Below are 144179 nucleotides of genomic sequence, written 5' to 3'. Positions count from 1 at the left end.
TTCTGCTGCTTTACTTTCTCCTTTGCTTAATTTCATGGGCAGGTTTCTCTATTTCACTTTGAATGATTATGTGCCCTGAGGTGCTGGAGTATTCCAAGCTGTGGGTATTTCAGCATCATGTCATGCACAGTGTCATCCATAGAGAAGTAAATGATGACCTAAAGAGACAAAACAGTAGGAAATGAAGTACTTCAGACAAGACTTTCCAGAGTGACTGCTGACTCTGCGGTACTTCAATTCAGGTACTTTGAAAGCATAGATCATGTAATCTCCAAAAATTGTCTTTCTGTGCTGTCTCTAAGTTGATATCTGGAATTGGACAGACGCTCTGAAAGTTACTGTGCTCTCCTGTTTTCTAGCAAAGGCTTTTATCTTAAAAAGACAGACTAGAAAGGATACTCAGAAAATCTAAAAAGGAGAATATGGCAAAGGCTGAAAAAGTTTATTCATAGGATCTTTCCAAAATTCATCACTATCTACACACCTGAAAATATGACTGCTGTTTTGCCCTTGAAACAACAGATAGGCTAAGTTATTAACTAAAGCTTTTATTAATGGGGGAAAGAGGGAATGTAGACACCTTAAGAGCCTTCCGTTCTCATTACTGAAGTAGTATGTCCTTTGTTTTCGTCGTCTTTGTTAGAGTAAAAGGTGCAACTCCTTGATAAGAAGCAATATCTAGTTAAAGATGTACCATCACTTCTGCCTTTCCAGGGAAGTGTTTCAAATGAAGAGACAGCGTCTATCAGCTCTCCAGGAAGAAAGGTCAGGCCATCAGCCACCTTGCTTGTCTTATGCCAGCCAAATGAATCATGAACAGATTGCTGCTGCCTCACAAGTTCCCTGAACATTTTGCAGCTTCTGTTGCCAATTAGAAGCCCGGATAGGTCCCCCAAACTGCTGATTCCTCTTCACATTGGGCTGTATGTTACAATAGCTATTTTTTCCTCCCTGGTGATTCTCGGTCCATATGTCTGATGTGCTTCCTTCTTACATGCACAGAAGAAATCCTTTGGGGAATGAAATTATCCTGCAGAATCCTGGGATGTGCTCATAACGAGTGTTTTGATTAAACAATCTTTCTACTTCATTGGCAGTCAGGCTACTAGACGTATGTCATATCAACTAAGAGAGCAGTTTGCACAGTCACGTGAAACCGTGAAGCCTATGGACTCGCGGGCAATATGCATGTTATGCCAGTTTTGTTTCCAGCCCTGCGTACATCATACTATCTGCCCTGTGGATTGGTTCTGGTCATTGTGATGACTGCTAGATGCTCGCCACGAAGACTTCTTATCTGGGAGCCTGAATTAATCAGTTGCCCCATGGGAGTGAGACTGTAACATAAAATAATGGTTGCTTTTCTTAAAATTGAAGCATGCTTTCCAGAATGGTGTGTTTAAGTTCACTGTGAATTAAGAATGACAGAACACTAAAGATGAAGATGACATTTTGAGGCAAGAAATCAAAACTGACAGCCTCCAAAAATGGATTAAAGGGGTAGGTTACTCATCACAGTGCCAAGGAGCAAAGATAGGAGATCATGTTTACTGATGGAAGTTGAGTAATGAGAAGCAGTCAACAGAGGAAGTGATAGAAGGCAATAACTGAGGTGAATAGCAAAATGGTTCTAATTCACCTTGGCTTTTTTCGTTATTAAGAAGCAAACAGCCAAAAAAAGCCCACCCATTCCTAAACAGCAATAGCTATGAGGCTGTATTTCTAAAGAAACCTAGCAGTGTATTAGAAACATTCACTATATTTTGGAAAAGTTAATTTGCATAGTGTTCCTGTGAACTGGAATGAGTTTCATCTCCATGCTATATTTGGGAACTAAGGCACAGAGGGGTGAGAGCATGAGGTGATTTGTTTAAGGTCACACAGAGTATGACTCCCTAGCTTGGGCATGGTCCTTAGTTAACGTGTCTAAATGACTTGTTAGTGATGATTTCTACCCTACCACCTTCCAGGCAGGAGAGCTGGCTCTGACTGTATGGCACCGCTACAAGCAGAGCTGATTGTCAGTGTCATAAATGCACACCCAAGGTGCTTTCTTTCACTACTAGTGATCATGATGGGTTGTTGCTTGCATTATAGCAAAGACTAGGGATTTAAATATCAGTTTAAATTACACTGTGGAAAGTTTTGTATGAACACAGTAGAAGTTGGCTGCTTGTCCTAAAGGTCTCATACATATGATCTGAAAAGAGAAGCAATGTCTTCAGCCTGCCGTTAACTGGCATCTTTGCTTGGGTGTGGAGTTTCACGCTGACTGCAGAGCGGTTAGGATTTGCCTATTCAATTAATAGTGTAACTCCATGTGATAGGCAGAGCTCCCTTCAAATACAGTGAAGCGAGGTCTGTACGCCTGTTGGTGTAATTGCTATGTGGGAATAGCACCTGGAACTAATTGCATCTTCTGAGGCGTTTTCCTAGGGATACCAACGACTAGAGGAATACCAATCAATGCAGGGGGTGACAGAGGCATTAATCAAGAGTTGTTGCTGCTTCTGTATTGTCTAAGGACGTGTCTGAGATAAATTATGCACAAAGAGTGGAGACTCTTAGTGTCCTTCATGATATATGAAGTAGAAAAAAGACTCCAGTCAGCTCCCACAGTTTGGAAACTATTTTGTATTTAAGTAACTCCTTTATTAAAAACTAGTGGAACCTAAATAATGCAGAATCTTGTGGCTGTTCTGTTTGAATCAGTTCCCCTTTTGCTTGCATATGTTGCTCAACCATAGCACTCAGTGCTAGCCATTGACTGCACAAGTGTAAGTAATTCTAAGTGTTTCTTTCTGTGCTTAAGCCATTTATTGAAATTTTCACCTTTTTTTTTTTACTTAAAGAATTAGATGCCCAGTTCCATTTGAAATTCAGTGGATGATGGACATCAATTCCCTTAGGCTTCTTCAAAAATCCCATTTGCTCTGTCTGTGACAATTATCTGATGTCTGTCTTTCAGCTAATAAATAAAGCTAGGCAACAGACAGCCTGTGTCCTTCTTTGACACAAAGGAAATGGCACCTTCCTATGCAACTGTGGGAAAATTGTGCAGGCGGAACTGAGAGTAAACAATTAAAAGGGCAAAATATGGATATCTTTCGATATTCCTTATCCCACCTTTCCTACATACACAAGAGATGTTTGCATATGCAATGCAATGTTTCTTTGTAAATTTAATAGTAACAGCGTGCTGAGGTGTTAATGTCTCTAATACAGTGGTGTGTACAGTGTTTGGCAAAATATTTATGGATCTGGCTTTACACCTAGGTGTAAGAAATTAAGGTCGTAGTCATAATTTGTCAAAGAGAAAGAGGATTTGGTGGCCACATCTAGGAAAAGCCAGAAAACAGGAAAGAATCATGAAAATATGAAAACCCTTGAATGATTTGACGTGACTTTGGACATTAGGTGGCAAAGATATGTGGTGCCTTCCTTCTGTCCCCAAAAGTCTATGCTCCAGTAGAATGCAGATGACTACTGAAAGTCAGCAGAGCATAGGTCAGAGCATGTCAAGGAGAGATAATGATTTATGGGAGAGCAGGAAATCTTTCACACAAAAATGAGATGGGAAAGAGCTGTAAAAAGAATAAGGAATGTTTTGTATAGGTGCTTAATAGATTCTGCCTTATCTTTGTCAAGAAGGTCAAATAAGAAACATGCATCTCTATCTCCTCACCTTACCATTTTCTCCTTTTCTTCCTATGTACTCTCTTAAAGTGACTGATCCATGTTAGAGAAGAAAAAGATACTGAGATATAACTGACTTGGAAATAAGTTTTTCAAAGGGAGATTAAGAAATAAATGGTGTAATTTGTGCACTTGGATTCCTTAGTTTCTTTTTCTCAGTTGCAGATATAAAAGGTGTATAATATGTGTTAGCAAAAACCAGTTCCACTCTTAATTTGTCTATAGTCCCTTCAGATGGACTCATTTATCTGGATAAGTAGAGGATATAAGAGTGTAAGTTTTTTCTCTCTATGTCTACTCATCTTCTCTGTGAGTGTTCACAGCTTGGTAAGAGGAACAGGTACAACTGCAGAGGATCAGTTCAATTGTTTTATGCTGAAGACAACTGAGCAAAAAAAATCCAGTTTTTGATGTTGTCTCTGCCTCTTTCAGTCCTGCATTCAGCAGCTTCCCAGTAAAATCTTGTTGGGAACTTCCTAGGTTTTGTGTTTTCTCAATGTTTATATACCAGTAATGTGTAGAGATCCCAGAAACCATGAACAAACACACACACGCAAGAGATCTGTTTTTCCTCAGTTATTGTATTTAAATCATATTGGTAATGTTATCAGCTCGGTATTTGTGCTTATAACTCATGAATTAGGATGAGATCTAGTCCCATGTGATTTCTTGCAGCTCGGGTCCTGAAGTCCCTCATTCATGCATAAAACAAAGTTAAATTTGATTTTGATACAGAGATAGCCATCTTTTTAACAGAGAAGTAGTGATAGTAGAAGACGGGAAGTAAGCTTTTAATTCTTCAGTAATTCATCTAATAAGTTTGGAACAATTAAAGGAAGAGTGGTCCTGATACATGTTACTTGTGAGGTATGTGTTTAGAAAAAAGTGCTCCAGCCTAAATCCTGCTTCTCCTACACTGTTTCTGTACCTCAGCCCTTCAGTCTTTTGTCTTAAGGGCATGGTTTTGTTTGTGCAATAGAGGGTTAATTCATAATCATTGACATAGTTGATGACTGTAGGGTGCAATGGGCCACCATATAACTATTTCAGTTTACATGTTTATAACTACTCTGTGCCTCCTGTCTGTAATGTAGTAAACATACCTACGATACTGTGAGATGCTCAGACATGAGGGGAGGTGAACAATCCAAGGTCTCAGATCGGTAGGTTTGTTTCTGCAGTTTCTCTACATATTTTTTTTAGTAGGCAAAAGGATATTTTTTTTCTTCATTGAAATGGCCTTCCCAACTAGCCATAAGATGGGACTGTCTTTCAAATGGATTCATTCTTTCTCACGAAGAAGGATGTGTGTTTTTAACAAATGTAAGCAAGAGGTCACAGAAGAGGATCACCAATAACAAGGAGTTTCAGCTATTAGTTTTTATGGTTCAGACTAATGTCAGAACCACAGACCACCATTAACTTTCAGTCTGTAATGGAGCATAATACTAGCCAGGGATGGGATGCTTGGTTAGCATATGTCAGAGTAATTACAGAATTCATATGAAAAGTACAGCCCTTAATTAGCTGTACAGTCTAAAGGAAATGAATGACAAACTGTCTGTATAATTCATGACCTGTCTCTGTTAATTTGATGCTGTCATGCATGAAGTTCAACTCCCCTGTTTCCTACCAGTCATTGGAAAAGTGTTTATACTGGTGCATCTCTGAAAGGACAGAGATACAAAGGAGAGGATGTCGTACACTGTGACGAAGTATGAGATGAGCAAAATGTTCTTAAACTATTGTGCAATGTCTCCCTTGTTTTAAATCATGAGCAAAAGAGATACTGCTTGCATAAGCAATTGCCCTCAAGATGTTATCAGAGTCTTGATTAGAATAGAGTTGGTCCTTAAGTCAGTCCTCCTATGAAAGTGCAATCTGGTGTAACAACTATTCGCATTAAACATCCAATGCTGCTGAAGGAGACAGATGTCTGCAGAAGACTAAGAGCATTGCCCTTCTGAACTAAGGTAAATCACTTTTTAACCTACCTGGCTTTAAAAAGACCACAGAATTTTGCTGGAATCTTCTCAGTGACGTGAACAAACATTGCATCCCACTCTGAAATAATGAACAATCTAGCTATGTTCATGTTATCCTTTCAACCAACATAGAAAAGTAATAGTTTTGCGTTGAAGTTACTTTGTTGCTGATGAGATGCTTTTTATACAACTTTGGTAAGTGTAAAAAGGAAAACTTGTCATTTCTTCTGACTGCAAATGAGAAGATTGTGAGACAGTATTAATGGGAAAGAGCTTTAGGAGGATTGCTTTTTTCCCTGTTTTATTTCAAGGCTCCTCAGACTTTTAGACTAGTGCCTTGTGAAACCCCTCCACCCCACCCATCTCCTGACATAACACTGTTGCCATTATTATCCCAACATGAGCTCCCATATAGATTGAGAAATAATTTAAGTTTTGAGGAGTGCTAATTGTTCCATTTTTATAGGAAAAATTTTAAATAAAAAAAGCCACATCATGTTGCTGTGAGATAATGAGGTAAAACTTATTATCCATCTGTTGTACACACATTTTAGGTAGCAGATTTTTATTACGGTAACACTACAGAGGCCCTTGAAAACTGCAGGATTGGCTTGGTTTAATGTAGCTCCCCATGACTCTCCTGCAGCCTTTTGCTTCAGGTTTCCTATCGTGATCTTCCAAAGGCAATGAGAGTAATTGCATCCATCTCTTGGCACATTATGAAGCCCTCGTAAATGTTCTCACTGCTTTGGTCTGGCATGTTTCTCCAAGGTATACAGCACAGATGCATATGTGGACATGGAGGAGGAAGGGCTCTGAAGGGAACAGATGCTGACTGCTCGTGGAAATGTAGCTGTACCTTCATGCTGCTGTTTCTCCTCCACCACCCCAGCCCCCCTCCAGCTCCACCTCTGCCTTTGAAGGCAGTTTGAAATGCAAATACATTTATGTTACCCTTTGATCTAATTTCATCTCAGTAATTTCTCATCATGTTATAAAACACTCAGAGTGAATAAACCAGTAATTAGACATTATGACTGGAGTTAGGTGTAATTAGCTATTTAAAGGAGAGCTAATAATGCTGTTAATGGAATTTCTCATTTTGGGGAGGGAAGTGGTATACTGTTAAAATATATCTATAAGAAACTCCAGTTAATGCATAGAACTAGCACTCTACTGATTTTATGTGTTTTGTTCTGCAATTCTTCAGGTAAAAGATGCTTCATTTTACTGACAGATTAGCTCTAACTTTAGTTTATGGGAAACTGTTTCTGTTTAACTTAATGAAAATATAATTTTTCTGAGCTATGCTTCTCACACTGCAACTAGAGCTTGCTTCTAGAGTCAATTTTTTTGACTGACCATTTTATGTTGGTTAGGAAAATGTCTGATTATGTAGCCTGGGTCCCATGGGAGGAGACATTTGTATATTATATATGAAACCTGCCTTAGAGAATGTTTTTACATCATGTATCTTGAGCCAGCCTGGAACATACTGAACAGAGGGCAACCAACTTAGCTGAAAAAGCCGTTCTGCATAATATGACTCTCTCTGGCTGTCTTCCTCACTCTCCTTGAAGCAAATTAATTGAAAGTGTTGCCTAGTGATGGGTACTGCTTCTGCTAGCTGTACCTGAAAAAGCCTGGACTATTACTGGTTTTTCATTTTCTGTTTTGCTTCCCACTATGCTCCTAAATTTCATTTGGCAGTAAGTGATCTTCCCTATTTTAAAAATTCTGTCTATAATTTAGTCCATTTATGTATCAAATGGCTGAGAGTAGATATATTTAACTCCCAAAGTGCCATAATTTAATTCAGGAAAAGATTAGCCTTTGAGGGTCATTTTCCATGTATGAATGTTAACAAAAAATAAAACCCTCTGCCTTCCAAATCATTATAAAAGAAGTTATTTCAGTTTGTTTTGAAATGCTTTCCATAACTATTTGAAATGGTCTTGGAACATCTTAGTCAAAATGCTGAAAACATGTTTAGGATCTGATGCATGTGGAGGTGAGAAGGTCAGACAAAAGCTTCATTTAAAAAGGGCTGTGGAGAATGAGGTATAGAATCGTAGGGTAATTCAGGTTAGGAGGGACCTTGGGAGGTCTCTAGCCCAACCTCCTGCTCCAAGCATTGTCAGCTGTGAGGTCAGACCAGGTTACTCAGGGTTTTATGTAGTCTGATCTTAAAATCCTCCAAGGATGGAGACCGCACCTCCTCTCTGAGCAACTTGTTCTATTGCTTTAATGTCCCGGTTATGAAAAAGCTTTTCTTTCTATCCTCTTTGAACCTGTCTTGTTTCAATTTATGTCCATTATTTCTTGTCCTACCATGCAGTACCCTGAAAAGCCTGGCTCTGTCTTCTTGATGACCTCCTTGTAGGTATTGGATGATTGGTATTGGGTCCCTTTAAGCACAAGCTGCTAGTGACCAGGACTGTGATTACTACTCATGCCGGCTCCTCCAAACAAGAAAAAAATTTTAAAAAAGAAAAAAAAAAGGAAAACCTTTCTTATGAAAGTGTTGAGAGAGAAATGTGCCCACCCAGGCTCCTGACTGTTCTTGAATAGTGTCCAAAGATTTATCAAACTCTGTAAGTTTTGTGCAAAATAATAGCTTAAAAATAGCAGCTCTGGAGGAAAGGAAAATGCTGGTAGCAAGCTTGGAAAGATCAATTTTCTGTGAGAGTGTTTCCTATGATAAAGAGCTAACAAGCTTCCTAAGGGCTTGACGATAGAAACAAATGATTCAACTGTAGGATCTTAGGGGCTGGGACCATATTTTATTTGCTTTAATGGGAGTGAGGGCTTGAACTACTGTGATACAAATCATAGTGTTAGTAAAATTATTACTTCTTAAAGTAAATTCTACTGTGAGTTTGACAAGGACAGTGTGAATAACTCCCTGAAAATAAAACAAGGATCAGTTCAAGCTACGAATCTTCACTGACATGGTTTTTGTTTTTTTGACATGCAATCTCTGCCATTAGTCTTCTCAAGTTCTTTCAAATACAGTTTGCAAGATCCAGTTGCGGGCCTTATTGCAGGCTTGCACCATCCAGCTTCTTGAATATAGGGATGCAGGCAAAGGAGAAGAACAAAATTTCCTTCAGCCAAAACTGAAGTACGTCTATGCCATTCAGTGCTGGGAAGGTTGTGCTCTTGCTTGACTGGCAAGTCTCTCTGTCTCTCCCTTTTATTGCCTGCTGTGGATGGAGGAATCTCTGCTGACCACAATACTGGATAAAAAGTGGGAGACTGAACGGGAGGGCAAAGTCCATCCTATCCCCTGGGCACCAAGTGTGCACAGATGATCCAGACTGTTGTAGTCTAAATGGAGTATAGCAGGGCTTCTCTATGGCGAGCTGTCCGCCTTCCACTGACCTCCTGGTCAGTTTTGAGGACTCCATGTGGGTGTGCAAGTGGGAACACAGCTAGCTGGGGCGTATAAGGCAGATGTCAGTTTATCAGAAAGATTATTATCACACGTTGCAATATGAATCACCAGCACTTGTTCTGTTTTCACTGTGAATGTTATGTCAAAATAACGTAAAGCACCCCAAGGGGAGAGAAGGAGATTTTGGACAACTGCATATGCAGGAGAACTTCTCACATCCATCCTCAGCCTGACACAGGCAGCTGTGCACACCTCAGACATTCGATTCGCTTTGACTGCGGACCCTGGAATGAAAGTCAGTGTGGCCGCTTTCATGTCTCTGGAAGCTTTTTCTGCATTCAGCTGCTTCTGATCTTTCAAAAAAACTGTGTCAATAGTAGCATGATAGAAGGGATGTTGTGCTGCTCATCACAAAAACAAATGCTAATTACTTCTACATGAAGTAGAAGGACATCGTGAGTCTACTTAAAATCAATCACCAAAGGCAAGGATGTGTTTTCAAGATTAGGGTCAGCTGGATTGGTTGTAGAAGGTTGAGAGGTTTTTTTTTTTTTCTTCCAGAAAATACCACTGGGCTTTTAATTTGGGTTGATTGGGGAATAATTTTTTTTCTTTCCATTATATTAATGATTTATTCCACATAGCATCCCATTTAGTTTCACAGTGAAGAAAGCTCTCTTGTGGCTCTCAGTAGTCTAGTCCCAGAAGAAAGGATAAAAGGGTGGCTTGTTTTTGTCCCACGTTAAAGATATGTGCTTGTTGCAGGTATTGCTTAGCCTGTGAAGTCTTACCTGTAATCCAGCTACTTCAGGCTCCATTAGCGTGTGTTGTTTTCTCCTGGAGCCCACAGGGAAGGACGTTTCTCTCTTTCTTATCCTCTGTGCTTTGAAAACAACAGCTGTTCTGTCTTTGTGGGTCTTCTTTTTCTCTGCTAATTCTTCCTCGAGGATTCATGGATGGAGAGGTACACCACAAAACAGCTAGCAAATGGCAGGAGAGATGAATTTGTCCTGAAGCTTCTTCAAGAGAATCCCTGCTTCTTATCTGGGATATTTGAATGACAGCTATTGCTAGTCAGAAGTCTCTGGCATGAAAGAGAATTGACCAAAATCACATGCTTCATCACGGTAGATGACGCTGAAGTGGGAGCTGACAAGACTTGGCTGCTAGGAAATTCCTACAGCGTCAGATTCACCAGCTCATTGAAGCTAGGTTTTTGGGCAGAGATTCCAAAGATATAACAGAGGGACACAGGCTTTTTAAGATTAAAGAGATGACACACAACACAAATGTTTTTTGGCATTAAAACTAAATTCAATTTTTAATGAAAATGTGAGGACAATAGATGGCAGGGCAGGAAGTTGAGCCAATTTTTGTAAAAAAGTGTAGAGTTGGGAGTATTTTAGAACAAAGCAAAGATAGCTGGGTCCTGTGCAAAAGTTATTAAATAGCTTAATCATACATAGAGATGGGATTTAGCTTCAAGTGAAAGCTACATCGAACCTAAACTTATAATCACTTTAAAACATAAACACTGAACATTAACCAGAAAATGACTGAGCCTCTTCTATTTATGTTTTTTAAAAAAATCAATTTAAACACCATCTGTCTGATTTTGTGGAGCAGTGAAGAGGAACCAGTACAAAACCACCAGCCAGTGCTTTGTACACCTTCCAAATAGCCTATAGCTCCAGATAATAGATAATGCCGCACTCACCTCCATTTAAGGTGGTATATTTTTCCAGGAGAGCTGCCCAACAGCTCTTTCACCCTCTGTCCAGGGTCACATTGTCGTGACGCTTGGCACAGACCGCTGAAAGAGGCATGCCTGCAGCCCCCCTCCTGTACCATCGAGGGAACAGTGAAGGTCTGTGGTTGGCCCACCCTGTTGGGAAAGGCAAGTGGCACTGTGCTTACAGGGACACGGGGCAGGCCCTGGTCTCGCGTTTGGCCCAGGGCTGCAGACCGCAGCCCTCTCAATGAGTGAATTCCTCAGGCAGGTGCTTGCTGCAGGAGCTATTTGTTGACAGTGGGAGTGGTTGAGGAAGGCAAGTATCGCATGCCCCCTTCTTCAGCTAATTTGTGATCTCCCTTTAATGCTTCCCTGGCCGGTTGTTTCACTAGCAGAACGAATTGCTCCTTCCACCATCTCTGCTGTCTGAGGGAGAGCAGCAGCTGGATAATCAGCAGTGATGTACCTGAGGGCAAGCCCAATACCTGCTCTTCAGGGATCCCAAATAATAGAGTCTCTACAAATTCTTGAGGGGGATAGACACAGTGAAGGTGGCAGAGATGTTCCATTTTATTCACCCTAGACATTCCATACATTAACTTGTCCATATTGCTTTGTGCTTCATAGTAAATAATTATTTGCTCTCTTTGATGTTTACTTTCAATTAGATAAAGCCTTTTATCCCCATCAACACTACTTTATTGCTCATAAATAAATTTCCTTAAGTCCCTGGTAATTTTTTTTCTGTTTCCTGAATTGCTGACAGTCTTTCAGCACCTCTGTGATAATGAATAATAATAATGATAATGACGATAATGAAACTGAGTGCTTACAACAGGCTGGAGAGAGAGGGAAGTGATGTGATTGAAACCCCACTCTGTAGCCCTAAATTCTTTCAATATTTTCTGTTGTTGTGTAACTGAACATTGTATCTAATTTGCTGTCTTTTTATGGTTTTGCATTTCTTTCACTGGTACAGCTTTCCCTGCATCTCTTCCATTGAGTTGTACATTTGAGGTGGTTTCCCTGGATGAGGAACTGTGGTTTTTTTCAACTTTACTTAACCTCTTTCCTGTGTTTCCAACCATATTAACCATGTTTCTTTAGTGTACTCTTGTCATTGGCTTTTATTTCAGTTTCCATGTTAGGATAGTCTGCCAACTAGTAAAACAATTTGTAGAGGGCCAGTTTTTCTACTGCAATAACAATTTTCATGCACCATGGTGAGGCATTTTGTTCCCTAGGGCATGGTGCTGCCACCAATCTTGCCAAGGTTCCCTGCTGAATCCAGCCAAAGTGAGACTGGGAAGATGAAGTCCTCCCTACAAGTTGTTCGAACTATCTATGTCTACAATTTTCTCATAGTAAGATCAATAGCAATGCCAACAGACTAAATACGAGTCTCTGCGAAACTTTAAGACCTCTTTCATCTCCCAGGTCTTCCAATTTTTGTCTCCTTGCTTCTATGCTACCCTTTCCTTCATCCTCAGCTGCTTTTGCTGTCATTTCATCAGGTTGGGAAAGAGAGAAACAGTTATTAAAACTGGAATAATGTAGTTAAACATGTTTCGAGACATCACACTGTAACTGCAACAGCCATTCAAGGTTTTCTTTCTAATTAGCATAATAATTAATAGCTACCCAAGAGCAAGTTTCAGATTAATTAATTTCCACCAAAGTTGTCATCCAAAATACTTCTTTGACAAAATGTTCAAGGTAACTCATCATAGTTTGAAAGTAAGGTAGGAAAGTGTTAGCTACAGTGAAAATAGCCATAAGGTTACTATGCTAAACTTTCTCTGCCGTTTTCATGTGCTTTTTGGTGGTGTCCAGGAAAAGGACAAAAATTAAAACTTTCACACTGAGTAAGGCTGTATTGGTTTCTATTTCTTACATTATCCTGCTGAATAATTCAAAATTATATAGTCACGTCTTCATTAAAATCTTAATATAGGAAGGAAAAATAACTGAGTTCCCTTACTTTGGCCATTCAAATGGACAAACCCTAGGTTACTAGCCATCTATTACATTATTTACACAAGTGTAGACAGTGAAGAAATGAAAATAGACCTAGGAGGTCTTTGCCATTGACCTCATTGGGGCACCACTGATTTGATCAGAAGTATGATTTATTCTGCAGTCCATACTGTGTCATGTAGAGTACTGATATGCTGCATCGACAGTGCTAGCTGATATTTGCTGCTTAAGGCACTGAAGAAATTTAGTGATAAAACACTAAATTTACTATTCCCAAATAGAGCCGTTCTTCCAATTCACTCTCCCCAGAACATGAGCCCAGGTTCTTTTCCTGCCTTGCAATATAAGGATTTTCTGTGTATTTTGATCTAAGGATACCAGTTGTTCTCCGTTGAGTCTTGAAACATAAATTAACTGCAGATAATCTTAAACAAGAGGCCTGTGTAGTGATACTAGCTATTGAATATTTGCTTAGGAATAGCTAGATCAACATGGCACTCTTCGAACTTACCATGTCTTTAAAGCTGCACTGGCGATAAGTGCTTGGAAACTTTTTTCCCAATGTTTTTGTTTTAGGTGTTCAACATTCACCCTGTCTATGAAACAAGACAGATGAGTACAGTTCCAAATCCTCTGTGAGGATTACATCACTGCAAATGATGAGGCTTTGGGGAGACCGTGTCTGCCCTTACCCCTACAATCTACCTTGGGAGGATTTTCGTAATCTCTCTGAAATCCTGGATTTCCAGAACCCTTCACAGAACTCCGTAAAACCTCTCCTTGTCAAGAGCCTTGCAGGGAGGCAGTCACGTTGCTCCACTGCAATATGGCTTGATGCTGTTAATAGTTTCTCTACAATTCCTTACATCATCATGCATTTTTTAGAAGTCTTTTTAAAGAAAGAGTGATCATATGAAGTAAATTTGTAGAAAATCTACTTTGAAGAGTCTGGAGTCTAGTTTTCAGGTTATGCTTTTATTTGGAGACGACACTAGACATTTTGTTTGTTTAAGAATACAGGAAGAAAAAAGGTTGTAGGCAGAGGTAAAATCTTTTAATAGATCAGGTGATGAAGTGGGAAAAATGAGTCTTATGTACCCAGGAACTTGTCTGGAGAAGGGATGTTAATAAGAACTTGTATAACTGGACGCTTTTCTAATTTGTCCTAGCAAATCAGCTGGTCTAATACAGCTACTTGCAAAGTCTGGCTTTCGTTTAAAGGAGAATTGAATAGCTTATATTCAGCTGAATATCTGCAGTTCCTTTGGGATGATCAAGGCTTTATGTAAAAATCTAATTATTATGTTAATCACTATTCAGATGGCAAGGAGTAAACCACAGAGCTCCAATTGCAAGGTAACAATAGGAAGATATCAACTGTTAGATTTGGTTCTGAAATACATGAATTTTCATGGTTTGTTGAAAACAAACCAGCTCTCGGGGGGAAAAATTTTGCCTTGAAAATCAATGAAGTCATTGCAGTTGTAATTTGGTGTTTTGATAAAACTGAAAATTAGCCAGTTAAAATTCTTGTCAATAACGAATAAGAAATGTGAATGATTGCTTGTGCAGTTTTCTGCATGGTTGTTGATAGATATGTATATGTATATATATAATTTTATTTTGCTCTAGTCACAGAGAAATAGGAAACATTATTAGCAATGGGAAAGACAGCTCAGAATCAAAAGATGATTAAAAATGCTTCTTTTCTTGATAGTGCCATTGTGTTAGGGTAGGAATTGAAGAGAAAGAGCCTTCAGAGACTGCATCGTCATGACACTGCAGCAGACAGGCAGTAACAAGTCTAAAAATAACAACGTATGGGCAAAGTCAAAGAAGGCGAAGCTGTGTCTCTGCAAGACGTTGAGCAGCTCCTGAGTGTTTGGTACCTGGCAGGGCTGAACTCCTGAACACTGACACCAGGGTTCTGTTCCTCCACCTCACTTTGATTTTATCACCTTTCACAAGCATTGAAGATGAAACAGAGAAACAGGCTGAGCTGAACAAGAAAGTTTGAAATCTGTGAAGTTATGTGGCAAATTGGAAGTGAAGGGGTCATTGTGATTTTGAATTGCGGAAAGGATTTACCTGCAAACGTGAGGCATAGAGAGAATAGCCCAAAGCTTAGAGCACAGGAGTGCAACTTGGGAGAGTCTCCAACAGTTTTCTCATAACTTGAAAAACAATAGCAAGAAGTTGCTGTTGATGTGGAAAAAACTTCTTTTCACATTCTTCTGTGGAAGAATAAACACTTTCCAAACCTGTGAGATGTGCAAAGACTATGGTGTGGCAAGTTGCATGGTGTAATTCAGTCAAAGCATTTAGGAAGCTGGTCAGATTTGGTGTCTAAATCACAGCCATGTCTTCCAGTTTCCATAGTGCGTGACTGGGATGAATAATTTTTCGATGACATTCATTTATATGAACAATAATTCAAGTGCCTTTTGCTTGTCTAGAACTGCTTGCCATGGTGCAGCTGCTGCTGTTTGGGTGCAGAATCAGCCATTGTGTGTGTGAAGAGACACCAGGTATCACACTTGTGCTGTGGCAGCTCCTTCTCTGATGGAGGACACGGCCAGTGACTTTTCTTGTGGCATGATAGCAAAGGCGTCTGTTAGAAATGCACATTTACAAGTAACATGACACTGAGCGTGCAGGATATAGCTCACATCAGTCATTAAGTGGGCTGTCTTAAAGAAGAGCCTTGTTATATCTGCTCTGCTTAGAAACCATGTGACTTAGCAAGGTGATTGTGGATGGTTACCTGAAAACGTTTCTCTGTCCCCATTTGGCTGAAGAGGCAGATGCTGTGTGTCGGGTGGGACTGATTCCTCCTACACTCCTCCAAATCATTCTGCAAATATTTCCTCCTTGAGGTCGTAACTCAGCTACCGCCTCAATAATATGTTACAGGACATCTGTTTCTGGGACTGCTGTTTTTCTGATGATAGACAGAATCTTGTTTTATGTCAGCATATATGCTGAAAATCCCGTGCACTTTACACAGAAAGGGTGCTGTTTCCTGTGTGCTGGCTCAATTCCATTCCAAACAGTTATTTCATGTAATGTAATTTCAATTAATGCTCACAGGCATGTGGTGACATAAATTGAGGAATGATTGAAAAGACTGCAAGTGTTCTAGAAAGCAGAGAAATATTCAGGGACATTGGTAAACACCATATTTGCACCATAGTATACACCTTTGTCCAAATACAGGGTCAGGAGACTTTGAGCCAAATTGAAGATGACAAATTCAAAAGCCAATGAAGAAAATGCTCTTAATACACAGCGTATAAATAACTCCTGCTTCTTGGAAGAAGTGCTGAATTAGGTGACATAAGGACTTAGCATTACATAAAAGAGGAAGCAAAAATATACCTCTGTAAAAGCTGCCTCTTCAATTTGACTCAGAGAAGTAGTAAAGCACAGACTTCTAACTCATGAAAGCCTTGATTTAGTAGACTGCTTGAGCATGCACCGGTATTTTAGGCTCTAAGTAATTCCATTGACTCCATTAACATTCCATGCTCCCTAAAGGTAAAGCCCATGTGAAGGGATTTATCAGATGGTAGCCTAAGAAAACTGTTAATTATATGGCATAAGGAAGACTTTTTCCATGAGAGCTCTTTTGGAATTTGTTCCGGTGTGTTGTTTTCTCTTGTTGTGCCCATTAGGGATGAAGGGAGACATGAATGTTTTTGTAGAGCTTGTTAGCCTTATCAGACTCTATCTAACATAAATGTCAAACAACTGAAAAGTACAGTCAATGCCGTTAGCTGGGTTCATGACAGGCTCTGCTTGACAAAGACTTAGTACTAGTCCTGGTGCAGGTAATAATGGTTCAAGTAAAAACTTAAATCAAATTATTTAGTATTAGGCTAAAAATATTTAGCATCACATTCAGGTTTAGAAGTGAGAATGGAGCTTTAGTATCTTTGCGGAGAGGATGCACTTTATTTAAAATGCAAATTGGGTCAATCCCAAAGTGCATGTTCATTTGTCTTTAACTCTCTGTACGTTGCTGCTAGGCTTGCTTTCTTTGCTGAATTTCAGAAAGAAACCTATGGTCATCAGCATAACTTTGTACTGGGCGGGTTCCTCTTCTCTATAGCCCCCCGCCCCCATTATAGGTCTTCTAAAGAAAACTTTCATTGCAACCCAAGATGCTGATACCTCAGTGCAGTGGGTAAAGGTATTTGGATCTACAAAGAACTTTTAGCACCTGCAGCTCTCCTTCAGTGCTGATGGCTATTTTCTATGCATGTGTATGATACATCTTTGCATGGAGAAGGCAAATTTCATTGTCTTGTGTATTAGAGCAGAGGTATTTACTACTCACGGGTCTTCATCTGTTCGCACTGGTATAATGAGAATCACTGCAACTTCTCCCTTTCTTAGTCCTACCCCTCACCCCAAAAAGGGGACAGCAACCACAAAAGAAAGGGGTTTTTTTAGAGCAGGTATGAAAATTCTGTGCTTGACTTCAGTGCTTAGCATTTGAGACTGGCTCATTTTGGACAAATATGCATAACAACACAACAGGCCAGGCAGAGGACTCGGAACTGAATATTCTCAGCCAGCACGTGCTTTACAGAATGTGGTTTATATTGGTAATTTCCGTGGGTGAGTTTCTTGAGATTTGTGTAGTCTTGTGTGCTTGGGGCCACGTCTTCTTTCTGCCTACAACATCATGAAAGCAGGATACTGATCGGTGCTGGTGCAGAAAAATAACTAACCCTTAGCATGTATAGTACATATCTTTTTTCACCTTTACAAAGCCGTACAGTAAAGTGTCATAAATGGCCAGTGTCTACAACACATGAAAAAGATCACTTAGGAGGAATATACTATCCTATTACCTTTCTCTTATGCCAGTCATTACAAAACCAGTCACATGTTACAACAGAGTCACAGCACAATTTATCAATTTTATTGTGTGTCAGTGATAAATTTAATGTACTCTGTACAAGAAATCCCATTATCGTGATTTTTATATGTAATCTATAAATATATGGATTCTATTAAAACCAAAAGAAACAGTAGCACTGATTGAACTCCTTTAAAAAGGACTTACCTTAAAAAGTAACACAGTGTGATCCCTAGTAAATTCTTCCAACTTAATTTTCCTTTGCAGTGTTCATTTTTATAATACGAGCTTTAACTCTATTAAGCTGTCACATAAAAAGGGAGCTAACAGCCTGGCCACATTTTCATCTAACAAAGGATACATTTAGCTAGCTCAATTACTAGTGGAAGGTTTAGATAGAAATACAAAAAGAAGGACGACAGAGCAATTTATTTTTACAATAAAACTATTAATTCTTGCACCCTCCCCTCCTTATAATATTCTGATGCTTAACACTACATTAATGAGGCACTTTTAATATAATTATGGTTGCTTTTGTTCCAGCTCTTCCTGATTTTTACATGTGGCCTTAGAATTAACTGTCCCTGGCCAGAGTTAAACATTCCCCTTAATTGGGCTGAAACTGTCAGCTTTTTACAATTTCCTGCAACATCTTTTGCTATTTTTTTACCATTTGGATTTAGGGAGAAGAAAGAGAAAACATCATTTCATGATGCTCCTCTCTTCGGATAATTTAACCAACCTAAAATCTGTAGCATCATTTCTGGGATTTGCACAGTCTAAAGTTCAACTTATGGCCACCTAACTGTTTTTGTTTGCAATCTTTAGATGCAATATAATTTATTTTCTTTTACAGCAGGCTGAAGAATACAGAATCTAACTCCTAATACAAGTAATTCATTAGCAACAGGCTTTGTTGATCCTGAAACCAAATATAGCAATTACCCAAAAGGTCTTTAAACTGCCTCTTAAACAATTGTTTGAAGGAGTGGGTTATTTACACAGCCGGTAACGAGCTGTGGAGCATTTAATCTTTTAGTTGCTGGTCCGCTCCTCAGTTAGGGCTGTGCTGACTCCTATTTGTTTGTGTCCTATGACTAAGTGGGTTGGTGCTGCACACAGCCAGCTAGTTTGCAGTCTCAGAAGGATGGAGGAATAAATGGACCATAGCAGCTGAATTCCCTTTTAATTTTTAGCACACCGCCTTCCACTCAGTGCAGGGAATACAGTGCTTTGTAATTCAGCTCACCACCTTTACTGTGGTGTTTTCTTCATCTTTATGCATGTTGCTAGCTGTAGCTGGTCTTTGATATGGTTCTGAAATGGCAGTATGAATTACATCTCTCTCTGGGTGTATGAAATTTATACCATTATCCCCTTATGCATATTAAGAGAAAACTAGTCTTTTCTTTCAGACGTAAGGTGATCTTTCAAACATAAATGAGGAAATTCCTCTTCATGGTCCAATTCACCTATGAACTTTATGAACTGGGCATCATCACCACACTTACAGCCCCAGCAGTTTCAGGTATTTTGTATGGGTGATTGATCTTTCTCTTAAGCATGCAAGAGAAATTCTGCTGCTTTTGTTTTATATTGCAAACACAAACCCAGAAACTAGCTATGTTCCCCCTGTTTACCTTAAGGTATACATGAAGGAACAATGTGAATGTGTTGCAGGACAGGACATTTGTTCTCTGCTGCCCCCTCCCTAATGAACGATTTGGCTTCACACCCCTGAAGGTGGCTCTTCCAGAAGCAGACATTACTTTTTTGTCTTCTGAGGTCTGGCTCGAGGAAGAGAACTGGTTAGAGACACAAACATCCCACTGGAAATGAGGCCTACTACTTTTTTTCATAAAGGTCTGAGAACAATTCCTTCAGCACTCCTGGAAAAATTCAGGATATTTTCTTCCTCAGGAGGAATATTTTAAAGACGTTTCTGTTCTGAAAGAAAAATGCTAAAGTAATAAAAAATAAATATTTGGCTTGTCTTGGTGGAATAAATGGCTTGTTTGGATAATCCATTTGGGATCTGAAGGGATTCCTTTGGTTGACAAGACTGATAAGAGAGTTATTAGAATTCCCTAGGCAGAAATATATGAGATGGATTGAGGCTGTGTGGATGGAAAGATGAAGGCTCAATCTGAGCTGCCTAAGCAGAATGCAAAAGCAAAGTTTTAAAATTAAACTGAGGCAGGAGGAAGCAATTGCTCTTACAGAAGCATGGAGGGGTTCCCTGGTGTGCTGGGTTTGGCTGGGATAGACTTAATTTTCCTCACAGTAGCTGGTATGGGGCCATGTTTTGGATTTGTGCTGGAAACAGCATTGCTAACACAGGGATGGTTTCGCTGTTGCTGAGCAGTGCTGACACAGAGTCAAGGCCTTTGCTGCTGCTCCCCCCACCCCAGCAGCGAGCAGGCTGGGGGCACCAGGAGCGGGGAGGGGACAGGGCCGGGACAGCTGACCCCGACTGCCCACAGGGCTGCTCCATGTCGTATGGCGTCATGCTCAGCACCTAAAGCTGGGGGAAGGAGGAGGAAAGGGGGGACGTTCGGAATGATGGCGTTTGTCTTCCCAAGTAACCCTTACACGTGATGGAGCCCTGCTTTCCTGGGGATGGCTGAACACCTGCCTGCCCATGGGAAGGAGTGAATGAATTCCTTATTTTGCTTTGCATGTGTGTGTGGCTTTTGCTTTACCTATTAAAGTGTCTTTATTTCAACTCCCAAGTTTTACCTTTTTTCCAATTCTCTCCCCCATCCCACCAGGGGGGAGCGATCAAACAGCTGTGTGGTGTTTAGCTTCCTGCTGGGCTAAACCATGACACCTTGGTACAAAGGGTTTATAGGTTTTGCAGTCCAGCGTTGATGTGCAGCACTCGGTATGGCATCGCTCCTCTGAAAACCCCACAGCTGTATTGTGACAAGGACACTGGGGAGGTGGTTTTATGTTGGACAAAATGGTGTTTTCATTACCAAGGCTGGCAAGAGAGGATAATAGAGACTTTCCTTACTTTCCTATCAACCCTTGGAGACTGCCCAGGTCTTGAAAAAAATCCCAAGGATCACTTCTTTTGCTCCAGTGCCTAAGGCCATGCGCTCTGTTTCCTCTGGGGTAGAGATTAATATTTAATGACAAATCACTTTGAAACGGAAGAAAAAAATTAATGGTCAGCTTTGGCCTGTGATGTTCAGGGTTTAGTAGAGTGTAATCCTTTATAAGAAGAAATCTTTGCCAAATATTTAAATCTGGCATTGTCCAATGAATCATTCAATGATAAAATATTCTGGAACCGTTATAATTTTTAAAAATTAATCATGCATTAGACTTTTTGCACCACTTAAAGTAGGAAAGAAGGGTACTATTTAAATATTACAGGCTTCATTAACTGAAACTAAATTATTGTTCAAAATCAAGTGCATCAATCTCATCCTGAGAGATGTCTGACCTGTATTTATTTCTGCTACTGGAATAATTATAAAGGAAATTGTACTGTCATTGTTAATTTTGGTCTTGTTATCAGGAAAACTTGTAATGCTGACTGTTCACTGTCTTGAGGTATAGGAGGGGTTAGGAGCTGTGTTAGCACTGAGGGAGAGATTTGCTGAGTATTCCCGTTTTATTTGTATTTTCTTGGACAGCTTTTATAAATACACAACAACCCCCAAGAAACTCAGTTCTGCACAGTACCTAAAAGTCTAGCTCCAGAAACAGGAGTAAGCATCCATACTCACCCGACTTCATCCTGCATAGTGTGTAATCATTTTTATTGACAAGGTGAGAATCTGGTTGATATAATAAGCCTTTTAAATCTATATACTCTTTGAACGTAAGGTTTCCAACAAGAAGAAATTTAGACGAGTATTCTTTCTTTTTGCTTTTGCAGATTGTCTGTCTTTATGCCACTTTTCAGTAATTTAACTATAATGTGACAGAATTATATACTGCTGCATGTAGCTGAAAATGCTATATAAAAAATGCTAATTTTCTCTTACAGAAAAACATTGATTAGGTTCTGTTTTAAATGAGGTTATATGAGTGCAATTGGTGACAGTTACCTCTGCCAATATGTCCATATTGTTATAAGATCAATAGCTCATTGATTGAAGCGATAAGAGAACTACTATTAGATTTCATGAAGTCGTTAATTAGCAAACTACCAGTAGTGCTTACTGAATCGCTAGGGTATTATTCCTTAATTATATGCCTAACTAAGCATACCCTCTGCTTTAATTAGTGGAAAATGAGTTAAAAATATACAGGATATGGCCTACTTCTGTACCCAGTCACAGCTTAACTAATTTTCTTTAATTTCCAGATATTATATCCACATTATAAAATATTCAACACATGTATTTCATAGATCTGCTACCATTAGTGTCAAATTTGTTGATGCAGCTTAACTGATCTAGAAGTAAGTTTAGAAATTAATATTAATATATTGTTTATGAAGACTGCCAGTTGAAAAAGTACTTTAATTGTAAATAAGGCATATTAATTTCAAGTGTCTGTGCTCAAATATGATTAAGTACCAATGGGAAATATATTCAAGAAGACCAGAGGTACACTGCAGAACCTCTTTTTAGGATGAGAGTGTGATTCTTCAGCTCTTCCTATAGTAAGCAATATCCATTGAAGATCCAAAAGCCTCCCTCTCGCAAGGGTTGAGATTGTTTTTAAATGACTGCTGTGAGTTGAAATACGTGTTGAATAGATTCATTTTCATGAATAGGTTTGGTTGTGATTAGCTGGTAACTTGAAGCAGTGTTTAACACTCTGAGCCTCAGCACATGCTTGGCGTGAAGGAGGCTGACATCTGAATTCTGTCCACCTTGCTTGTGTTGATTAGGATTTGGGTTTTGTTGTTGTTTTGTCTTGGTTGTTTTGTTTTGCATCTGTTTAAAAACCATAGGCTTTTCAGGTGATCATAGTTCTGAAATGCAAGCTCTCTTCCTGGTTGTACCTCCATTTACTAGCCTGTAAAATAAGAGTAGCCATCCCAGAGGACGCTTAGGATGTTCATGCAATATTCTAGGTAAATTTGGCTACTGGCTAGAAGTTATCTAGGAAATGTAAAGTGTAATCAATGAATGAGAAAAAATTATGGAAAAAAGTGTTCCTCTGAGGCTGTTAAAACCAAAGATACCGCCTCTGACCTTGGCACTGCCCGAGCTGCAGATCACTGACGGCTGATATAAGTATCGCAAGGTATGTGCCTTGTTCTCATAGACTCCTTAGGCATTCGCTGCTGGAGACAGAAGCCTAGGCTAAGTGGGCCTTTGATCTGACCTGGTCCAGACATCGCAGTGTAATTAATGCTTGTCAGAGCCTGCGGCAATCTGTAATCCACTGCATTTCTGTTGCTAGATGTGGGCTAATGGGTGATCTCTTGCTCTAGTCTCAAATAATGTAAATCAGTTTCTCCACTGAAATCATATTTAAGCACTGAAGTTAAAGGAGCTTCCTTTGCCAATGCCAGCTGATAATTTGGCCCAGAAATATGAGAGTGTACCAGAAAGACACTTTTTTTCAGAAAAGATTTTTGTGGGGGTGTATGAAGGCTGTGTCAGCTATAAAATTAGAGTGGATTATATAGATATAAACCTACTTCGAATAAATTTTCTTTGCTGAAATGAACATTTTAAGTATTGCCGTGCTTCAGCTATGTTAATTTTAAATATTTTTATTATCATTTTAGAGTTTTGTCTTGTGTGAATGTGTAGCAACTCATTTTCAGTGTGAAGCCTTCTACCCCTTTAAAAGATATATCCTATAGAATGTTTGATATAAAGTTTAACTAACTTCTACACAGACAAAAATCACTTTTAAAACTGCACATTCCAAACTGAAGGGTGCAATGAAGCTACTTACATAGAAATCCCTGGCAATTAAGACAAAACCAACTTGACAGCATGGAATTAAGCATGACAATGAGAAACCAAATAAAATCTGTAAGTGTCAGGACAGAGGGAGAGTGAGAGACATGCTAGAAATTTGTTCAGCAGGAATTGATGTAGTCAGCTTGAGTGAGGAATATAAAACCAATGATGTGTGGATACCCCTGCCTGAACAGCACATAATTCCTGTAGAAGGGGAAAAGGTTTTACGGAGTCATGGTTAGCTCTCCGATGATCAGAGCAATAAAATCGGTTCTTCTCCCACTGGGCATCTTCTAGTGCATATTGTCAGGACAGGCCACTGAAATGGCTCACTTGTGAATGCTTTATTAGCCTCTCTCATTCTCCACCTCCATGTATATTCAGGGCTTTCTTCCCACTTATTCCCTATAGGAGACTGCAGCAGATGCATAACCTGGTGCTGGACCAGCACTGGGAAATTGCGAAGCCATCTCACCATACAGATTTCCAGGCAGAGATTCTGTATGGAGAAGCAGAACAATGAGCTAAACCTAAGATCAAAGGGCAAGAGGTCCCTGCCAGAGGCTGGACAATGTTCTGAGCAAGCCACTCTGTTCAACCTGCGTTGAGCAGGGGGTTTGCAGTAGATGATCTCCAGAGGTCCCTTCTGACCTCCACTGTCCTGTGATTCTGTAAAATGAGGTCTATTAGTGTGTGTGTCAAAGTGAGTTCTCTTGGTACGGCAGAACATCTCCTGACAAGAGTACAGAAAGAATTTAGGCTCCTCTGGAGAAGTCAGCTGCTTGTAATAAACATCTTGATATATATGGCAAATACCTGTTGGGAGATGGGCAACTCTGTTATCGTCTGCTGGCAATAACACATTTCTGCAAGTAGTTTTATTGCCATCAGTCATTATTTCCCTCAAGTGTGCTCAAGGGGCAAACAAGTCTTGAATATCCAGGAGATGACTAATGTACTCGTGTAGAAGCAAACTTCTTCAATAGTGTCAACTTCTGACACTTAAAAGTGATGCTATGAACATACATCTGTGCTGCCACCCTCACAAAGAGCATTCCAGGGAAGTGGAACAATCCCTTTCCGCATAAATCCTTCTTTCCCATTAGCTAGATTTCGAGTTTTGTAACAGTCCTGAGTTGTACTGATCTGAAACATAGGGGAAACTTATATACCGCAGGAATTTCCTAAATTATCAGTGCCTGACATGTTTTTATGCAAGTTTCCCATCGCCTAGCTCAAAAGCCTCTCTAGAATAGCTGATGCATGACCATTCCTATGTACAACAGGTGAAAGCCCCAAATCCTTTCCAGCTCGTACCTTTCACAAAAGTGCCCAACGTACCGTTTTACAAATTGTCACTGCTATGAACACTGCTCCCTCTGCATAGGCCTGTCCTAAAACCCCACGCAATTAAGCTCATAAGTTTTGATCCAAATTCCATTATCTCCTTGTGATGATTTGACCTTGTAAACTTACTGAAAAATCTGTTCACTTAATTGTTATAAACAAGTAGAACCTGGAATGCCTTGAAATCTGAAGATCTTTTGAAGTTTTGTCCCAAGCTGTCTAACCTCAGGTATCAAAGAAGGAGTCACCTTTTAAGTCTGAACCTCAGGCAGACTATGTACACATAGTCACGAATTTCAGGTATATTGAAGGAGGTCGTTGTTAGGAAATCCTGAAGGGAGTTCAGAATCCCTGGGTAATGCCAGCTTCAAGCCTTCTTAAATAAAGAGTTTATGAAGGAGTACGTATCTCCTCAATATAGCAAGTTCCCCACAGAAAGCATTTGTCTTTGCAAGCTGACTCCTAAATGCATTTGTACAAAACCTACAATATACGTAATAGCAGGGAAGCCATTGGAATGACTGACTTCAAAAGAAACAAGGATGGTAGACAAATGCATGACTTGTGTGCTGAGGTTCTGCAGCTTGACGCGCCGAACAAACTCACAGAGCCTTACATGACCCTTCTGATGCAAGCAAGGGAAGGTGAAAAGTATTTACACTGAGATGCATGTGGCTCTTAGGTCTTTTTATTAGGCTATAAATTCTTTGATAAAAGCTATTTAAAGCACTTCTAAAACCTGTTTGAATAACACTCTTTATAAAATCATGCCGTAAATTAAAATGTCACTTCCATTATTAAAAGGAGTTGAAAGGATATCTAAAAAAATAAGGGCAGTGCTTTTGTAATTCATATGAGCAGATGCCTGAAAATGTAAGGAAGTGACTGATCAGTCCGACCACCTGCTCCGGTTACCTTTGAATGGTGGGAAAGTGGATGCCACACAGCTACCAAGATCTCTGGCATCAACATCCCTGCTGAAATACTTCCAACGTAGACATCTGGTATTCGTCACTACTTTTCCCAGAGGTCCTTTGGAGAATTTCTCTTTCACACGGTTTTCTTAACAGGTTTGTGAGCTTTTGTTATCTGGTGAAGTCAGTTGTAAAAACATAGTGTTGGTTTTGCTGGGTTTAAGCACACAGTAATGGTATTTGTTTTGGCATTAAGTTGCACAAATACATGCACATTTGCAAGAGCTGGTGAGCAACCTTTGTCTGAAAATTGCCATTAATGCTTCATGGAATAAACCAAAGAGCCTGGCGGATCTATTTCATTACACATATGGCAGTCCTATATGATCCCACTACATATAGACACAGCAAGATTACTAATCCATCCATCACTTACAAAGAATAGTTTCTCTTTCTCATCTTCTTCTGAGCTTTCTGTTCTTTGACTATGCTACCATTATCAGAAAGATGAATCTCACAGGTATAGTTTCTCCCATGTAAGTTTTATCCACATATATCCACTTGGAAGAGGGAAGGAAATGCAGATAATGTAATCTTTGATAATAGCACAGAGAAGAGTGATCATAATGAGGATGGTAGACGTGTTATGGCAAAGGAGACACTGGCCAATGGAAAGCAGCAAGTGTGAAGGCTCTTCTGATGGAACAAGACCCACCTACTCAAAGAAGTAGACCTTAGCAAATATTTTGATGTGCAGCGAACTGGGAATGCAACACTTCCCCTAACAGCTACCAGCAAGTTTTATGCTGACCTCTAAAAGAAGAGGACATTATGTAGCCTTGTACTGGGTTTGCGTGGCAAGGTTTTGGTAGTGGGGGGGCTACAGGGGTGGCTTCTGTGAGAAGCTGCCAGAAGCTTCCCCTGTGTCTGATAGAGCCAATGCCAGCCGGCTCCAAGACGGACCTGCCGCTGGCCAAGGCCAAGCCCATCAGTGACGGTGGTAGCGCCTCTGGGATAACAGAGTTAAGAAGGGGGGAAAAAACCCTGCACAACAGCAACTCTAGCTGGGGAGGGGAGTGAGAATATGTGAGAGGAACAACTCTGCACACACACAGGTCAGTGCAGAAGGAGGGGCAAGAGGTGCTCCAGGCGCCGGAGCAGAGATTCCCCTGCAGCCTCTGGTGAAGACCATGGTGAGGCAGGCTGTGCCCTGCAGCCCATGGAGGCCCATGGTGGAGCAGAGATCCACCTGCAGCCCGTGGAGGACCCCACACCGGAGCAGGGGGATGCCCAAAGGAGGCTGTGACCCCGTGGGAAGGCCGTGCTGGAGCAGCCTCCTGGCAGGACCTGTGGCCCCGTGGAGAGGAGCCCAGGCTGGAGCAGGTTTGCTGGCAGGATTTGTAACCCCACAGGGGACCCATGCTGGTGCAGTCTGTTCCTGAAGGGCTGCACCCCGTGGGAGGGACCCACGCTGGAGCAGTTCGTGAAGAACTGCAGCCCGTGGGAAGGACCCACATTGGAGAAGTTCACGGAGGACTGTCTGCTGTGGGAGGGACCCCACGCTGGAGCAGAGGAAGAGTGTGAGGAGTCCTCCCCCTGAGGAGGAAGGAGAGACAGAGACAGCGTGTGATAAACTGACCACAACCCCCATTCCCCATCCCAGGGGGAAGGAGGTAGAGAAGTTGGGAGTAAAGTTAAGTCTGGGAAGAAGGGAGGGGTGGGGGGAAGGTGTTTTTAAGATTCAGTTTTATTTCTCATGATCCTACTCTGATTTGGTTGGTAATAAATTAAATTAACTTTTTTTCCCCAAGTCGAGTCTGGTTTGCCCGTGACAGTAATTGGTGAATGGTCTCTCCCAGCCCTTATCTCCACCCATGAGCCTTTCATTGTATTTTCTCTCCCCTGTCCAGCTGAGGAAGGGGAGTGATAGAGTGGCTTTGGCGGGCCCCTGGTGTCCAGCCAAGGCCAACCCACCACAAGCACGTTTGGCTCCAGAGGTGGCAGGTTACACTGACATGGCTCTTCTGGAATGAGAAGTGCTCTCAAGACAGGGCCTAAAACGAGCTTGCAATATCGAAGTTGCTACTGGCCAACTGCAGTTGCTGTCTAGTGGGTAAGGGAGAGAGTTCCCTTTCTTGCCTTGGCACACAGTTGTAAGCCATTTGTGTTAGCAGAATATTGGAAAAGGCAATGGCTGTATACTTTACTAAGTATGAGAAATATGTTCATTTTTATTGTCTGAATTAAAAAAAAACCTAAATATGTTTGGTTTTATTTGTTTTTAAATGCATTTCATTTGCAGAGTTTAATGATATAATTTTTAGCTGTTTGTTTACCATTCCTCTCTTGATAGTTCAGAGAAAAAAAAAAGTTTCTTTATCACAACAGGTAGGTCTTCAATTTCCACTCAATTCAAGTCTTTTAGAAGACAAATAATTTCTTTCTTTTCCAATTCACAGGAAAGCAAAGATAAATATAATCTTCCCTACCTGTAATTGCACTGATAAACTGTATATATGTGGCCACAGATAAAAGTATCACATACGTTTTAGTGACTTCAGCATTATGAAGATTACCCTATTTATTTCCAACCATATGAATTTCACAGTATCCCCTTTAGGTTTCTATTCTACAGCACGTCAATAATCTTTGAAAAATGCCTTTCTTTCCTCTGTGAGACAGGGTTGATAAGGTAAAGTATGGGAACGGAGTTTAAGCATTTGAGGAAATTTCAAGGACATCTGCTAGGGAGGAAGAGACTTCTTGGTTTTCTCTGTCTAGCTGATATTATTAGGTGCGTATATGTCATGGATTAGTAATATTTAAAACTATTTTCATTATCATGTTGTCTTTAAAGAACATGATATGTTGCTATGTGCATATATGCCTAGAAACTTACCATTGGGCTTTATAAATTAAAGAAGCGCTCCTCCCTTCCTCCCTTCCTCCCTTCTTCCCTTCCTCCCTTCTTCCTCCCTTCCTTTTCCTTCTTTCCTTCTTTCCTTCCCCAGCCTGGGATTTGCAGGTGACCTCTTCCCACCAGCGCTCGCTCTCTGCTGCGGTTCTCGGCCCTGGGACGGCGGCGCGGTGCTGCAGGCCCGGAGTGCCGTCTGCCCACTGCCGCTTGCCCTGCGCTGATGCCTGGCTGGCAACGAGCAGTTTTTCCTCCTCAGGCTTTGACAGAAGCAGCAGCGCTTTGCCCACTGCCGCCCTGCCGCTCCTGGCAACTTACAGTTAATTGGACAGAGCGTTCCAGACGTGTCCCTCCTTCCAGGGAGCTACCGACAGGCATAGTGAGAAATGCCTCAGAGCCAGGGCTACCAGCTCTGTCAAACATAGCCGAGCAGATAGGGAAGAAGGAACTGAATCAACTTATTTATTCCCTTCTGCATGAAGCATTATTCCTACTGATTTTCTTTTTCCTGTTGCTTTGTCCTGTTAATTAAGTGTTGATGGAGACTTCCCATTGTTTTCTCCTGGAGTCTGTTTCATAGTCATATGGAACTCTAGGCAATTTTTCCCAGAATTCAGCCTAAAGATTTCTGTCTTTTTCTTGGTGTCATTACATTACTCTTGGTTGCGTGCTCACTGATCCCCTTCAGTGATCTCCAAATGCACGTTAATGTATCCCACAGAAGTGTTGGGTTATCTTCATGTGATGCCTATAGCTGGGCGGGGGGCAGCAGAAGCACAGGCCATCATTACCCCAGGCCAAGTTTTGCCCTCCATGTACAGTGTAGTCGGCCGATGCATCATTTAACATTTTTTTTTCATTTAGGTGGGAATGTAAAAGGTGTGTACGCTTCATGACAGCTGTCTGCACGTAAATGTATTTCATCCCCAGCAAATTGCTAGAGGCTGGAATTGAGCCCAAGAGTCGTTGTATCCAGTCTTAGACTGCACTACCTTCTAGTGGCATTTTACAATATTTTCTCCCTTTCAACTTTTTAGCACTTGCTGACAGCGATCAGGAGAGTCTGAGGCACAGCTGAAATAGACAAAGGCAGCTTTTCAGTTTCTAATAAATTACAAAGCTTTTATTTTGTCAGGAGCAGTAAAAATAGCATGCCAAACATCTCATTGTATTCCATGGACTTTGTTCCCATCAACCTGTGACTGAAATTTCAAAAAATGTGTTTGCTGTCTTTTAATGACAGTCTGCATATCACACAAAATCCGATTGACATAAATGAATTCATGGTTGATAGTTAGACTTAATAATGGATAGGTTTGCTGAAATGTAAGCAGGCATTGTCCAAATATGAAACTGAATTTAGAAGTGTTGAAGTGTTTAGAAGTCCATGAAGTGATGCTGGAATAGATACTTGCTTGTTAGTGGTTTCATTTTACTTTGCGAGTTATTTTTCTGCAAACCAGAAATAACAATAAATTATAAAATCAATTGGTTTAGATTAAATTATAATGAGAGTATTTCAGGCTGTGTTCTGCATGGATGACAGTGCAGGAAGACTGTAACTAACTGCAAATGCTTGTAAGGGATTGGACTCTGGCCCAGCTTTTAAGCTTGTGCATGTAAATTAACAGGTAGCCCAGGACTGAGCTGACCCACCAGTTCCAGTTGAGCACACCTTCTCCTCCAACGTGACTTGTGGGCTGGTCTCTTCATTATTAAACCATCTTTTGACCCAGAAGATGGAAAAGGCATAAGAATAGGAGTTTCTTTCCAGGGCTAGCGGGGCAGTTTTGTTTACTAACACGGTGCAGCCTCCATATAACAGTGTAACCTGATTTTTGGACAGCAAGAAGTGAGCTTACAATTTAAGTGAAGAGAAACCACTGATCTTTCTGTGAAAAAGCCACATAAAAGCTCACTGAATTATTTGGCCGCAGGCTGGCAAGGAGGGGAGGGAGGAACAAGTTACGCTATGCTGGATTAGTCAAGGTTATACTTAATAGCAATGACGAAGGTGCAATGGCATAACCTGTTCTTTATGCCCATGAGCAAAAAAGTCTGTAAATTATGCCTTTTCTGACTCTTCGTAGTAACAGGGTATTATTATTACTTTAGCATCTGATACTTGAATGTATAAATGTTGTTGCTTTAATTTTCATCTTTTATGACGGAGACCTGTGAAGAGTTTGGCAGCATTTTGATTAAGTAGCTAAGTGCTACAATGCAGTCAGGTGGACAAGGCAGTGAAATCTATATTCTATCTGGTGCGTGTATATCTATTATATATATACACACACTATATATACACACACACACACATATATATATATAAAATGAGCTATGAAGCCAGAGTGAACAACTCAGTAAACAAGGGGAAAAACTGAAACAAAACTGGCAGCCATATGTTGCTCTTCCTATGGACTCAGGATAGCCTCGTTCGGGTTTTTCATCAGGCTAAAAGGCTAAAATGCTGAAACTTTGGTACATGAACAATAAGCCATGGAAGCTTATTTATTGCTATCAGCTTTGTGGAAAAATGTCATCGTCTCCAGGTGAGACTAGCTGTATTGTTTTCTTTTTTTTATTCCTGCCTAAGCTGTAAAATATTACATACCTGTTTGGACAAATAGTGTAGGACAGCTATATCCCACTGTAAAACTTAAATGTTGCCTCTCTTGAAATTTGGTCTTATTCTTCAGAGAGTTATTGCCTGCACAGGACTTACCTTATTACTTTCCCAAGTATATGCAACTGAGTGTTTTTTAAAAAATAAGATTAACAAAATCTATGAAATATCATAGTTTGACTTTAGAAGAAACCACAGTGGAAAATGTTCACTTGCATGTGTTTATGATCATCTAAGATCAGTCAGTAGACATTTCTATCACTCAGTTCAGTAAAAGTAGAATTACACCTGTAAGATATTAGGGCAGAGGGTGGGGATGTGCTACAAACATAACAAAGTCGTAAAAACATTGTGGTTGTCTCTGATGTATTTACTTGCTTCGGTGAACAATAGGAAAGTCTACAAGAAAGGTGCCCAGATCAAGATGCAGTTTAAAATATTCGGCATAGCAGCTGACAGAAGGCCAGATGCCTGTTGCAGGCCATTTCGCTGCTCATAAAAGTAAAAATCATAGCTGCAGCACACCTCGTCCCAGGACACTAGATGTTATACTGTCCTTCCACCTAAACCCAGCGGAGACTTTGTAGTTTATTTCATTAATTAGGGCTTTTTAGCTGATTTCCTTTAATTGAAGCTTTTTAGACCTTTATAGAGATATTTTCAAGAAGGAAAAGCTGCAGTTGTGGTTTGATTGACCAGCTTCATGAGCATTTCGTCATGAGAATTAAATGTGATCAATAAAGCTTCATAGATTATCTATTGATCGGTTATGTAACTAAGTACTAATTCTATGTGAGTTTTAAGTCTGCTCTGCAAAATGCAGTACCTCAAGTGTAGGCTAGAATAGGAGACAAGCCTCCTAATTTGCTAATAAGAAATTTTTTTGTTAAGAGTGAAGGAATTTTTAATTCCCTAACCACCTATGTCAAAGCAAAGCGGGTGTAAAGCACTTTGGCGGTGACAGAGTTTCACAGTGAAGCTGGGCTTGCACTGAGCTTGTATGAAGCGGCTCCAGCTGCCCGTTGCTCTCTGTCATCCTGAGTTACGTGGGAACATTGCTTGTGGGACTGCTTGGCAACACAGATCAGGGGACGATCCCAGTGAAAATGAAAATGAGCCTCAAAACACTGGAGCAGCACAAGCAGAAAGGTGACCGTTGCCAAGAGAAATGTTCCAGGCTGACTTTTTTATGGGCTCTGCATTGATGTGGACGAACATGCAAGGGCAGAGCAGCAGAACTTCTTTCCCTTCTTGCTGTCTGTGCGTTACGGTGGCAGCCAGAAGATCTGGTCACCGACTAGGGACAAGGTCGTTCTCATTGCAGTACCAAGGTGGGCTTTGTCGTGAGGAACCCAGATCTAGGCATATGTATGCAGAATCAGCCTTTTTTTGTATTTTACACTCCTCAATTAATCTTTCTTTTTCTGAATCTGCCATTCAGCTGGGGCAATGAATGACATGTTGTTTTACTACCCACTCCTGCCAGTTAATTTAATTCTTATGCACACATACTGATGGACTTTTTCACAACACTGAAGGGATATGTTTGAATCAAAAAGAAAAATCTTCTTTATTTATGTCTTAATACCATGAACATTTGGTGAGTGGGGTTTTTTTAATTATTATTTTAGCGTAATTTGTTTTAAGAAAAACATTTCCTTGGCTGGAAAAATAAAAGCCTCGAGGAAGTTCTTAAGTCGTTAAACAACTTGAATGAATTTAACACTAGATAATCCCATTACCATCACAATCACTGTTATGGTGCAACTGGGAGGGCAACAGATCCTGTAATTCAGATATTTGGATCAGAGAAGCAGACAGTATTTGGGGAAGAATTTAGCCTGTTACCTCCTCATAGTCGCTGAAAACAAGTAAAAGAAAAAATAACCTAATCTTATGGTTCTGATGCCTGAAATTAACATTTACACCAAATCATCTGAATGAAATTCCTGCCAAAGAGTTAACTTCTAAATATTCTTTTCCTCCCTACATCTCAATACAGTTGCTAGTTATGGCTGAGAGATTCCTGTCGGTTTTATAATGAATGGTGATTCAAAACCCATCTCAATTTTTGTTAAAAGTATTTGTGAATTGATGATCTAATAAAATAAGCAGATAAACCATGATTTTTAAAAGCATGCATTTAAGTAATTGTTCTGACCACTTGCATGCTAAGGTTCATTCTCCTCTCCTTCCCCATACTTAATTAACAAACAGTTTAATTCAGTTTTGAAGTTTGCAAAACAGCAATCTGAAGCAAAGGCAGCAAAAATAAACTTGCAGTTCTAACACATCGCCTGGGCCTTAGGCAAAGAGTCAGGGAGGGAGAGAGATTCAAGAGGCTTTCGTTATGAACATTACACCCATACATGCGCTTTCCAAAGAAGTCTGGATGATCTAGGTCTGCGGTGCTGCTGAGAAGGGTGGAGTGAGCCTGCACCACAATCTAATCCTCTCCCTTTGCCCTTAACTAGTTCTTGTGCAGCCCAGCAATCAGCCAGTTCAGGAAACTGATCTGGCCCGAAAGCAAAGAAACATTAATATTCAGCTTAATCAGCCTCCTGATTAAGCTGGCCGCAGGGCCCAATACGCCACGCTGGTGCCAGCACAAGAGGGAGAGCATGCAGGCTTGCAGATGGGGAAGCAAAAGGCAAGATTGCATTAAATCGATTTGACCATGAAACTGCACTTCAGGTCTAATAAACCACATAATGAATTGCTGTTCAAAGCTCTGGCATAAAAACCTTCAATGTGTTTCTAACGCAGAGCTGTATTCAAAACTAATTGGCAGAGAATGGCTAGCAGGGGGATGGTGTGCCTGCATGAAGTTGTGTTTTTTACCAGTCTGATTACTGGAGACACATCCATCCTCCGCCTGCATTTCGCTGCCAGCCCCAGCGAAGGATGACTGTCGGTCCAGCACGGCTCTGGTGCGGTGTGAATGACAGGCTCCTCGCTAGACACACGTGGATAAGCGGGAGCCCCTTTATTCGGTGAGTGCACCTGCACTATTTGCAAATGATTTTCGAATTTCTATTCAAATTTCTCTGCTCTCGAGCATTCTCTGGGGGTCCTTCTACACTTCACTTCCAAGACTTTCCCAGATGGCTACTCTGCAACCCAGATGTTGTTTATTTATTGATTTGTCACTTTAAGAGGAACAGTACCAAGAAAAGAATAGAATGAGACATGTTTGTTCTCCATCGAAGGAAAAAGAAGGGGACTTGTCAGAGTTGCCAGCATGTGCGTTTTTGAGGTCGAGAAGGTTGTCACAAACTGTTGCTCCTCTCTTAAAACAATCTTTCCCATTCTTTTTCTACTAGAAGGCTTCTGCTTAGTGAGAAGCTGGGCTTTAGAAACTCCATTGCTAAGAAGATGTCAGCCCTGTAGGCACTGAACAGGAGCTATTTACATGTTGTATCTGGAATACTTCTCTTTGCTAATGATTAGGTTAATAACAACTCTGTTTCTGACATCCTGTGGTGGAAATCCGTGACTGTCTCCGGAATACCCCTGTGAGGTCCGACTCTGCTCCTGCTTGTTCTCCCATGGGTTAAAATACGCATATTTTGTAGATGTGCTAAGGTGGCTACGTGTCACATTAAATGTGCGTAGAAAGGTGAAGAGTGTTGCCATTTCATTTTCAGGGACCTATTTCAAAGGCACGGTTAGCAATCCCCTACTGACAGGCTGTCAGATCATAGCATCTCTTATTAATATTGCAGAGAATTCAGTATTTATGAGATCAGCCTTTTGCAAGAGTTCAAATAATAGTGAGTGAAGAAACCTTGGGTGCAAAAGTTCAAGCATCAACAGCCTTCCCTCTGGGGCATTCAGGACCTTTTCTACCACACTGCTATGCTGAATAATGGGACTTTCAGAATTGCATAGTTCTTTCAAAGTGTTGCTAAAGAGATTGAGGAGGACTTGAGCTACAATCAGTCTCTTTAATGATATTACTATGAAGATTGTATCTCTTGTCCATTCATTTGTCAGGAAGAGTTTTTATAGCAGATATAGCTACAGGACATTTGTCATCCAAGACGAAATGTAATAGAAAACCTGGTACTTCACATGCAATACAGGGTTCTCTCTCTTCCTCTGAATGGGACATAGGTGTTCAAGCAGAGACTGTGGTCTGTGACGTTTTTGTCTATTGATGCCGTGGCTCATTTTCTAGACTGGAAATAGATGTGTGACTATCTGAATGAACACACGCCAAAGAGACGGTCAGGTCTTCCGTTTGGTTGGCTCCTGCAAAATCTATAATAGCATCACTTCTTGTTTTGCTTACAGATACAAGGAGCGGAGTGTTGATGTATTTGTACCCTCCGTACCAGTGATCACAGCAGCAGTTGGAGTAAATTTCAATCTCATGTTTAGCAATGCTCAGAGCCTGAAGATAAGTTTTGATCTTGCAGAAGCTTTTCTTTTGTTGGAAATTGTTCATATTCATTTGTTGAAGCATCTTCTAGGAAAGCTCATGGGCAATTTCAGGCTTTGACAGGATGGAGCTCATTAACTTCCACCCAAGCTAAATGTCAATTTACATACTAATGTCAATTTTCTCTTACCTCTGTGTCCCCAGTCACATATTTTAGAAAACCAAGTGCTTAAAGTAATTTTTAATCCATGAAATCACAACAGTTAAGAAATCGGCCCCAGATGTATTTCTCCAATAGGAGCTATTATATAAGGCACTGCAAACAGTGGGCTTGTTCTCTACCTGCCTCGGAGGAGAAAGGGGCTCTTTGAGGACGTCTAGTAAAAGTAAAAATTTTTAAATGTAGTAAAAAAGAATTAAAAATGTGAAAATTCTAGAGAACACTGAACGTTTTTTTTTCAACTTTAGATCATCGGAACAAATCCATCTGTAATTGGTAATTAAAAAGATTAATAGCAATGGTGTAGGAGACAATGAATAACAATGAAAGAGAAGAGACCATATTTCTCCTTTTGCAGTACATGCACATAGGAGGTAAATCCATAAGACAAAACCCAGGAAATCTTTTTGCATCCATATAATAAACATGCCAAACTTGCTCCCAAGAGAGACAGCAGAAGTTGGTTCGCATTAACTTAAATGTCTCACTCCTTTGGGCAGAGATTTTTTTGTTTTAAAAGGAAATTTAGTGGTCAAAGACTCATGCCATGAGCTAAGTAACAACCAAAAGGGAAATACAGGAAAAGATTTTAAAAACATTTTCCATAACTCTGTTTTTTGTGTTTCTTGCATCTTTCTTTGAAGCAGCTTGTGATGCTTGGCCTTAAGGTGGGTTTTTATTCTTTGTTACATTTATGCTGCATTTTAGAAATAAATTTCCTCAAGCCACATTTGTAGTTTATATTCCTTTTGAAAAGAATAATTGTGCTGTATTTCACTGGTTCTTGGAAAAGTCAAAGCAACATGTTGCCAGGATCAGGAAAAATACGTATGCAGAGCACCTGAGCCAGAGGAGATTTAACACTCATCCAAACAGAAAACAAAAAAATGTACCAATTCTTTGGCCACTAGCAGCAACCCAATAAGGCTTGTAAAGCAAAAGTTTCATATTCATAAAATTACTAGCAATTGATTTTTAGTTTACACAGTGCAGCGAGGAGCCCTGTTTTGACCAAGTCTGCGTCAGGAAGTGGCAATTTCTCTTTTTAATGAAAATTTCGAAAGAGGAAAAGAGTTATTTAACACTAGAATCACTATGGATGGGTATATTTCTGCTCCCATGCAAATCACAGGGGATTTACCATGATTATGAAATTTTGGGGTTTTGAAACCTTCCTCTCAAATATACAAGGTGGGATTTGTTGCTTCTCATTATTGCCCTACTTCAACAGGACTCAAGAGTTGCTAGTATCTGCAGATTAGCAGGTGCTCCCAAAGGAGTAAATTAGTAAGCTCAGCCAAGTAATATTTGCATTGCTGCCATTTTTGGGCACTACTTCATATAATCTTTGTACACGTGCCAAGAACTAAGAGGAAGCTTTTTTGACCATGGAGCAGATTCTTACAGGTAAGGTGAGAGGGGAGGTAAAGTATCATGACTAAACTTTTCCATTTCTGCTGCTAATAGCTTCTGGTCTTGGTCCAGTAGCCTGTGATCCAATTTCTAGGTTATGGTGTGTGTATGATATATATTTTTGTCACCTTAGAAACGTGAAAATACTTACTAACTGGCTGAAAAACTTCATGGTGACTGGAAAGTAATTTTTTGTAGCTATGAGCACCCTGAAGTTTATAGACCTAAGCATGGTAGAAGCTACAGATGAAATAGCTGCATATGCAGATTAGCACATTTATATAAGATGCTGACAGCACCAGCCAACTGTCCGTCCCGCGCAGAAAGAAATAACCTTGCATTCAAGTCATTGTAGGTGACGTGACAAGGCTCACCTTCTGTGTTGCTCTAAGCATCAGGAAAGATTTCAAAACTAGTAAGTGTGCAGACTTATTTTCTGAATATCAAATCTGCAAGTGTTTGGTAAACTCTTAGTGTTGGGTTTACTGTAGGGACATTTACAAATCTTTGGTTTATTATGTATCTGTGTGAGTGTTCCAACATGAACGTATGAATATAGTTTGATGGCAATGTTCTGCAAATAAAAATCACATACAGGAGAGATACAAAATGAGCATCAGATAAAATGCAATCAGAAAAATGAACTCCGAGCAAATAAGAGGATAGTGCAGAAATATGAAAACCATTTTATTTTCAGATATACCTGCAAAACTGTTGTTAGTCCCATCAAGTGATGGTAGGTGATAGGCTGAGATGCATCTCAGTTGCTTTATGTCAGGAATGAGAGCTACCATGTTCCCAGAAGACAATTCCAGGCTGGTCTCCAGAACAGCTAGGGTTTGGCCAAGCTCCAAATTCATCTCTTTTTAAAAAATGCTTATTGCATCTAATGTCAGAAAAAATTTTAACAAATCTCATTTCCTCTTTTGAGTTGTTCCATGATGAATACGGTAACTGAAGACACAGGGGAGAAGTCCACAGCCCTTTACAAATGTGAGTCCATTATACATACATTATTTATATTGCAGACTGAAGTGAAATTTTGGTCTGTTGAGCACTGAATTTTTACAGTAGAGTGCAGAGAAATTATTCAAACCAGGTGTTTCTGTAATTGCAGTGCACTAGGGACAACACCGAGAGCTGAACAGATCCCAGATTTACCCTTTCAGCTGAATGATACAGTGGTTTGGTGTTAGTACACAAGGCAATAAAATAAATTGCATTGGAAAACAAGGCAGGCTGGCTGGCTTTAAACTGCTGAGTTTTGATTGCACTTTGTGTCTTTATCTTTTGTTTGCTTTTGTTTAGGCCTTTATACCAGTATAATGATATGAAGAGATGAACTTGTTCATTAAAACGGAGAGAAAACTACTTGTAGTGGCTATAATTCAGCACAACTGCACCGTGCCCTCTACTCTGATCATTGGCCCAATATGTGGTATTCAGCAAATAAGATATTGATACCCCATAGCAGGGTTATCTGCCTCCTTACTCTGCATAGGAAGAAAGGAGGGGAAGAAGAAAGGAAAAATTGAAAAATCAAGCGTTACTTCATAAATTTTGAAACATCGAGTAACACTCCACTTTGAGTACATTTTAATGCATTGCCACAAAGCACTTGCAGATAGGCTGGGCTGCTTAATGCCAGTCTGGTTTCCTCTAGAAATTTAAAGCATGAATTTTCTACCATACCAATGTGAAATTGAATGTGGGTTATCTGGCTTGTATGCGTACCAATTTTTTTAAAGAAAAGACCTGTATATGACCTGCAGTGTTGCTATGCCAATGATGTCTCGGTCTTTTTAATAAGGTATTTATGAATACTTTCAGTGAAAATACTATCGCTTGGTGGAGTTTTTCATTTGACAACCACATCTGGATCTTTCTGACAGAATATGAAATCTCTGACTTTTGCCACCTGTTTTATACAGTCAGCCTGTGTTTATCATTTCCAAGTAATATTTGAAAGGGCAGAAAAGTATGAAGAAAGTAGTCCATGCAGGCAATCTTGTCTTGAAGACAGGAAAAGATCATTAAACCTTCTAAATTTCAGTCAGCTGAATCCCAGATCTTACAAGTTAGCCACCAAGATAGGTCACCAAGCTTAAAAGAAAACAAGAATGAAGTCAAGTCTAACTTAGCTGCTGCTGCTAATATGGTTTTAGCTTATCTTTGATATCCTTCCTGAATACCCTTTAATTAACTAAATGATATAATTTATTTTGAAATTGGATTATCAGGAGATTTTTTTTCTGCCTATTTCAGAAAGATTTAATAAAGTTGCTGTGACAAAATCTACAGGACTAAAACAAATTAAATCACTGTTAAAGAGTGGAGGAAGAGTGTATTTGCTCCTACTCATGCGATCCAGATCTACAGAGGATTTTATCCCTTTTTTTCAGAGCCAGGACAAAAGCTATGCAGGTTTTAGTTCTATTTAGATATTTGGCACTTGCATATGATGTGATTTCAAAGTGCTGGAGTAAAAGGCGTTTTGAGAAAATAAAAGCATGGTTTTTACATGTATGCTTCTTACTTCACTAAAAATTTCTTGAACTGGTATCATGACTGAATCTGGCATGACCTCTCTCTTAATATGCTGTTAACCTGCGTACGTGGTCAAATCCTGAAAATAATACTGCAGTAGCGTCCCATGTGGAACTTTAACAAGGAAGATGCACCAGACTCTATGTAGTCTGCTAAAAACTTGGTTACGAAGTTTTTTAAGTGGACAACACTAATATACTACACAGACTGTTCTAGGATAAGTGGACATTAACATCTATGCCCCGCTTTAAATAGTGTTTTTCTCACAGTAATAAATAAATACTGCAGGGAACATTGACTGCTGTGGGGAAAAATATGCAACCCTTGTTTCACCTATAAATGAATGTTCTCTCGTAATTCTGAACACCTTTTCGTACAGTCCATAATGAAGTTAAAATCTTTCTTTTAATTGCAATTAAACTTACTAATAATTCCCAGATTCCTTTGTAGTTCCACTCTGGCAGTTTACTGTTATGCTAGATTTTATGTAATACATCATGGATCCTGCTGCTTGCTTTTAAGCAATTTCTCTTGCATTACTTGAATACTAAGAATGAATTAAAATTAATGTATGTAAGACTCCCTTCATAAACATGGGGGATTTTAAGTAAACATGTCTGATTCCTATAAAATGAAAGTTTGAGGTTTATATATCATCTCTTAGTTTAACCTGCCCTAAGCTACTTTTTGAGTGTTAGTATGCAATTATGATAAATGTGGAAAACATACAGTCTGGATAAGGAGCTTTGTCTTTGAACCAATACGATAGATAATCCTGCACTGGAGCCAGGGTGAGCTTGATCAAGGATGGGTTTTGAGTGAAATTTTTGGATCTAAAAACCCCACATTATTCTAACACAGAAACCAAGATTTCCATTAATTAACATTTAGTATTTACAAATTGAGCATCTCTGCCATACAAACTTTGATAAGGTTTCCTTGTTTACAGGCTGAAGTAATTAAATTATCTGTGAGAATCCTTATATTCCTTTCATGTATCAGCTGCATTATATTGTTCATGAAGAGGACAGAAGCCTTCATGCTTATCAGTCAAGTTCTTTCGCCTGAACTGAACTCCATCATTTTCAACAGACTTTTTCCAGTAAATGAAAACTTAGAAGTAAAGGAGGTGTCGGGAATTTCCTGGGTACGATGTGTTCAGACAGCCTTGGAAATGAATCCTGGAAATGAAAGGAGTAGGGATGTAACTTCCAGTGCTTCATTTCATTGACCTTGCAAGCTGTTGAGAGTTTTAAAAGCTTTTTCTTCTACCTTGAGTTCTAAATGTTTAAACAAAATGCAAATATACAGTATGGTAAGGGGATTACAGGTGCAGAGAAGATCATGTTATGGCTGAGATACTGAGGTGGTGTTCACTCCTCGTAAGAACTTAAACAGTCTAAGAGTCTTAGTGCAGGCTGCATTCCAGCTTGTTGAAAGACCCTACTTTTGTTAAGAGAGGCTCCCGGTTAAATTTACTCACACTGACTGTCTGCATGATGGCATTTCAATTCTGTACTTGCTACAAAGATACAGTACATGCCTATTTTCTTTGTTTTCATCCCTCTCACTCAATTCCTGACAAATGGCTTAAAAACTGCCAAGTATAGTCCCTTTGGCATGCATCTTTCCTTTTTCCATTCAGCATGTAATTGAGATCTGGAGCACGAAAGGGTGCAGGGAATTTCATGTCATCATTTGAAGGCCATTGCAAATGCAAGAGCCACCGCTTCTGTCCAGTAACTGTCTGGGCAATATGTTGTAGGTGACCAAGTGAGGTACCTGCAGGTGGTTGGTATGAACACTCCCCTCTTTTCCAGTGAGAATTTCCAACCTGCATACATCACGATTTGCAGTCCCTGTGTTGAACATCTCTGCTTTTGCTTGCTGGTGGGAAACTTAAAGTTCAGCTGAATGCTGTATGCCTCGGCAGAGATATCCATTCTCCTCCAGAATCCTCCTAAACCATACTACGAAGAAGGCAAGTCTTGCACCCGGGCATTACCCTCGGGCTGCAGAGCCTAGGATGTTTGCTTTGCCTCATAGCTCCTGCTACTAACAGGAATAGGTCACTATAGGTCATCCTAGAAGAAATGTTCAGAGTCTAGGGAAATGGGACCTATTGGAAAAGAATATTAGCCTTTAACACTAGAGTGAAACCTGTGTTTAAGAAACATCCACAGACCATGCAGAAAGTGCAAATGAGAGAAAACTGTTACAGCAGCCACACCAATCCCTATGACAGAGTAGAGAGGTGTGCTCAAGAGGCTACTAGATGGGCCATCTTCTATAATCTGTAACTGTCAGATATCCAGAATCAATAAAGGAAGGCAAATATAACGAGCCTGAGGCACTCAACAAACAAAATTTATATCACAAAGCTTAGGAGCTGAGGGCCTGGCACAGTGCAAATTTTATATTGCCTTTTTCTCACCTTGTTCTCCGGAAGAGCGGGGTAGAACAGTAGGCAAGGAATATGGGAGGAAATATATAAAGGAGAACAGACAAGAAGCCAGGGGATGTGATTATTCCAAAAAAGAGAATAAAATAAAAGCAGGAATAAAGGCTGCAAGATACAAAAATACTTGGGGTGACAGCTGTATCTCAAAGGAAATGTAACAGCGAAAGCAAATAATGCTTTCTACCCTGACAGCATATCTCTCTTCTCCTCTAAATCCAATTATAACTTTTTTTCCTTTGTCTCACTGATCCTTTTATGATAAAGAAATAGTTCATCTGTCTTAGCTGGTTCCAGGACACTGATTGGAGTAGTGCTTCCAGCAAAATATTTAAAAATGTGCTTAATTTGAAATCCAGCTGACTGTAATGGGGTTACTCATATGCTAAACATTAAGCATGCACTTCAGTGCTTTGCTGAATTAGGCCCAATATTTGCATCTTCAGTGTTTCCGTATTCTAATAGGAACTTAATTTTCTAACCACATAACACATTGAATTTGCATGTTATATGAAATACTACTGCAGGGATTTGACAGGCTAAATTTCATTGTAAATAAGGAGGATTAATTCAAACCCCATTGGTGTCATTGAAAAGATTCCTACTGATTTCCATACTTCGTGCATATAGAAGAGAAGAATTAGATAAATAATCCCTAGGAGAAGAAGTGGGAGGTTCTTATAAGCTACAAACCAACAGATGTCTTTGTTCTATATCAATCAATTCATTTGTGATTATTCTGCAGTAGGACTCTGCCCATGCCGATTTAAATGATAGCACCTGCGGAGGCCTTAAAAAGAGTCTTCACTGCATTAAGTTTATGGGGCAACGTTACACCTGAACTGAGCCTGCCTTCTGGGAAGCATTGGGTAAGATGTGAGCATAACACACAGCACAACAAGAACATCAGTGGAACTCCAGTCGTAAAATACAAAAATTATACTGAGATGTTTATAGTTCATTCTTGCTGGTTTTGGCTATTAAAAAGATAAATCTTTATACTTAGTTCTTTCTGTACAGTACAGTGTTGCATTGGCTGGGGGTTACTTTATTTCTGTATTAACTTTCAACATAATCTTGTAAGGAAGTTCTGGGGGTTTTTTGGATAGAATTGTAATAATGAGGTAGGCAAATATAAGCTACAGTTAACAGTGCATCTCTGTTGTAATTTTCAATGTCTGAAATTATTGTAAGGGTACCCCTACTCCACTGTTTGTAATGCAAGAGCCTCTTATTTGTCCTTATTTTTCTCTTGAGTTTGGTTTTCACATGCACCCGATGCCTTTGCTGGGGATCGGAGCTTGCGTTATACTTTGAAAAGCAGATCACAATTCCAAAATCAATTTTTTCCCCATAGCAGCTAAGATGACATTGGTAACAACGTGAAATGGGAGAACCATAGGAAGGAAAAAATTCTTTTTTGTATGTGGAAAAATCCTAAACAAACCGAAAAGCTTTTGTAATTGATCTGAGAATCTCACTATGTTTTCTGAATTGGTCTAGCTTGGCTCTAGAGAAGGGTTCACAATGTTATTGCTTCTTCTGCCTCACTCTTTCTTCCTTCCTTGGCTTCTTTCTGTTAAGAAATTTCTAACATCTCTTGTCCATCCATTTCTAGCTCTTGAGACTCAAACTTGTATTTTTGTCTGCATGATACCCAGAGTCAGATTAACTCACAAAATGAGACTCGCCGAGTGTAGGTAACTCAGCTGGCAAGGCTGTAAAAACTGCAGGACGAAGATGAGGGCTTTGGCAATTACTTATCCGAGGCATTTGGAATTCCTAATGGCCCCATTAAGAATATGAACACTGTTGATCTGTTTGCTGCACAGTGTCACAGGGAAGTGCCTTTACAGAGAATTTAAACAAAGGACAGGGGAGTAACTGTGTCTTATTGGCTGGACTTTTATAAACCTCAACAATATTAGTTGGAGAGGTTGGGGCAGTTATGCCAGTTTAATTACAGCCAGGACTGGATCTAAGGTTTATGTGACGTCCTTCTTTCACAAGAAGGCTGTGTGTGGGTGTATGTGCATTCATGCATACATAAACTCTGTTGAAACTCTTAGTGAACAGAAAAATGCTCTTTACTACCAGGCGCTGTACTGACAAAGTCTCCTTGCTCACCGGGAGCAACACTTCTTTCTGGACTCGGTCCAGAAGCTGACTGCTGTCAGCACTCAGATTTTGATGCGAGCTGCTGTTTTGGTACTGTTGGTGGGAGACAGTACCACTCCCCATGTAAAAAAGTGTTTTCCTTAAAGTTCTGTGCTTGTGTCCCAAATTCTCTGCTTGCTGAGATATACCTTGCGTTTCTGGTGATTACAACATTAATATGCAAACCATGCAAGTCGTGATAAGTAGTTCCAGAGCTATTTACTAGCAGGAATATGTAATGTCAGATGAGGCTCCTAACTGAGTATTCTTTTAAAAATACTGCCCATAATTCTGCTGCAACCTTCTTGGTTTGTGTTTGTAAAACTGACAGAGTCGTATCGTTTGTTAGCTACAACTGCCATATTATGTATATTATTCTTACTCCCCTGAAAAATCACAACTGTTGTATATTCCAAAGAGACCCATTTTGGAAGAAACAATAACATTTAAATTGTACGTTCATTTAAAAAGTGTTACACAGTGAACTATATTTTTTCTATTTTAATTGGGAAACTTTTGTAGCAGAAAGTTGTAAAGCGCCAGGATTCCAAAACAACTGTAAAATGCACAACAATGTCTGGAACCATGTTGCTGTAAATGAATCAAATGCTGTAATCAAACCTTTTTACACCCTTATGCGGTATCTAATTTTAAATTAGAAATAGCCAGGCAGCTAATTTACCTCTTTCCTCATTTTTATGTTCGTCAGAGATCAACAATGGGGAATAAACTCTTCTTTGGATCACTTATATCCCTTTGGTCTCAGACTGGATGTTCACATACACGCCACGGACATCGTGGGTTGTTGTGTCCGAGGGCTGGCACACAGCTTAAGGAAATGAAGATGAAATGAGCTGTGCATTGCAGACTGGCATGTTACTTCTGCTTCTGTTGTTGTATCTGCATAGCTGTCTTCGTTAGCCAACCAAAAAATTTTTAGGCTTCAAATTTAGTAATATCTGTAAGATGCTGTACAAATGACTTCTCCAATTTTTTACTGAAGTGTATATTGAAATGGAGTGTTTTAACAGGTTGCAGCTGTTAGTTTTGCTGCACTTCAGAAAACAAATCTGTTGTTTAAAGATCTTCCTACAGGTATTGAAGTCTTGCTTCAGATGCTCAGTTAAAATATTACAGCTTTTATTTTTTTTTCCAGAAAGTAATGTCTTGCAGATATGGAGTAACAAGCCAGAAAGAACATTTACAACTATCTAGTCTGATCTATTGCAATGTAAGCTATAGATTTATTTTTTTTTCACTCATAGCTCATTGATTCATGGATGTCTACAAAATAAGTGACTTGACATCACTCAAATTCAGCTTAAGATGGCCTCAGTGCATATTAGTTAGAAATGAAGGATTTCTTTGTGAAGATTAAAGTTAACATTTTCAAAGGGAGGAAGAGAGGCAGTTGGAAAGGAGGAAGCAACGCAACCTTCATAGTATTCATTTATAATGTCAGTAATTCAAAGTATCTGTGTGTATCAAGTAGCCCAAGAAGTTTTGAGATCGATTGCTCTGCACACCTTTACAGTATGGAGCAGGAAGAAATTCCATTTTTTTTTTTTCTTCCAGATTTGAAGGTCCAAATCCCTGCCAGCAATGGGAAAAGCAGGAAGAGATCTGTAAGGAATGATGAACATACTCCCTTCTCTGTATTGTCTTCCTGCTGGCAGGGATGCTGCTTCTTCCTCCAGAGACACTTTTTTCAGGTTGTTGGATAAGACAGACCTGACTTTTATGCTAGCAGGAATGGTACAGCCTGAAAGAGTACAGCTACCAGCCCTGAATGACCCAGCACATTAACATCCCACCATAAAACTGTAGGAACCGGTGCTGTGTAAAACAGCAGTAAGTTGCTTTGCTGGGTAAATCTGAGTGTGAGAGGATGGGTACTGTTGGAAAATGTGGCAAGAATAGAAGGAAAGAAATTGTTTTCTTCCAACAATCATTTGATTTTCAGATTTACATTGCATTTCATCCACAGCTAATTAAGGTTACTACTGGTAACCCCTAGTTCCTGCATTAACGAGAAAAGCAGTCACTAGGAATAAAATTATCCATATGGATCTATTAGGATTTGTAGCCCTAGCCCCTTTTCAGTCTGTTGGATAAAGAATGCATAACTGATGCAATATGACATGTCTAATCCAGTTAGATTTTGGGCAAAAATTATTCTTCTCTGTTTGTTTTCACTTAATTGATGTGTTAAAATATCTGCACTTAAGAACAGCAGAAGGCACTGTGATGACTCAACATCACCAGGTGTGGTCAGAAACCCACATGTTGCTGGTACAAAAAGGTAGGCTGTAAGATTGGCTATCAGGTAACCCTTGCTCCTGGGAATCTCTTTGCTACTTGCATGTTTTTTGGTAACAGAAGTCATAAAAAGAAATTTGAGATCAGAAACCACAGTGCTGTATATATTTTGGAAGACAACTAAAACACCAAACCCTAAACAAAACTTAACAGGCATAGAGGAGGATATCAGGATAACTTATCTGTGCAGAGTGGAATCAAAGATCTTTGGTGTTTATTACTGTTGTAACTTGGTTTTCACTAGAGCAAATATGAACTTTTTCCTTCACTTGATTTCAATTAGAGCATTTTGGAAAAGCCTACTTACTTTCACTGTGATCAGTTCTGCGTTTGTCTAAGGAGAGTGGTGCGAACCATTCTGCCCATGTAAAGACTCAAATTTTCTAACGCATCCATTTAGTTTGGAAGTATGGCTGCTTTTGATGGGCAATGCACCAGTATCACATAGATGGCTTTCCCATCTTTAAATGAACTTTTAATTAACAGAGAAAGTTCTGTTCAGGTGATTTTGGGACCTTCCCACTAACCCAAGTGTTCCTACTGTTTTTCTTATTAACGCTTACTGGAAGCTTTGCTTGCCCGAAGCGGATGTGATATGTCCATTTTATACTCCTGCAGAGGAATAATGAGAAAGAAACTTTTAAAATGGAATAACAGAATTAAGAAACAAATGTAATGGAGCTCAGTGGGAAACAAGGAGATATGAGGATCCTTTCATAATGTAGAGGAAACTTTTAGAAGAAACAAGATTAACTAGGTTGAAAATCAATTTCTCTAAAATAATATTAGAAATGCAATCTAAGCTTAATTTTAACCAAAGATTTGTTAAGCACTTGGCAAGCAAATATGGATCTTTACAGGCATTCTGTTTCAATCATATGTGCAACTGAGATTTGGCAGCAGTAATTGAAATACAGCATGACTTCCTCAGTTATTTCTAATTTTGGTTGCTTGTCCCCAACTTTTGGTTCTCTCTTTGGCTTTGCTTGTGAACTTTCTTAGACATGTTAACTCTTCAGTTGTCTTCAATGGCATCTCTAATTTTTTGACTTACAGGAATGTAGATCTCATTGGGCATGCATTTATGAATAAAATGTGAAACTTTAAGAAAAAAAAAAAAAACCATGAGTGGTTTTGATCAGATTCCCATTTGATGTCAATGAAAAAATTCATGTTGATTCCACATAAAACCAATCTATAGGAAGCCAATGCTAAGCACTTCTATTGGCATCAGGGGAATTTTTTTTTTTTTTCAGGAATGATGTCTAAAATAATATACAATATAAAGACTAGATAAATTTAAATGTGATTTACATATAGAGAGGGACCGAACAGAGCTGCAGAGGAATATTTTTGGAAGTGAGATCCGGGCAGCATTAACGGCAAAGGAAAGAGCTGCGACCCTCTTAGACTCTGATTAAGTTCACATCATGACACAGAGTTGCCACAAATGCGGCAGCTGAAATCGCAATATTCCTAAATGCAGTGAAGTTCTTGCTGTTAATGATAAGCCCAGGATTTCATCCATTCTCTAAATTGGTTAAAATCACTAAAATTCCCTTCCAAGCAAGTATGTAGAGAAAAGTGGTTGTTTTGTTATGATTTCCTTTTTTTCCTGGTTTAGCTTGTTCAGAAAGATGAGTGCTTAAAGATACAGATTCTGGGCACAAACAGTGAAGTTAAATCATACAATAGTTGAGTTAGTACAAAGCTCTTTCACAGTGCACTGCCTGATTAATAAATGTGTTGTTTCTTGGGGGGTGGTGGTTGTTGTTGTTTGACAGTCCAGAAAAAACCATGATGCTACCTCTGAAGGAGTTATAGTAGAAACTTTCAGAAATTTTTGTTTCAAATTGGACAAAACTTGAAGTGACTTCCCTATTTTATACATGAATAAAACCAGGCATTCATAGGTTAATTAAGTTGTACAGTGAGCTAGTAATGAAACTAGATGTCTAATACATTGAAATATGACTATGACCATATTTTTCTATCTATCTACATTCCCATAAAAAACCAGGAGCAACTCAGAACCTTTCTAATCTCTTTCCTTTGAAAATCACTGAAAGAGACTGTGTGATCCATTATAGAGAGATCATAGAAAGCCAAGATGACTGGCCCGTGATCACTTAAACCTGTAGTGTACAGAGGAAATGAATCGGGTGCGTACATACCCCAGACTAGTCTCTAGATCACCTTTTTTCTTCCCTGGGTGCTATTCTGCCTCGTAACACAAATTGGTGTGAAAACTCCAGTTGGCTGTTACCAGATCTGTGTTCTTTAAAGTCTGATTTACCCATGCTCTTGAATGAGGATTGCCTTTTTCTCTGATGGCATGATGTCAGTTGTAAAAAGGCTCTAAGTATCTGTCTGCCCAAACCTTGGGTCCCATCCCAACCAAAATAAATTTTAAAAAATGCAATTTCTCACGGCGTATCACGTTATTCTTTTAAAAACTTTTAATTGTGCTTCTACAGCCTCATTTGAGTAAAATGACTTCAATATTTACTTTTTTTCTTTCATCAGAGCCAATTAAGAACTATGATTGAGTATCATGAAATGATGTTTCCTGGGTGAGGATTAGCAATCGTAGCCCAGCCTGCCTCCATCTCGGAGAGCATGGAAATCCAGGGGTTTTTTCTGTCATCAGTGACTTAGAAAAACAAGAGGAAATTGAAGCCAGAATTTTGGTCTGGCAGACAGAGTCTAGACAGGTCTCATGTATCAATAGAAAGATGAGATAAATATTAAAGAAATATTATTCAGCCCAAACCAAGATCCAGCTGCATGTGTTGGAAGTGGTGATTTTATTCAGAGGCTTGTGGAAGAGTTGTGTAGTGAACAGCATGCAGCAGAAGATATATGATTCATTTCACAATGAACCCCAAGTGCCAGGTATTTTATTACCTCTGGAAGTAACTCCCTGTGTAAGGTAGTAAATTTTTCATTTAAGCATCCTTTGTTGGCTATAATCCCTTTGATTTCTTTCTTTAATTAAATCATACAAATTTTCTGGCTGTTTTTCCTTTGTTCTATTTAACCACTCACAATCTTTTAACGGTGATGGGCAGAGAAAAAATAAATGCCTGACAAACGTACCTTGGCAGCAAAGCCAACTACGGTAAATCCTGTGACTGAAATACCAAGTTGTACTCTGAAGGATATTTATTGCATTTAGCCACCCCAGAAGACAGCTCTGAAAACTCTAATCTCTCCCAGAATCCCAGATTAGATACAGTAATATGATAGGAGAGAGATACAGTGTTCAGGAATGGCTTTTCTTCTATATATTGAATCTCTGGTTAGTAACCTCTCTGGCAGTTTATACAATTTGAATGTGCCAACAGTATTTCTGTAATTATAGTCTCTGGGTGTAAGTTCTGGCTCATGTTCTATCTCGTGTAGTTATCTATTAATAAGATAGTCTGTGTTCATTATTATTATTGTTGTTTCTCTTTCAGTAGTGCAAAGTTTGTTTAATGCTTCTTCTGTTCTTACTCAAACCAAGTTTCTGTTGACTTTAGCAGGCACAAGGAAAAAGATGGTTAATGGTTAATCTCAGAGCAATAAAGAAAAGACACTGATAATTACTTAACTATAATTTTTAAAAAATTTATTATGTATTTGGTATTGAAGGTAGGAGATAACGGACAAATAACAAGGGCTTATCTGATTATATATCACCAGTCAGTGACGTATATTCTCTGTGAAATGAAGTGTCTATCAGCACACAGATGATAAAATTCTGATTTTTGCATTTTTGAATGAATTTGGAGTAGCTTAGACATTTGTTTTGACAGAGAACAGTTAACTTAGAGTCAAGTTTTTAATCGATAAATGAACCTTAATGTTCTCATGAATTGTTTGCAAGCAATTAAAGGCATTTTGAATAAATTGTTTACATTTTAGTTATGCTGCGGAATAAACAATTTCTCGAATGACTTATTTACTAGACAGGGTGTTTTAAGATTTGTATTCATAGCAATTTTTGATCGGCGTTGCAACAAGCTAGGGAGAGGGAGTCAGCCTTAGATATTCAATGAAAACCAAAGCGTGCTTTTCATAACTGGTTCAAAAAAAAGCTTTGGGTTTACGTTCCCAAATTAGGTTTTCTCTGATAATCTGGGAACCTAGAATCTCTAAGACTGAACACTGAGCTAAGCAGAAATTACTTGTTCATCTGTTAGTGAGCCTAGGACCACGATGCTTATTAAGAGTCCTTGCTGAGGACTCGTCTGTAACATGTTAACTGTGTTCTGTTGAGGAAAGTTGCAACACATTCTGTGCTAAGTGGGTTTGTGAGATTTCTCAAGACAAGTAGCAATGCCCTAGAAGAACTTCCTTCTACAACTATAAGTAAGATGCAGGTTAGAAAACTCATTGTTAACCATAGCTCTTGTACTTGACTGCTGAAAACAGCATAGTATAAAAACTGAATCTTGGGGTCCCTAACTTAATGATACAGTGAGAATTATAACTGCAATGCTAAAGCAAACACTTCTTGAACGGTTGCATGTTCTGATGTAAATACTTGACCCAAAAATTCATTGTCAATACAGTTTGAAAACAGCTGAATCATGGCCAGCCTAAGATTCACACTTTCAGAGGATCTCCAGATCCTTCTGAAGACAGACCTGAAGTCTCAATCTCTTTCAGGACTGAGCTGAAGTATTTAATTTGACTTCATACCATAAAGAATTCTTCAGTAGCGTGAACATAAATAGTTGACTGTGAGCTCTTCAGAAGAGCTTCTAGGCTTCAGGCTACCTTGGAAACAAAGGTTTGCAGGGAATGACTTTAGAACATCACATGTCTCATTCCTGGAAGCAGGGAGATCGAACCACATTAGTGACTTTTTCAATCATTTCCTTGTGACATGTTGCATTAAACTGTTTTTAAAATTATCCATTGACTCTAAGCTGGTTTATATGATTGACATTTGTTATAGCAAACAAAGTTCTTTCTATTATTTGGTAACAACTCATTATTGTAACTAGAACATCCTCTTCATTTAATAGCAAGGTCACAGTGGCATTACCTCCATTATAATAATATTAATAATGTGCTGTTGAGCAATGTGTACTGGTTAAAAAAGAAAAGCTGGTGGAAAGGATGACTTCAGTGACGTAGCCTTGTGAAAACCAGTGATTCTACAAAGGCAGCATACCACCTGCATTTTCTTGATTGAATAAGTTAGGTAGTAACTTTCAGATAAATAATGGCACGGTATTGCTCTTTTGAAGTATTTAGGTTAACAAAGAGTAATCTCAGTCTTTGCACTCCAGAGACAGAGCAGGGGAAAGAGGAGTGGTGGGAAAAGGAGGGATGGTTAGACAACTTCTCCTTGTCACATGAGCTGCAGTTCTTACTAACCCAGCCAGTGCTAACCATTGGTTTGTAGCTGCCTCAGGACCCCGTGTCTGTTCTCAGGACTGGGTCTTCTATTCCCTGTGATTTAATCTGTCACAGCTACTGTTGGTTTGCTGCAAGGAATGTGTTTTGGCAGTGGAATTTGCTCTTTAGAAGACCATAAGTAACTCAATGATGTGTAAGAACAATTTCCTTGACAGTTTTGATATAGTGCTTTGTAATTAGATGTTGGTTCAATTTTCAATTCAATTCAGGCAATACTCTGTCCTCCCCGAATCCTGTAGAAATGTATGAGCTAAAGACTTTGTTAAATGAGAGAGCTCAGTTTATTGACAATAAGATGAAGTTCATGAGTTCAAGTTGGATCTGTATTGCTATAACTGATGACTATTTAGTATTTGGCATCTTGTGACAGTGTGACCTACCCCATGAAAAATTATGGTGGCGGGAAGGGGTCTGAATGTTTGGCTCTTAGGAAATACTAATTTCCTCACAGATGACTGTATTAGGGAGAGTATGGGGATTAAATAAATGAAATCTAGCTCAATCTCACAGTGAGAATATTTGGGTTGTCTTTTACCCCTTCCATGATATGAGGTATATGATCTGTATTTTGTCCCTTTAGATGTTCCAGATATATGTGTTGGTATGTGCAAGATGCTCAGATGGAATGATAGTTATTACCTTAGTTATTATTGTTACACGCTTAAATAAGGTGATAAAATGAATTTCCACCTTAGCTCCACATTTAAAAGGATGCAATTTCAGTATTACCCAAGTCACTTTGAGCTGGAGTTGTTGTGAGATGCTGTTGCTCATCCATCTTTCTATAAGAAAAAGTGGACTCTTCCATATATTTACTAGTAAAGCTATTGCCAATTAAACATCTTTGATCATATAAATGCAGCTCCGTTGTAATTTCAATAGCTGTCTTCCTACTAAGTGGTCCCTGATATCCCAAGATGCCTAGATCATTGCCTGGGGGGAAGAGCAGAGCTTGCCTGTTGTTATTACATTAAACTTCAAAGAGTTATTTTCTGACTGACTCTGATTCTGACACTTCATTATTAAACTCACAAAAGATCCAAGTCATCATCTCTGGCACCTTGGAATGGAGCTGTATTTATTCACTTAACATATGTACCGTGTTATTCCTCCACTTTATATATGACAATTAAATACATATTAAGAATAGTTCTCAAAAAATGGTGAAAGAACGGCTTTTTTAGGTGCTTAATTGCTAGCTTAGTAATCCAAATAGTTCAGTTTTCAGTTTTACCAGTCTCAAGCACTGAACTTGGGCAAATAGTTTAATCTTGTACTGATTGTTTTCAAGCTGTAAAATGAATATCTGCCTTCCATCCCCTGTCTTCTATCTGGTAATGCCTAAATTTTATTTCTTTGATATATACGGTATCAATTTACTGTCTTTGATTCCTGAGGAGGACTCCAAGCATCACTCCAATGTGAGTGATGACTCGAGTGCTTGTTTCATTTAAAACGATTTGAAAGGCTGGCAGACAGCACTTAGTGCAAGCCAGAAAGGATCAGGGAGGGAGGCAGAGGTGGGTATAGGTGCCAGAAGTTTTTAGCAGGTGTCATATTTTTATGGCAACCTTCCTCCCCTTTCCTCTCTTTACCAGGACTTGTTACAGCTGTAGTTACAATCAAGCCATGACCTTTTACAACTGTGCTCACAAGGGTGGGTATGAAGTCAAGATAGTGAGTTGAAATAGTTAACTTTCATAGTTGAGATAGAGGGGCTAATATGGTAGGACACAGGAAAACGTCCCGCTGAAATATTGCAAAATATGACACTTATTACATGGATAGAACTTACTGTAGTCTGAAAAGAGAGTGTGTTTCTTTAAAAGGTTTGTGGTGTGTTTTTTTTTTTTGTTTTTTTTTTTTTGTTTTTTTTTGTCATGGAGAAACAGCTTTACTATCAATTCTGTTTGAGAGAGTAAGTAAGTGAAATTAAATAAAGTTGATGTCTTGGGCCTGTACTAAATTCATAAATGAAGAGGAAAAAACCTATTTTATGTTATGCAAAGCATATGTGACATCTTTGCTGTCACTGCTGGCTATGAAGCTGTTGAGGAAAAGCAATGTTCCTTGACAACATTGTATTGTAGAGTTAAAAGGATTGTGTGAGCTCAGCTAAGTTTACCTTAGGAATTCTACAGAGGAATCTATCTAGGAAAGCAAAATCTGAAAGTAAGACAGGTCTAAATTCCAGGAAAGCAAACCTTCCCTGTCAGGGTAAAAAAAAAAAAAAAAAAAAAAAAAGTGTTGTTATGTTGCAGAGTTACAAAATGCCTTGATTGCAAGGAAACCTCAGTGTTCCCTGGGCCAACTCTCTAATGCATGGATAGCATTGAATTGCTTTTGTAGATACCCTGTCACTTTGTGTCTGTGACTTTGTAGCTTTTGAATAACATTGTTGTAAATACTCGCTTCAGAATCAGTTATCAATTACCCATCAAACGCTCTGGTAACTGTATGCACAGACATCTAAATAAATGTAAGTCAGTGAGAAAGCAGCGGGAGTCAGTTCAGGTCTACGTATATACCAAGGTTTCTAGTAAGAGGCTCAGCTGGAGGTAGACCTTTAGTTCAGGTCTTAAGATATTTAGAGTGTTTTGTATTTTCCGTTTTCATTTTGTTACATTCTACTTTTGGGGCCACTTTGTCTTCACCCCTATAATGCAAAGGGTTTTGATTTCAGCTTGTCATTGAAAACACTGAAAAAATTGTGATTTTTTTTTTTTTCTGATAAAAAGTCAAAGCAGAACTTTTAAGAAGCTTCTGAGGTTTTTACCCCATGCCTTAATTGCCTCATCTGTAACACGAGGATCAAAATAATACTTGGTGAGATGGTTTGAGAACTTTGGGTGAAAAGGTATTTAAATTCTGCTTGCTAGTAGTGTTTGGGAAATGATGCTCTCATTCAACCCTTTCATAATGAATTTCCTTTCATTATTGGTTTAAATCTTTTTATTATACAACAATCCTAATTGGTCTTAAATTAATTCTCTCCTCTGGTTATGAGAGGGAGCGAAAGCCTGAGGATTATACATTTCAGATTTCTATCTTTATTTGCATCTGAAATTGTAATGAAGTAAAGGATTCAGAGATGCTTACTTATCATGTTTGATAAAACTACAAGAGAATTCGTTTCCCCTTCCAAGACAGCCCACTGCTTTTATTATGTATATTAAGATGAATGCCCTCAAAACAAACAGTTTTCAAGATTAATCTCTGAGATTAAATAATTCCCAATGGCATCCCTTCACTAATGAGAATAAAAGGTGGTGCTCTAGAGACAATACAATGGAGACCATATAGCCTCCATAATAGTTTTATGCAAATAAATGTGCTTTGTACTGCAGTGAATGAGAAATGAAGCACCCAGCTACTGCTTCTCAGATAAGAGCAGGCAATGTTTTAGAACTGCTTTACTAGAAGTGCAAACACTTGTGTATTCGCCCCCTTGTTCTTTTCCACATCAGTCAAAAAAAAAAAAAAAAAAAAGCCGAGAAGGGATGAAATGGATAGTAATTTCCATACATTTGATTGTGTGAGGTCCTTAGGCTCACCTCTAGGGATAACCAGGTGGAATATTCACAAAATAAAAGTAATGCAAAGGCCCTTCTGGCCTTAAGCACTATGAAGTCATCCTTGGTGGATAAAACTCTTTCTGCAAAAGGGTCCTCCACTCGTCTGCAGATCGCATGCAGCTTTTTCAGGAGTAGCTTTAAAATCCTGAAAGAGCAACGTGATTAACAGAACACAAGAAAAACTATTTGTTAAAACTACATCTTTAAATTATGATAGAACCTGTACAATAACAATCAAAGAAAGGTTGTGCATAGAAAATTGAGGCAATTTATTTATGATTCTGTTTAATGATGGAATTGCTGCTCTGTGCAGTTTCTAAAAGGAGAACATCATTATACTGCTGAGCAAGCACTGGCTGATTTTAAGGCAAGTTACAGGAAACAAAATTTGTTCTAAATTAGTGACTAGTTTGACATATCTTTAAATACTGTTTAAGATAAAGACTACATTAAGTCTGTTTATTACTGAAGCACTGTGGTGCTTCATATGCAGACTTGTTGAGTTTACTTTAGTAGTCCTAAACTTACCTTTTCTAGTATGGGTAATAAATTCCTCATCCACACTCTGTTACTGTACTTTCCAGTACACTGTTCTGCTTTCATGATGGGTCTGAAAGGAATTTAGAAAAATTATGATTTGAAAAAATGTATATTCAGAAAACACAAAGGATATTCCTGCATCTCAAGCATATAAATTATTTTACAATGAAGATTTATGCGAACTGTAAAGATTTTTACATCTAAGAAAATATTTGTAGAATAAATAACTTCTAATGAGTGAACAAATACTCAAGTCTCATATTTGATCCAATAAGTCATTGCGGCTATTTTGTAATTTGTCTTTCTGTACTACATAAGGTTTATTACAAAAATACTGATGTTTTAGGTTAATTATTTGTATAATTTCCATCAATTATACAGATCATCTACTAATTACAATTAACTCGGATTTTTTAAAATGGGTTATAATTTTCAGATAGCAGTAGTTGTTTAGTTTTATTATCTCCTTCACTTTTAATATCTTCTGCTGCTGCTGAGCTCTCCCCAGCCTGTAATCCCAGGAGCACTTTTGATGGGTTAGGTCACAGCAGAGGACAACAGGAGTAAAGGAAGTTTTGCAGTTAAGTTTAAATATCAAAAAAGAGGTAGGGTATAAAGTTCTGCTTTTATGTCCATTTCTGAAAGTTCTGGGAAAGTAAGAAGTGCTTGTGTAAGGATGTCTCCTGCTGGTTCCAGTACCTTAAGATATTCAGTCAAAGAAAATAAAAACTGGTTGTTGTTTGGAGGCATAGTTTTATCTTTTCTTTCTGGGTTTTGTAACGTTAAATCTCTACAGAGTGTGCGGTTTCTGGAGAAGAGTCATTCTGTTATCATTAAAACATAGAGGGTTTTTTTGTGAAGGTCTTTCATTGGCTCTCTGAGATTAGGAGAGGAAATGAGAATAATACTGAAACGAGCATGTTTTCCCCTTGAATTCTGTTACCCTAATCAGGACTGGGCAAAAAAAGAGGGAAAGCCAGAGGGAAGCAGCAAAGTTATGGAAGACTTAAAAATATTTCTCTTGGAAATTTCTCAAAGCTAGAGAGTTCTACAAATGAAGATATTATAAAGGAACAGAAGTAGCAAGTGAGATTTTGCATCTCTTGTCATGACTGGAAAATATAATTAAACAATGTGCTGTAAATTCAGTGAAAGGTGGGAATGCAAATGAAGTTCTTTGATTAAACAGTGTAGTATTTGATTCAAAACTTGCTTCAGTGAAGCACTTAAGTGTAGGCTTCAATCTTGCTGATTTTTAGTATTATCTTCTGCACTTAAATGTACATTTAAGTATTTTTCTGCTCATATGCACTTTACTAAATTGAGGGCAAAAGGACTGAGACACAATGATCAGACTAGATTTTGAACAGTATTGCCTGTTAATGTAGCTAATTAAAAAAGATCTATTATGGATTGTCCAATAGAAGAATAAAAAAAGCACTTGTTTCTTTAGACTGAAACTGACCCTACCACCAAAGGGACATATTTCAGCCTAATTATCAATTTTGGGATGGTCATGCTCTTCTGAGGTGTTTGAAACAATATGATTCGAAACAGGATGTTGACTTAGGCCCATTGAGCATATTCTGCACGGTCCTTCCTCTGCTGGGGAAAAAAAGGGAGAGAAAATGGAAGGAATGAGAGGCAAGATGGTAAAATAGTGTGGGAAGTCTCTGCTGTGTAAACTTGATCCAGTGTGGGCTCTCCACGGACAGCGGTTCCTTCAGGAAATATCCACCCGCTCTGGCGTGGGGTCCTCCACAGGCCGCAGCACCGTTATCTGCTCCCCCGTGGTCTCTCCATCATGGCCGCAGGGGACTCTGCCTCAGGACTGCACCACCACCTCCTCCTCCTCCCGCTGCTCGGACCCGGGTGCCGGTAAGGCCGTTTCTCGCACTTTTTTCCTCGCTCCGCGCAGGTTTCGCCCTTTCTTAAAGGCGTTTTCCCAGAGGCGCCGCCAGCCTCGCTGAGGGGCTCCGCTGCGCCCTGCGGTGGGGCCGCGGAAAGGGCGGGAACCGGCCGTGTCCGGCGCGGGGCAGCCCCGCCCGGCCTCTCCTCACAGAGGCCCCTGCAGGCCCCCGCCGCCGGCGGCTGGGCACGGGCGCCCACTACAAAGGTGAAGAAACAAGATGTCATTTTGGAAACCTTTTTAGCAGGTACTGCAGCAAATTCTGAAGAGACTGTTACAAATAATTGTGTGGGTCTTTTCAAGATAAGAAGGGAATGCTAAATTCCATATTCACCTGAGGTGCAGCTTGCCTGGGGCTGCCCTGCTGGTAGTAAGCACTTCCCTCCTGTTAGTTATGGATCAGAGGATTACGACCATTTGCCACAAATTGATGCTGTTTGGTAGGAAGCCTCAGGGCTGATAAAACTGCTTCAACTAACAGAGACCTACTTACAAGGTGGTTTTAGCATTAGTAACATGAATATGTTCTTGGATCGGGTCTTGGCTCCTACATCATATCTGAGGCTATAAAGATAAAAATACTGCTTATGTGTTGCTTTATTTGAGATAAATGTGTTCCAGAAAACAAAGAAGGATTAATTAAGATAATAAGCTGTGTTTATATCAAATAAAGCTGAAAATCAATTCTGTTTTCATTCAGCTTTCTTAATGGAAATACACATTATTTTATTAGTCAAATGGCACAATTAATTATAGAGAAGATTTTCTCTCTGGGGCTGCTTTCTGACTCTGTTACACTGCTTACAATTAATCCTAATGGAAAGATCAGACTAAAAATTCTTCTCTTGTAAATTTTTATAACCTGATTATTGCTTCCAAGTGCCCAATACAATGACACTTGTTTCGGAAAACAAGCTTTTTAAATTTCATTCAGTGGAGCACAGTCCAAACCCGTTGTTTTGCTGTGGTATTGACGGAGGGGCCTGCCCTGCCGTCGTGTCCCAGGCTTCCTGCTTGCAGGCGCTGGTCCTCGCCTCCCGTTCGCTCCTGAGGGAACAGGGAGCGTCGCACCTTGCAAGAGGAGACCACTGAAGTTTCAGCTGCAGGGTTGTATCTGATGGATCTGTGTTAGATGTCTGCTTATGTGCTTAGAAACTGTGTGTGGTTGCTGCTTAAACCACCATGACTATTGCCACCCAGTTATTAGATTTATTTAGACATCTAATGTATCAGAGATCTGTCTTTAAAGTGGAACTCAAGACCACTGAAATACTGTTAAAGACAAGTTGCTTACCCTCACTTTAACTGACCTCGAAATACAAACAGACAGCTAATGGCAGAGAAGGGGTGGGGAAGAAATGGAAGGCTAATACCATTTTCCTTTAATCCTTTTTTTCTTTATAGACCTTGATGTGTCCTTCCCCTTTATTGAAATTGTGGTTACTTTTGCAGTTAAGAAGGCTGGCATTTTTGGAATATCATAATTCAGCTGTGACACTGATGTGCTGCTAGCAAAAGTCTTGCAATATATTGTAAAGTGCTAATGATAATGTTTATCTCCTCTTCCCCAAATGAGGTGGGAGGACTTTTATGAATCTTCAAATATTTTGATCTAATTTCAATAGCAAATATATTATTTATTCCTTTAATGGGAAATGTAATGAATTGGGATGGCTATTTTACTAGGGCGTCCGCCAGGGAGTGGCTCTAGCTTAATGTGAGTGAACAGTAATGGCTGTTGCTTATTGGGGACAATGTTAGCAAATGTTCTACTTAGTAGAGATATCCTTAACTAGTGCCAAGAGATTTAGTGGTGATCAGTCAGACTTCAGGAGTTAAATTAGTCAGTCAGAGAAGTGAGACTGTAAACTCAAATCTACTATTATACTAAAGAAACCTTAAATGCAGCAAACATTCTTATGCATTATTCACTATGATATTTTATTGTCTGAAATCTTGTATAGGTATCTCTGACCATTTTTTAAATATTCTTTTCAATTCCTTGCTCCCAAAAGCTTCAATTCCTTGCTCCCAAAAGCTTCACTTTAAATGGTTGTAAGGATCAAGGCCAGAGCCCATTATCTACTGCTGTTATTTTAATAATTTTAATAGTACGTTATTTCCTAGTATTTAATAGTACGAAATAGTATTTCCTGTGTGACTCTCAATTTTGCTGTTATGTGTGGTGAGATTCAACCCAATAAGGAAAATGGATTGTCACGGGCTATCAAGGAATATGACTTTCATTTTCTTTATGTCTATGCTGAGCTCATAATTGCACTTTATGCAGGATCTTCAGTTAGTACAGCAGTCATGCAGGTTGGGGCTGACTAGTGGAGTGTACCCCAAGTGTGCTTTGGTCTGTGTCACCACATTTCCCTGCCACAGAAAGGAGGGGGGTGTATCTGTATCTGAGCCGTGGGAGGAGAGAAGGACTTGTGGTTCTGGGAGGCAGTCAGGGCTGGAAAACATTTACTGATCCCAAACTAAAGCTAAACCTTAAGAGTTTTTGGGTATCTAATATGCTACGCAGAATAAAGAATTTTGAATTAATAGAGTTACGGCTTGTGAGCATAAAGAGATACGAAGCTTAAGTATTTTAAGATCTATCACATTGTCTGCAAAGCTGTGGTGGTCCCTTTTGAACATGAAAGTAACAGAAAACTTTAAAAGCGTGGATCAAAAACGTATTGAAAATATCCTGGTGGATGTACCTAGTCTTGACTGATTCTGAAGTTGTAATGCTTACAAAGGATGTAGGAGTTGGTTAAATGGAATTAGCATTTCATTTATCCCTAGTGATGCCATTTTACATGACTGTGAGTAATTTCCTGTACTGTGACAGTTAATGGCTATAGCATGAGTAACGGTAACGTCTGTCATATTTTCTTTTCACAACACTATACTTCATAATACTTCCAATACATTCATGTGAAAAAGATGCCCGAGGAGTGGGCAGTTTGGTGCAGCTGACAGGCCTGCATGCTTGGGATCAGTCCCTGGAGTGTGGAATAAGGGATGGCATCACAGGTACAGGCGGATTCCTTGATGGTGGATCGAATAACTAGGTCAAGGGTCACACTGGCATGGTCCCACACATCTGGAACCCCACCCCACACACCTGGGACCCACACACACCAAGGGATGAAGGAAAAGCAGAGGCATTCAATGCTTTTTTTGCCTTAGTCTTTAGTAATGTTGGTAGACCTTGGGCTGCCCAGCTGCCTGAGTGGGAGGACCTCAAGTGCGGGAACAGCAACTTCCCATTTGTGGACATTGAAATTGTAAGGGACCAGCTGTATCAGCTGAATGTTTGCAAGTCCATGAGGCCTGATGGGATTCATCCCAGAATGCAGAAGGAGCTGGCGGGCAGGATGTTATGGCAGGACCACTCTTGATCATCTACCAAAGGTCTTGGGAGTTTGTGGAGGTCCCTGCTGGCTGGAAGCTAGCCAGTGTTATTCCAATTTAAAAGAATGGTGTGAGGGGAGACCCAGGAAACTACAAACCTGTTTAGACTAACCTCAGTTCCTGGAAAAATTGTGGAGATCATACTGGGTACATGGAAAGGCATGTGAAGAACAATGCAATCATCAGGCAGAGTCAATGATGGTCATGATGATAGTTTCTAGTATCCAACTTTAGTTATGCAACTTCTTGTAGACAGTAAGTATTTTTCTGCAGTTTTGTATGATCTCCAGGCAGCTAAATAAAGAGGCCGTAGTGGCAATTTGTTGACAAACCCTTTTCTCTCTGATTTGCTCTTGTCAAAAAGCTTGTGTTCAGGGGTGGCTAAAGAGAAGCTGAGAGGGTTGCGTGGGGCAGAAGGACAGGGCTGTCAGCCTGGGGATGCCGAGAGGGCAGGACCCCACCCCAGGAGGGCTGATTGGAGACTACCTGCCTGACAGAAATCGCTATGTTTGAGCGGCTTCCTGTGGCAGGAGGCTCAGACCTCCGGCAGCCATCTCAAAGGAGAAACAAGGGTGTTAGTCTGTGTGAGGGGGGGCTGCAGGACCTTGTTCTTCTCGTTGTCACTTGTTCCTGTTGTGCTGTCAATGCTGGGTCTGAATGTGATATTCATCTTGTAGCGGGAGAGGCACAAGGGATGATATGGGGCAGGAGTGGAAGGGAAAGAGGTATTTAAAAGGGCCCTTCCCTATAAGGTAGCCTTAGATTTTAATATCTGTCTTTTTGGTTGCTATTTGTGTTAGGCTTTGGAAGCTGTTATTTAGGGTTAGCTTTATCAGTGGCTTAGAAATTTTAAAGATCGTAAGCAGTGACCAAATTGTAGTGCTGAGGGTGAGTCCCCCTTGGTTGGGCAGTAACACTCCTCATTTGTCTTGTATCTGTGGCATCTCGGGCACTTCAGCCTTTGACCCGACATACTGGCATGATTTACAGCTGTCTTCAGCTCTGGTCTTTATTACAGTGAGGATACGAGACAAATCAGTCATCCTTAAGGTTTTGTTACCTGACATCGTTTCTTCCTTTCTGGCAGGGAACAGGCTTAGCAATTCTGGGCTGTCTTAAGGTGTGAAATGAGATTTAGTTCTCTCCTTTTCATTCTCTCCGGCAGGAGAAAAGGGGGGAAAGAGGTCTCTCTTAAAATGGTGTATGTAGCTGTGCCTCTTATTCATGCTTCATTATTACTGTTCTTATGTTCTTAAATAGGATGATACCATACAAAAAAGCCAAAGATTAGAAGAATCATTAGCCTTCATTTGTAATTACAGTGCACTAGCTAGGTCTTACATATTGCGAGAACGATCATTGGTAATAACAGTGTACCTATTAAGGAAAGAATGGAAGTCATAACTGAGGGTATCTTTTCTAAGAATGACTTATCCACAAGTACGTTATAGAATAGTATTTCTGCAGTAGCTTCCCAGCTATTTAGTAGTGGATACGTGCAAATCCTCTGCATAGCCTGAAGCAGTAACAGCTGGTAGCGCGATTCTGAGAAATACCACCAAAAAAGCCAGAAGAATAATGAGAAAACTTTTAAGAAAAAGGATGGCAGTGACCCAGTAGTACCATCCCTCCAGGATAACACTGACCAATAATGTGTATAGTACTTTTCTGGAAATACTGCAGTTGAGATGAAATCTTATGCTGAATCCTGAACGCTTCAGTGTGTGCATTCAAAGGCCCAGATAACTTTTCTTATTCCAAGCATTACTTGCTCCCTGACATTCTGACTAGATTCCAACTTCAGCAAGTCACAACCTCAGTGCCTAACTTCTCCTCTTCAGTCTTTTTTTACTATGTACTTTTGGCAAAATACGCAATATTATTTTGCATTTGTAATTAACATTTTGTATCAGCCAGAAAAGATTATCTTGTTAGCATTTTTTTAATCAGTTTTCCATATGTTTCTTTGGCAGGGGGCAGCCAAGTAAAATTGCTACTGCATTGTGTGCAGGAAGGTGCCCTGTGGTCTTCCAGTAAATTAAATCACTACACGATTAATGCTCACAGTCAACAAAAATCCAGTTCATCTAGCTGTGAATGTGCAGCATGGAGTTAAAGGGCACCTTGTCCCTGCAGCTCTCATTGCTTTTCTTGAGGAGAGAAAAAAAAAATCATGGTTCTTTTAAGTTATCAGTAAAGCCATAGACCTTCATATGGAAATAAAGAGACTATTTTAATGAGTTATTATTTTTATGAGGTTAAGTATTTGTAAGAATTATAAGTAATTCAGAAACTTCAATCAATGCTTTAAATAAACAGTAGAAAATTTCCCTAGAGATCTTTTATGATCGGGGTAAATGGGAATGATTTATTGCATCTTAGAAAGTATTGAACAGGAAACACTTTGGTAGAAGTGCCTGAAGGACTACGTGCAGCGAGCAGCACAGGCTAATGGGCATCATCTTCAACTTTTCAAGGAACTACATAGAAAGCACAAGGCAGTGCAGAACTAGCTGTGTGGCAGGTTGGAGTGGTTTCTGCTCATTTCTTTCAGAGCATCTGTGGGTGAGCTGGCATGATGACTATGCTCTAGGAGAGACAACAGTTCTTACTAGTTCATCAGGAAAACAAGTAGTGATCTGCTTAAAAAATGTCTTGAGCTTGTAGTCTGAAACTCTATCCAAAATTCTTCCTTTGCCTGTAAAACAGGCAGACATCTATTGGAATTTACATGATTATGGTAGAAATTGTCCAAAACTTGTCAAAAACAGTCCCCCTAAATATGCGTGTTAAGGGTCTATTGTCCTTTGTTAACACCACCCATGTCTCATGAGTGGTAATTAAGTAAAAGACAGAAAGGAAGGTGATTTCAGGTATAAGAAATCAGGGGTGTTGTACAGTGGATTAAAAATCAGGATTCTTTTCCCAAGACTGATTATCAAATGGACTGCAAACTTACCTAGAGTAGTACCTTTAGGTCTCGTTCACTTGGTGATCTTCCTTGTACTTATATGGCAGGTCCTACCTCAGGCCTGTTTTGGCAAGAGATTTTAAAATAAACAAGCACAAAACAAAATCCTCAGTGGAAAGTAGTTAAAATGCTGTGTAAACCAAAATAAAGTCAGGGAGCTAACTCTAAGCTCTTGAGGGACACATTAAAGCCTTCTATCAGCGAGGAATTTGTTGCTTCTCATTGAGGAAACTCCTGCTGAGGAACAGGCTAATTTGCTTTGCCACAGGTAATAGGTAAGAAGTTTTGAGGGATGTAAATCAGATTAGTTTTGCAAATCTGTCCTTCTTGCTTACTTAAAGCCTAACACACATTTCTGTTGAGAATTAATTTGCACATGGAAATATAGTCGAATCAGAAGGATATTACACTGCAATATACAGATTACAACCAAGATTTTGACAGGTCACTCCTTTGGATTTACTTGAAAACATCAGCTTTAAATACTGGGCAGTAGTTTCCTTCCTTTGTTAAGCACCTATCATATCCATGAGGTTAGATCAAATATGCTTATTATCTGGTTGACTTTGGTGAATTGCTGTACATGTACGAGCTTAAATATGTACAGGACCAGGCGAAGAATCAGGGCTTGAGGTGCATAGATAGGGAGGAAAAATGCTAAGGGTCTATTTTCAGTGCTGCCTGATAGATAATGAGACAGGGTATAGTACCCAGGTGCTCAAGAGTAGTAGTGCATGCTTTTGGAAAAAAAAAAAAGCTGAAACCGCTGCCACCACCCCCACCCCCCCCAAACACAAACCATGAACTATGAATTTTGATGAGCTAAATTGCAATGGAATACAAAGCATAATTAAAACAAAGTTTTAGAAATTTGATTCATTAGATTGTGGCATGAAAACTAATGTGATGTTTAGTCTCATAAATTATTAGAAAAGGATGTTTCTTCTCCTAAAATAAATAAATAAAAATTGCAAGCTCTGAAGATGCTTGCAGATCCAGAGCACTGCGTGGAACTCTAAACAAATGGTAATGAATAGCACGTCATATTTTTCCATCCCCAACCTTAATGATTCTATGATCCAAAAGTCAGCAGATTGTGTGTCTGCTCTGAGAACGCCACATTAATCTTCTTCATTTGATCTGATGGTCTTCCCTCATATCCAAGTCATATTTGATACAGATGGTTTACTGATGCTCTAAACTTAATTGACAAGCTTGTTAATTTATGAAGAAAGTTGTTCAAGAGTGTAACATTGAAGAGGAATACAATGGTCTGCCTGGCTTTTGTCTGACATATTTGGATGGTTACTCTGAAGTTGGAACAATTTTTTGAAAAATAATATTAATTAAATGCTCCTAGGGGCAGGAGTGTAAGGAACAAAAAGTGACAGAAGGAATGAAAAGGTTTGCTCTGGTTTTAAACTGCATGGTCTCTCCCTTTCAAGCTCATCAACTCCTCTGAAAAGTTAGATCCTAAATTGGAGTTGCAAAATTTTTTTCTGAAAATGACAATAGAGTTCCTGTGCCTGTACAGAGCATGTAAAATTATCATTCTTGCCTTCATGATGGTCACAGTGCTCCAAAGGTGACTTTTCAATTGAAAAGTTTGTTATTTCCTAGAGATTTATCATGAGTGTTTAGCTTTTTGAGATATGTTAATTGGTAGAATATTATGAGAGGGATAAGTATTGCTGAATTACAACCATAGTGCAACCAACACTTTTTAAGACATATGCTATGCACCCTGAAGCTACTGTGCTACTCAGTAGTCTTGTGAGGTTCCTCAAATAGTGGGCATCATGAGGTAGAGACCACAGAGCTTTGTTACACTGGCATTTTCAGAAAACAAAACCAGCTGTTCTTGAAGCTTTGTAGTGCCATGACAGTCACATTTTTTTTCTACCTTGGAAACTTCTGGTAGAGGAGTGGAGACTCCAGGCATCTTCTAAAACAGAGCAGACTTTTCCATTTGTTGTCTGCTCTGCATTTTGTCATCTTAGCTTTAGCAAAGATCTATTTAGACAACCTGGAAAAAATTTTTTTAGAAAGTAGGTGATTTTTACACACAAGCTGTGTATCAGCTCCTAAATCCAACAGATACAAATACAGCTACTTGTGGAATTAATTTGGCAACCAAAATTACTATGCAAGGAGTGCATACCTGCTCTGTCAGTTCACTGCTAATTTCCTAAATGCAGCAAACTTAAGAGCAATAAATGTCTGAGTAGACCTTGCCAGACTTCTAGCCCGTTTTCCTGAGAGTCTAGGATTTTGGAAACACAAAAATCTCCGTAAGTATCGGGTTCAAATTGCTAAGTGTGAACTATATAAATACAAGGTTGGCTGGTTTAGTGACAATATCTGAAGAATATGAATGCTTGATTGACACAGAAGGTGGATGTAAGGAGCCTGTGGGAAAAAAGATTTAGTCATTGGCTGATTCAGAATATAGTATTTAAACCTTCTTGGATTATAGCAGTCAAATACAGTACTTTGCAGTGAGCATACTGTCCTCTAGAGAATTTGGATCCCCATTCCCTAATCAGGTTGATGAGCATATTAAAATGCAAATAAAGGAAGTCTCACGGAAGAGTTGATTATCTCATCACATGTGAGGCAGCTGATATAGGGACATTTCTGAAGCAGTTCTAAGAAAGCTTCTTGGAAACAATGGGAAGGAGTCTCATATTTAATGATACAAAAGAGAAAAAAAAAAATTGTTGATTGGTCTAGTCATGGGAGCTGATTGCGGAACTTAGGTGGGAGCTACATTAGAAACTTCTCCCAGAATGGTGCTAGCACAAGTTAGGACATTAAAATGTATTTTTTAATACAGTAAAAATTAGAGAGATGCACAACAAAAAGCCCTGGTTTAGACAATAAAACAGACAGTACTTATGTGAAGTGCTTTTCTTTTTAGGAGGTATTTTGATCTCTTGCTGAAAAAAGCTGCAGTAACAAGAAAGACAGTAGTCTTTCTTGCTTTTTATACTTCATCTGACTTAATTAAATTTCTTTCACTCTTTGCATGTGTAAATATAAGTAAAGCCTGGAGGATTTAGCTTTCATTAGTGCTTTGTGTAGGGGAAGGAAGAAAAGGAGGCACCGCTTCCACTTTATTTTGGGTTTTATGAATATGAACTAATCTAAATGTTTGCCTGGTCCAATGTCCTTTCTCCGACAGTGACCAGTAGTAGATATAAGAATAAAGTTTAGCTAGAGTGATGCTACCTTGGGTGAACCTTCTCAGCAAGGCACAGGAAAAAGCACTGTACGGATATGAAATATTCCTTTCTTACTGTTGAGGTTTTTGTTTCATTCATCCACACAGTCAGAAGTTAAACAACTTTAAGTGCACAGACTACTCATAAAGATACTCATCATTGAATAGCTGTAGCCCATTTAGGAATGGGAAACAAAATATTGTTTGTGTTAAGTTTATTTTTTCACTATGAGAAGTGAGACGTTATGCTATTTCTTTCACTTTTTCCATTCTCCTCAAATTGTGAAAATGGGTTTGTTTGTTGTTTGTAAATGCACAAAAAGCCATTTTTTCAAGTGATAGAAGATTCACATAAAGAAAACCAAGTTCTTCTCAGGAAGGGTTTAAAGATTTATGAGAAAGGTGCTTCAGCTCACACTGACACTTTTTTCCCTGGAAATTCAGAATCTTAAATTAAAAACACCCACTTCATGAAGTAGCTTACTCTACTGAAGTGTTTTGCTCAGGTCACACATGCTCTAGCAATCTATTGGTGGGTAGTTCTGACATGACCAGAGTTCCCAGTGATGACTGGAAAGAATATCTTTATTTCCTGTTAATACTCGTAACTTAGTGGTAAGGAAATGGAACATTGTGGGGTTTTGTTTTGTTTAGCTGGCAATAAAAGGTGTTCCTACAGATGAGTGCTGGGCATGCTTACCTGTGATGCTTGCATTTGGCCTAGGAATGCTGGTACATAATGTTCTCAAGAAAAAGTTTGACCCTTTCTAAGTCTGGTGAGAAAATCCAATCCAAATCTTCTGAAACAAGCTGTGTCACAGTCTCTGCCAGTTTTGCAGCATCTCCTTCTAGTAGCAATTAGATCACCTGTCTAATCTGGAGAGCTCAGCTTATTGCACTTCATACAGTGGTTCCTGTGTTGAGTCCTGGAGCTCATGTTTGACCAAAGCTTGTGTAGTGTAAACTTTGAAGGGATGGCAGGATCCTTGTTCTGGGCTTTCTCCGTAGCATTAAGCATTTCTATTCCTTTGTCCACATTCAGCCTCTACAAATCTGCAGGGTACAATCAGGAGCGAGTGAATGGCTATGAGGAGGCATGAGCTGAAGTCTGATCCTCGTCCTTTGTACATTAGATCTGCATTTGCAGCCAGATGGAAGCTCTCCCCCCCGCCCCCCTGCTCTACAAAACGCTATGGGGCCACAGTTAGTGCTGAGCTGAGTCTGAACAAATAAAGCCTGTAGAAGAGCAGCATGCTGCTGGGCTGCGTGCTGTCCTTCAGTACGTTCATACGGCTTCCAGCCAGCTCAGTCCTGTGGCAGAGCCAGCTCATCCCTGCTAGCAAAAGGACGTGTGTGGCACAGGCTCATGTATCCATAAATGTTTTGTAGTCTCCCTCGTGCTCTGAGCTAAGTGTACAGATGTAGCCTCGTGAAGGACCAGGCGTGAATATTCCAGGCTGGTATACACGTTTGCCAAAAGCACACTGGGCTTGAGTGATGATTCGAATTAAATATCTGTTAAATCTTTAAAACTATTGTATTAAAACTTAGCATCATGCTGATCGGCTCATTTATGTTATCTGTCTGAAAAGAAATCTGATTTATGATTTACTGTGTGAATGTCAGTAGCCAGCTGCTTTGAATCACACATACAATGAAAAGGGCCTTGCGCAAAGATTGCGGAATACTTTGCAATATCTGAGAAATTGGAAATAAATAGCAGACCTTTAAAAAGTACAGAAACTCGGTGAATAAATTATTGTTATTAAAAAAGAGAGCAAATCATGACTAAAGAGTGAGATCAGTCAGCGTTTATGGAGTTTCCTGACTAATGTCAGCTACAAAGAAACTTTTCTTAAAAGCAAAGCAAACTGGAATAGAGTTAAATGATGAGTAATGAGTGAGTGATGTAAGAGAGCAGAGATTTATTTTGAGTTGATTTAACAGGATATATTCATCCTGACCTTCTTGAACCATAAATGTCTTGCGACAGTTTGCTAGATAGAGCATTTCACTTGTTATCTAAACAGCTATTTTTCAGCAGCTTCTTATACACAACGTAGGAAAAAATGGAGAAAGTGGTGAAGTTATTAGAATCATCAACTCTAATTAGTAAAGGCTAAACCAACTTGGAAGTGGCAGTTAGAGAATTTCAGAGTATCTTTCTGTCTTTTTAACATAACATTTTCCCTTTGAAATTATTTCCCAGTTTCCATTAAAAAGATTTCACAGCAAGATGTCCTCCTCTGTGCCAGGTTATCTACCTGCAATTAGGAGGTAGGCTGCTTAGTTTTATTTTAAACAATTGACATGTCCCAACAGTAGTCTCCATTTTCACTGTTAGACTTGACTTTCATTGAAACGGAGTCCTCTTGCAAAAGAACTTAAAGAGCATTCAGCTCTCTGTTTTGTTTTCCATTCCTGGTCTGAGTATGGAATGCCTCTTAAAATGATTTTTGAATGCTTTTGCACTGGCACAAATGTCTCTTGAAACAATTTCCAATGTGTAGCTGTATAAATGTGAATTTAAAAAAAAAAATTCCAATGGTGAATTGACTAGCAAAAGTAGAGGGCTTGCCTGGATTCAGGAAATCACTGAAATTTAGACTAGGTTTAAAATCTTATTGTGGGGAGGTAAGAATGTACATAATTGCTGTTCTGGATAAAGGATGATTTCCTCAATTCTTTTTTGCATGCTCGAGGAAAATTCACACAAATGTGGTCATCCTTCAATATATTTTCTCTACAGACAATTGGTTTATATAATGTCTGCTGGAAGTCTTATTCAGTCTGGAAATGGAGCCCATACTTGCAAATGACTCAACGATAGAAATTAGATACAATCTGAGACAGCTCATGATAATTCAGCAGTCGAATGGGGAAAAAAGGGCAGGGGAGGGGAAGGGAATACATTTTTTTTTTTTTTTTCTTTTTTTGCCACACATGTTGCACCTAATGTATGTATTTAATCTGACGTGTTTAGGAAATTAGGTTTGGGGAAAAGCTACATTAGACTCCCCAAAATATCTGCACCAAACCCATGTTATTTATATTGTAGTACAAACCAGATATATGAACTAAGAAAGGAGCCATATCAGTTCATGCTTTGCAAAAAAGCATGATAGCAGCAAACAGTCCCTGTCTCAAATAATTTAGAGATAGTCATCACAGCTCATGTGAGTAAAACTCAGCTGTCTTTAGACTAGCTGAACTATACCTGCCAAGATTGCAGTAGTATATGTTACAGAGCATATCCAGGATTTTTAGTAAATATTTAGCTCTAAATTACTTGTCTTGGATATATTAGCACTATTGCAATGGTAGTACAGACCCTGGTGTAGACTTACTGCTGTCTCATGTATGTTTGAAAAAAAACTGTAGTCGCCATGGAATAGAAATGTGTCAACCTCTAACCATGTGACTGGCTCGATATAAGAAGCTTCCACCTCCTTCCCTCACCTCCCAGACAAATTCTTGCTGTATTTTCTTTTTTTGAAACATCAGACCATAATGTGAAGCATCAAACTCTTCTCTCCCCCTCTCGCCCCATGACAGCTGAGTTTTGCAGTACCAGGAACTGGGTATTCAGTAAGTACAAGTACTGAGAAACGAAAAAGGTATGAAAGTTCATGCCACATAGCACTAGGGAGAAAGGAGAAATACTTGTTATCCCTGCTTTACAGAAGAATAATAGATGCACAGAAACTGGGCTACTGGCTGAAGATCACTCAAAGAGCGTGCAGCGGAAGTGAAAACTTCTCTCACTGCATTTGCTCTGTGGTTACAGACTGAAAGGGCAGCTTAGGTCTCCCATTGTAGGTCTCGGCACACACTTAAAATGCTCAAAGTTTTTGAATACAGTTTTTGCACCTAGCTCCCCTAGTAGCAAAATCTCCACTATAACTAGGTTAGGGATTTTGTTGCTTTGTATTAGCTGTCAGGGTGAAACAGTTATTGCTATCACAATGCTAAATGAGTTGGATGGAGATGGAGATCAATTGCTGAACAAATTAGCAACAGTATTATCAAGAGGAAAGAAAGAAAGATCTGTGAGAAACAGTGTATGCTTTGTTATTATGCAGTCCTAGGATGGAAGATACAGAACACATAAATCAAAATATAATTTAGACCTTGATCAAGAGCATCATTGTCATTTAGCTACATTCAGTGAGAGTCAAAGAGTAAAGAACTCATCCATATTTCTTTAAGCCGAAATTGTTTTCTTCCAATATGTGACTGGAAAGTTATTCAAGTATATTGCTTTATTGGCATATAATTCATGTGCTGACATTGTTTCTATTCTAAAAAAGTTAGTAAGCAAAAATCATTCTATAAATTACTTTTTCCTGGTAACTTTTTTGGCATAGCTTATTAAGAAAACTTGGATTAATGGTCCAAGAAATTGGAAGCTAAATGTTCATAGATGTTGATAAATGAGAACTTTATAACAAATATTTTAGTGGAGTTCCTAGGAGTATTCTTATTAACTCAAAATGCTAATGACACTTCAAACATTTGTGATGTATTAAGATGCAGAGATCCATTTCTCAACTCAGGAAATGATCGGAAGCCGAACCTGTCCTGTCTGTGCTTGAAACTTGATGGCTGAGGCGGGCAGTCTAGAAGCAGTTAATATCTGAAGCATGACTCTTGGTCTTTGGGACGTCAAGGAGATCTTTCCCTGAGGGAACTTGTGATCAGCTAAAAGTGCCTGTGGATAAGTTGTTTGAAAAGATTGTGTTTAATAGAATAAATTCTACAGATAATGAAGTGGCACAAACTGTTTGCAAAATCCTTGCACAACGCTACAGAGTATTATGCAGGAGGTTGCAGAAGCTCCAGTGGAAGCAATGGCAAGTCTTGTGTTAAGTTGTGCTCCTCCTTTAACTGAAGATAATTATGGAAATGTCTTGTATCACTGTTCTTTGGCGCTAAGGAAGAACTGCAATGCAATAGAAAAGATATTCTAATCACTACATCTAATTACGCTGAAATGAGAATTACTGAAAATCTTCAAGTGGCAATTATTCTTTTTATTATATTTAAGGCAATCAAAGCAAGAAATGCTGTGTTCATAGTTCAATATAAAAAGTCTGCTGTAGGGAATATCTCAGAACTTTGAACCTACTGGAGCCTTAGTGCTCTAATATTTTTGTCTTCTTCCTTTCACCCAAAAACATGTAGGACAAGCGTTTCAACTTAATCATTGGTTGATGTTTAAAAAGCAATGACTCCATACAAGGCTTCCATATCTTCTTAAAATTAACTCTATATTTTCTCAGCTTGGCTTTATGTGACTTTATGCTAGTTGGCTTTTTGCTATACACGGTCTAGGTAATTGCTTACTCTGTGTTACTGTGGTTGTAAGCCAGAAAATTTGCATGTTGCTCTTACAGAAGAGGTTCTGTCTGAAATGAGGGCTCAGTTGGGCTAAACATTCTGCGCATACAGTTATATGCAATGATTGGCTGAAGAAGCCATCTAATTATAATTAGTGCCTTTGCCAAACATTGTTCTAAACTATTAAAACTACTATAAAACCACACTGTAGTCCAAGTTAAGTACCTCATACTCTGATAGAAAACTGTTGTGTTGGATTCTAGAGTAAAACTCTGAAAACATTAGTTTCTCTGAACATCTGAAACAGGTAAACAGCTGAAGCTGAGACCCTACATGAAACAACCCTCCCTTAGTTATCGAATTTTTCAGAAGAGATCTCGGGCAACAGATTTTTTCTGTCATTTGATTTTACAGAAAGAAAAATGCTAGAAGAGGTAATCGAGAGCCTTAGCAAGTCGAGACTGAGTCAGATGAGGCTCTAACCTTGACAGAATCCATAGGTTTTCCATGACGAAGGAAGAGTATGGAGACTTTCACAAGACACTATACATAATTCTGTTGAAAACTCTTCTCTATAGACATCTTCAGAAGCCTGTTATTGAGTGAGGGATGGGGGAAGGACCATACTCGAGCACTATCATAAGGAAACAGAGCCATGAGTCTGCAGTTCCTCTCATGTAGCATTATTGATGTCACCAAGATCCCTGAATACTCATCAGACTATAGGTTTTTATTTTTGTTTTATATTTGTTAGCCTGAAAGTTCAGGGGTTTTTTGTTCTTGTTTTTCTTCCTACGCTACCCGAGACCCTTAGAAGGAGAAATTCCCAAAGAACTTGTGCAGTCTTACCTCTTTGTTCCCGTCATGGTAGCCCCGATCTCACCAAGTGCAAGAATGATATACACCAAAATATTTGTCCCTGAGATTGAACCTGGATCTGCATATCTTGGAAGAGTTACATCTCCAATGGAAACATTTCTTAGATTACTGATTTTTCTTCTTTTACTTCTTGTCCGACATCTTTAAAGCACAACTTTCAAAGAGATGTTTGTCAATGAAGGAGCACACCCTATTCCCTCTTTTCTTCATCTTATATTGAGGGATTGGTAGATTTATAACACTGCTTTCTTTGTTTTTTTGGGGTCTGTTTTCCAGTTCCGTTGTCATATGGAAGACAGGTTTTGGTTGCTTGGTAATATTGTTATAAATATAATATTTAGCTCTTTGTCTAGTTTTTTTTAAAAGCCAGGAGTTTAGCTCCTTTTTGTTTTTACTGTTTAAAATCTGAAAACACCGCTGCACCTTGTTTAAGTCCTCTTTTTCCCATGGTTTGCCTGCTGTTGTCTGAGTTCTTCTTTTGTGGTTGATGCTGCTTGCTTTAGTCATTGTATCAGATCAAAAAAGGAATTAAAGCATTTGCTTTCACACTGTCATCTGTTGTTAAATTCTGTTCCCCATATACTTCTCATTAATTCCCCCAGAGACAGGCTGATCCTAAGGCTGTTCTGGGATCTTTGAATTCAGGGGAATTCACGTATTGCAGGAGGTCCTACTCTGAGAACCACTGAGAAAATAAAGGGATGATGCAGATGGCTTTATCTGTGGTTGTGAAATGGCTACAAGGTATTTGCTCCAGTAAGGAAGACTAGCTGTGTAAATTTGACTTACTCTGGCTCAGTCAGTAAGTACAGCTTCGCACTACTGTGTGGTGTTGAAAAGGGGTGGCTGGCTCGCTCTCTCTCCAGGGAGAGCACTTATCTTCTTTCCTTGCCCTAGCTCTGGGCCAGCCTTTCACTGGGCTATTTCAGCATGCTGTGTCAGAAGAAAAATAACCACGTTCTTTTGTCAGATTGTGCAGGAGTTCCTCTTAACTTCATGCTGATTTGTATGCTTTGCAATGCTTTGCTTTTGAGATTTAGCATTCTTAGTACTTTCCTGTTAATTTCCTTTATAATAGGATTTTAATACATAGAAAGTAAATGATCTCTTTGGAACGTTTAAAGTCCTAATCTAGCTGTGTAAATCTCTCTTATTATCTAAGCATTTCCTAATGTTGATAGCTATTTTTAAAGCATTAGCTTTTTTGTGGCTTTCACAGGAGTCTTGATTTGCATTTGATGTCTAGGCATGTAGACGTTTGGATCTGTTACAATATACCGTTTAAGTGCATGCTTATTAGCATGAGCAGCCTTTTAGTCTGGGAGGTAAGACTGTTGCAGCCTGTAAAATATAAAATATGAAGCTGACTAGAGGTTTTACCAACTGAGAAATTTAGTATAGTGAGTGTATATTAGCATGGCCACCTCTTCTGAAGCCATGAGAAGTATTGGTTAGGAGTATTTCTTTTAAATTCAGTGGAAGGAAGGTGACCAAATAAAAGACCAAAGTCAGCTTCAGTGTGAGTCTTGACTTTAGTAACATAATTTGAACTTGCTTAAAGTTATTTTTTAGTGACTTTAAAACAGAAATTTTCACTGATGCAGTAAACATTTTCTCCTTTCTGTTAAGTTGCTTTTCTCTCAGTTGCAATCTCTCTTTGGACTCTCTATGTAGTAAGAATAATGTATCATTATAATCATTGTTATTGATGCCAGAATAGATACAATAATGAATAAACAACAAGGAATGGTGTAATAGGACTCTGTGTGTGTCTGAACAGAGAGCTGGTAATATCTCTAGTGGGGCCTAATTTATTTTCCCTCGTGCTGGACTGACCGAGTCTCACTGCTGGTGGAGTCCCATAGGTAGAACAGTGAATTTTGTAAAAAGAAATCTTGTGTCAGATACTTTCCACATCTAGATGCAATCATTCTGCATGCCTTTAGAAGAATGATAATATGATTCTTTATAACTTAATTCTTTATAATATTTCATTATTATATATTTTAAATAAATTATATAATTGTAGATAAGTTATTATATATTCATTATACAGTATATGTAGTAAATTACATTATAAAAAATTAAATTATAAAGAATTATAAAATAGAGATAAAAGCCAATATGGCTGTCCAATTTAGAGTGTTCTGTAGAATGCACTTTATATAAAAGAGCTGTTCATTTGGTTTCTGCGCAGTTTAGAATTCCATATGAAGTGTCATTTTCTGTTGATTTTTCAACAAGGTCATTTCTAATATGTATAGAAATATAATTCTCTGGCCTCTATTTTAGTCATGTTGGATGCGTATAGAATGTGGTTTACATTACTTGTTTCTGTATGCTTTAAACACAACTGTTCAGTACACAGAATGAGTTTCAAAAGAGTTCAAAATTTTGGTATAAAGATCTTTTGAAAGATTGTTAGGCATAATCTTAATTACTTAATGTTAGGCATGATTTGGGAGCTGACTCTTCATTGTTTGGACCATATAATCTCTAAGTTCCTAAAGCACCAAAAAACCTCTTAAAGAGGTTCCCTTCTACCTGGATATCTGATAGAATTGAATAGGAATTTAGATTTTAAAGCTTTTATGAAATTAAACATTATGTTACTAACAACCAATTTTAAAAAAGCAGTGTCTCTTTGTTGATAAAGCTCTGTTGATTAAAATAGAAGCTACTTTACTTTGAATAATGTCTGTAGAATGCCACTAGTTTATGTGTGCATAGGGAACGTGTTTGCAGAAGTCTTTACGTATGCAGGTTTGTGTACTACATGCAAAGGGCAGGCTGGAATACAATCTGAAGAGAACTCTGCTAACCTGAACATTTGCTATGAAGGGTATGAATAGTATCTCCACAAAAGTTTTGGTAAGCGTGACTATGCATGATAGCTTGCAAAAGTACTTTATTTTAGCAAAAACATATGTGATCTCAGGAGATTGCTGGAGATTTTAAATAAAAGAGTAAAAAAAAAAAAAAGTAAAAAAAAAAATCTCCAAATAAACAGAGACTTAAGTAGGTGCTGAAGGGCTCTGTTTTAGAAACAAAGGAAAGATGGCATAGTTACAAAATACTGTCAGGGCAGCCTGCTTGGAAGTAGGAAACTGAAACGCTCTGCTGCTCCATTCAGTAAATACTGCAGGAGTTAACATGTGCTCGTGTAGTACCATGAAATGCTGAAAAGGGACTGGAGCTCAGAAAGGTATTGGTTAGGAATTACTGCAGGTCTTAATTGAAGCTGGGTTTTGTTGTTGGTTGTTTTAAATGAAACCTCAAGCATTTTCCCCCATGTTGTAATTCAAGTTATAAATGTGAATATGGACAACCTAGAAGAATTTAGACTTATAAAAAAAAAAATATCCCATCAGTGATACTAACAGTGATTTCTGGTGTATCTGGTATTAGTTCACTGAGAAAAATGAAAACAGAGTAGATATGTCTAAGGATTATTGTAGACCATTGCTAGTGAGAGAAAACTACAGTGTTGGTGAAGGTGCTGCACCTAACTCGAGAGAACTACAGGTCTTCATAGTCGAAGAACTGGGGAAAGTGGGGGAGAAGAAAGGGACAGAACAGGGATGGAGGGATGGACTTCACACAGAGCAAGTTGTGACAGTTACAAGGCTTAGTGATGGCTGGGGAGACTCCAATTGCAAACTAAGGCACTCATAATGTGATTTAGAAGATGGTTTGTGTAATAAGATTTAACAAGATCTTATTTGTCACTCTGAAAGAATAGTATGTGGATACTAACAATGTCCTCAATGCTGTCCTGGTTTTCATTCTTACAGTGTCTTTTTTTTCTATGCTACTGCATGCTTCATCCATTTGCTCATGCACAGAACGCAATCAGCTGTGTATTCTCACTTGTCTTGTCTTACATTTCCTCATACAGCTGATATCCCCATATTATCATTCCCCATAGAGGACTTCTGGAAGCAAGGAAATAGGATCTTTCTTTGTACAGTGCTCATGGTTCTCAGATTACTTTTCTGTTTAGAAAAAAGGTATGCATAGCATTAGTCGTTGATGCGTATCACATCCAGAAGGTGGTATTGTTACCTGTTATTTAAATTATATTGCCCATTGTCGGACTATGATATCTGTTCCATCAGAGATGATAATAACAAAGATGATGCAGCAGCTGTTCTCCAGTGGTAGCTAATGCAGCACTGGGCGGAGAAGAGATGCTGACAAGTTAAAATATGGAGTTAAAATATAGAAATTGGAGAGAAGATGTTGTTAGGTTTAAACATTGTAGTAAGTAGAAAGATGATGACAATTTGGATAGAGGTGTCTGTATAGCATTGTTTCTCAATATGTAATAGCCCACAAGACAGCTAAAGTGCTCTTTTAATTGCCCTTTGCATACTGAATAATAAACACTTAATCAAATGAATGTAAAGAAACTGCAAATAAATGAAAAACATTTTTACACAAAGCATGATGCCAAGAATTCATTGATGGAGTATATGGCTGAACCTCTTTACTTAAGCACTAGAAACTGCTTTTGCCAAATCTAACATTATAAGACTTTGTCTAATAATATATAACCATTATGTCTTTGACGTACAGCCATGCCAATGATCTTAGTAAAGGATTATGGCATTGTGTTAAGCAGAGAAGAAAGCTACTTTAATACCACAGTATTAAGCCACTACAGTATTAAGTCACCACAGTGAACTCTGGAACAGCACAACTTATCTAACACATTAAGGACAAATTCAGGTTATTAAGGCTAATTAAATCTATTTTAACAGGATTTAGCAGCATCTATCTAGAGGTTACCAGTCTCGATTTAAATTTGTCTAGAGCCTGCACCAATGCTGTATAAGTCACTGAGAAGATTACTGTGCGCTTTGGTGGTCTTTGGATCAGGCTGATCTGCAGGCAGATGCACACCGTGACATCAACGTAACAAATGGCAAAATATATATTTCTGCAGCCATCCTGTTATCTGGCAGCTGTTCCATTAACATCTTTCTGAACCTACAAGGCTGCTTCTCAGTTAATGGCTCATAATGCAGATATAGAATTGTTGACTGTTTCCTGCTAAGCAAAGTAATCTCTATGCTCTATTCACAGTTATTTGACTCTTCACTTTGTGTTTTTTGGAACACAATTCAGAGCCCAAAAAGGAGGGTTCAGCATCTTCCTTTTATTCAGTGTTAAATCTCCTGCCTCCTGAAATGCATATTTATAATCCCTTTAAGCTATTTTAGAGATAATTGTTTTGGATCTGTCCTAAACGTTAGGGATATTTTTTACTGTGCCTTAATTTGTGCTGATGTTCTGTTGATCAAATTTCTCTTTTATTTTAAATCTGTATGAAAACTACAGTATACTAGTTTTCTGCTACATTGATAACTGCTACGGAAGATAAGCTTTCTAGCATAAGGAAAGACTCTGAAGGAAAGCAGCAAATGGCTAGAGACAGCAAAATGCAGAGTTGTTTTGGCAAATGGGTTCACAAGAGACAGAAACACAAAACATACAAAACATACTGTGTGGCCTGATGTTATCATTAGCTGTGAAATTTCCAATGCAAGTTAGTCTGTGGTTTCCTGTTGGGAGTGTAGGCCACAGCCATCATTTTTTGCCAAGAAAAATTGTGTTTAAAAAAATTGTAACAATTCTTTCTAAACTGAATCATCTAAGTCACTTTGGAAAAGAAAATATAGCAATCCCTAAAGAAGCAGGAGTACAGATAAGTGCAGATACTGTTCAGTTCACTACTGCCTTCCTTTGCTCTCCTTTGTGTCTGCAGCTTATAACTCTGTACCTTGAACTTCTCTCTGTCAGGAAAGGTTCTCTGTCAGGAAGAACTTCAGAAATTAAAATCACATCCCTGGAGAGAGAACTCCATACAAAGCAGTATAGTCCACTGATATACTAGTATGGAGCATAATGATTAGAAACGCAGAACTCTCCTGGTGATCTTTATTGTCATTTGCTGTTTATATAAACTGAAATTTAATGATTAATGAATAGAAGGGTGGCGTTTGAATGTAAAAGATACAATGGCTGTCCTAGTTTTTGTCACTGAGGGCTTTTCCCTTTGTTTGTGTCTTCCATTTGGATATAATTGGAAGTATACTGTTCTGCAGACCCTGCAAAACAGGAGCATCCATGTACATTCCCTTCTCAGGAAGAAAACTATTGAACAAGTTCAGAACCTGACATTTTTGTCTGGATCTTGTGCAGTGTCCTTTCTTTCTAACATAGCACAGCAGAAAGCCTGTGTTTTAAATTTGCTGTCAACAATTGGCAAGTTATTGGAATTAGGTATGACATACAGCTTGTGCACGTGCTTAGATCTCCTCTGTATGGACCAGCCCTTGTTTGATCAGTGGTTAATTTTTCACTGCTGTATCAGCCTTGTATACTCACAGAGTGTGCATTATGGTAATATATGCACACTGTTGGATTCAAAACCAAAGTGGCTGTTGTCTCTGCAATTCATGTAACTTTTTTGAATAATTTCCTGCACAAAACATGTTCAGAAATCCCTGAAGGTTTCTATAACAACAGAGAGGAGTTCAGGACTCGGAAAGTAGATGCTCATTGAAATGACTGAAGGAAGTTTATTTCAGTAGGTAGATTTCCATAGCGGTGGAAGTCCAGTATATGCAAACTATATTAATTTCAATTAGTTACCTCAGGGCAATGCCAGCTTTGCTGAAGTGGATGCCCAAGTTTTGCTCCTGAAAGCTCCATCTCTCATAGAGTATGGTACATGCTTTTAAGTGTCTCCCTAACATCCTGCTTAAGCACGTAATGATTTATGTTCTTTGCGTTTACCTCATGACTTCATCTTTAGGTGCTTTATAATAGGACATGATACAGTGTAAGTACTGTAATGTTCAGGGATGGCGATGAGGAAAGAAAATTGAATACTCATTTGTGCAGCGTCAACTTTCTGTTTGCCTCAGAATTCAATTCGATGTATTGCCATTCTTGCTGCTTTGTACTACAAAATAATAAAAATTAAATAGTTGGCCCTGTTTTCAGGACTCTGGATTTAGATTTTGATTCAGTAAGTTGATTCCCTATTCAGCAGAGGACGTGCTTACATCCTCTTGACATTAATTATGGAAAAATTCTTGGCCCAGAGATAAAAGCACTAGCTTGAGGCTTGTGAAGACACATTTCCTTGTTCTGTTGGTTCTATCATAATATTTGTACGTGACCTTGAAGAAATCAGGCTGTTTTGAAGAATAATTTAAATCCTAGCTTCATTTACTGAAATGTGGGCTCTGAAGGGCTTTTTAAAAATGTTGTGGTCAGTCTTTCTGTGCCCCAGTGCTCAAGTAGTGAAAGAAAAATAGTAGCCTTATTGCACCTGTGACAGAAAAGCAATAGTAACTATGAATTACTCAAATACTAGGGTAATAAGTGCTTGAGAGATTTCTTTCTAGGTATCTTGGACCTAAGTGTATTTTTAAGTATGCTACCAAAAGAGAACCCGAGGCTGCAAAACTTGTAAAACAATTCCTCCTAATTTTCAGGATAACTTAATTAAAATAAAATGTGCACTCCTTACAAGCCACTTGTATTAAAAGTTTCAGTCTTCTGTCTTCTGAGTTCAAGCTCCTGTGGATGTCTAGAGCTCAGTTATGCCATGGGATCTGTTTTGGGGAAAAAACAGTCACTTAACCTGACTTTGCTGAACAAGTCCAATGGTAATGTTTCATGTGCAGTATTTAAACTGATCTGTTGTTGAAAATGAGAAGAGAAGCCTTTATGTTGTACTTTTTCTTTCTGTAATTAGTGTGTTTGAAAGAATTCATATATTATTACTGACCTATTTTTATGTCACCATGTGTGTAAAGAGATCATGTTTGTCAGGAGAACTTCAGATTGGGATTTGTGGGGGAAAAAAAAAAAGAGAAATACTAAATGTGATAAATAGAAATTCAGGGCAAACTAAAAATTACCTGAGAATTTGGGCTAAATTCTGTAAATTGTGCTAGAAAAAATGGGATGGTAGAGTGAAAATGTGAAAGCACTTCATTTTGATGTTTTGTTCATATTTCATTTCAAAAGCACCAAGAAGTTACCTTTTTGAAATAAAATTTCTGGAGATGCCTTGTATTTTCAAAGGGAGTTGCATTCACTATTTTTATAATTGAACCAGTAGTTCTTCACTGATGTGTTCGTAAAATACTCTGGCACAGATGATTTGATAATCCTGATATTTCTCTGACTTCAGCATTTGGAGAACACAAATTTTTAGTAATGGTTGAAGTATTTCAGCTTTTCTGTATGGTGTTCTTTTTGAAAAGTGGATTTGAAGTAACTTTCTCTGGTGCTTTAAAAGCTATGGTGAAAATTTAGATCATTCTCACCTGCTGAAGAGGAATGGTAGCATCCAGTTTGGATGCAGGCATGTAACTCAGTAACTTACACTGTGTAAAGCTTGTTACAACTCTAATATAAAGGCAGCTGATGCACATAGGAAGATAAGAACGTGCAGTATATCACAGGTGAAACAAGGAATAGCATTATAAATTGAAGAACTGTAGTTATTTTAAGCAATAAATTAAAGCTGCCCATTAAAAGCCTTGTGAAATATAATGTTATTTTAAATCAGAGCAGGTTTCTCATGCCATAATTTTAGTTAGGTTGGAGAATTTCAGCCTATTCTTAATCATCATTGAGTAGTTAAAGATAGATACATCATTACACTTAACAGTTTTTCAATAAAAAGGTAATTAATTCAGTGTACAGAAACCGAATGTCTTCTCACTTCGACGTAAGGTCATTGGTAACACCCTGGTTTGCTATTAAATGCAGATAGACTTTCTACTTCACAAAAGGCTAGTATGGAAGATACCAGCTCTCTGTCCAGGTATCTCTGCAACACTTTTATGGAAAAAAACATTTTGTTTCACTTAATTTTATCAGTTACAATATTTCCTTTCTGTATTTGGAAATTTGCATCTGTGTACTATTGGTGTTTTTCTCACAGAAAAACAAAGGTGTAGTGCTGTACACACAATGTTATGTTAGTTTTGTTTCCAACGTGTAATTGGATGAATGATTTAAATAGCGCATCCCAGTGAGAGGAGAAATAAATAGGCCAACACACACACAATTTTCTTTTTTTTTTACTGTGTATAAGTGGATCTGTCACTGAACTGGTGAGGTTTGCTTTAGTGCAAGGAGAAGAATATATTGCATTTTAGAATAGCGATTGCATGAATTTTTGGTAAATATTTGAATTGGATTACTGGTCAACTGTATGACTATACTGTGAAGAACAAGGCAATGTTTAAAGTGCACTTATCTTGGGGTTAATCTTCCATTAGTCAGAATCTTCCAGAATGGCAAATTGGCATTTTTTGCTCTTAGTTTACATATTTTACTCAAAACCCTTCCTGTCTACCTGTGGGTTTTGATTCCCATCTCTGGAGGCATACTCTGCATCTGTACCACATTTGGAATACCTGAGGAGCTGCAGTTTTGTTTGGACTTCATCTTTGTTTAGCTACCATCTAGCTGAACTCAAAAGTGTTTTGAGAAGTGTTTACTACCAGGATGTCCACTGGATTTTTTTAGATTTGTATGAATTGCCTAACACAATGCTTGCGTGGTCCCTCCTCTCTCACAGCTTCACCAGAAATAGACTTTTCAGGCCTGCCACACGCATCAGCTGTGATTTTTTTTTTTTTTTTTTTTTTTTTTTTTGCTATGATTGAATGAACAGTGGAATGGAAAGTAGGATGGATGTTTATGTGAGAGCTGGGTATAGTGCAGCGGTACTGGTGGGGTTGTCCTCCGTGGGCATTCCTCCACTGCTCTACCTAAAGAGAGCTCTTACAAAGCTTATGTATTCTCATAGTGATTGACAGCATTGTTTCAAGCCAAAGTATCCAATACTATTTCCAAATGATGACACCTCTGACGTGCATAACTTAATTTCAATCATTATCTCTGGGATGAATCTTAATGTAACTGCTGTGGTATTCAATTGTGCAGCTAACTGAAGCCTCAAAGAAAGAAAGAAGCTGTGGCATACATATTTAAATAGTTGTACAGGTGTCACGCTATTTTTTCAGCTAAATTTCTCTCTGTAAATGTCTGAGTTCTGTAACTGAAGCAGGCTTAGTTGAAGCAGTGCTTTAAATTCCTCATCAGGTACACTTGTCTAGAAGGCACCAGTGCCTGAGACACAGAACCATTTCTTAATTAAATTGAAAAAAAACTTCCACTTTCCTCCTTTGTACTTGTCTGTTGAGCAACAAATCTCATTCGTGTAGTTTCTTTCCATGTGGCTATGGTAAATCTAACAACATCTTAAGAAGCAGCAGTTTACCTTGCTTGGCTTTAAAGATTACAAAATTCAAAATATAATTCAGTTCATGCAGGAGCCAGACTGGATATGTCTTTTTCATTTTTCATTATTATTGATTTTTGTGAAGTTTATGACTTGAGAAACATGAGAAAGGGAAGAAAAGTCATGATTTTTTTTTTTTCCTTCAGTGCTGAGGAGGTGGGGGAAACAAGATGCTTGTATTGTCTGTTGAATAATGTTTGGGAGCAAAAATTTTGGTTTTGACATTTCAATTTGCAAGGATATGTATAAAGCAGACACCTGTTATTAAAAATCAGATCTAGATTTTGTGAGTTAAGATGATATATAAATTAATGTTTTAACTGGTACCAGTCTTTTTTTTTCACCTGGCTGACTTATGGTTTTCAAAGTAGTAGCATTTCCCTTTTTGAACTAAGGTTGTGTGTCTCTTCTGTGTGCCTTGACTCGATCAGTGTCCCAGAAAAGCATTAAAGGGCTACTGCATAGCTGGAGGATCACTTTTGAGAGAGATGCATGATGAGATCATTACAAAACACCCATGGCTTTTCACAAGAATAGGAGACATCTGGAGCTCTAGTTCCACCTTGTATATTGCTTTTAGCCAATGGATATTTTTCACAGCCTGTCAGTAGTATACAGAGTGTGCAGTATGGGAGCAAATTATTGCGGTGTCCTGCTTTATCTTCATGCTTTCAAGGATACAAAATGTCCGTTCTCTCTACTTTTCTTGCAGGCTTTTTGCTTTGTAACAATAAAGGGACCGCAATATCTTTATTTTCAAGGGATGTCTGTATTGTACTTGCTTGCTTGAATCATTCCTTGAGGCTCCAGTAAACCTGAAGCAGACCTCTCCTAGACCACAGCTGTTCTGACCCCTAAATACATTGAAAGGTCCAGGCATGCCATCCACTGAAACCCATCCAGACTGTACTTTTGCATGACCAGCAAAATTTCCCCAATCTCAGAGCAAGCAAGAGAGACATGTAATGTTAAAAATAAAATGCAAATGCCTGAGTTATTTGAATATAATCACTTTATTAATTTAACTGTCTAACAGATACTGATGACAGTCTAATAATAAGGTCCAAAATGTTCTTTCTCATTAAAGGAGTTAATGAACTCACACATCTTAAGAATTTCATTTTAATTAATTAGGAATAATTTATACGAGAGAGAGAGAGAGAGAAGTGCCAAAAAATATTCCTATTGAGGAGTGGAAAATTGGTAAATCTGTTAATGAGCAATGCTGGGTGCCAAGACTTTCATGCAAAGATTCCTACAGTTCTCCGATTCATATGTAGAAAGTCACTAGGTGGCTGGATATTCTCAAAATTTCAGCACTGTAGGCATTCCCACTCATTGCTATCGTATGTGCTAAATAGTATGCAATCCCTATAGCAGGCACAACACACATTTGCTGCAAGACAAAAAAACTGTCCCTACATACAGGTAGCGTATTAAAATGTGATAAGGATTTATTAGTAATACGGCTTTTAATTTTTCCATAATTTCAAAAGGTAGAAAAATTGAACGCAAATGTCTTCCTTCAGTTGTGAAGTGTGGTTCCTCTTTTTGAACTCTAGCTCCATCAAAAATTAAATTTCAAAAGTTGCACTTCAGAAGCACTCATATCTAGTCATGCTCTGTATTTCTGTAAAACAAAGATGTTTTTGGCCATTATACTGTGTTACGGTGGCTTTTTCATCTCTCAGGAGTTAATAGACAGTACAATGGAAGCAGTAAGCATGTTGCTCTAAGGAAGCAATTTCAGTTCTGAAAGATTCCTGATATTTTACACCCAGAATGAACTTTCATGACAGACTTAAAATGAGCAAACAATATAATTTTGTTTTATGCTTCATCGGGTTAATTTCCTTTGGTTGTCGTGCCCAGATTTCAGTGTATATTGGCTTCAGAAACTTGTTAATGTTATAACAAAGTCGAAACTACTGAAACCATGACTGATATGTAAAAAGATAAGTCTTAAACCTGCAGGAAATGCTGAAAGAGGTAAGTTAGGAGTGAGTGGTAAGCAATCAGGTGTTTTCCAGAATTGGAATCAGTATGCAAAGTTGTTTTAGGCATATTAACATAGTTAGGATAGTACCTAAGGAGTCTTTACTGCTATTACAACCTTTTTTTATATTGCATGCTGTAGGTACACTTCAGGAGATATAATTCCAGCTGTAATTTGAAAGGACCAGAGAGTAGGGGACTGACCAGAGAGAAAGGAGCAATGACTTTCCTAAGATCAACCCGCAGCTCGACGACACAGGTTGGAACACCGTTTAGACCATTTGTTTTTCACTCCTGTACTCTGATGGGTATACTACACAACTTTCAGACAGTGTTTTATTTTGAGCAGTAGCTGTTCCAGAGTTGTTTTTTACTTCTGCCTGATCTTTCTGGACCTGGAAATTACGCGGTAACCAATATGTTGGGCAGGTTTGCTGTATGTGCAACTCAGATTGAAAGTGCGTGTGTGTCCGTGTGTTGCGTGTTTGGTGAGAACGTGTTGCCTTTGTACATCAGGACTGAATGCTAATTTGACTGAAAATTGTTCTTTGTCAACACACATGGGAAGAAATCAAAAGTAAAACTTAGTGATAAATGCCCGCAAGTTGAACATTATCTGTTAGAGGTAAGCTCCATTTGTAATTCTTTTTACTATCTTTAAAGCATGCATGCTATACATACATGCTTTTATTTTCAGAGACTAAAGCTCTCTTTGATTAAATATTTACAGATCAGCATAGCTTCCAAAGACATCTAGCCTCATGCTAAGATAATATACAAGCAAAGAAAAGTTTAATGCAGACACACCTCAAAAAAGAGTAATAAGATCCAGTTAAAAAGAAGTTCTGTTGTCCTAAATTTGTATGTGGGCAACAAGGTCGGGTAATAGGGTGGAAATCAGGAGACTTGCTTTTCCTTCTAATCTGCTTGCTTCATTGTTGAGCAGACAGTTTAATGGATTAAAAGCTCTCCTGAGCAAAACCTCCTTCATTCTCTGTATTTGTGTGTATAAATACACATTATGTGTTCATCACCTTTTTGCTTACGGCCTGTTGATCTGACCGTTACAATAATAACAAAAGACAGGAAGGATTGTGTAAGCTTTTAGGCAGAAACCGCATGGTAAGGGTGAAAGCAAGTAACTAAAAGTGTAGATTTACAGTTCTAACATTCAGTCCTGCATTCTAATAACATTCCTGGTGCAGCCTTAGAAGAAAAGACTGCCAATGAGTCTTTGTATAGGACTGGGGTGTTTCTGCTTTCTTTGTTGTGATGTTGAGCAATCAGCGCTGCAATTTTTTTTTTCTTTTCCATTCTAAATGGAAACGATGAACTTTCCATTCTAAATGGAACTAGAGGAAAGCCATGTTTTTAGGCAGGCAAACATAATTTTAAAAATAAATATGATGTTGAGTTCAACAGCACCGTCCATTTTGATGGATTGAAAAAGCTGAGAGATGGATGGCAAAGTGTAATGATGAGTGCTGAAGAATGTTTTAGTAAAAAAGATGCAAGCAGCGATTGGGAAGAGAACATAAATTGGTGAAACCCAGGCAGATTTTAGCAAATTGAGGGTGAACAGTGCCACAAAAGACAGAACACAGTGCCACCTAGTGCCTTCGGCAAAATCAAACTGGATATCCTCAATCGGCTTTCAGGTGGGTAGGATTTCTAAAAAAGAAAATGCATGAAAGTAGTGTTAATGTGTTAAGATACAGCCTACTGAGTTTCACATTCTGTTAGGAGGCAGGCCTATTCTGACTTCCCAGGAGAGCCCTTAGGGTGTAATAAACATTCTCAGTTTGAATGGATCCCTCCCAAGTCGCTTTTTATTGTTGAAATATGGGGTGTCACCTGGGCAAAGTGTATGGCGTGATTATGTGTCAAATCTCAGCAAACAGTTCATTTCCCAAAGGATGTTAGACACCGTACATGGAGGCAACGCCCTGCCCAGGGTTAACCTTCTGCTGAAAGGCCAGGTCTGCAATTTTCCTGAAATCCAAATTGCAAAGTTGAGATTTTATGCAATGTTTTATAGAATTACAGAATCATTTATGTTGGAAAAGACCCTTAAGATCATCGAGGTATCAGTCTTTTTTTCATTAACTTGATGGAGCATATGTTCTTTTCAATGAAATTTTGATGTGAAGAGTTGCCCTCTGGATTTCTCTCCCTCCATTGACTTTGGAGGGAACTGGAAGGTGACTGTCTGCTTTAATTTCTCAGATGGGTGGAATGAATCCAAACCAGAGTGTAAGATGTTTGAATTTGTGTACTTCTATTATATTAGGCTGCTTTGAATTTTCAAATTTCACATGAATATTCACACGTCAAATACAGAGGAAGCAGTAGCTTCCATATCAAATACAGAGGAAACAAAATAGCTCAGCCCTGTGTGTAATTGTTGGGTGATAATATTCATGTGATAATGTAATAGGACTGGCAGAATGACAACTTCTGCGCTTTTCAAATTCAAAGGAAATGAGACAAACTTGAAGCATCTGATAAAAGACTGCCAATGTGATTCTGTTTCACTAGCAACAGAGTATCTCTGTCATCTTAGCAATGGTTAAGGAGTAGCAGCTACTGCTCTTATATTAATGGGTCTCAGCCCTCCAGAAACGGGCTAGTCAAAAGTAAAGTAGTGCAGAATCTCTCAGTGTAGTGGTGTGGAGTGGATATGCTTAGAGATGAGTATAAAAGGAAATCTTGACCAAAGACATCTTAGTTTGGACGGTTAGTATTAGAATCTGTGTGGTCTACTGCCCTTGGATTGTCTGCAATTCAATGCTTTGAAACTCGGGGGGAGAAAAGAGTAAAAATTTATAACTTTTCTTTTTGGGGTTAAGTCTAGCTCAACTAAGAGAGATTATTCTTTATTGTAAAGCTGTAAAGTTGTAAGCTGTGCATGACATGTAGCGTTAAGTGAAATTCATCTTTCTGAGGAATCTAAAGTGGGTTTGTGTAAACTACTCTGCCAAGGGTTTAATTTTACTTTACTGCTTGTCAGAACAAGGAGGGGGGGAAACAATAATGGGTAACTTGTGGAAAGTAAACCGCTAAGTTTGGTCTGCTGTGATCCATACAGTCCCACTATTTGATATCTGTGATATGCATTATTCATCAATTTTTGTAAATCCCCAAAGCTGCTTAATCTTAACAGTGAATGGTATTTCTACAAAAAAACCCCTTAGCCGTTTCTTATCCTCCCACTTCAAATGTCTCAGTTATTCTGTACAAGGGCAGGAACAATGTTGTATGATGCTGGGTGATCTGTCAGACAACATGACTAATGTTTACCAGCTAGTCTGAGGGAATAGTTCATACGTAATGAACGATTTGAAAATTATTTGTTCCAATTGTTTTGTAGATACTCAATCAACAAATCTAGGGGAAAAAGAACAATAAGGTAGCATAATAAAAAGCTGTCTACCGTTTGTATCTGTCTCCTTAGCTACTTTGTTTAAAATAAACAGTTTTGCAAACTGAGAAGAAAAGGAGAAGAAAACTGCTTTAAGAGATTTCAGTTTCCCTGAATTCCATTCCTGCCTTGACTAGTTGGAAAAGTAGTGGGATCAGAAGAACTTGAGATGTTAATTAATATCTTTTTCATATTGCTTGATTTATTGAAATTCATTTTTTGTTCTTGTGACCTTTATCATTCACTTTTTCACCCCATTTGCATTTATCAGAGTTCCCTAGTCGAAGTACAAAGTGAACTGCAGCACTAATCAAAAGCGATCAGATAAAATAGATGTGTATTAAATAGACTAAATGAAGGACTCATCCATCCTGCCTTGAGCGCCAGAGCCCTGATGCACTCCCAGTCTTCTTCCTTTCCTACGCAGTCAGGCCATTGTGTGCTGACAGCCCTCACTCATGGCACATAGCTCATGGTCTTAAATAAATCACAAATTGTAGGCAGTTTTCCCTTCAAAGAATCAACCTGACTTCTTTTCATCTATGCATTGGTTTATATTTCTGAGGGTTTTGACATATCCTGGAGAGTTGTATCTACCTTATATTACAAAACTCTACTGAAATAGCTATATTGCTAGATGGAGAGTGTTGATGAAAACATCCTGACTTTACGTAACTGAATGTTGTACAAGTGTAATGTGTGTCGTTGGAGGTAGTTTGGCAAATGAAGGGCTTTGGTATCATTTGTGCCTCCAGCCTTTGCAGAAAAATAATTACAAGTATGCTGCTTAAGTCAACCATTGTGGATTCTTTTTTTGTAATTCTTTTTCAAGTGGAATCAAGAATTCTGGAGTCTAAAACTGTGGACAGTATCAGTAAACCTCTTGAGTTGAACCTGGACTCTGAACTCCTACTCCAAGGCATGTTTTTATAACAGCTGAATGCTAATGAGCGTGGACTTGTTATGTTGTGTGGTTTCAACTTCTTTTTTACTCTCTGCTACACTGTTGCCTGACTCTGAGCCCTTGTGTTTGTATTTAATATGGATTAAAGCTATTGCATCTATTCCTTAGGAAATACCTGGAGCATGAAAGCTGTTATATTAAATTAGTTCATTACACTATTACATGCATAACTGCATAAACATCCATTTGGTCATTGCTTTGATCACCTCTGATCTTGGCTGTTACTGCTACTGACTTCTACAAGCCTTTTTTCCCCTTGCATGTTTTTTAATTCTAATTTGAAGTTGTCAAGAGCAGGTTCTGTTTATTTCCCATGATAATGGCTTGCCTAATTTTTTAAATAGTTTTGAACTTAAATCAGTTCTACTGGGGCATTTTTACATCAGTGTTGAAAAAGCATTGATGTGCCAGCAGTGTTTTGCTGCTGCTATCTGTGTTTCACCTGGAGAAGCACCTTGGCCTGTCACTGAAGGGCACTGCATAAATGTAATATAGTATTATTTATTTATTATCATAGCACCACACTGACAAGCTACCTCCCAAATACATCAGTAACCAATCTACCTTGGCACATTTGTCATTCCAATTTTCTTTGCGTTCTCTCCCCATGTGTTTTCTTTACCTACGGCTCCTTGGAACGTTGCTATGGTCTTTCTCTACAATTAGACGCTAGCAGTTCGTACCAAATCTACCTGTTTCAGCCCTTTGGGTCATTCATCTATTAATTTTTATTTTTTTTCAATGCTTAGTGTTGTGGGCTAACCCTGGTGGGCAGCTAAGCACCACATAGCTGCTCGCTCACTCACCCCCCCCACCCCCCCAGTGACACAAAAGAGGAAAGGAAAAATAAAATCAAGAAAACTTGGGGGTCAAGATAAAAAAAAACAAACGTAAAAATTTGTTTAATAAGTGAAGGATAAGTGGAAGAAGAGCAAAGAAAACAACAAAATAAATGATGAAAAGGCAGTCATTCACCACCTCCCATGGATAGACCAACGCCCAGCCAGTTCTTGAGGAAAAGATGGATAACCCCTCTAAAATCCCTTCCTTTCCTTTCTGTTGCTGAGCATGACATTATATGATGTGGAATATATCTTTGGTTAGTTCAGGTTATCTGCCCAGTTGTGTCCCTCCCAGTTTATTCTGCATCCCCCAATCTATTCACTGGGGGGCAGAGTGAGAAACAGAGAAGGCCTCCATGCTGAGCAAACACTGTTCAGCAAAAGCTGGAACATCAGTGTGTTATCAGTGCTGTTTTGGTCATGCAGTAAGTTTAAAACTCTCTTAAATGGTACAAACTCCAAAGGAGGTATCTTGTTTCATCTGTTACATTTTCCTTTTAAGTGACAGGGAAAGCTGCCATGGCAATAGATGGCTGAGCTAATGCTGAACTGTGTTGCTGCTTACAAAAACATCTCGTGCAGTATAATGTAATACGTAGTTTTAGATAATTTCCTCTGGGTTTTGTAACTGCTATGCCATGGTGCCCAAAGTATGGGTACAAATTTCCACTGGATATCATTTGGCAAAGCTGAGACTACTGAGTGGGAAAAGAAACCTTGAATAGTCAGGAAATAATCTTATGAGATGAATGGCTTTAATACTTTTGTGAACCACTCTAAATCTACTCATACTAGAAATGCATGCAATTATCCATAAAATAAATTGCCTTTGTCTCATAATTGTCTTTGCTAATTACCTTTTTAGCAAATTAAAAGGTGAGAGGGCTGAATGCTTACGTCTGTATTTTTCAGTAGTGCATGCTTATATTGTCCTTGTTCGCATTGATATGAATGTCCAGTTTAAAAACATTATATTTCCACTTTTCCCTAGCACCTCAAGCAAAGCCTGACTGTGCAATCTGTGCTACCTGTAAATAAGAGTGCTTTATAATTGATGAGATCCGCAGGCCTGTCTCCTTCTGCAGTACTTTTTCCAAATGGGAGAAAATGTTCCAAATAAAAGCTGCCTGCAACTAAAAATCATATCCTACCTTTACAATGCTTGCAGTGGCCCGAGGGCTCGTTTTCTTGGTTTCTACCACAGCTGAAGACTGATTGGATTGAAAAGAAAATTTATAATATGGAATTGAAAAGAAGCATAGAGAAAGCTTGTTTTATCACTAAGTGGAACATATGAGAATTGGTTCTTCTGCCTTAAATGTTAAATCTTTTATGCTCCAGAATTTGCACAAGTTCCGATGTATGAATAGGGAGAAATTTAACAGCTAGAAAGAGATCGAAGCTGCTTGGAGTTAGTTCATCTTGTTTGGTTAAGATTTATCATAACAGCATCCCAGCTGCAAGGCAGGACCATTACAGTACTACCACTGTTCTTGTTGTTTTCCATTTCTCTGGCTAAACTTCTAGGCAGGTAACAAAGGAGTTACAAAATGACATGTATTTAAAAATGTGGCTCTACTTTCTGCCTATGAAATGATACAATGTGCAAGTAGCATTCAAAAACTTATAAAATATAGTTAAATATGTCTATATTTTAACAATTTAGTTGAGCTACACCAGAGAATCTGAGTGTCAGAAACTGTTCGTAGTCATCTTGATAACAAAAATGTATACGGGCAGATGTTGTACAAGTCTTGCTCCACTAATTAGTGATACCTCAGAAGTTAATTTCATCAAAACCCCCCAAATTTTCACACCACAGAGAAGGGCTTGCACCCCATATGAGTTAGGGAGCTTTTCTTATGCAGTTTGCTCAGTTTAAGACTTGAAGAGCAGAACTATGAACACAGAAGAGAGTTTTCAGCACTGCCCCAGAGCACTCTCCCGCTGCTCTGGCAATCCATGTGGGAAGCAGGGCTCCCTACTACTCACTGCTCAAAGTGATCTTCCTTGAAAAAGAAATCAGCATCCAGGTTAGCTTAGCTCTGCTGTGATTATGCCTGCTTCAAAGCTATATTGGACTTATTGTGTGATCATTTGCTTTGTACTCTTAGCACAGATATATCCTCTCTGACTTCTGGAGGCAAATGTAATAAGGCAGAAAGAATCAGCTTTGATCCTTTCCCACTGGATTACAGGATAATTTGGCCTCTGAACATGTGACGAATTATAGGGAAGGCACATGATAAGTACTTGCACTGAGAAAACCTCTCTAAGCTACTCCCTGGAATGAAAGCAGCACTCTGGTTTTCATTTATATGCCCAGACCACTCAGATCAATGCGACAGAAAACGCCCCCTGTGTTCAGTGAAGAGGGTTCTGTGCGCGGATGGAAGAGGAGTTAGAGGTTACCTGAGTGAGAGCCTAGGTCAGCGCTGAAGTGAAGACTTCGATGCAATATGGATTGTATCATATGCCATAAAGAATGAGTAGTGCTATTCTGCAGAGGACAGTTGTACAGTCCTTTCTTTCTTTCTGTGATTTCAAACAGAGTTCTGCACAGACAGTTTCTGTCAGATTGGCACTTATGCTTTGAGCTTTTTTTCGCTGCCGTGTTTGCTGAGAAGAGACTGAAAAGATGACTGAAGTCAATCCAAGGCTTGAGATAAGACATCAGAATACCCATATGAAACATAATCCACTACAGAATCCTGATAGTAAAACCAAACACATAACAATATTGAGAATACTCAGTGCCCTGGAACTCCCCTTCAGCTAGAATTGTTAAAGCTGGCTGAGCTTAGAGTAAAAAATCTGGCTCCCCTTTGAGTCCCTATTCCTGCTCTTTATTTAAAGAGCTTTGAGCCAGTGAGCCTAGAGGGGACAAATTAATTAAAACTGGTAGAGGATTTAAAACATGAAGGTGGTGCAAAACAATAATATTAGAGGCCAAATCCTCAGGAGTTCTGAACTAATGTATGTCAGTGACTTCAATTAAGCTACTTTCCTTAACAGCAAAGTATTTGGCTCTAGATTTTGTTACCTGTCCAGACACCTGCTTAAGGAGCCATTGATCCAAAGAACTGCTCAGGACTGGTGAAGAATTCTGAATTGTATGTCAAGATGAGTGGTTTGGCCAGTGTTGCATTATTGTTGCTGGGTTTTGGGGTTTTTCTTGTCCAGACCAAACTTCTTTTTTTAATTTTTCAGGCAAAAAAAGAAAAAGACATAATTTTGTGTTAAATCAAACCTTTTCCTTTCCTCGTTTACCTAGAAAGGCCAAAAGAAGTGGGGGAAAAGAAGACAATAGGGTCCTGTTCTGCTGTAGGTGTACAGCAGATTTTACAGCAAAGACTGGAATAGCCCAGACAGGCTGTTCAGTGCCTCTCTTCTGATGTTATAAGGGCATTGGGCTTATCTTGCAAGTCTAGCCATTTGTATACGCTCTACTAAAACAAAAATTGGAAATGCTTTTTTTCTGTGTTTGTGTATGTGTGGGATTTTTTTTAGCGAGATTCTGAATAATTTAGTAGCCATATCTGGTTTTTGAGTTCTCTTTTCAGTCATTCTGGCTTGCTAATTGTTGCCTGATGGGGGGCTGTGGGATAATGGCTTTGGAGAGATCTCCCCTGTGCTGGAGGTCCCTGCTCTGAACTTACTTTGGCTGCTACTTAGCAATTCTGTCAAACTCTATCAGCATCTGCACTGCAGCGTCAGAAGCAGCAGCTGCACGCCTAAGAGAAAGTGTCCTCTTTTTCATCTTAATAATGCCATACTCTTTATGTTGCTTGGTGAGGGTTAGCACTGCAGTTCCAGCTGCATGTTTGAAGGGAAGGCGGAGCTGCAATACTTGGGCAGCAGTTGCAGTCTAGGAGATGCGTTAAAGATTGGTACTTGCAAGATCGTAATGTACATAGCATCTTCTTTGGGGCTTCATGCACGTGATGTTTATTTTCTAGGAGGTATTTCTGATGAGTTCATTTCTTTGCTTCTTTGCTCTGCCGTATAGTTCCGAAGACAAAGAGGAACTGCTGGATGTAAAACACTGAAGGGGACAACCAAGGAAAGTTTCCTTGGTCTGTTAGACTTCTCCTCTGGTTTCATTTATTGGCATCCTTCTTACCAGAGTGCTGTAAGAAAGCAATGATTAACTATAATTGTGGAAGAAAGTGGTCCTAGGTAACATTTTTAGTCTGTAAAAACATGTACTTCTTCCAGCTTGGTGTCATTTTTGTGAGAATATCTACAATCAAGAAATAATAGCACATCTCTCTTGTCAGTTAGCTCTCTGCTTCAAGATGTGAATCCAGATGTGTACCAGCAAACAGATGTACGAACTACATAAAAACAGATAAGACAGCTACATTATTCAGCGTGTAAGTAAATCCTACTACATCCCATGTTCTCCATGCATAAAAAATTGCTTCTTTTTTTCACTTAAGAAAGCACTTCTGTTCAGAACAATGATATGCCATTTTCTGTTGTTTTTGAAATCTCCCTAATTTCCTTGCCTAATAAATTTCCCAATACTTGCTTGAGGAGAGTCAATAGTGTACTCCTGTTCAGAAGCCATCTGTTTGTTTAGACACAGAAATATTCTATGTTGTCACTCCTTGTTAGCTTTATTTGTTATTTCAATTTCTTCTACTTTTAACATAATTAATTCTTGTCCTGCTGGCCTAAAGTTAATACTACAAAAAAAAAAGCCAGCAATAGAAATCTATCGGACAGCAAAGGGCCAAGAGGGACATAAAGCTGGTGGTGTAGCCCTCAACTTCATCCTAGTGATCCTTGGATGGCCCAGAGGCCTCCACACTTCCATTGCCTATCTAGATGGTGGCAATAGAGAAACTGGTATAAGTAAGAATATCGTGCTATTTGTCCCCAAAATACACAACCTTGGGTCCCCTGGATGTCTGGAAGCTACAGATCCAACTGAAAGAAGGGGAAAACTGCTGTTAACAGCCCTATGTCATGTGGTTTACTTTCATATATGTATGGGGTTTTTTTCCCCTCCTTCAAGCTAAAGCCAAGGTTAGGGTTACAGTAGAGTTAGCGTTTCAACTATGTTAAAAACTGGGACCCGGAGTAAGAAGTTACAGAGCACTGGGTGGTAAGAAAAGACTGGAGTTATTGGGGGCCAGTGACATTTATTGGCTTTTCTTGTACAGACAGGTCCCCTTTTTCATGTTGAGACTAAGGTGAGGATTGCAGTTAGGCTTAACTTGTTGGGAACCAAAGCATCGAGTTTTCAGGTGAAAACTGGAAGATCCAGTTTTCAGAAAAGGCTGTGATTTATGAAGATGTCTAGTATTAACAAGGACTGATGTCAAATGGGGTTTTTGTTTGGGTTTTTTTTATTGTTTTATTTTGGTTGTGGGTTTGTTTTGTTTTTGGGGTTTTTTTGAGGAGGGTTCTCTTTATTACAAGGCTAGAGTTGGGGCTAGCGGTCATCATGGTTAGGCAATGCAGGGTCTGGCGTGCATGGATTTGGGAAAGACGTTGCTTGCTGCCTTAGATGTGACGTGTATTTATTATCTTGTTTCTTAGCATTTTGGCTGTGTCCCAGAGTATTTGATCTGTCTCTGTGCCATTATTTCTCCATCTAAGTTCCTTAACTCCCTCCTTATCTTCTCAGTAAATAAAACTGATAACTTTATTGCAGAGCATGGTCAGAAATTTACATGCCCTTATTTTACAGTCCTTTACCCTCTGTGTCAGTACTTGGTCGATTAGCAATAGATCCATTCAGGAGCACGAGTGTAGAATGTAAAAGTACCTTTTAGACTGGTAATGAGACCTTGTCTTTCTGTGGTTAAAATAATTGAGCTCTTATTCATTCACTTCTGGTGTGTCAGGGCTTTTTTTTGTACTCCTGACTGATGAATTTGAGAAAAGTGTATTTCCTGCCTTTGACTATTTGTATTAATTTTTTCTGTTTCTAAGAAAGAAGTAAGTCATGAAAATGTTGAATGAAACTGTCAGGTAGCGAAAGCAGAAAAAGTATTTTCTGCCCCTTCCCTCCACCCCCTCCCCTTGCATCCAAAAGAGAAGGTAATTTTCCAAAATTGTATATGACAAAGATCCAGTTACCTGTCCCTAGTATATTATTAGCTTATGCAGATATACCCACTGACATGGTCAAAATTTCATATACTCTGTCACCGCCTGATGGCATTGTAGCTGTGTCATGCTCTTTCAGGATTATTTTATTTTGTTGTTACTATTAGCACACCCTGACCCTGAGGCTTAAAGTCCTGTATATCCTACTAGATGGTCAGGTGCATAATAAAAATATAAAGCTTGTTTGAAAATTCCACCAGGAAGAAAAGCTTAGCTTTCTAAGATACTTTGCTGGACCACTTGTGACTATGTTATATGGCCCATTGCTAGTTTTTCCAAATGTTTAAAAATTTTCAGTGAATTATCCTTGTAGAAATTTCATGAGATCTGAGAATCAGATAGAAAGCAGAAATTGCTCTGTTTTAGTAATGAGGAATTGAGGCACAGTAAGACTATGGCATTCTTTTAAGCTCATTTTAAACATCTAGAGACTACAATGAATATTCAAGGGGAGAACATTCATTAAGTTGTAGTTTGACAATAACATCTCATAGTTTATTAACCAAGATGTGTGTAAGTGGTATATGGGAAGTGGAATTAAAAAAATTTTTATTGAAATTGGTGTTGTGGTTAAACCATGACAAGGGGAAATGGAAGACCCAAATTAAGGTAAGGTGATAGTAGCATATCTTCCCCTATCACACCTGCAAATACAAATTAGATGTGATAGAGAGTAAGAGGCAAAGATGCAAGTTCAGCTAGACTTTGGACAAGCAGCTTTTAAGGAATTATGTACTTGTCTATATTTTGAATTTAAGGAACAGTTATCTGGTAAAATCCTGAAATCTGGCCAAAAAAAAACCAACAACAACAAAAAAATCAACAGTTCTGGTAGGTTTCTACAATGTGAAGGGCTATGTTTTTGTATTCCCTGCCAAAGCAGAAAATGAATTCCTGCTTTGAAACACGTTTTATCACGAATGTAAGTGATGCTGTGTTCTTAAAACAAAAGTGCAATCCAGCAGTGAACAATTTTGCTAATCCTTCAGTTCTTGGTCATGAGCAGGGAGAATGTTGGAAACTCCAAAAGAGGTTGTAGAAAGGAGGAAACGTGGTTTCATCTTTAGTGAAATTCCTGGCCATGTGATCTTAGACTGCTTCTCTGGAGAAACTGAGACGTTCTAAAGCTAGTAATTTTTAAAAGCGTGAATGGGAAACTTTCTAAAAAGGTGAACTCTTATTAATAAACAGGGTGATGAAACTGAAACTTCACATGAGCAGTGAGATCGATTTTTTTACAGCTTTATAATATTTTGACATTCCATAAAGGTTTCCATATTGATCTGTAAATAGAAAAGAGATGCCTTTTTACCAGAGGGATAGCTGAAATGGTTGCGATTTATGATCTGGATTAGAAAATTTTTGTTGTTTCCTATGCTTTTTGTAGAACTGAAAACTTTCAGTAATGCCAGTGGTTGAGTATTGATTGATGTCTTGGATTGTCAGTCTGTGCCAGGGTTTTCTGATCACCCTCATTTTCATGAAGTGCTGTTCTGCCTGAGCTTTCTCTCACAAGTGGGATTTAACATTTTTGCATTTTTCAAATAGAAAGCCAGTGATGAGATCTACAGTCATAAGATGTTGTTCTGTCAAAGAGCTCTTTGCTCCTGGAGCCATCAGCATGTGTGGTTCTATTACCGAAAGAAAACAAGCAGCTGCTGATGGCAAGGAGCAGTAGGGTAGCAACAGGGGGCTTAATTATGCCCTAACTGCACAATATTAAGGTGCACCTGGCACCCGTAGGTAGGTTACATAGGTTTTTATTACAAAGATATCTGTGAAAAAAGCTATTTAGGCTTTAGCAAACACTCTGAAAAGGCATCTTATCACTATAAATGCTAATTCATTGAGTCTGATGAGAGGTGATTTTTGAAGTGTACCCTCTGGGTGTCAGGTGACACTTCTAGAAATAAAGTTTCAGTGTGTCAGGTCTGTTAAGTAAAAAGCAAGGCATATTATGGAGAAGCCTAATTACCTGCAGGAGTTATATGCAGCTATGAAGCACGGTGCATTGCTCACGTGCAACCTGTCTGAGGCAGAACATATGAGGTTGAACACACAGCACAAGGCAGTGAAAGCGGGAAAGAAAAATCATCAGTTTGGCGCATACAGCATTTCCAGAGAGTCAGGGTGACCTCACCCATCTTATGACTGGTTTGGAGCAGTGTGTCTTCTACTGGAGCACTTATCTCTGGCATCTGACATGAGTGTCCACTTTAAGGACTGAAGAGGGTATTTTGGCTCAGTGACTTCTGTTCCCTCTTATTGCAAGCAGCCGTGGCCTTGTTTGCCTTTTGTGCCCTGAACCAAGCTCAGGGTTCAGACTAAGCAGATCTTTTGTCCTACTGCTGGCGTTGTCATTTCCTAATCCAAAACCTGGATGGAAGGACTGAATGAATTGGCTTTTAACAATTCTGTCAGGAAGCTGAACAGTTGAGGAATCAGTGTTATGGGATTGTTTTAAGCTGGATTAACCAAGAAAGATCCAGCAAATTTTTTTTTTTTTTGAAGTGCATGTGTACATACTCATAGAATCATAGAATCGTTAAGGTTGGAAAAGACCCTGAAGATCATCGAGTCCAACCGTTAACCTATCACTGCCAAGTCCACCACTAAACCATGTCCTCGAGCACCACGTCTACCCGGCTTTTAAATACCTCCAGGGATGGAGACTCAACCCCTTCCCTGGGCAGCCTGTGCCAGTGCCTGACAGCCCTTTCGGTGAAGAAGTTTTTCCTAATATCCAACCTAAACTTCCCCTGGCGCAGCTTGAGGCTGTTTCCTCTTGTCCTATCGCTTGTTACTAGGGAGAAGAGACTGACCCCCACCTCGCTACAACCTCCTTTCAGGCAGTTGTATTCATGGTTTATTTCCTGGCCCATTGAAGAATAAAAAAAAGTATACCTTAAAAAAACCAAACCTTAACTCTATTATCCATAATATTTCAGGTTGTCTCAATAAAATTGGAGCATTTCGAGAAGATGGAATTTAATTCAGAGTTTAATTAGTCGTATTCAAAATTTATTTATAAATCTTCTCCCATTTGATTAGAAAAAACTTGGCTAGTTGTATAGAATGCAACATGGATGTTAACTACAAAACATGGGTGAGGTGACTGGCAAATGCTGTAGAGTTAATTTTATTTCCTTTATTTGAGTGCAGTCTTACCATATCTAAGAAGGATTTCTAAAAGTGTCAGTATTCATTGAGAAAACTATCAGTATTCATAAATTATCTTTAGCATTTTTGTGGTATTCCTCTAGCGGTGAATTTCATTTTGGATTTTCATTCAATAACATCAAGAATTTCCCTCAAGCCTGATATGTTTTCTGCTTACTCAGCATATTTAAATGGCTGACTTTGAGGCTATGCTGTGTTAGAACTATTTTAAAAAATATTTCATGTTTTCTATGGCATAAGGTATAAATTTTTAAAGAAGATATTAAAGTTTCAGTAAACTTCTTAGTGCATCCTTATCTTCCAAACCCTTGAGGTGAAAATAGTGTGGGGAAAAACAATGAATTTAAGTTTCCCTGACTTTCTTATTTTAGGAAGTAATATTATGTTCTGCGAAGTTTTCATAACAGCAGGCAAACGTGAATAAAGTCAACAGAAAATAAAATAATATGTGACTTACCGGTAACTTCTGAGGAAATATGTATATCGATAGATATAAAGCATATTTTCACAGAAGTAAGAAGAAAGAAATCTTACATTAACTAAAGGCTTCTTAGTTTCTTTTGTATGCTTAAAGTAAAACCATCTCAGTTTTAAGCTGCTAACAGTTGATCCAGTATTCTCTGCGCTCTCCTAGCATTTCTCTGGAGACTTTCAGTACTCAGAGAAAAGATGACTATGGCAGAATTCTAACACAATAAAATATATATCAAGATCAGAAGGTAAGAGCTTTACATCTTTAAAAAAAATCCAGGAGTTTTGAAGGGAGCAATGAAAAACTTCAGGGGTGTTATTAATACATTCCTCCACGTGTCATTATTTTACATATGAATTTCCATCACCTGAATGGCTTAATTTATCATACTAATGGAAAGAGACCTTGTTCTACATCACACTTTTAAATTCTGAATTTGTTGTTGGAACAATGTCTGAGGCTTTAGGGACTTATGCGAGCTAAACTTCAGTTTGGGTTTGTTTTTTTTTTAATAGCCTAGAAAAGCTGGCATACTTTCCATAGCATAAAACCAAAGTATCTTAATAGTGTACTGTTAAATGACATTATCTACAATGAATTATTTTCCTTTCATTTCAAACTAAAAGGTATAAATCTTAGTCTGATAGTCCTTGTAGTCATGTTCTACCTTGCATAATTTTGACACACTATCCAATTGTACTACATTTTAAATGGAGCTTGAAACATGTCTAATTTAGGAAATATTTACATATAATCAAGGAAACATGACAGGGAAATCTATTTAGTAGCAATGCAATCAGCGCTGTAATTGATATTGGAAATCTTTCTAGGAGGATACAGTTAGTTTAGCAAAACAGTTATGGCTTCATATATTGCACACAGAGGAAACCAGCAAATTGCACTGCTTATTTATTTACCACCTTCATCATTATAAGTAATATTATTGTGTGGATGATGTTTTTACCTATTTGGCAAATTTGATTTGTCATGACTCAGTAGACCAAACTGTATTTTTTGCTTGATATTCTTTTCAGGATTCATATCTGGGGGGTAGGGAGAAACCCAGCTAAAAAAAAAACGCAAGCAAAAAACCTCAGTAAAACCCAAAAAAACCAGAACTGTCTGAATGTTTGGTTTGATAATACAAGTGTGTGTACACAAGGCGAATTCACATAAAGGAGAAGCCACGCTTTGAATCAAGCGCGATAGAGTGTGAGAATTTCACATATTACGGCATAGTGGGTCTTACCAGTGCTACAAATTGTATTAATTTTTAGAATACGTAGCCTAAGCCTTTTCCCTAGCAAATTTCAGGAAATCACTCTAGTTTCTTACTATGATGTATGATATCCTATAGTGCTTTCGAATAACTGTGGAGATTTTGTGGAGAAAAATTGATCTGGATTTGCACCCTGTGTATGGCTGGCAGTTTTGGGGGATAGCTGTGGTTGAGGGGCACAGGTTTGCTGCCAAGTGAGCAGGTTAATAGGAAGGATGACAATGAAGAGGTTTAGCACTGGTTGTTTCTGGTGTTCTCTTACTGACGGAATTTCTTCCTTCTCTTTCCACCTTTCTCAAAGACATCCAGCAGCAGCAGCATAGAACACCCTTGCCAGCTGTAGTTACTTGGGCGTCAGTGATTAGAGATGCCCAGGGTATGTGAGAGCAAGATTTTCTCCATTGAAAGGCTAAGACTCAGTTTGGACAGAATTTGCTTTCTGTCTGTGAAGAGGTTTGTATGACTATAGCTTTGCCCAGTCTTTTCCCTTAATTCCTCAGTGTTAAATTTGTACTTGGTTTTTATGGCAAGTATAATTTTCTTTTCACTTTCTGTAGTTTCATTGATATACAAATATTGAAGAAGCTAATTTGCTTGTAGGCAATGCTTTATTAAATACATTTATGTCATTCATGTATCTAGCAATGTGCTGATTCTTGGATAACAGCCACATTTTTATAATGCAGTAGCCTAGTGCTAGCTGTTATGGTGCGTGAATCAGTGCCTAGGAGATGAGGATTGCCGCTTATTGAAACTAGCTGTGAAAATAATGGATACAGCTCTAGGCTTGAGATATGGATGCAGTTTATTTCCATTCGGTTTTTAGATATCTTGGTTCTTTTCTTAAACACACAAGTATCTATTGTCTACCAAAGGAAATAGATTATAAAACAAAATCTTCTGGCTCCTGTGTTCAGCAAGAACTCATAACTCTTCTTTTTTTTTTTTTTTTTTTGTTTTTTCTTTTTAAATATTGACACATGCAACTTTTCTTGAGCCAACTGCTAGAACTTCCCTTCATGTAACTTAGTGACAGCCTAAGTAGCTGTACCGGCACAGAAGAATACAATCTTTCCTTTAATTTTCATTGCTATGGTTATGTGAGTTTAATATAAAGTTACTAATTTGTTGGAGGTGAAGGCAGTCAGTGTTAGATTTAAAAAGCTATGAATCTTAATATTGTTCTGAACAGAAAAAGTAATATGTAATACTTACTGCTCTAGTGAGACATTGAGCAAAACACAAAATGATGATAAAGGAATAATGGGGGTCTTAACTCTGCTAGAAAACTCTGGGATTCTGCTTGTCTAGCAATACCTCAGGAGCTGATGAATCAAGATAGAAAAGACACTTATTCACCATTAGTTAAGGAACTCTCTAACTGTGACAAGGGTTAGGGTGTTTAAATCTCTGATAATTTGAGAGATGTAATCTATACTACTTTAAGAAGATGTAATGTATTTCTATAGAAATTGCTCCGAAATTTAAAAATATTTATTTACACTTTTTATAGCATTCAATATTCTGGGAAAAAAAACTCTAATAATTTCAATAGGATGGTTTTAAACTAAAAATAATAGTGTGCTATTTTCTAGTCAGTTCTTTAGTACTTTTATGTAAAGGTAGTAATTTTAAAATGACTAAGTCACCTTTTCAGAGCCATAACACACAAACTGAATTGAATAAATCATTGGATTGGCTCAGGCATCTTGTGAAAAATCATTTTGAGTCAACTCTAACACAACATGAGGAGTAAATAAGAATAATTTGCATAAAGAAAATGGGTTTGTTAGCCCATTCTTTAGTCAGGGTTATTTGCATGTTTTAAAGAAGAACTAGTCCCAGACCATGATTCAGACAAGACTTTCCCATGAAATGCCAGTGACTTGAGCAAGTAAGGGCACAGATACCCATCTGTTTTTTTCCCATATCAAGTCCAGCTATTTTAGGAGACAAGAAATTGAGATATAGCAGGAAATTCAAAGGCAATACAACTCCCTGGCTGCCAATGAAGGCATAGGTTAGTAATTAAATTGTTAGTACAGTTATTAAATGGAAATCTGCATCACTATAGCTATATTCAGGTAAATGCTTACCGTCCTTCTGATGCATGCTGTTTATGAGAGGTCCTTTTTTGGTATCAATACCCTTTACCATTTCCAGAACAGAAGATGTTCTTAACTTTATTTTTTTGGTTCCTAACTTTATTTTTTTGGTTCTTAATTGTATGAAATTGTCTTCAGCTGTTTTTCTTTATAAAGCTTAGATTTCCTTAGCTGAATATATTTGGATCAGAAGCGTCCTGTCATTGCAAAACGTAGTAGTAGGGTCATATAAATTTTTATTTACTGCATACATAAAAGTACTGTGGTAGTGTCAAAATCATTGTAAGATGCACTTCTTTTGACCCATAATAGAAATTTCCTTTTTTTTGATTCACAGAAACTGGAATTTTAATTCTTCGCTTCAATCTGCATTGAGGTTACTATTGTAATCCTTAATATTTTTGTGGGAATGGAAAAACTCAACAATGTTTCCGTCATCTTAACTGCCCACGCGATTTACGTGCCCAGCTCCCATGACTTTGTTGATTGGTTTATTTATTTCATTGGTGGACATACTATATACAAGCTTTCTTCATAGTTAGGGGCTAATCCCACCCCCACAGGAATGTATATTGAGTTTTATATAGAGAATGAAGTCAGAATTAAGGTTGCACCTTTGTGCTCAGTAACACTCAGTCTATAGCTTTTGGACTTGTCTCAGTATCTCACTTGGAAAGATGATACTTGCAGCCAGGATGCCAAAGCTAAGAAGGAAAAAATTTTCCTTTTTATTGTGCGGATCTCATTTAGATGAATTACAGGGGGGTCACAGCTTTTCATTACAGATAATCACTTTTATTAAATCACAGGCACCATTATTTCTTCCTTCATACATATTGAGAGCCAGACTGGAAGTAATCCAAGCAGCTTCATTTTTGCCTGTAGTAGCAGAAGTAGTGAGAAATTGCATCTTTTAAACTGTATTTCAAGCCACTATTGTTTAAGGTTCCTAAAAAAACCAAAGGAGGGTAAAGACAGTAAATTATTCTAAGAATCTAAGAGATACAACTATAAAGAGATCTTTAAGGACATTTCCTAATCCTGTATTTTGACATCATAGAACTATTTAAGCAATAGCTAGTTGTTAAGAAGCATCTTGGATACGTTATCTTCTCCTGCACCAGAATAGTCAGTTGTTGTGTCTATCCGTTCCATCTAGATGACAATGTTGCATCAGTTCTACCAACTGTTCCTTTGTGGTATCACTCGGGAAAGGAAGGGCATTGAACTCTTACAGGAAAGCCTTTGGAGCTGTCTAGAAGTGGGCAGAGTAGGATTCCTTGCACCCATTCACTTCCTTTCCATTTCACTTACCTCACATCTACAATTTGTCCAATTTTTTCATGCTTCCTTTGGAAATACATTGCTTTTGCTATAGATCTAACTGGAGAAATGTATTTCCATTGACTTCCCCGACTGTGAAATCATAGATTTATTGGATTTCATTGAAGGATTTTATTTAATACATGTATACAGAGCAGAAATAATATTGAGAACTACCTTAAAAAGCTTCAGAAAAAAATCATGCAGAAGAGAGAGTAGCATTATCAAAGTCCCATGACTTGTAGTTTTCTCATAAAAAGCTCTTCCTTTAGCTTGTAATGGATTGTGAAGCATGAGCAACCAAACACAAAGATTATAGTACCGGAGAGTCAATATGAGTGTTTTATGAATCCAGGTGGATAAGAAACAAGAATTGATCTAATTCTATAAAGTCCCTTTCTGACCATGTTACATGCTATAACTCAAACTTCTGTTTATTCTGTTTGAACGCAACATGGAAAAAAATCCATAAAATGAAATGCAACAGTAAATAAAGAACGTTAGTGCTTGGAAGAAACATCAAAACTGTCAGTACCTGTAGAAGAGTTACTTTGGGAAAACACTGCTTATCTTTATGTCTCTTTTATCTTTGTGCCTCTTACTGTCAATTCTGAGTCTATGGAAGCCAGGGAAACTTCATCGTTAGTTTATGCCTTCAATGTAATGTACATTATTTTCTGTTCATATACTGTCAGTGTTTCAGTAATAGCTCACTACCTGCACAAAAGTTGATTTCTGTAGTATATCACTGCAAAATTATATAGCAATGGGAAGCAACAGGAGTAGCTGCAGCAGCAAGCATTCTTTAAAATATTTTTAGTATTTGATGTCATTAAAAAGATGCTAGTAGAGTGTGCATAAAAGAATTGTACTTTATATTTTTTGAAAGTGAACAATGAATTATTGTTTATTTACTGAGCTTCTGCAGTTCCTATGCACTTTAAAAATACAGCCTTATGTTTTGAAAGCATCGAGGAAATGTAGGCATAAAGGCCTGTGTTGTCCAGGATAACGTGGCTTTGCTTCACACATTTCAACTGAATTGTGCCAGGTTTATTGGCTAAAAATAAAAGCCAGAGCCGAAATACAAAGATGGCTCAGCAACTAGAGGCATAGATTAAATGCCCAAGTCACTTCACATGCTCTGAATTACCTTTAAGAAATCACAGGCAGAATTTTGAGAGTATTTAACCTAAACATGCCTACAAATAGGTACAGAGAGTATCAGACTGCCAGAGACCTGGAAAAATTAGAAATGTATGGAATATAACTACTCATAGGAATCCTACTGGTGACAAGTTTGTTTAGTTTTATTACTGCAATGCAAGAACTACTTCTAAAGATATAAAGTAACTTTTTTGTTTGCTTGGACACGAAGTTGGGTAGGTACTGTAATTTCAAATTCAGATTCAAAAAGTGAATTTAGGAGAGGTCAGATGCGGGCTAAAACTGAGGAGTATTCAGGTCCATAAGAAAGAAAAAAGAAATGTATAGTTCATTGTCAAAAGTAAGTAATACAAGAAGGAATGTATTTGGATCGAATCTACATCGTTTGTGCTCATGTAGAAAGTCAGTACTTCTAGTTTTGGATCAAGTGTTGTTAAATGGCTTGATTAGACGATCAGGTGTATTCTGACCTGAATAATTTTGCTGCTTTAGCTGTGAACTATAAGTTCTTATGGTATGTGCTATTTCTGCATGGTTTTTAACGTCTCCAAAGTCCTGTAGGAATGCTTTTAGCAGTTCAGTTTTCTTAATGTGCATGTTATACAACCGTATAGTCATGATCATTGCAACATTGATCCCTGAAAACCTGAAATGTGTCTGAATGTCTTATTATTACAGTGCCTTGTCCCATTACACACACTTGAGTGGAGCAGAGCCATGCACGACCTTGCAAATCCCTTAAAGACAAAAAGATCTCATGCACACTGAGAAAGTTACTGCTTCCCTGCAGTAGCAAAATTATTTCCTTTTGTTTGTCTACAGCTGAGGGTGTCTGAATTATAATCTGTTTGTAATTAACAAGCTTCAGCTTCTTCACCTTGACAATAGATACTACCACCATTTTTCTTTTTGTTATTTTTTTCAGAACATACATGTACTAGGCATTACAGATATAAGTTTATTTTAAAGACGTTGAGAGCCAGATGTGCAACGGGGTGCTCATTAAACAGAGGATCATGTACACCAACATGAAGACTTCACAGACACATTTCTCCTGCTGTTCTTAGCAGACAGCTATAAGCAAGAGCTAGTTATTGCTGTGCTTTCTGTTAATTACATGCATTCTTCTTCCTTTGTCTCCTAATGGATAAAAAGTAATTTACATATTCCTTTATATGAAATCTTTTTCTCAGTGGAGATGTTTGTTAATATAATTGAGGTGTCATTTATCCAAGGTAGTGTCACTACTGCTCAGTGACTATTATGTGCATATATTTCTTTTTGCAGGATGGTATATGGGCAAAGAACAGTGGCGATTTTGCAGTATAAAAAAGAAGCCCTCTCTATGACTAGAATTTGTCAAGATGCTGCAATTACTAATGAGCACGGGAATAAGTAGAGTGAACCCTTCCCAGAGACAGGGATTCGATTGGCAGCATGGTCAGGTTTCAATCAGGAACAGGCTCCCTTGTACCAGTAACAGATTTCCTTGTTTGTATGAATTCCTTCTGCTGTATCTGCAAGGATGATTGTTAAATAGGCACTGGGAATAATGTTTCCTTTTCACAATACGAATTTTCAGGGAGAGTTTCTATTTTTTAGTATGTCAGTGACACAATTCGCAGGTTTGCTGATGGTTTTGTGTTTATTTCTTCTAGCCGGTCCACAAAAGAATGAAAGTACAAAGCTAATTAGTAAAATTAACAGGACTTTCGGTGTCATTGCAATAATATACTATAATATTAAATGAGAGAGGAAAAATTTCTGAGCTTTTTCCTACCCAAACCCAAAAGCTCTTTTTTCTTTGCATTTGTCATGAAATCTCCCTTCCAGGCTAGCAGACCCAGAGAAGATAGCTGCCTAATATATTATATACAGATCTGACAGCCATACAACGTGTTTCCTCAGTACCCATATTACTTGCCTAGTAACTCAATTTCTTGGAATTCACCTCAATTTTAAAAATCCCTTAGCATCGCCAAGTGGCTGGTGCTTGAGAACCAAAACAGAAGCAAGAAAACTTTCTCCCCCTTCCCCAAAGGTTTACACTTTTGCCTTGGAGGAGTGTATGAGGTAGTGATGCTAAGGTAAAAGCCAAATCAATTATATTTTGGATAGCTTTATGGGTGTTCTATACTGAAAAAAACTTGAAGTCAATACAGTAGAATTCACAGGGAAAAGGCATCTGACTTTGAAGGCTGAAAGTAAAAATAGTGTCGCTAATACTTCTAATCATATGTTTTGAACCTACGTACATACACATATGTAGGTACATATCATATACGGCGTGTAGTAATAAAACCTGGCATACAGGCTTTATATGCTGTGGTCTGATGCAGCATGCACTATTCAACCATTTGAAATATTAAACATTTTGTATTGTGCTTTGTCATTGCAGACTATACGTATACACCAAACTGAGGTTCAGCTACAGATGATAGTAGAAAAGAAAATGAAAGAAATACTTGAGCCGTTTCTTTCCATGCTCATATTCTGAATGCTCTGAAACGTATACTGGAAATTTTTTTGAGAAAAAAATCTGAATTAAACTTCTTGCCAGTTTGTTGATGCTGTTAAACATGTACTGCATGCTTTCCTAATGCAAAATCTTTATGATGGAGACTTTCCATCCCTGTAGTTTTTGTGGGGGCTGGAACCACTAATCTGAGTCCCATTCCTCTATCTAGCCATTGATTTTTCACATCTAGGAAGCATCTTATGTTTGAGAGGTCTGCTTCTCTGTCAGATTCAACTGAATTCCACCAGTAATTAATAAAAATGTTGTTAATGAATAACAGAGAGAAAACACTGTAATCTAAGCCTTATTTCCTTAGGAAAAGTGGCTCAATAATGGCTTAATCTTTTTTTTTTTTTTACTTTAATTATTCAGATAAACCACCACAGAACATAGTACAAAGAGGCAAGATGCAAATACGACTTTTGTTTCCCTGCATGCACTCTGTAGTGGATAGTGATGGCCACTGCAGTGTTCTTTTTTGTGGGGCTGTATATTTTTATCAAAATAACCTTTTTTTTTTTTCCCCCAAATTTCTCCATTTGAGCTGCTTTTCTTCTGTTTACTGCACAATATGAATTAGTTCTGAGTATGCTAAAATATATGAGAAAGGTGGGAGACATGCAAGCTGAAATGCTGGCAAGAACAAAATAAAGTACTGTAAATACCAAACATTTGACTCAGAACATTCAGGTAGGGTATCCTTTCTGCACATATTGTACCCTTCAAAATCTGGTTTGAGACAAATCGTCCCTCCAGCTCTGCAATAAACAGGAATCTGTATATTATGGACACAAACTAATTTGTAGATGATCAGCAGGTAACATTATCCCACTCTGGGGTATCCACAGCAGATATGTGGCCTTTGCTCTTGAACAAATAGATTTTCCACGTGTAAAATTTGTTTTAGGTAGTAGATTTTTCCCATATTGGCAATTAATCTTCTACCGCTGACATTTCATAAACCCAGTGCAGGTCAGTTGCACATGGTAGCCAAAGTTACTGTCTTCTGGGTTTCCTGTTAAAATAGGTCTTGTAGTCTTGGTCTAGTACAAATAGTCATTTTAAAAATAGTCAGGGATATCAGGTATAAAAGCTGGCAAGAAATAAATCCAATTTTTCCCAGTCTCAGGCCTGTGGGGTACTTTTTTTCTATAGCATCTTCTACAGTAGCTTTTGTAGCAGCATCTCTGAATCACTGGATCCCTACTGTCAGAATATTCATGAATATTAGTTGCACTAAATGTTTTCAACAAAACATAAAACTGAACTTAATATAGTTTCTTTCATTTTTTCATTTATTGAGTTCTCCAGTCAAAGTACAGTGTATGTTCTCGTATTTTTATCATTAGACATCAAAACTCAGCAGCTTGAATTCCATATTGGAAGCTATGGTAGAAGACAGAGAATGGTTTTTAATCAAGCCTGGAAATGTATTTCTGTAATCAGGCTCCTTTTGTTCAAATGTAAGTAAAAGGTTTGCACAAAACTTTCATGAATCTAAGCAGCTGGACTTGACAGAGCTCCAGTTAAAACTATAGAAAGGAGGGCTGGATGCTTGAAAGTCCTTAGTGCACAGTCAAGTAGTTAATTTATTATGTCTCCGTGCTACATATCAGTCTCATGTTCTTTGATTGCATAAAGATCAAAAAAAAAAAAAAGGAACAAATAACCGATACAAGACACAATCAGTAAAAAGGTACCTATTTCTTCTCCCACAGATTTAAAGCATCTCATTTAAAATGGAGGGAGTGGGGTCAAACAGGGAGTATCTCTGTAGGAAAGGAATACATTTCGTTAAAATATACTGTTCTTACTTTGAAGGGCGGTAAGGTGATTTCCAGTTTCTTTTTTCTTTTCTTTCTTTTCTTTGTGTGTGTGTGTGTGTGTACATAGTGTTTCCTGAGTTTCTCCATTTGATTTTGATGGAAAGGAAAAGATGCTTTGGAATTCTGAAAGTAAACTCTTGTAGCACTCACTGAGTTGCCTGGCAGCCTGTGTAACTGTTGTTTAGGCTACTGAAGACTGCCCCAGAGATTTTCTAAGTGTATCAGCTTGTCTTACACCAATGCAGTTCCACTGCTCTCAGTGTAACTATATAATAGTTGACACAGGCTGGAAAAATCTAGCCAAGTCTGGCTTCAGTTTTCTTCCACCTTTGAAGTGCAGTACTGTTAGCCAGAGATCTTTTGTTGTAGTCTTCCTTGGCTGCTTGAAACCAATTTCATTATGCTTATTTGTCATACACATGAAAGAAATGTGTATTTATGTTCAAAAGATCAGCAAAATCATGTAGAAATAGTATCGTTGTGAGAGAGATGTGGGAAAGTTTGTCACTTACTCAAATCTGGAAAGAATCATAGAATCGTTTAGGTTGGAAAAGACCCTTAAGATCATTAAGTCCAACCGTTAACCCAGCAGTGCCAAATTCACCACTAAACCATGTCCCTAAGCACCACGTCTACATGGCTTTTAAATACCTCCAGGGATGGGGACTCAACCCCTGCCCTGGGCAGCCTGCTCCAAGGCATGACAAACCTTTCGGTGAAGAAGTTTTTCCTAATATCCAGTCTAAACCTCCTCTGGTGCAACCTGAGGCCATTTTCTCTTGTCCTGTCGCTTGTTACTTGGGAGAAGAGACTGACTCCCCCCTTGCTACAGCCTCCCTTCGGGTAGTTGTGGAGAGCAATAAGGTCTCCCCTCAGCCTCTTTTTCTCCAGGCTCAACAACCCCAGCTCCCTCAGCCACTCCTCATAGCGCTTGTGCTCCAGACCCTTCCCCAGCCTCGCTGCCCTTCTTTGGCCACGCTCCAGCACCTCAATGTCCATCTTGCAGTGAGGGGCCCAAAACTGAACACAGGATTTGAGGTGCGGCCTCACCAGTGCCGAGCACAGGATCACTGCCATGGTCCTGCTGGCCACACTGTTCCTGGTACAAGCCAGGATGTCCATGCAAATCACAGTGACTAAAAATGCAGCCAGCAGAAAGCCATTAATTATAACATCCTTCTGAAATCCACAGTTGATTGCAGCATGTTTTTTAATGTAGATGGCAATTGGGACCAATACATATTTTTATTAGTCTTGCTGTAAAGCAGAAAATTAAACCATTCTGAATTGCTTTATTTAAATGTCAGGTTGACCACAAAACAACTTGCTTTATGCCTATAATATAGAATAAATGTAATTTGCTTCCCCACTGAGTTCCTGCATTTGCACAGGAGGATGATCAGTTTAAGGCTGTGTTGTATTTTGATATATCTTCATGTGTTAATAAGGAAAAAGATTAGAAGGTAATCTTAACTGTACCTTACAAATCTCAAATTCTTCCAAATGTTAAATATCTATGGACCGTGACAACTGTCTCTGCAGTTTAATCTGATTGCTTATTAATGAAAGGGAATACTGCAAATTAGGCAAGACACCTTTGAGATGACACACACTGCTACACTGTAGAGAATACAACTGCTTTAAAAGAAAGATGGCATTAACGCTTCTGATGAGTTATTCTGAAAATGTTTAGGCGTGGTCGTATCTGGTATACTTGCTGACACTTCTAATCTTCAATCCTATATATTCACAAAATGCTGAGGAGGAGGGTAGTCCTGCACTGCAAGAGGTGTCACACAAGGTCTGGAGGTTTTCCGGGGTCAGCTATGCAAAGCCCGGGCTCCTCGTATCTGGTGTTGGCAACAAACCTTCATCAAGTGGGAGGCTGGACTAGAGAGCTTCAGAGGTCCTTCCCAATGCTAATGCTTCTATGATTATCCCCTCTGTAGGAGTGATGCTTTTCTGAACTTTTTCTTTAAATGAAATATTTCCCTGCATTGAGGCAAATCTACTGAAAGAAAATTTTCAGTTAACTTCTGCGTATTAGAAGAATGCTCTTTTAGTTACAGAATCTATTACCACAATGGAAAGCTTGAAGTCCTTTACCCCCATTGAGTAGTGTATTCAGCATCCATTGAAATTCAGACATAAAAGCTGGGCTGGAGTTTTATTTAAATTCTCTTTAGACTGAAGAAGTCATCTTTTCCTGTGAAGAGCTGCAAAATAAGATAAGGGGGGGTTGTTAATTTTTGTTTGGTGTTTTTTTTGTAACTCTCCCAAGCTAATTAATCCAAAGAAAGAATAACTTTCGGTCTGACAAATTAAATTATCCATAGATGATATATCTGACAAGTGTATGAACACTGTCACAAGAGGCTAAAAATGGTAAGATACTAGCACCCAGTCAAAGGCAGAGTCACCTGTGCTCTTTTTTTTTTGCTACAGACTGCATTTAAAGATGGGTTGTCTTCTGCGTATTTTATTTTTATCAGATGATAATTGAACACACCGCTTACTTTCAACCTAATGATTTAATGTCTTTTTCACAGATATTACTGATTCAGAAAATTTAATAATTGAAAAATATTCAGTGTATTTTTAAAATACTATTTCTAGTGCTACTTAAGAATGGGAAAGAAGGTGGATAGAAGAAGGTGGATAGAGCAGTGTTACATGATCTGCCACCTTCCTACAGCCCATCTGTGTGATTCCACAGTATCTAGTTTCAGAAGCTTTGACCTTTGGTATCTAGAGCAGATTTTTTTCTCCTACGTTGCCTCCTTTTTTACTAGATCTCATGGCTATGCGCTCAAAGTCATGCTATTTCTAGATCTAACAATCTATTAATTTCTGAAATTTAGGAACCCGCTTTTATAAGATGTATATGCTTTGTAAGGTGGAAGGTGATAAGTCAGCAGTAGGGTGGAAGTACAAAGGTGTACTTAGGTACCTCTGGGTCACTAGGTTTTGAGTGACCTTACAAACGTACACAAATGAGAGAGGAATATGAGCAATGGTTAGCAATAGAGCAAAGGATGGTTAAACTATCCACACAGACCAATTTTTGGTTCAGGTAGAAACTTCTCTTCAAGGTATGTTGCCTCCAGTTTTTTGAAAGAGCTGTTATTAAGTCCATACAGCTAAGCCTCTTAAAACATGCTGCTCAAAGTCTGTAAATATGGACAGGAGATTAAGATTTATTTTGTAGTCTTTATGGAAGCAATGAAAACATATTTCATCTAATATGCAAATGTGGGAAGATGGAGGAAAGCACTTTGCATAAACTAGTTCAGCCCTCATCAGATTTTAGAATTTTTTTCTTACCTTTTATTCTATGGAGCTAAAACTTTATCTTTCTTTCTTCTTTTGTCTGTATTAATATCTACATTGGATTTCTTTTGAGTTACTGTAGGGTACAAAGAAATTTACTGAAGAAAAGGGAGTGAAATGTAAAACTGTTATTTCCTTTCCAAACAGAAAAAGCAAGACAAAGATAAATTTTGAGATAAGACCTACTAGTTTTTATACGTCAAAAGGAGTGAGTAGGATGTCCTAACCACAAGCCTGTTTATCATCTCACACTTAACTGTTGAGCATATAAATGCAATTAATTGAAAAGCAAACCACAGTTTCCAGACGAGACAACTGGCATAGTCTGTGAAAAAAACACTTGGTCCTTTTAACAACATTCATTACCTGATGGCAGTCATCATTCACTTCTCAATGTTTATTTCAAAAGTGCTCTTGTATACCCTGAAATTTACTGAAAGAAAGAACTGAAGTAGTTTTTAGTATTATAAAGGTAAGAGTCCAAAATACCATGCCAGCTACTCTTTTTATTTTCAGACAGAAAAATCAGCCATTAGTCACCATTATGGTAAAATCTCACTTTAAATATAGTATACACATTAATCTGAGCACCAAATTATAAAGCCTGTGTTGCCAAGTGAAAACTAAGAATTTAAGCTCTAGTTCTTTATGGTGCAAATAGATCTCCTACATCAGAGAATTTACTTTGTATGAGTCAGCTGATAAGAAAAAAACCTACAAAACCCCCCATGTTTAATGGGGCAAGCTGCAAATTAAGAAGTTAATGACTCCAGATCACTTAAATTACATTTAATTGAAGACGATACTACTGGGCTTCAGTTTTCTCAATCCTTATTTCAACTTTTCTCTACTGTTGGAGGTTTGCTTGCTTTAAATAATAATCTGTATTTCATTTCGTTTTGGCAGTGCAGAGGAAAAGAGAGGAACTGTCCATACTGCAGAGCTTGAAATGTGCTGAAAAGTACCTAGCTATATGTCCTTGAAAGTCCTTGGTAGATTTGAGTTCTTTTTCCTTCTTGAATTTGATATTCAAATTTTTTTCCTTGAAAAGCATGTTCCTCTACATGAATACCAAAGAAGCTATTTTAGTTGTAGATTCCTACAGATGCAAAAAGTAAAAAAAAATCCGTTTATCAAATGTTTCCAGGTAGAGGGTATCCCACCCAGTTTTCTTTTCTTTTTGTCTTTGCACTAATTTGACCAATCATTTTTTTTAATTATGTCTGTGCATTACAGTTATTTTTCTGTAATAACTCCATGCAAACACAGCTAGTATTTTTTTCTGACAATATTTTTAGCTGAACTTCTGTGAAGCAACCTTAAAGGTCTTTGACTTTCTTTTTCCCTCCCCTACACCTTCCAAATAACTTCTGAAACCCTTGTGTCTCTAAACTACAAAATTCTTTAGCTTTTACTCATGTATGATAACAGGTGCACCCACGTGCCCAGTCCCTGCCCCTTAGTTCAGTTGCATTTTCGTTCGGGCCCTTAATGCAGCTGAAGCTGCTTCTCCTGGCCTGAACGGGGGGAGATACTGAGTTATTGATTTGACTTTTGTCCTCGCTGGGCTGGAGGGGATGAGGGGTCCTTCCATGCACCGCTTAAGCACCCCTGAAAATCTGTTTAGCGTTTGCCTGTGTTCTTTAGACAGGCAGACTGTACACTATGTAAGCAAGGATGAGAATGGCTGTGCATCTTGAAAGAGGAACTAAGTTTTCTGCTGTGGAGACAAAGCCCATCTATTTTTGAACTTTTATGGTGTATGTTTCTTTCAGCTGCATGAGTTCATATTTAATGAAAGGCTTATTGTACTACCAGCTCATTATGTTCCGACTTTATCATACAGTAAAGTGATGACTAAAGTGCTGAAAGGCTGGTAAATTAAATGTAAACTTTTGTTGGTTATTAAATCTATAGAAATTTTTTATCCAGTGGCTGAAGACCATGTTAATGAAATGATATGCAACATAGATAAAAGGGTGCAATGTGCAGCATAATGGTACTGACTGCCATTTAAATGTAATCAAGATCACCAGCTACTTCAGTGTCACATCAAATTGTCACGTTGTTTTAGATTTTAATGTTTGCTAAATTTGACGGGCATGGATAGTGCTTTGTGATGCAGTAATAACATTTTCTATATACAGGTTTAACAAGGTACAGGTAAAAATAATAAGCAAATGTAACTGGAAAATATATCCTTTCAATTTTTTTAATCATATTTCACTAGCATACATTTGACTTCTGGTGGATGCTGTGTTTCTGGTGGCTGAACAATCACATTTTTGTTAATTTTAAAAACAACTGAATGTTCCTGCATAGTGAACTTCTCCTAGATTCTGGAATAGATAACAGAAAAAAACACCTATGCATAATAGTGAAGGTAAACTATGCATTTATATATGTAGATAGATTAGACTGTGTTGTTCTAAATACATACATTACAGTTTGGAATAGTTTTATATTTACAAACCTTGTTTTAAATTGAGGTGAAATGCAGCTGTATCAGTTTCCTCCTTTTTGCTTTTGGACCATGTGGAGGTAGTAGGACTCACCAGTCACACACACACACAACCTTGTCCAGATGAGAAGTGTACCAGATTTAAAACATACATTTTTTTCTAGCTAGAAACAAGTATGAAAGTTCAAAAGGCAATTTCCTTTTAAATTGCGAGGAGAAAGAAAAGGACAGCAAACAAACAGATCAAAAAGGAGATTATTGTAAAAAGATGGACTGATAAAGGTGAATCACTGGCAAAATTGTATTGATTTTTCTCTGTCAGAACTAGCTACCTCTGATGCCTGGTAGCAAGCAATATGTAACATTAAAAGCAAAATATTTGTAAGTTGTACGACTGTTAAGGTATAAATCACATCTATACATTTAAGGCAGTTTTGCGTTTGCATAATACAGTCTTTATGTTTGTCTTTCTAATGCCCAGTCTCTGTCTTGACAGTCATATTTTCTTTTGTGAGTAATTTTTAACTCTTAAACACTTTCATCTTCTGTTTGCTTATAATGGGAGTTTATTTTGCCTTCCCTTTTTATTGTTTCCCTGATTATTGTTTTCACTAGTTGTTTCAATGTGAGAACAATTTATAGTGGGCAGATTTTCTCCTAACAATATTGTTAAGAATATAAGTCTTCAGATGAGCTTTCAGAACTATTCATATAAAAAATTTTCGGTCCCAGACAATCATATTGCAACAGCAAGCTGTTTTCCCTCTGGTATAACTTCCTGAGTGAGATGGTGTGTTGCAACTAGTTGACAGCAAGTACTAATAAGAATGGTAATTTACTTGGATTAGGTAATTCAACTAAACAAAGCACACAGCTTACTAAAAACAGGCTACCAGCATGAGTTTGCTTTATTAACCTGGTTGAATATGCATTAGTAAATTGATATTTACTCTTTATACTTCTGGTTGACTTTTCTGATCATGCAAGTCAGCTCATAGGGAGAATCTTCTCTGTGGCAATGAGGTGAGGAAAGCTCTGGGTGTGGTACTAGATGTTAGAAGCATTATGATCCACCAGTGTGATACAACTTAAAGGCAAATGCCAGGCCATGTCTCACAACAGATTTTTAGCGTCGGTTGAGAAATGTTACATCCTTCATATAGGACATAACTGTCATCATCTGGTAGTTATAGTCCCTCATTTCCAGACTAGATTAATTGAAACCACTATGGATGTGGAGCAGTGGGACGATCAGAGGAATAAAATTTGGTCTTACAAGGAAAAACTAGAAGAGTGTAGCTTTTTTACCACGACCAAATCAAACTAAGAGGGTATGTTTGCTACCTGTATGCACATCAGAGGCATGAACACTGCAGAGGAAGAAGGCTACTGAATTTGAAAGACTGATGCAAGAACTGGATACAAATCAGTCATGAAGACATTTAGACAGGAATTAACAAGATGATACTATTTGTCCTCTAAATGCTTCTAATCATATAAATTTCTCCAATGACTCAGACCTTATCAGTCAAATTTTGATTCTGAAGCTTGCAAGTATTCTCCAGTTACTGAGTTGAGATGTTTCCCTATGACGTAATCCTTCCCGGTTTTCCATCTCCCTTCCTTTTGAGAGAATAAGTATCTATTCTGATTGATGTGTGAGGCAGTTGTGCCAGTTGGTCAGAATTTGATTTTGTTGATGGGGTATGTTTTAGACATGCACTTTTCCCTTTACCATTTTATAGGATGAAGAAATTCTCTTCGTCCCATAAGATGATTTAGTTGGATGACCCAAACATTTTGCTTCTATGAGTCCCTCAAATAGGCAATGCTGAAATAGGGCTGGCAGAAGACCTTGAAGGTGGCAGAAGCCAGGCAAAAGAGCTTTTTGGTATTTTTTCTTTCCTCCCACTAATAATGAAAGATGAGTGATAAATCCTTGTGTCTACTGCTCTGTCTCTGACATTCTAAAACCGGTTGCTCAGAATATGTTGATTAAGAAAGTGTGACTATTTTAAAGCTGATTCTGGGATTTTGTAGCTGCCCGGGGAGCTTGTTGCACCAAAACAAGCCCTTTAAAGGAATTTGTTCAGGAATACAAAGATTGATTATAACCCTCTTAGTAGCATGTCAGACCCTGGGGAAGAGCTCCAAGAGTCCTGCAGCTTTTGCTAGTGGTTCCCACTCTTTGGTTTTCCACTGAAGTGCCTGAAAGCTCCCAGTGCAAGGCTGAGGATTCATTTAACTACCAGGGAGTAAACCACGTGGTAGCCCATGGGCAAACAAAGCAGGGTTTGAGTGGCAGATCAATTGCACTGTTGTACTGTAGTTGTGGCACAGAAAAACATATCAAAAAGACAATTGTAAACAATAATTTTATATTCCAAGGGCTTCCCTATTCATGTTACCAGCAAGTTGAAACACAGCGTGAAAAAGTTGACGGTATTACTCTTTTTCTTTCAAAAATAAATTTACTGTATGTCTCCAGCAGTTTAGGGGAGAATTGGTACAGAACTTCATTCAGTATATTAATGTTGAAAACAGGAGTTCACTTTTGGAGTATGGTTTTATATAAGTTCTCCTAAGTTTTATTAATAAAACAGAAAGCTCAGTAAGCTGTTGCAAATCCTTCAGAGTTTTAGAAGACCAGGGTGACATATCTACACTAATTTTTAAGAGATGCTTCTAAATCTCTCAGGCATTATTCCTTGAGAACAGAATTCCCTGATAAAATAATTTGTAATTTTCCCTTAAAAATCTAAGCACCGGTACATTCTGATCCCTCAGTTCTGTGCACTGAAATGGTAACCTTTGTCAGAAAACTAGTTTTCCTGGGCACAGACCAGATTTCTCCATAGGCCAGGTTATTTTCAGGCCCGTGCTGAGTGTTCTGATTCCGATCCTGGGCCTACAGGAGATCTTGCAGAGTTAGCATTAAGTTTTTATGCACAGTACGAGACTGTGCCATACAGGGATACCTCTTGTCGTTTCTGATGTGAAGAAAGGGACAAACTATCAAAGCAAGAATCTTGAATTTGTCATAGATTTTTACAGAAATTTTTAGTAAAGGATCAGCATTATAGAATGCATGTAAATAGCTCTTGATCAGGTACAGCACTGGATTAATCAGAGTTCACTGAGCTCATCATACCGAGCATATGGGGTGCTTGGAGTTTCAGCCTTCCTATATCTGTACCCAGAAAAATGATTGGTGTTAACACGCACCCATTAAGTTAGTTATTCTCCATTAAAGTTTTCTGCTGGTTTAACCTCCCTGCCTATTTCTTTTTACATTATTTATTTACAATACTCAGTAGTATTCAACTTTTCACCATCGTCTTATCTTAAAAGCAGAAGTACCTAGAACCCAAAGAGCCAGATATACAAATTATATGATATTCTTCTGATAATGCTAAAGGCTGAACTATAAAAGTGCAAAACACCCTGTGGTGTTCTATGGTAGCTACAGCCCTCACCTTCAGCTCCTACTGAGAAAGTTTGTAATGCGTTTTGCAAAAAATCAGTCACATAAAACATCAGTTTAGCTAAGCTCCTTAACGTAGGATCTTGAAATTTGTTTTACAAATTAGCATGAGTTAAAAAATGTTACCTATTACTAGATGCATGTAAATAGATTCTTATAATGTTTATTAGCATAAACCAGCCTAAAAGTACAGCAGTAGCTAATAATAGAGAGCTGCTTTCTCCATTATCTTCTCCGGGTTCATAGTCTGTGGCTTTTGAGTTCTTTCAGGTGTGACTATTCATGTAATGAAATAATTTAGTATCAATATTTTTAGAGGGAAATAACTGCTCCTAGCAGTTAATATTTCATTGTTTTGTATTTAGGCATTTTAAGTCTTTTTCCCCCTCAAGCTTTCAGGGAATAATTGTAGGACTGAAAAATGGCATTTATTTCATTCCCATTTAATCTTTTACATTAAGAGCTAAACTGAAACCAGTTTTATGTGATGACATTGCTGTGTTGGAACAAAAGACACAGCTTAATAGATTTACTGATGTAAGGAATAATATGCATTTGCACAAACCATGTTCATGAAAGTATAATTTGAAAGACAGCAAAACTGAAGCTCCAAAATTTAAAATTGATGGGAACTGCAGTGCCTTTCAAAAGATTTATTCTGTATTTTTATAAATCCGTAGATTTGAGCGGGAATTAGGGCTCACACAGTGGGCTCTAAAATATCTTTTGTTTTCATGAGAAATTAGTCAATTTTAGAAAGTTATATTCCTGCACCACAACTCTATTAGAAAAATCATTCTCTGTTATATAAGGAGTGATTTGGTATATATTATCTATTAAAATAGTAAATTTTTCGCATGAATCCTGTGAACTTATCTTTGAGAGTTGGTATGCAGTGATTCTCCATCCCTACCAGCTCTAGTCTACCTGTCATGCCTAGTAGTTTATTAAAGGGATGAGCAGAAGCACCCTCTAGCCCCAGCAGAGCAACTTCAAGCCTTTAATGTTCAAACCTGGATTTAGTTTTAGCAGTCAAGGCTCATCTGTAATTTGCAATTCAAATTCTGACATTTGCTTTTGTTGCTGCTTTTTGTTGCTGCTTTTTGTTGCTATTGCTGTGCAGTTTATGACTTTCTCTCCTGCACTATGGGAAACAGGTAGAAGCTTTTAAGCACCATCCCAGAGGCAGAGGTGGGTAGTGCTCTCTGCGCAGCAGCTATCTTGTGTGGTAATTACCATACAAGTGAGGCCTGATTTTTGGTTCTGAATTTTAGCCTGAATTCTGAAAAAAGCAGCAGCTTACAATTTCTTGTCTTTATGGCTACTTCTCTCTTGTCTTTATGGCTACATCTCTCTTAACCATGAGATTCTATCCACATTAATGATTTTTTTTTCGCTCTAACTTATCCCACAAATCCCATGCATTGTGGTCTCTCAGAAGAACTCTTATGGTTGATGATCTTCCCTTGATGTACTTGGAAATCATTGCTTATATTGTCTTTACCTTCATATCTTATTTAAATTTCTCACACTCTTGATTTGTCAGATCTTAGCTATTCCACTGAGATCTTAAACAGCTCTGTGGTTGGAATCTGATGATAAGAAGTTTCACAAAACAGCCCAAGAAAGCCTGCAGCCAAGAGCTGATGTTCCCAGGCAGCCTTCACCTGCCATCAAGAACCGTTCTCTACCACAAGCAGCTGATCAGAGAAGGCAATGCATTTAACTGTTTGCTTATTGCGCGTGACTCCCTGAATTACAGTTATTATAGTGCTCATATAGTCACTCTGCCAGCTAGAACTCAGCATAACATGAGCTAACAGCGTAACTGGGATTATCTGATGGTGCTAGACTTTTCCTCATGTAGTGCTTGATTTTTCTGCTGCTACTTTTCGGATCAAGTGATTATTATTTTTAAAGCACTGGTGCCATATGAAAAATAAGAGGCAATTTTTTTTTGGTGAATTGTGATTTTTATCATAGTTTACAATGGTTTTGTGTCTTTGAGACTCTTTGAAAAGTGACAGGTGTGAATATTGGCCAGTAGCGCCTATAGTGTCCTGCAGTATTCTGGGCTGAACTGATTGAGGAGTGAACAGTTTCTGGTGATTTCCGGTTCTCTTGATAGTTCAGACAACATTTTAGGCAACTGAATTTGAAAGTTATCACTCATGTAAAACTACTTAAAATGAGAAAGAAATTGAAAAATGACCTTTGGATTTGAATGTCTAAGTTTTAGCCAGATCCATCAATATGATAAACCTGCCAGAACCAACCTTAAAACAGTGTTTGAGAGTATGAAAACTCTGTGGGAATCCACAGCAAAATGAAAGATAAAATCAGAACTAAAAGCATCCTACAATAATTGTGGTCTGTAAGATATGTTTCTTGTCAGATGTTATACATGTGTAGTTAATAGTCTGAAACTTCATGAATATTAATCTTGAGACATCAAAGTCAGACTACTGTGTATAACAGCAAGCTAATCTCTGAATTCAATAAACACAGTATACTTTAAATTTAGATAATGAAAGGCTTAGCGTTTTAACCAATATAAATTTTGCATAGTGGTAAAAGAATTGATAGTTTTACTATCCTGATTTACTCTGATGGAAATGCTGCAGCACCCTGTTCTTTCTTGTTAACCCTAAAGCTTTTAATCTTTTTATAACATCTATTTCATAATGGATCACTGATGCTTTTAAGCTGATGTTTTAGGGTACCACTATCAGATTGATCACTCCTGGAAATTTTGCTTAATTCAGTGCATATTTTACTTAAGGAGGCCAGCTTGAAACTGTCGTGTTCTAAACCATGTTAGAAAACAGGGCTTGGATGCATTAAAGCTTTGTCTTAGGAATTGAGACCCCAGACTGAGACCTCTTAACAAGGCCTGTTTTTCAAGGAGTCAAGTCACTTAAAGATGTTTCTAACTTTGCTTTTTTGAAAGTCCTTTCACTGAACACAAATGGAAGGTGAGTGCCACTTTCAGGAAGTTTGCTGACTTTGGCTCCTTTATTCAACCTGTGCTGATTTTGACAGTGCTGTTGCTCTAAGCTTGCTGTGCTCCCAGTGATCTTTGTCTCTTCCAGTAGATGAAAACCAGACCTGTGTTGCTTGCTAGTGGTATACGAACCCTGGATTTGGTAGCTGAGAGTAACTTAAGTAATTGAGAAAACAGGGGTTACACAAAGTAAAACAAATATTTCAGCAAAACATTACAGGAGTTGAGTTTATATTTGATAGCAAAAAGATTCTTTTCTGTCCACAGGTAACTGGTAATTAAACAGGAAAAACTAAATAAGAAGCAATAAGACAACTATCATGTTTTGTGATGATCAAATTCTATTTTAAAACACAATTTCTAGATTATTTTTGACAGTTCAGGTGTTAACAGAAGTGTATTTTCAAAGCTGGCTGTGTATTTCCATAAGAAAATTGACAAAATATAGAAAACGCTAAAATCAGCCATTTTCTTTTTCACAAATAATGTATGGTATATGTGTGATTTTGTTGGTTTAAATGTGCAATTACAGTGCACCATGTAAAAGAGTGGAAATTAATTGTAAATAAGAAAAAAGTGTTAAGAGAAAGAGGAATAGCAATCCTCTGGAAACACAGAAAATGTCTGCTCTTTTTCTTTAAAAGAGCGTACATTTTAAAAACATTTTTGAAATATTTGATAAAATTGGACTGAGATAGCTTGAAGACATTGCACACATGGCTGTTACTAGAGATTTTAATAATGAACTCTGTAGACAAAAAAGTAGTAGTAAATCACAGCCACTGAATAACTCAGTCTTAGAGAATGGAAAATAAAAGGGAGTTTCACTGAGTGTGCTCTGATGCACACTATAATGGACTGGTGAAGTAACTAAATGGGAGAAGCATGTATGGAGGGTGTATTTGCGAAACAGATGAAAAATTAGCAATCCTTTTCCAACAAATTTGACAAAAAAAAGTTGGGCTTATTGCCTGCTGGAATAAACCAACATAATTTCAGCAGTTTCTGAATGGCAGTGATAGAATTGTTATTAGTTAACTGTAAGCAAAAATTTGGCCTTTGCTATCTCTGTTGATAAAGTCGTAAGAGTCATTACAGCTTGTAATTCTGAAGTATACTGCCATGTATCACTCAAAAAGCCTTAAAAATAAAAGAAGTGTGATACATGCTTTATACAAAATTAAACAAATTAAGCAGTTTGCAATACTGTATGTGCAAAGGTACCACAAATATGCTGAGAAAGTTTTGCTTGCATTATTGTCTGATTTTTACATTCCTTTTGAAATGGCATCATGTAAAGTAAATTATCTCTAGCAAACAACAGTCAGACTGGATGAGAGACTCTTCCAGCTATTTTTATGACTGAAATTACAGCTGAAGTGATGAAGTGATATTTTTTGACAGTGTAGATACTCTTAATGTTTCCCGGAGCTTGAAAGCCAATGTGTATTTCCTGGGTACAGAGTTATAATGTGCCACTGGAGTCTTGTCATTGGTTTCTTATAAAATTCACTCCCCAAGTTTAAAAGGTGGAAAGGACCAGTTATGTGATATATCATTAAACTATATGAAAACTGCAAGGTGTTGCTGAACACCTTCTGCTTGTGCTGTCCTCAGTGGGATGCAAATATGTCCGCTACCTCTCAAGATCAAATTTGATATCATCTCTACTTTTCCCTCTTACACTGTGACAGGATTATAAAATACTAGGGCATGGTTTATTACGGAGTTGGCTCTTAAGTACCAGATGTTCCATAATGATAACAAAGACTGCATATTATAAATTGTCTGACTATTAACATGTTTCTAAACCTTTACAATAATGCAGTGTCGCTAATTGTTGTGTCTCTGCAACATCTTTAGCCTAGAGGCTCTATATGCAAGAAAAAAGGAGTTGGGGCAGTGTTTGGTAAATTGCAGTCATGTAGGCATTCAGCTTTACTAGAGAACATGACAGTAGTTGTTCCACAACATCGACCAACTGAAATAATTGTATGTCTCCTTATAGAACAAAATGGCATGTTTCTAAAGCCGACATTATCTCTTCTCGTTTCTGTAGTACTTTTTCCTATTGTGAAATCTGCCTCAGTTACTAGGACATGTGCTTTTCTCTGAGCCTAAAACAAATTGAAGAGAGAGCCCACAGCAGACAATTTTGGAGTTCATAACCCAAGCTGTATCATGAAAAGTAATTTATAGATAACAAACCATTAACCTTGAAGAGGGGAAGGTCAGCAAACTGGCAGCACTTTTATTAAAAAGCTGTGTGGGAAGAGAAGAGCAATATCTCAAACCCACCACAAACACATGAAATGCTATGATCGTTTTACACCTCGGTAAGCAGCGCTTCTTAAAGAATTCACCTTATGAAATAAATTAGATTGAATTAAATAGGACCGTACCAAACACTCACAGCAGTAAACTTCTAACGGTATTGTGAAGATCCTGGCATGCATGTATGCAAGTCTGCTTGTAAGTATTTTTAATCAATTAAAAATAGAGCACATGGGTAATGCTACTTCACTGCTGATAGAAAGACTCTTGACAGTTTTCTTTCGACTATTGCCATCTCACTGCTGGCTCCTACAGGAATTTGACTATTTATAATGATCTGTTTACAATAATTTCATGTGAAAATCTCCCGAGTCCTACTTCTTCCCTGTGGCTCTTAAACAATTAAGTTGCATATACTCCACTAAATGATATCACTGGCTTCTCAGCATTTTGGCATCATCTGTCAATAATTTTTTACAGTAATTGGGTGACTGTAGTGTTTAGGAAAGACTGTGTATTTCAGGTAAAAATTACAGTATTAACATTCTGGCTAACCCAAACTTGCATCAAACTCAGTAAGAGTCAAAGTCACATAAAACTTACAGGAAAAAAATGCATTTTTGGCAACAAAGGCTCACTCTAATACTGTCCTTTAGACCTTCTGTATGTTCTTCTGTTGGTTTAGATTACAAACTATGATGAGAGTCCTATTCTTCCTACTTGTCAGCTCAATCTCAGCATGGCAGTTAACAAACAATAAATTTAGAATATCCAAAAGCAAACTACTTTACCTTAGTAAGCAAGTCAGTGGCTTGTCTTGCTTACTTCTTCTCTAGTATGTATTTTTTTCTGCTGTCTGCTTGCCTGAAAACACAGAAAAGATCCAAAGAGTCCTTAGTTCCTCAAAGACAGCCCTGCTGGAAATACCAGAATTTTAAATGGATATGTCCGTAATACTGCTTCCAGCATCGTTCTCATCTGATGACTGCTACCATCTTGGGCAACTATAAACTTTTGTTAGCCATATAGTTGCTGTGGGTTCCCAGACAAAAAACAAAGCCAAGAAGCTCGGCAAAACTGCAACAAATAGAACTAAACATTCTTCATAGGGGAAGAGTAAGCACTGCTGTCCTAAAGACCATAGAATGGTTTGGCTTGGAAGATACCTTTAAAGATCATTTAGTTCCAATCCCGTGCCATTGTCAGGGACATCTTTCACTAAATCTGGTTGCTCAAAGTCCCATCGAATCTGACTCTGAACACTTCCAATGATGGGGCATCCACAACTTCTCTGGACAACCTGTTCCAGATAAAATATTACAGAATGATTATATTAATAAATTATAATTGTGATTTCTGATATTTATATATAATAACCACAATCCAAATAAGTATCCTTATAATTAAATATTATTTAAATAGGTGTACTTACAGCAAACGTAACAACAAATAAATAATGAATACAGTAATGCAAAGGAAGTCGCACATAGGAAATGCACAGCTGAACCACCTGTGTCCTTAGTGAAGGGAAAATGGACAAAGGGGCTGTGTCTTTAGTAAAATCGCACAAGTAATATTAAGTAGATACAATTAAAACATACTTTACATTGCTTTTAGCATGATTTCCCAATGAAGCAAGGTTTGTACAGTTGTATTTTGTCTACGGGTCTACCTGTCACTCCCACCCTTCTCTCTTCCTGCCCCAAAAAGTTTTGAATGTTTGGAGCAGTATCGATCAGAGAAGGAGAGGGTTCAAAGACTTAAGGTACAATGGGCTTGCACAAACTACGACCCAAAGAGATTCATGCAATCTTCAGTGTTGGTTTTACCCCAGCAGTAACTGCGAGGCTTAACCCAGAGACACAGGAGTGCCCTGGACGATAATGTAGAAGTTATCTGGTCAGCACGCACATAGCCCTGGACCCAGAAAATGCCATCTCTGCTGCAGTCATCAGGTGTAAAACCGGTGGATGCAGAGCATGGAGGCAGGGAGCGCATTGTTGCAAGGACTGGGCTGAATGGACAGTCTGGGAACAGGAGAGGAGATACATGAGTGGTGCCGTTCGGGGAACTTCCCCATCCCTTAGATCACCACCATGGGATAGGAACTCCATAAAGTTTGTAATCCTCTGTTGGAGAGGCAAAATGATTCACTCAGTAATTGTCTTTTCTAGTTAGGTAGTTCATAATTTGGAACTAATTTTGCTTTCTGGTTAGAGATGATGGATAGAGGACTACACTGTGAAAGTACAAATGCCTTATCAGATATTCAGCTATAAGAAATACAAACCTCTTAGTTTGATCTTACTACCATGCAGAGCATTAGAATGGATTTTGAAGAAAAGAGAATAATCAAGAGATAAATGCAGTTTGTGGCTGACACAAAGTTAACGAAGTTTGCCGGTCATGTAGACAGCTAGATTACTGTATGGTAAGAATAAATGTCCTTGTTGCCTGTAGTAATAGAACTGGGTTTAAATTTAGGAATATAAAGTGCAAAGGCATGCTTTAGGGACTGAAAATGAGGATGCCTGGCTACAAGAGAAGAGGAGAAGGTCCTGAATTGCATTGATGGATGACAGGATAACTGTCATGGAGACTTGAGCATGAAAAGTACACATTGAGTGAAGTAGTATCCCCAGGGACACGAGTCCTTGATCTGAAGCGCAGGATGCAGTTAGCTTCCTGGAAAAGTCCAGAGCATTTGGGCTAAGGCTAACAATTTTTAGCACTTAAACTAATTTTCTGATACTGAAGGATTCCAGCATACTGCTAATACTTCTTGTTTTCTCTTGTTCCGAAGCATATTATATGTTTTGAGGCTTTTGGTCTTTTGTATGTAAGCGTTTTAACGTAATGGGTTTTCTGTGGCTTCTGATATATGGTTGAGAACTTTCTGGATTTAATGCCATTTACATTAATGACTGTGTTTACAGAGGTTTGACACAGTGACCCAGAGACCTCTTATGTTTTAAGTCGGTAGCACTACACTGATATTCATCAACATATGATTTGAACCAATGAACAACATAGGTGATGGATGTCACCTTTTTACACAACAACACTTTCAAGCAGAATGGCACTGAGCCACAGAAAGTGTGAAAAAATAGACTAATAGTTGCCATCAATCTCCATTGATCCTGGATGACAGGTGCATTAAAAAGCATAGGCAGTGACACTAATCCAGTGGAGATAATAGACATGACTACTGTTTAGAAAGTCATCTTTTTGTTCTTAACTACCTCAATTGATAGATAGCCCATTACATAAGCATATTCAATGCTTTTTTTCCCCCCTTCCTTTTAAATAGGTAAAAATCTAGATATCTCATAGTGCATACTCATGAGGTAACAATCATTGGTACAGTCATGCTCTAGCAGCTAAATATATAGCCTGGGAAAATAAAATGTTATTTACTATCCTGTCTACTCTAAAACAGATACATGCACAAACTGCCATAATCGAGCCCGTGATAGGCTATACGTATGTATTGCATAGGAGTCAACAGTAATAAGAACTTCAAATACTGTAACAGCTGTTGCTCTTTAACAGAGAACATCAACATTATATACTCCTCATTTGTTATGATCTGCTTGGAAATAACTTATTTCATTATGATATATGATTAATAGGCATGCAAAAATAATTACACTAGTTGATGGTTGAAAATGGAGAAATGTTCATCACATACTAACTGCAGAAGATGGACATGGGAATATAATCAAGCAGATCTGAGTTACAACTGAACAAGTTACTGTTCTCCATCTGAACCAATGTAACTAAATGTGTGCACATTTATAGACTACTTTGATTATCGGTACCTTAATAATCAGGGCAGTTTAACCTCTAATATTTTTCAGTGGTTTATGAATCATGTACATATATCTAACAGTAATCTCAATGTATTGATTTAAGCATAATACTGTTCTCATTCTTAAAGAGGAAAAACATAGGTTCAATAAACAAACGATTATTGCATGTCAACTTCTACAACATTCCCTTACTTTTTCTGAAAGGAAGAAAAGAAGAAAATGATCTATTGAAAGCTTTTCAAAGCCCTAAATATCTGGAAACCACACTCCTCTAGGGGAAGGGAGCTCTTCTCCAACTGATGCGACAGAGCTGCTGCTTGTCTTCAGCTCTGTTGATATCCTGATGATGATGTTAGAGACAGTACAAAAGCTTTCTGATGCATGGAAAAAGCAGTAGTCACTGGTGAAGACCACAGTGTGTGAATGGCCGTATGGATTAAGGGTGTAATCCAGTCCAGTAGCCTGTACAACAGTGGCAATAGGCACATAGTTATGGAAGAGGAAAAACCACAGGCAAGCTGTGATATTCCTCTGATACTCCTCCAGTCTTCTATGATTTTTGTTCATAAAGAGAATATAGTTTCTATGGATTTCAACTGGTTGTCAGACTGGAATTACCTGTGGGTTTTTTTCTGTTGTTTGTTGACAGAGCCATTGCCTTCTCAAAATAATATTGCAAGTAAGATTTTAATTTTTTTTTTTAAACAGTCTTCCTTAGGTATTCTTAAATTTAAAAGACTGGTGCCTTTTTTTTTTTTTTAATGTTACTGTTGGCTGTCTCATTTGTGTTTGTCATTTCAGAGATGCTCCGAATTGTCTCTTGTCTAGTCTGCAGGTTTTGGCTTCTGAAAATCCTGCGGTCTTTCAGAATCCCTACCTTCTTTAGGATAATATTCTTTGTGTTTCACTTGCTGTCTCTCATTGTTTTCCATGTTTTCAGAACAACTATTCAGAAAAAGAATTGGAAATAATCATAATGATCACATAATTTGCTGAAATTAATGTACATAAAAAAATTAAATACATGTGTGCATTAGGAAGGAAATTAAGGAAATAAATTTATATCCTTTTAAATTGAAGTGACATGTAGTTTTAAACCATTTCAGTATTGCATATATTGCTTTGAAAGACTATTAGAATGCGTCTACATACTAGAAAAACAACATATTTAATAAAAAAATTCGTACCATTTGCTAGAACTACACATTTCCTTCTGACTGGCTTGAATGTTCCTTGCAAACGTGGCTTGATTTCTGGGTTTTCCCCTTCTAGAAAATGTGGCAACTCACATATACCTTTTTAAAGCATTGGTGGATGTGTACATGGAAAATATTCCATAATTGCCATAAATGTAATCTGTTGGATTATATCCTATACTTTATTTGGTTTTCAGCTTCAGCTGACTACTCTCTGGACTTGTATTGAGACGATAGAAATTTGGCAGACAGCACAGTGAATACTTTTTTGTTCTGGCGTCTCTTTGTTCTTACATTTTCAGCTTTATATCCTGTGAAGAACATTTGCAGGAAAACAGTGAGCCCCAAAAGAATAGTTTTTATATCTCTCTCTGAAGTTTAGGTCATCTAATCAGGATAGGAAAGAATGTTTTCTGGGTGTGGTGTTTAAAGGTAGATGTGAATTAAGACCTGCTGACATAAAATCCAGATGGTTGAGAAGATTATTTGGCCATTCTACTTCACTTCTTATTCTAAGACTTGTAGGTATTTAATGTGTTAAGACAGTTTGTTAGTTTGGTTTTTGCAATCCCAATAACAAATGGTAAAAATATTATTAAGCAAGTAGCAATAGCACTGTAAAAAGATTTCTCATATCTGTAAGTTTCCAGACAAGAGTTTATAAAACCCTTCTGTATGATAGGCAAGGTCATTCTGAAATTTAAAATAAATGCATTTTAGAACGATGTCAATAGCTACAGAAAACAACCAGACTATTGGAAAAGGGTTTGCAGCTTGTTTCTATTTATTCGTTAAAAAGGTTAAAGCAGAGATAAAGAAATGCCTGCACATTTGACTGAAGAGACTGAACATGTTATTGCAGTCAGGTATCCTGACAGTTCAGAAGGAACCATATGCACAGTTTAAAAAAAAAAAATAAAGCCACCATAATCAGTTCTTTCCAACCTTTCTGACTGTGTACACAGAATGAATGCAGGCATCTGAAAGACAATATATATTTTTTTCCCCAACATATAGCACATTAGGTTTCTGAGAGAGAGTTGAAAATATTATCTCCATGCTAGCTTTTCCTGGGGTCAGAACCACGCTTTTCCTTCACTCTGTCTTACCCCTCACACGGTGTCTGGCAAACAGGCAATTAATGCTATCCACCGGGAATGAGGGAGAATCTAGTGAGCTTAATTAAAGATGCTGGAGACTGTAAAGGCGACAGACATTTAAAAAATACCCAACAAATAAAGGACTGAAAAAGACAAAAGAGAGTGCATATTACAAGTATTATGTATTTTCTTTCAAACATCTCATTCCATTTTTATAGAAGAAGATTCCATGGGTCACTCACAGCTTCAGACAGATCAAGGTTTGGCATTTTGCTTAGATATTCAGCTCCTGACAAGGCTGAGGGTCGCTTGTTATTACGAGTGAAATGTAAGGAAAACAAAATACCATATGAAGCCTGCCTTGGTTATGACTGCTTTCAGTGAATACATTTATGCACTTACTCTTGCCAGGGCAAAACTATATGAAGGCTGCACTCCCTTGGACTTGCTTTTCTTCAGCTCTCTCTCCAATCCTTCACCTTCAGGAGTGCATGACAGATCTGATTAGTAAATAGCAAATAAGGTAAAAAATGAATACAGAGTAGAAAGCACTTGAATTAATGCATTGCATTACTGTCTAGACACACATAAAGAAGACTATAGAATGTTTTCTGATCTTTTTTAGCTTAAACAGCATTCTACTTATCAATGTTTTTTCTTAATTGCTTCAAATGAAAAATTCACCAGCTGGGGAGAAGTGAACTGAAAAGTAAATCCCAGGTTTTTCTGTTTCCAACTGTGAACAGAGCTGCTTTCATAAAAATGCTTTTCATAAGAATGAGATATCTGTCTCTGAAGACTATCCCAGTGATCAAAAAAGTAAATAAATATTAAGGCACAAAGAAGGATTGGTGACATGACTGCTGGTGTCAAAATTTCCTGATTTACTCCCAAAGAGAATAACGACAGTTACATCTCTCACTGCATTAAAACTTGCCAAAGCTACTCATTGATTTTCAGACTTAAACTCCCCAAGCCTAGAAGTAGGGCATGTATTTGTTTCTTTGCTTGCTTGCTTACTTGTTTTGTCTTGGTATACCCCAGCCTTCGGGGAAGTTCATGACAGAGTGATAGTAATTTTAAAAAATTCTGAGATTCTAATTAAAATAAAGGCAGTGTGGCCAGCAGTACTATGCCTCATTAAACATTACCTTGAACATTTTAATTTAGTCAGTATAAAATTCTATTAAAATGTCATTTATCTCTTACTGAGAAGGTGGTGAAAATGCAATGAAAAGAGTCAAGATTAAAAGGAGAATTTTGCTGATTACAAATATGATACTGTCCAGTATAGTGTGTGTGAGACAGTTCTCCTGGCATTGACTTTGTCTACAGGGTAACAGAAGAATGCGGCTTTCAGGATAATGAGCTTTCTGTGGTTCGGACAAGTGAAACTAGCAATAAAAAGTCTGCCACTCCCATGTAACTGTAACTAATGGTGACTGTCACTTCTGCGGCTGATGGGCTCTAAATTATCACAGAGATCTCCCAGTTTGTATTAATGCTGGCCTCGTCCCACAAACGGAAAAAAAGATGGGCTCACAGTATGGACACAGCTGAAACATTTTTATCATAATACTTTTCAGTGTCACTTAGGTATTTTTGTCAAACTAACTGGAACTTCTGATTCTCTACCAAGATTGGTATCTATCAGAGATTATATTTACCTGAGATGATATGAGATAGCACAGTATTTCTTCTTTTATAGATGTGATCTGAAATATTTATAATGTGGAGGTGTCCCTGATGTCCTGCTCCTGCTTTCTTTCTCCTGTTTAAGGGATGTAAATTTTTCATGCTGCAAGTTTCCTGGTTCATCTTCAGTTTTTATAAAATCTGGATAAGACAGAAAAATTCAGAGGAGAACTTCATCGTTTAAAGTAAATGTTTAATATTTAACATGCTAGTTCCTGATTGTTATAATTCAATAAATCACGTCAGGAACTGTTTACTGCAGGTGACAGTAGGAATACCATGGTCAGCTAGAGATGCTGACGTATAAAGAATTGCGGTAGGTCTGTGCACAAGGACCTGTTCCTCGCCAGCGCTGGAAGGGAAGGTTCAGTGCTGTGTGAGTGGCTCAGCATTGCTCACCCATGAGGCTTCCAGTAACTTGTCAGCTGGCGAGAAGAGAGGGGCAAAAGGAGGTGATGGAGATGTGTTGGAATGGTTCCCTTTCTAGGGGAAGCTTGTACATGCCCTGGGTCAGACAGGGAATACAGGCAAAGGAATGAAGGGATGGAGTTGTTGGCGGGCACAGGCCATTGAAAAGCCCAGAGACCTGCACAGGCCACACTAGGCCCCTCTCCTCTGGCAGCGCAGGCACCCAGTGATGTCCCATGGCCACGAGCTACTTCAGGAAAGCCCTTACCAGGGTGCTTTAGGCAAGTGCCTTACGTCCACTGAAGCTAGGCTTCAAGGCAGATGCTCAGAAACACTGTTCAGAAGGCTGATAGGGCTAAAATATATAATTCAAACTGAGCTTGCACTTGGAATCAGGCAGCAGTGTGGAGTTTCAAATTTATTTATTTGAAACTATGATGGTGTTGACCATTTTATAACCAGACTGTGTAGATATAAATGCTTAACAAAAGTTAAGTCTGCAGAAATAGAGGATGAGAAGGGTGGTATGATAGGTTAAAAGGAAGTATGATAGGTTAAAACAAAAGTGGTAGGGAAACAAATGCAGTTCTGCTTTGATTAGGTTTTCTTCTTAAACGAGATTGATTTGCATTTGGGCTCTGAAAACCTAAAACTTTGTGAAAATATAGCCTGTGAGAACTTTATTTTTTCTCTGTTAAGGATAGCTTTGCCATTGTTGGTTTTATGTTATTGCATTTTCAACCTGATCCTTTTTTCCTATCAAAAGCAAAACTATCAGTGAACTTGCTGAATGGCTTTAACCTCTAAACAAAACTCAGAAAGTCTCCTGCTTCGTTGCTCTGGTTCTTAAAAAGACTTTGTGAGTTCAGGTCAATAACTGTAGTTTCCACCCAAAGATCAGCACAACTGTGTCAGAGAACGTAGTCTTCCCATTTCTGCATTTGTAATGCAGGTTTTCTGACCACACTAAAATTTCAGCGATTACTCCAGTCACATTACAGAGTTGGGATAAATGTGTTTGAAAGGTTGTTCTCTAAAACTAATGTTCAGTTACTGTTTGACTTGTGGCGCTTCCTGAACCGAAGTACTCCTTCTCAGTATTTGCTAACTGTGGGGCCTTTTGGCAACCACGTGGTAAAGCATGGCCCTAAGTACTTTTCACTCTTAGAATAGTCCTCAAGGCTGAAATATTTTTGTGTTTAACAACAAGATGAAATCAATTTAAAATCCAGACTGAATGTCTCAATGAGAAAGAAGGAATTTAACCTTAAATAGAAATTCTCTAGTGTACAGATATTTGTGTCATTTTATTTGCTTTCCAGGAGGGAGGATGTTTACCAAATATGGTGCTGGAGGGCAAAAATATTTTGAAGTGATTTATTTTAATGTTGATAAGGTTCTATAATAAAAGCTATAGTTGATATTTAATCTGAATTATAATCAGTCATAGAGAAGATGTGCTGAGGGCTATACCTGTTGACTGATTTAAACTTATAGCTATAGTAAATACCTATTTTTCTATTCCACGAATAATACCTTGATATTCTCAGCACCCTTGGTTCTGTGGCATTTCTACCAGTTATCAAGTAGGATATGCTTATCTAGCTCAAGCAACGCCATGGTATAGATAAGCAAATACAAAAGTCTATCTAGCACACTGTGCAGCACCATGCGGAGCTAGTAGCTTGAGCCCTGAAAACAATATTTATCTGGGCTGAAGCCAAGGTAATTATTTCTGCCTCCCGGAAAGGGTAATTAGTCAGAGCACCACGCTGAGGCAGCCCCGGCGCTGCTGGCTCCAGAGATAACTCACCACAGCCAGCTCAGGTGGCTGCGCAAGGTGCTGCTCCACCGAGCCTGGGCACAGGCGTGTTTGTCCCTGCCGCCGTGGAATAGCTTTGCCTCCCTTGAATTGCTGCGTCTCTTAATCGTTTCCCTTTGTAGTCTGAAACAAGTAAAGCGGCTTTGGTTGTACTTTCCGTATGAAATGTTACCTTCACATTAGCTAAATGAAGGTCAGATCTTTTCTCTCTTCCTTAATAAGTTCTTCAAATAAGCTACATCTGTTACGAAACTATTATGGCTGACCAGAGGACAGTCATTAAAAATACATGGCGTACTACAGGACATCATTTATACTTAATATGCATAGTAGAGTGATCATTTAGGTAGTTTGTTTTACCACGTTTGCCCCATTTAGGCTGTGCAGTCACTTCTTAAATGTGTTCTCTTGAAATTATATTATTGAAGTCTACTCCCTCTTCAGCCCTGCACCCCATGTCACTAATAAACTGTTTGGCAGATGTCTCATTTGCCTCTCTTACCTTTCTTTAATCTGAATTTTCAATATTTTCCTTTTAGATTGCCTCATAAGGCTTTTCTTTTCAAAGCAAAATTTAACTCCTGATAGAACCACCACTGTAATTTGTAATGTAATATAATGTCCACAGGCTCAGACATGATGAGTGTTTTAACTACAAGCCAAAACAAGTTGCTACTGATTATTTCAGCCAGAACACCTAAGTGCTGAAATGGTCTTCCATTGCTGACTCTTATGTAAACACTATAAAATGACATTTATAACTGCCAGGCAGATTTTGCAAGTATTGATATCACAAAAGTCACTACTGAAATGTGACAGAAGTAAATACAGGAGATTGAAAAATGGTCCAATGATTTTTTTTTTTTTAAAGTAAATACAAACCAAGCAAAATAACTTTCAGTTATTTGGACAGTTGTCTGTCTCCAGTTTCTGTTGCTTGTGGACACTTAGCTGCCTGCAGAACCTCACATAGTGGGCTTCCAGATTTTGACTGATCTCTGTGAACTACCAAAACGTCCTTCTCCTATAGCTGAGGATTTTGCCAGTTAAATAGCAGAAAAAAAAGGGCCAGATGTTCATAAATGATTGAGAATGCAGAAAAAAAATCTTCCTATATAGGAAGTGTCTGGTACCGTCATCAGTCTTTTTGCATTACATACAGTCTCGGTAGCGCATTGTTGTTTGAAGTGCGGGTCTCTACCCTCATCTTGACATGTCAGTGTTCAATTGCTTTGTAATGACTGCTGAATAACATTTTTCTTTAAAGTTTTTTTTTTTATTTAAGAAAGCTTTTCTATCTCTTGCCAAACTGTAGTTCCTCCTAGAATGGGTGTTCGGGTGCATTTTACTCTGTCTTCCATCTGTACTATATTTCTAGCCTGCTCTGAGCCCTTGTAATTCATTTGTCGGTAGTTATGAGGTCAGATTAATAACCAGTATGATAAATACGTGAATATCAGCTTGTACATCATGCTATCAGTCAAAAGAAGGAAAACTTCAGGGATCTTTGGTTGTAGTCTCTCTAGCTACTGAATATACCTTCTGCATATTGACTGAGTCTCATAACTTTTAACTTAATAGAATTAATTCCCTGCTGACTATACTCAGTTATTGAGTCTGCAGAAACCCATAAAGGCACAGTCATATGCTTTATGATCAGTACTTCTTGATGCCTTGAGCATCCCTGAATCAAGTTATTCTTCTATTTTTGATAATAGAAGCTGATGTGATACAGTCAGGAAAACTTGGATATTTGTTGCATAAATTTAATGACAATTCTGTGTTTATAATTCAATTCACTGACTGAGCAAGTATCGCCAGGTATTAATTCAATCACCATATGCATGAGCTCGAAAAATACAGCAGGCAAGAACTTGAAAATCACTTAACTGCCTTGACACTGATGCCCAAGATTAAACAATAGGATTAAGATTTAGTTACTGATTTCCCATTCTGTTATACCCTTAAAATAATTACTAATCAATATTGAAAAGCAACAGAAATAGATTTCCTATAACCTTGTAGATTGGCTAGATTGAAATTAATAGGAACAAAAGAATTAGTATATTGGATAAGATTAGGCCCATTTACTTGGATGCTGACAGAGGTTAATACCAGCTATTTTAGAGGAAAACTTTAGAAAGCAAACTTTATTTAAGGATGTTAGAAGGTAACTGTTTCCTTAGAAAGGAACTGTCCCATTACAGTACATCTGAGGAAACGTGGTCATAAGACAACACAATTTTTCTATGTTACTGAAATCAGTTGGAACCTGTAAACACAGTACTGAAAGCCGATTTTTTTTCTTGTTCATGCTGCTCATTTCTTGTTCCTTTTTTGCTTTGCTTTTTTGATTCTTTTACCTTCTCTTGTAAAAATAACATAAAGACAGTGTATCGTGTGCTTCCAGAACCGTGCACTGCAATTTACAAGCGAAGCTCTGCTTCATCTTCCCTTTGTCTTGGAGCTGCACGCTAAGAGTGCGAGAGTACACGTTTTACCACTGCAGTCCAAAAGGAAAATGTAGCTCACGATAATTACAGCATTATCGAAAGGCTGATCATGCCATAAGGAATTGTGCTTCCGTCTCCCGTTTTGCTCAATAAAGTAATGACAAGTCATTTCTGTCAGTAGTATCTCCACAGAATCTTTTGGAAAAAAAGAATATAGAATTATAATTCTGTTTAAAACCTGTTTTCATCACCAACACAATACTATGTTACTTGGCTGAATGTGCAGATTGATGTATCATCTAAAGAAGACGATGCATTTCAAATTTGAACCAAGCTGCTGACAGACTGAGTGACTTCAGTCTTGCAGCAGAGATGAAGTGGGTGGCGGCACTGAACAAGCAGCTGTGGGAAGCACTGTTAACCTTGACTTTTTAAGAGGTGGAAGGCAGTTTAGCAGAGAGTGAGTATTTTCCTGATCTCCTGATTCAGCCAGAGATGTAGTACAGTTTTGGTAGTGTCTAAATTGACTTCTGTAAAAGTCTGTGGCACTATAAAGAGGTAAAAACTATGCAACTTAGCAAACCTGTCAGACAGCATGAATAGCACATACTACTCTTCATGTACAAGGCTGTTGTCTGAACTTTTTTTTGGGTCAATTTTAGGCTTGAAATTCACCTTAAGAAACAGCACAAGTCTTAGTGTGCTTAATGTGCTAAAGTTACCTCTCCTAAAATTACTTTTCTAGAAAGTAGGTTGTTTACAGACAGTGTTTCAGACCTCTGCATGGGCAAAAATAATATTTTAAGAACACATGGATAGCAAATGGATGTGAGGAACAGATCAGGACTGTTTAAAGACCAATTCTCTAATGAAAAAAGCGTTTCATGTAGCATGAAGGTTATCCTGGCATATAAGATGACCAAATCTTTTTTTTTTTTTTTTAAAAAAAAACCCAAAATGGTAGCTGTTTATTCTAACAGGGTAGAAAACACCTCCGTTATTTTCCCAACTTAAAAAAACCTCTGGCAGTCCTGAGAAGTATTAATCACTCAATATGGCTTTTTTCTAAATACAACATGCAGAAAATACTTAGCTCTAATTAAAAAAAAAAAAGTTCATGTCCTCTAGGGTGGAAGAAAACTCTCTACAAACAATGACTTATTAAAGAAAATTGAAAGTACTGATACTGCAAGGCAGGAAATACTTGGGAGAAAAAAAGCAGTTTAAAAAAATGCTATGACAGCCTATGTAAGGTGAGTGGAGGTGTATTGCACCAATTCTTTCCCTTGTTTTCAGCATAAGAAGATATTGGTTTTGTCACTCCTGTTTCTGTATCTTAGAACAGACGAAACTCATCAACAGACAGGCTTCTGATGGACTTCAGAGTCTGCACACAAAATAGGTTCTGTAATATATGCCCAGCACCTGTAGGATTGGGGTGACAGGAAGAAAAGACTAGACAGTGCTCTGAGGAAAACCCACTATCAATCACATTCTACATTCAGTGGAAAAATGTGCCATTCCCTGAAAAATCGTGACTTAGTGGGTGGTATTTTGGCAAAATATTTGTGCATAGTTGTGCACCTTGAATGCTGTGTTCAGTTTTGGGTCCCGCACTCCAAGAAGGCCATTGGAGGGGCTGGAGCGTGGCCAGAGCAGGGCAGCGAGGCTGGGGCAGGGGCTGGAGCCCAAGGCTGGGGAGGAGCGGCTGGGGGAGCTGGGGGGGCTCAGCCTGGAGAAGAGGAGGCTGAGGGGAGCCCTCATCGCTCTCTGCAACTGCCTGAAAGGAGGCTGGAGCCGGGGGGGGTCGGTCTCTTCTCCCCAGTAACAAGCAATAAGACAAGAAGAAACGGCCTCAAGCTGCGCCAGGGGAGGTTTAGGTTGGGTATTGGGAAGAATTTCTTCACCAAAAGGGCTGTCAGGCCCTGGCCCAGGCTGCCCAGGGCAGGGGTGGAGTCCCCATCCCTGGAGGGATTTAAAAGCTGGGGAGATGTGGTGCTTAGGGACGTGGTTTAGTGGTGGGCTTGGCAGTGCTGGGTTATCGGTTGGACTTGGTGATCTTAAGGGTCTTTTCCAACCTTAACGATTCTATGATTCTGTAGTTACTCAAATGACTGCTACTGCATTGTGCAGGTTTAAGGCTGTATGAGATGTATTCTTGCTAACAGTTCTTGTGTAGGATAGAAACCATTTTGCGTTGAACAAAAGATAACAACTCTCTCTTAAAGCAGATGCACGATGATCTGGCCAGGTATCTGCAGTCACTCCCTGAATATAAACAAGTGTAAGAGAGGATTCCATTATTTAACTTTTTTTAGAAGGACCTTTTGAAAAAAAAAATCAATTCAAGAATTAATTTTTCCTTTTTTAAAGTGATTGATTTAAAACCAGAGTTGCTAAATATTACCATGGTGCTTTTATATTTTAAGCTGAAATTTAAGTACAGTCCCCTTCTCCATTCATATCACTAAGTATTACCAAATGAGTTTATTTTAAAGCTGTGATCTTCTTGCTTAAGGCAGAATTAATGCTATGGCCCTAAAAATGCAAAGGAAGTGGTTCAGTTGTATTATAGGTGAACAGTAGAGCTTTCCAAAGCCTTGGAATCTTTTGGGGCAATGGAGAGGCACACAGCTGTCTGCCCTGCATTGCTGCTCCTAAAAATCCCAGCAGCACGCCCAGATCCAGGCACACACACATACTATTGCATTGAACCATATCTGGAATTGAAGCTGTGTGTCAGTGTTTGGCTGAATCTGGACTGCCAAGGAAAACTCAGGATATTGACAAAAGATTTATTATCCTGGTCATACACCATTTACGACAAATGCTTCATATTTCAACTTAATCAGATGTTGGCAGGTGTACCTGGCAAGACATAGATTAAGCAAATGAAGTAATAGTAGAGTAGGAGCGAATGCAGATGCAGTGTGAAGGCTATGGGAAAGAAGACTGTTTAACCATATGCACTGCAACATACGGTGCCGCTAAACCACCCAGACCTGCGTAAATTCAAATCTGCTCTTGTAACGCCATTCCAGGGCCCACCAGAGCCAAGAAAATATTTTTATTGATATGAAGCTGGTACATCAGTTTTTTATGATATCTTAGAAGGAAGAACGTGCTATAGTTTCATTGGCAGCAGAACTGGCTAAACAATTCGAACACATTTTACCCTTTCATTTTCTCTGTTATTAAAATAGCATTGTTACCAACAGTACTTGCCCCTTCCCTCTTCCTTTCCCACCCCTTTTCCCCTTTCTCTATTCAGGCGAACTCCACTTCAATAGCAATTCAACTCGCTTACTGCAGGAAGGGATAATTTTCCCACATATGTGGAAATCTTATCACAGCAGTTGTCATGGCAAACTCACAGTTTTTATTCTTGAATTCTTATCATCTTTTCAATAGATAATATAAAGAAAATAAAAGTTGTACAGTTATGAGAGAAGTTGGTTTGCAACTTGAGGACTTTTAAAAATTTGAGGAATCCAGAAAATTAAACACCTAAGAAACTATTAAAGATATTCTGTATTAATTAGCAACAATTATCATTTCTTGCATTGAAGTGAAATGAGATGATCACTGCCTTTGCCTAGTAATGAGAAACAAGAGCTAAAAAAAGTGTGATATCAATTACTTCTATGATTGTTGTGTTAACGTTATGCAATCAGAGGCTGCTTTGCATTCATAACACACCCAGAATCCCCTATCTGAATAAGCTCAGTTATTCTAGCTGTTTCTCTAAACCTTTGTTTCTTCTGAAACTAAAATCTTTGATTGCAATAATAGTGCAATTTACTGCAAAATTCTTTTCCGTCCTATGGCATAAATTGGCAGAATCAACATGTAATAATATTTTGAAGGTCATACATTTCAATTATACTCAAACTTATGCAGAGGTTACAAATTACTTTAATCGGGAATGTGTGAGGCAAATGCATAGGCTCTGGAAAATTGTTTCAGATATTGTTTTATTCTTGTCACTTCTTTATTTCTTAATAAATGTTTCCAAGAGCAATGAAACTCTTTCGCCTGAGACAGCCAGGTAGAAACACGGACGCTTTCTCTAGTGAAAATATTGATTCATTCCCATAATTTGAATATAATAATTGGAAGGATAAGATCAAATAGTGGCATCATACTGCCATGTAGATAAGTCAGAATTTTGCTGAATGAGAACTGTATTATTTTGATCCAAAGATAATTTTGAATTTTCTGCTTCATATCATGCAGTTGATTTCTGAAAAGTTTGGAGTATATGCAATACTAAATTCCTTCATATTTCAAGTTCACAAATAGGACAATAGATAAGCAACCTTGTCCACTTACTTAAAAAAGAAACAACATATGACCAAGACCTTTAAATGCCGATAAATAATATTTACAGAATGAACCTACCTGAATTATGATTATTAAAATATTAAATGTCATTCACTTTATTTCAGCATTATAAATATAACATCCTCTTAAGGAGTTTAATTGCTGGAGGCATATAAATTGGAGCCCTTTTGGATTAAACGGGAAGGGGGTCTTGCCCTTCTTGAGCCCTTCAAGTTCACTGGATTTGTTCATTTTCTTGAGGACTGGGAGCAATGCATGTCTGTGTTCGGTGAAGTCATCGGCTCAAGAAATAGAGCTAATTAAAATAACAAAACAGATAGTTTTCTATGATGAATGCGCTGTTTTGCTGAAACTAAAAAAGTTTCACAGAAATATGTTGCGCTGAATAAAAATTGTAATAGGTGGAGTGTCTGAGGTCCAGGATAAAATGTTGAGAAGAAAAAATGCATTCTTACAGTAGCTGATAATGCTCTGGTGCACTCAAATGGAATTGGGGAAATATGGTCAGGTTCCTGTTCCACTTCATTTCGCTCATCTCTCAGTCCTTTTGCAGGAACTCTTCTCTTTTCTGTGCATAATAGCAGGGGCAGAGACAGACTGATTTCAGAACAAGGAGGTTAGGCCTCTCGTCTGGGACGTGGTCGCAGGGATGCTAGGCTGAGCTCACTGCTGGCTGAGCCGCTTCTGTGCCGAGTCAGCATAAAATTAAGCTGACCGAGAAAAAGTTTTCTGCAAATTGTTCACTCTTTACGAGATTAGTTTTCCGCTGGCTTAGCATATTCAAACTGGGTCTGACTGGCACTGGCATGAGTGCAAAGGCAGGAACAGGAGGGATGTGTAGGTACGGAAGAGGACAGTTTCATATCAGCAAACATCGCAAATACATAATGCTTGACATTTTTTCATAATCCAAAATGTCTCTGGTTTCACCTACACCTATTTGAGTGCAATTGGAACAATCATGATAGTTTTCTATCGCAGATTGAGATGAATTTTCTTAATATTTTCTTAAATATGTTTAATTTGTTTTAGTCTATGTTAACCAAAGCCATTTCTGTTTTTCCCCCTTGTCTTAGGGAGGTACAGCAAGTTCTTTTGCATACTTTTTATGCATTAAACCAATTTGATGCAGTATGCATTC

General features: G+C 38.3%; 1 long non-coding RNA gene across 1 annotated transcript; it reads left to right on the top strand.

Moving 5' to 3' along the window:
- The first annotated feature begins 43189 nt into the window (after positions 1-43189).
- LOC148056082 (uncharacterized) lies at positions 43190-108443 on the top strand. The gene is made up of 3 exons (XR_015704083.1): positions 43190-43228; positions 86578-86694; positions 108237-108443. It is a non-coding gene; the product is annotated as an uncharacterized LOC148056082 (long non-coding RNA).
- Positions 108444-144179: the final 35736 nt, after the last annotated feature.

This window comes from Nipponia nippon, unplaced genomic scaffold (genome assembly GCF_047370975.1).
Source record: "Nipponia nippon isolate SJK-2023a ecotype South Korea unplaced genomic scaffold, ASM4737097v1 scaffold_18, whole genome shotgun sequence".
In the NCBI taxonomy this organism is placed as follows: domain Eukaryota; kingdom Metazoa; phylum Chordata; class Aves; order Pelecaniformes; family Threskiornithidae; genus Nipponia; species Nipponia nippon.
This window is presented reverse-complemented; position numbering and strand designations above follow the sequence as displayed.